The 103234-nt window shown below is 46.7% G+C and overlaps 1 protein-coding gene across 2 annotated transcripts; it reads left to right on the top strand.

Moving 5' to 3' along the window:
• Positions 1-1379: 1379 nt before the first annotated feature.
• CRIM1 (cysteine rich transmembrane BMP regulator 1) lies at positions 1380-79264 on the top strand. Of its 2 annotated transcripts, none has more exons than XM_061559053.1 (17): positions 1380-4061; positions 12833-13009; positions 38177-38419; positions 44524-44650; positions 45653-45774; positions 46534-46716; positions 47919-48116; positions 51058-51186; positions 53367-53526; positions 54251-54372; positions 55846-56064; positions 56784-57002; positions 66467-66694; positions 69722-69913; positions 71306-71422; positions 72838-73031; positions 74061-79264. In XM_061559053.1, the coding sequence occupies exons 1-17, from the start codon at positions 3632-3634 to the stop codon at positions 74271-74273; spliced, it is 3273 nt and encodes a 1090-aa protein (XP_061415037.1). In that variant the 5' UTR covers positions 1380-3631; the 3' UTR covers positions 74274-79264. The 2 variants fall into 2 exon arrangements, with proteins under 2 accessions (XP_061415037.1, XP_061415036.1); XM_061559052.1 differs by having other exon boundaries at positions 12830-13009.
• Positions 79265-103234: the final 23970 nt, after the last annotated feature.

Below are 103234 nucleotides of genomic sequence, written 5' to 3'. Positions count from 1 at the left end.
CCAATTTGGTCCTTGAGAGTGCCATGTGCTCGTGAAAGAAAGGCCTGCCTGTATACCACTACAGGTGTGTTGTATTTTTGGCGTCCTCCTGGACACAAGCCAAGCATGCGCTGCGCCTGGCTCTCCCGGGCACAATCCCTGGGCAACCCCCTGCTCGCGACCGACCGGTCCCGTCCTGTTGACAGCACCTCAGCCCTCGTCGCTTCGATTGCAAGATTGAGAAGCAGCGGTGATCGGCACCTGATCGTCGCGTATACGCAGAGCAGGGCCGCTTTGGCGCTAGCATTGCAAAAGCACACACGCGATCGGGTTGCGTTCTGATTAAGACAATATTGTTGCAGAATTTCGTTGCGGCGTTTATTGTGTATTTATGGCGCCCAGAAAAAGACTTTCGTTGGCACCCAACCGTGCGAGTACAGGCCGACAGTGTGAGGGTGCTCCCTTTATGGGAAACGTTTGAAATATTACGGCTAGGACTTTGTGTAGAATTGTGTAGTTCAGTGTTGCAAAGGGAAAACATGTTTGTGAGTACTCTTCACAGAGTATCACGTGAGGATTGCGTGCTTTTTGTGCGGCAGTCACGGCGCGTCACGTATTTTACACAAGTGGAAATTGCTTACATTGGACGCTGCAACTGTATATAATGCGAGCCCGCAAAAATCTTCTCCACTGTACAGTGTTTCACTTCATCAAACGTTGAAAAGATGTCTCCATTCTCCCAAATGATGGCTTCCAAACAGCTGACGTGCCTTCCAAAAAACAACAACAAATGAAATGTCATATTCCCCAATCGTTAATGTCGTACCAATGCCACATTCTTATGGTGGCGAATCCCTTCATGATAATTGTCGATTGCTATGTGATGGAAATTATTAGTGCCCATTGTGACGGTTGTGTTTACTCAAGACATGTGTAAGGGTTACTCTGTGCCAGATTCACGCAGCGCTATAGAAGGGTCTGCTTCGTTGCAGCCTACTTGGTCGGAACTCGGAACCGTGCAATGCCTCAGGATTTTGATCATAACCTTGGCATGCTCTCCGCCACCATGTGTCAAACTCTGCAGGCATTGGTGAACAGTGCTCCTCTGCTCTGGAAGAAGAATCTGGCTCGGAGCTGTCACCCCGGTGCCACCAAAGCCACCCTCGATGGATCTGAGCCCACGATCCCCATGCTGCAAATGAGCCACACACTCCCGCTTTGCTGTTGTGCCAATGTGTGCCGTCCGCAGCACATTTCTCGCTCCGCAAAATAATTTTTTGCAATAAATAATTAAGCTATGCATGCTGGGGAAAAGCAAAACATCGTCGAAATATATCTTTTCGAGTTTTCTTTTTGTTTGGAGCAATATTGGCACGGTATCCGTTGCGGTTGAGGGTTGGAGCTGCCCTTCCTGTTAGCGCTATTGTAGTCCGCAACTTTGTAAATGGAGAATTTAAAGGGTTGGTGGCAAAGGCGCAGCCTTGGCTGAGCCTTGTCGTGACCACGTTCACCTCTTCCTGGACAGCAAACAGTGCTTGATTGCAGGAAATGTTCATAGCAGCAGGTGGTGGGGATAAGAATTCCAAACTTCACTTCCTCCGGTGCCTTTTGTTCCTTGCAATTGGTGTTAAGAAGGAAAATAATGGCACGCCTCAGGTGGGAGAAAAAGCTTTAAAAATGCTCAGGAAGGGATTACTCAAGTCCATTTAGCAGTCATTATTTAGAGGGCAAATAAAGTTGGCAAATTATTGTTGGATAAAATAATAAATTGTGATTGATTCCATGTATTCTATATCTGTAAACATGTATCATTATTCACGCATTTTATTTGTACTAAATGACAACAATTTATAAGGCTAAATATGAGACATGACTGTCACCCGAACCAAACTTGAAAAAAGTGGCCCGTCTTGCAAAACAAATAATCTAATTGGGGCTTGTGTCTATAAAATCTAAAATGAAATGACAATACAATATTGCCATTAAATTAAGGCTGTTCCATTTGGCTCCGTGAGCATCAGAGACTGTCTCTCCGGACATCCTAAATCGTCGCGACAAGTCACTGCATTAACTTCCACCGCGTATTTGGGCACACAAACACACGCACGAAGACACAATTGGGCACACAAAAGACACTCACACACAAGACGCATGCCACCCCAAAAACAAGCACGCGCGTGGTGGGCGTGCCCCAGAGAGAGAGATGGGCGTGGCGAGCGGGAAGATGTGGGCGTGGTCTCGCCGGACGTGGGCGTGTAACGCCTTTGATTGACAGCTCGACTCGATGTAGAAGCGGACGGCGGCTCCCGAAGCAGAGGCAGAACGCCACAGTTCGCGGTGGCTGCTGCTGCTTGCTGCTGCTTGCTGCTGCTGCTGCCGGACACTTTCTAGTGGTCTATCGGAGTTGTCAGCAGAGTCGCGGAACACGCTCGTAACTTCATCGGAGAGGCCAAGGCTGCTACATCAAGAGAAGAAGCTGTCATCAGTTCGGCGAGGGTTTTTTTTGTTTTTCGAGAGAACGTGCGCGCTGATTGCGAGCGTGGATATTGGCGGCTCACGGCTCGGTCAGGACTGCAGTGTGATCGGTCAGCGTGTATTTCATTTTTATACCACTGCTGCTGCTGTTGATGTTACTGCTGTAACTTTAATTGCTGCCTGGGACACAGCGACAGCGAGAGAGAGATGTGAAGTTCGCCTGTGGTTCTAACCTGACCGATTGGGCTAGCTGGCCTGATAGATAGTCAGACAGACAGACCGGGTGAGACGGCTGGATGATGAAGGTGGGGAGGCTGGCGTGATTGGCAGGTTGATAGGACAGCTAAACGGATTGCTGCGGTCAGCAGGAGGGCGTGACAGGCAGGTAAGGCAGTCAGGTGTGGCTGTCAGGTGAGACAGGCCGGTAAGACAGGTGTTGTGTGTCCGCGTGTGTCTGCGGTGTACCTGGATTTTGCTGCAAGGTAGCCGCATGGCCCTCATACGCGTGTGGACGCCACACCGCACACCTACCTGATTCTGGGACCCCCCCCCCCCCCCCCGCTAATTAATATAGCATTGCCAGTTTTGGAAGACACTTCATTTAAAGAAGAAGAAGACTAAAAAAACTTAACACTGCGAAGAAAACGCATCTATCATCTCGTCTACAGACAGCATACATCCGATCGTGCTGTATATATAACAGCTGTATGATACAGATAGTTTTGCGTCAAACTCTTCCTACTCCGACTGCTGCTGGAGCCGGTGCTGCGATCGGGAGGATCAACTCTGCCGACTTCCTCCTCACGACATCTACCGACTCCCAACCTACCCCACCGACCCTAACCCCATCCCTACTATCCCCTGCACCTGTCCCGGCACCAACAACAACAACACCACTTACCCGGAGTCTAACCTCGACACCTACCCCAACCTCGACCCCTACCTAAGCCCAAATTCCAACCCCCTACTTACCCCAACCCTTAACCCCAACCCCACCACCCTAATCCCGAATCACCCCAACACTTTACGCCAACATCAACCCCAACATCTCACCCGAGCATCAACCACTACTCCAACGCAACCTCAACAGCAACACTCGATTCAACCTCACCTACCGATCCCAACACACCAATCCCAACTCCCCAACTCCACCACCACCACCACCGCCGGCAGCGTCATGAAGAGCGGAGGCCGGCCCGGCGGTCGGGTTGCGGCGTGCATCGCCTGCTTGTCCCTGCTGCTGTCTTCGCCGCCGCCGAGCTGGCTGTCCGCGCCGGTGTCCGTGTCGGCCCTCTCTTGCCTCCCATGCGAGCGCAGCCGCTGCGAGCACAACCTGCGATGTCCCGGCCACACCGTGACGGCGCCGTGCGGCTGCTGCGAGGAGTGCGCCCGCCAGCTGGGAGAACCATGCGGGGGGCCATTTGGCATCGTGGGCCAGTGTGACCTGGGTCTGCGCTGCCTCGTCGTTTCTTCTTCTCCACCGCCTCCGCCTCCTCCTCCTGGTGATACAGCTCACGCATCGAATGCATCGGCGTCATCGTATTCGTTGTCGATGGATCCAGCAGCGCAGAGAAACTGGAATGGAGATGAGGTCGGGATTTGCAAAGGTGAGATTCATAGTTTAGTAGGTGGTGGCAGGTTTGTGTCCATGTGGTGCAGGATAATATTGCTGGGTCGTCGCTTGGACAGATCTATTTAGCTTAGGATGTGGCCCCGGGATTCCAGATGTCTAGCTGTGATATGTGGTGGTGTTGAAATGCTGAGGTCACTTGAGATCATCACAATCACCGTCATTCATCATCATACATAATCCTTGTCAATCATTATCGATAAAGTCACCCTGAATGCATGTGATCTTGGCTGATCTTGTAAGCTATGCAGGATTGAGTGGTTTGTACTCGGATGGGAGACTGCCTGGCAACACCAGGTGATGAAGGCTTGGGCTAGTGTGTGACCTATAGGTACAGTAAAGGATACTTGAATACATGTGCACACAGCTTTTAGCATTATCCCCTCTAGTTGCCTCTTACACAAAACGTAATGTGTATGAATGGAATTGGCCAAACCATATCCGTGCAGGAGCCTCCTTAAGTGAATTCAAGACTCGGGGCTTTCCTTTGCAAAACACCGCCAGAGCATTTTTCTTGTCATCGTTGTCACCATCATGAGTCATCGGTGAGTACCATGTGTTGACGCTGAGCCATCCTGCGGGAGGCAAACGAGCAATTTATTAGAGCTGTAATAAATATTCTCCAAATGGGGGTTCCCATCTTAAAACAACAAGAATTTACTGCCCTTTTTGGCATTTCACTAATGGTCTCTTTTTTTCGTGTGAGCTTGGAGCTTGTTTGACCATACTTGACCACCGTGGTTTCAGTGCAGGTTGGTAAAGGGCAATAAAGTTGAGGACCAGTCCATGTATCACGCCGTGACCAGGAACCAGACTCAAGTCGCCGGGTACAGAGCGCAGCAGCGTGCGAACCACTTTGCTGAACCTCTCCGACGCGTCATTAATTTGTGGTAATTGGGCGTGGGTCGTTGGTGGCGGGTAGCAGGCTTCCAGAACCGCCCCCCCCCCCCCAAAGGATCGTATAATAACTTTTGTGAAATCGTTAGTTGTAAAACTCTAATTTAATATGATCGATGAAATGGAACGCTAGCGGTGTTTATTTTACGCAGGTTTTTTTTGCTTTCCATTGTTTTAGATCGCTATCAGGCAGTGCGCCTTATATAGAGCCCCTTCATTACTGCTCCTCGTGGCTCAAGCCACGGGTTCGTAAAAACACACCGATCGTTTAAACAAAAAAACTTCACATTTTTACAGTGAATTAACAGCCCGGTCACATTAGTTCCGAAGTTCACCTTTCAGCAACATGTTACGTCCACAGCAGTTAGCCAAGTACTGCAGGTGGGGTTGTTTTTGCCCTCCAAGGAACATTTGCAAGTGTTTTCATACATTGTCCAACTTAGATGAACTTTCAGAATGCGAGATAAGGGTCGGTGTGCGTGCATGTAAGAAGGGTTAGGGTTTCAGCGAACGGCGCAGCGTGAGCTCCACTAAATTTATCATTGCGTGTGGTGCGCTTTTCACCACGCCTGACCAATGGGGCAGCAGCTGCGTACGTCAATGTCAGCGCAGGTATTGTGATCATATATTTTGCCACACACCTTGGTGTATTATAGAAATGCAAGTGTTGACCGGCCGCCATCGCCTCCATCGTTCGGATGACAAGTCCCGACGGCTCGCCTTCAGCTCAGTCGACCTCCTTTTGCAATGTGCCCCGTGCGATTACTCACCGAATTGGTTTACATTCAGAGTGATTTGGCTGATCAAACGAGAATGGTCTCGCGATCGTATTCAATAAGGTCGTGATCCACTGATATCTTCGTCTTGCGTTGAAGCTCTCCGTAACGTAGTTACAGCATTCACAAAGAGGCCAGTGACATGAAATATGGCATTTGTAAAACACTCTTTCCCCTCCCTGTCTGTCTGCTGACTCAGTTCAGTAAATTTAACACGGTGGTATTAGTTAACGCTTTGAGGCAAACATGCCCCGGCTATCGGGCACCCCCCACTCTACTTGCACACTCAACAGGTTTCACTGCTCGTGCCACAGCCCCTTTCAGTCTCATCACTGCAACAATATTTTACCCGCTAATTGCTCATGTGTTAATCCTTGATGAAGAGCAGATTTACAGCCCTTGGCTGCACGCACATGGCCTTTACGTCAAAACCATGGCCTTGGGCTATGGGACAGCATCCCAGTGAATGCTTAATCAACCGAATAGCCGGCATTTAATGAGTGCGGTTTCTGTAATGATTTGCGCCAAATCTCATCGCTGAAAATTAGAGCTGCACGTATCTGCCCGGGCAGGTGGCACATTCTTCTTACTTGCATTGCTGTTGTTCCCTCTGGAATGCTTTATTTTAATGTGTGCCCCATCTTGGCCACTGTTACAGCATGCCATGTGGGCTGTTAAAGACAGTTGTGGCCGTTGGTTGTTGAGATGCATCTGCTGCTAAAGCACCCATGGGAAGCTGACGTTCTGTTGTTAGGCCAGCGTCGTTTTCTCTTAGCCCTGCCCCGTACACCAGCTGCCCAAATCGCTGAGTGCCTGGCTTTTAAGGGCTCGTGAGGACACGTGAGCATCCCATTCCTTCACGATCATAGCGCCTTGCCATGCCATGAATGATTCTGATTTTCAATCGGTACCAATTGTCTACCACCGACGTATGGATCAGAAACATGGACTGTGACGAAGAGCGTGAAATAAGAATTTGATCACATCGCAAAAAAGCTTTTTAGATTTTGATTTAAAGCTTTCGTGACTGCAGGGATTCATATTCTTGGTTCTTTCGGTAAAGTCACGTAGAAGGGAAAAATGTAATAATATTAAAATAAAACAATAAAAATTCTCACGACGTTTCGACTACAACACAAGCAATCATCATCAGGTGTGAAATCCACAGCAAGAAAATTTGAGCCTTTTTATCCCAGAGTTTGTTGAAGGATCTCAAAGCTATGTGGAAACCCTCCCCGTAAAGGCGGTTAAATTGCAGTCACGAAAGCTTTAAATCAAAATTTAACCGCCTCTACGGGGAGGGTCTCCACATAGCTTTGAGATCCTTCAACAAACTCCGGGATACGAAGGCTCAACATTTCTTGCTGTGGATTTCACACCTGATGATGATTGCTTGTGTTGCAGTCGAAACGTCGTGAGAATTTTTATTTTTTTATTATTTTATTATTTCCCTTCTACGTGACTTTACCGAAAGAACCAAGAATACGCTTTTTAGAGTTCCGTGCTGGGAATTACACTGAGGAACAGGAAAAGGAACGTGGATCAGAGGGCAGACACACATTATAGAGACATCATGTTTAAAAGTAAGTGGGCTTATGTTGGATGCATTATTTGGAGGGATGACAGCAGATGAACGAGACTGTTGATGGAATTGGAGCAAAAAGAGGAAACATTCTCCAGGAGCGGCGGAGGGATGATGTCCGCTCGTGCGAAGGAGCGAGATGTGTCGTGACATTGCAGGACTGCCCAGCGTCATATGAGCTCAAACAAGAAAGGGGAGAGTTGGTCGTATACAACAGTAAATCAAGCAGCTACGATGTTGGCTGGAGCGGTTGTCTTCTTATTGGACGCAGTATTTTAATAAAGCTCACAGGAGTTAGGATCACAGTGTGTTGAGAGCATGTTTGATCAGCACATTCTCATAGATAAAGGTGAAACTTGTCGTAAACTTCATTAGGTTTTCATGATTTCTGAAAAAAAGGAATTGCAAATTGTTAGTGTATATTTCCTAATATGTACTACACATTTTGGGATGCTGCCGTGGGTGTAGTGGTTCCGACATTGGATTTCCAATCTAGAGGGTACACCACGGTCGATTGACAGGTTCCACGTGTGTGTGGTGGGATCGAGTGTGGGTACTCACACTTCTACCCAGACGTCTCGTCAGAGTGGAAAAGTCGGACAAATAACTCGCTTAGAATACTCTCTAAGAGGGGGCCCTCTCTAGAGTTCACTGGAGTGGAGGTAATTTTTCCGGCAGAGGCATGAGCAAGAAATCACACTTCCTGTGCCTTTACCTTGACACATTATTGTGGTAATATTACCGGTAATGTCTCGTTTATATTTTATATTTCATCCAGCACGATTGTCTTTAATTCGCCTAGATCGTGAATTGACACACGTAATGCAATATTGATGGATTCCTTCTTCTCGCGCCATGAGCAGCCTACGTGAAGGTCTATGTCAGTGCAGGGGTTAAGCTGTACAACATGCTTGTAAGCACCCCCCTCCTCTCCTCCTCCTCTCACCGCGCCCCCCCCCCCCCCCAAATCGTGCCCCCACCTCGCATGCCTGGGAGGGCTGTGCAGAAGCGGGTGTTGTTGTCACGGGATGGAATGTGGATGGTGTGAGTTGCATAACCATGAAAAGGGCTCAGTCGCCCTGGCCTCCGGCACCACCGCGGCGCGTATCGCACGCCGCGGTCCACTGTACTCGCAGCGGTGTCACTTCATTCTCCCCGCACTGTGGAAATAAAGCCCCGTCTGTCCAGGTCTTGGGTTGCCACGCATCGACTCCGCCACGCTTAATCAAATGGACCCTTTCCAGCGGCCCTGCTCGTTCGCGGTGGGACGGTGGCCCGACTTCTTCCCGATTCCTATGACCCTTTGTATTCGCGGACGAAGCTGGCCCCTGTGCGTTGTGCTGTCACTCGGTTTAATTTGGTTAATCTCGGTCGTTCAGGTTGGTTAAACCGTAGCTTGCGTTGTTTGCCTGTCGGCATTGTTGTGGTTTAGAACTCTCTTTAACGACGGGACGGGTGGCTTAATTGTACCGCTGGTGCAAGAGAATATAACGTACGGTGGCGTTGGCTGCCTGCCGTCCCTTATGTTCACGTGCAGCCACATTGTTTCAAGAGAACCGTTGGTTTTTGTGAGCCAGAACATCTTCGACACATATATATATATGTGCTGTTAAGTTCGCCATGTGCCACATGAAAGATGGTGCATTGTTTTGTTGAGACTCACCTAATGCAGTTTGTGACTACGTGATGAGTCATTTCCACTCACTACAGGATGTATGTGTCTGGATTCCTGCATTCCTGAACTTCAGTTTTTCTTTCCCAGTCAGTTTTTAATTTAAGATTGCATTTGTTGCGTGGCCGGTATGAATGCAATTGCTTTCGAACTCCTGTATTGTAAACCCTACACCCCAGCTAAAATGCATCTTCGTATAAATTAAGAAGAAATATGCAACAACTTATGTACATCGTATTGACTGTTGGGAAAGTAAAAGTGGAGCCAAGGCAGGACACGTGACAGGAAGGGATGATAGCCGATGCTCAAGATGGAGTAGCAGCCAAAAGATGGAATCCCGCCCAATAGTACGTCCACCACAGAGATGGAGCAATGAAATATGCTATTGTGCAGCAAGCCAGTTCGATTAGTGCATCACAGGACTGTGAGAGATGGTGAAGGCTTCGGGAGGACGTGGACTAGTGGTGAATTGACCATGGCTCATAATGAAGCTGCGTATTTTTTTGTTTTCAAATTTTCATCATGAAGCCATGATCAATCCATTGTTGAATGAAGGCGTCCCTAAGCCGTAGCCATCTCTCACAATTATGTGATGCAACAACCAACCGATCGATGTATCCATTTATTCACAAGTATTTTCATTTGCATTGCATTAGTGTTTGTTATTGAATGTTTGTATTGATATCAGGTTTACGATGTGTGATGTGCCCACGTTGACCATCGACCCAGGTCAGCCCTGACAAAGAGGCTTTTTTCGGCTCTATGACCTTCCACCTGTTTGTCGTAAACAAAGGATACACCTTCACCAGCCCACACTGACCAGCGTGGTGAAGTTTGGTCAAATAACCTCCACGACCCGCACGGAGTGGGTCAGGCCATCATCCAGCAGTGGATTGATAAATTGGCTGGAGTACACATTATTATCTGTACCGTAGGATCACAAACAGTTTTTAGATGTACTTTATACAGTACTGGTTGATATTTCACACAAAATTTCGTTTCTGTATGCATCAAAGAGATGTTTTATGCGAAGGAATTTATCTGAGCTTTCTGATGCATGAATAAGCGATTGTCGAAGTGTCGACGGAGATTATGGCTACAACAGTGATAAATAACATCATGGGTGCCTGGACAAATAATTTAGTTCATTTGTTTAATTAACAGGCAGGATGAGTAGCAGTCCCATCATGTTGCATACATTGATCCTCTGCCTCAGTTGAATGTATTTATTTTCATATCGATCTTCAATTTGGAGGTATTTTTATTCACAAGATGTTGCCATCGCTATTATTTTTTTACGTGCAATATCCAGACAAGTGGCTCAGCAGTAAAGCGAATGGCTCGCAAGCAGAAGGTTGCGAGTTAAAATCCTGATTGGTGGTTGACTCAGACCATCATCTCTCCGGGGATAGATACAATAAGTACCATTTTGTAGATAAGTCAACAGTGGTGGTCTCCTTTGAATATACTCACCTCCACCCGTAGGAATTTGGAATTTACATCAGTTGACTTCTCCGGTGTTTGAGCAGGCAATGAGCACAGTCGATGCTCAATTGAGGAGGGCACTTTGACTTTTGAATGTGCAAGAGGCATATATTGATTTACCTCCCCCCCTGCCCTCTTGTGATTTGATTAATTGTCCTGATTCAGTATTGCAATTTAATTCACCTTTATGTACGTCCTGTTTTTTCCATCTCGTTTTTATTGTTCTATACCACTCTGTCACGTGTGTGAAGTGTGTCATATTAGCACATGAGTTGCATCTATTGATGCGCATATCATGACAATAAAAATATGAATCAATGCATATCATGTAAACAAAAATGCACCCTTATCCTTACTTGTTATCCACGAAAAAACATATTTTATAAAGTGAGATCTTGAATGAAAAAAAACGTTGATATTTAATAGCCAACAACTTGAGACATTAGTCGTTAAAAACAAGCTATCGGGTTACGTCGGTAAACAAGACTGTAACTATCTTAAAAACGATACCCTTCCCACTCAAGCGATTAAAAACAATGCGATCCTCAGACACTTTGAACAGAATGCATTCCCTGCAGCCTAGCAGCCTGTTGCTTAGAGATGGCTGCACTATTGCGGCAGGCTTGGAATGCTCCGCACCACGTGCGCTGCCTGCAGGGAAAGCAGGGAAAGCAAGCAGCAGGAGGTCACTCATTCTCCTCTGCTGCCCCCCATAGTCTGGAACTCCCTTCCCCCATCCATCCGTGCTGTCGATTCCCTTAACCGACTTTGTTCAAGTCCAGGCCTCAATACTTTTTTCCTCTGCCTATAACTGACTGTCACTTTGTCTCCATGAAATAAAAAAATGGCTGCAGTTTCTGTACAGCGTCTGGAGATGCGGTCTTATGTCGATGGTATGTAAGTCCAAAGTTTATTGTATTGACTCTCATGGGTTTACTGAGACCCGTAGAATCACACAGTGACCCATAATCACAAAGACTCAGAGATACCTATGGCTCTCTTTCCTTATACAAGATAACTATGCCTGCTGTTTATTCACAGCGTCTCAACGTGCGACTACATTTGGGTGCCGTGTAAAGCCAAATTGTATTTCATTGCATTAACACATGGGAACTGGGGAAGCCCACCCTGCTCTTCCTTGACCTATATTTCAGTGAAATTGCTTGTCCTGAATCAATGCTGCTCAAATTATGCACTCCCAGAAGACCATAGGCCCAAGGGGTTGTATAAACATTTTTTTTGTAAAATTAAGGCTGATGATGGATGCACCTAATCTCATGTGTAAGAATTTATGGTTTTCCATTCATATACAGGCAGACCTGGCGGAGTGCTCAAAATGTGTTCCTGTAGAAGTGAGCGCTAATCAAATTAGCGTTAAAAGGGGTCATCATATCACCTCCGATTAGCGTGGTTGGATATGTATGGTGCGAAAGAAAGTTCGACATACATACTATATTGTTTTGTAATGGGATTAAGTGACTCCTGATTCCACTCGTGCCTGCTATATTCATCGTGATATAAAAAAAAAATCCTGAATCAACTCAAATCTCCTCGTGGTGAAAATATTACATCTAGAAGTTCATAAATGCATGCATCTAATCACCTGTATAATAATTGATGTTATTAGATATATACAATTACATGTTCGTATAACATTCAGGGGAAATGGAGTGAACAAAAATGTACAAATGAGACAATTTTTTTTAAATCAATACTAATGAGAAAGTGAAAATGAGCTATGGCAAAACAAATATATTGATTTTCGATTTAAAGCTTTCGTGACTGCAGAGATTCATCTTCTTGGTTCTTTCGGTAAAGTCACGTAGAAGGGAAATAATAAAATAATAAAAATAAAACATAATAAAATAACATTCTCACGACGTTTTGGCCACAACGCAAACAGCCGTCCTCAGGTGAAGAACAGGGCTGTCGGAAAGCCATTCGGACACTGTCTTTCCGACAGCCCTGTTCTTCACCTGAGGACGGCTGCTTGCGTTGTGGCTGAAACGTCGTGAGAATTTTATTATGTTTTATTTTTATTATTTTATTATTTCCCTTCTACGTGACTTTACCGAAAAGAACCAAGAAGAGAAATATATTGATTCCTGCAATCCGATTGCAGCTCTGAATCATAACCATTCTACAAATCGCCACATCCAAGTGAATTGTTATACCTCTAATGTCCACCTTTCATGCAGTCACAAATGCATTGTTACCGTGCATTGTACCGCCGGCGTTCATCCCTTGCCTACTCCGCCTGTCTGCGGTGCGTGCGTGCACGCGTTCGTGCGTGCGCCGCGTGACGTCGTCCGTCTCCATGTGTCTGGTGGCAGCAGCGGAGGAGGACTACGCGGACGACGAGTACCTGGCTATGGAGCCGTGTCTGGAGGAGCTCGTGACGGGCTGCAACCTCCGCGCGGGGCAGTGTGTCTGCGAGGAGGCGCGCACCTGTGGGAACCCCTTCTCCTTCGCCGACCTCGACGCCTGCGCCCAGGCCCTGCGCCGCATCGAAGGTGCCCCCCGTGCCCCCGCGCCCCCCGCGCCCCCGCGCGACACAGCGGGGACATTCGCACTGGTGCCCCGACCTTGACCCCCTGGCTTGCCGACCGCCAGGGTTGGGCGGCTGACTCATCGCGTTTGAAGTTTGCGCCGCTCATAGTTCTCGGCGACGTGTCTGCTCACGCGCCACTTTGATAACCGGCCAGAAATGCAAACCGCAGACCTTGACTTCTGCGCGGCTACCAGAAGTGCGTCTTTGGGGGGGGCAGGGGGGGGTTCTGTGTGTGACGTCCATTGTTGTTGTTGTGGTGGAATTTCTTTCAAATTCATGTAAGCAGATTCTACTGTCAATATAGCAATGGGTTAAATAGGTCTGTGTAAATAATAACTAAGCAGCCCTCTTTGGGGGTGGGGGGGGGACAAACATTGGTGTGTTTTATGACAGCTGGTGCACTCCACAGCCTTTATTTCACTTCATGGAAATACACTTAGTTTTGTGCAAAAGCAATGGCGTTCACAGTTGGAAAATATATTTTATCAGTTACATTGCATTTATAATGTTTTCTGCCCTCTTGGGAATTGAAGCCAAGTATGAAAATGAACATCATATTGTGTTGCTGATAGCCAAATATTCCTTGGCACATGCGAGAGAGATGGATGCATGCATGTGAGCTTTGGCACGCCGGCTGTTTGGACACTGGGCGTGAAAACGGAATGGCACACGGACGGGTGCTAAGCCACTGTGCCCACCAGCATTAACACTACTTCAATATATATAAAAATAAGAATAGCGTTTACCCTTTCTGGCAATAAAATAGGTGTTAAGATGGTCAAACACCAAATAGAAACATTTTGCAAGGCAACGTGTCTGCATTAACCACACGTATTTCTGGTGAACATACATACATACAAACAAACATGCTCTGATAATATATGCATTTTATTTGAAACTGATTGGCTTACAGCAGAGACAGCCTTCTTTAGGGCCTAGTTTCACCAGTGTCAGACCAGAGAATACCAAAAGGCGAACAGCACAAAGACAATCTAGATTTGAAGCTTTCGGAACTGCAAGAATCCATACTCTTTGGTTCTTTCGGTAATGTCACGTAGGTATGAAATAAAATAAATCACGACGTTTCGGGCGCAACACAAGTATCCGTCATCAGGTGGGAAAAGTACAAAGACAATGCACTATCGGAGCATTTATAGCTTGGGTTGAGCAGCTACTACTGGGGGATGAGGGCATCCCAACAACGTACTGGCTGCGAGCTTTATTTAACCATACTTCATGCTGGTCAGTGCTTGTTGGTGACTGCATGTTGGTGATGGTGGGGGGAGGGCAGAATACCAGTGGATTTTTCTGCACTGCCCTCTACTGCCCACAACGCTTACTGCACCTGTGTTACACATGGTGGTCACCCAATCAAGCACTATCCAGGCTCAAATCTGCTCAGCTTCTGTGGTCTAATAGAATCAAAGTTATTCCGAGCGATTTGATAATGAGCTGTTTACACTGCAGCGGACAGTATTTGTATATTGTAGTTGTATTGTAATTATAACCATGTTAACAGATTTCATTGGAGTAAATGTAATTTAGAAAGTGAAAAAGAAACTGGAATAGACTTCAGAGGGGCGACTAGGTAGGGCATCAGTTGACAGATAGGCAAAATAAACACATAATAGAGGGTGCTTGAGGGAAGGAGAAAGAGACTTCGACAAAAACGAGATGGTGGGATGACAGACGATTTGGATGAGCGCACCAGAAGATGGAGGTGGCAAGAGATCGTGAAGAGTGGAAGGCATAGCTGAGCGGAGGGCCTTTCCCAGCAGTGAGGGGTTAACAGCTAAGGCATAAATAACTAAATAAAAGCCTGAATTGTAATGACACAATAGCGCATGGCTGAGTAACTGCTCTTACACGTAGAGGAGTTCATTCGTAAAGTGGGCAGCGTTTATGCATGCATTTTTCCATGAAGGAATTCATTTCCAGTGGTGGTTTTGGCTTTGAATATCCAGCAAAACCGATATTTTTTTTTATGGCTAAAGCAGTCTTACATGAAGGACTGTAATATAATTAACACAAAAGTGTTCACTTATGCATGCCCAGTCAAAGGCACAGCAGCTTAAAACATATCTGCAACTTAGAAAAAAACCGGGTCCATGTTCCCGCATCAGCAAATTTACTGCCGACGTAACCCAACAATGGGGCCTCTTGATTTAGACAGGGCTAGTGACTAAAGGCCAGTCAAATGCTGTCTGTTGTGGGCTTGACTGTACAAGGGCTCCTGTGGTGGCATCGGCGATTGCACCAGCATTTCTGTAACGGATTGAGTCGCCCGTGACGCGACGATGAATCAAAGCATTGACGTGCGACCATTGGCCCCGGCAACCAGAACCGGCAGGCAATCACCTAGAAACTGCCGGGCTCACACAAAAATGAATGAGTGAATGAATAAATAAAGTCATGCAACGCTAGGCTCCCATTTAGCCTGTGTTTGCTGAAGTTATGAACACGGTTACTAAGGCGGCTACTGTGGCCAACACACCGCCCCAAAGCTGAATTCCTCACAGAGTCTAATTTTCCCGACTCGTGTGGCCATAAGGCAATCACGAACATGTTACACGCCACTCAAATGGCAGAGAGATTATGAGTGCCGCTCACGATGACGTGGTTAACCTTCAATTCGTAGGCGTTTTTACATGCTTGCCACCGAGCGCAGATCACGTGCCGTTGACGAACATGAACGTCTGGAGAAGAGGGCATGTTGGAGTCACGGCAAATGACCTTTATTAAACTGTGAGCTGAAAAAAACCATTACAAGTAGAAAAATTGGTTGCACAGTATTTGTGCTTATGTTTGTACGGTGTGCCAATAGCAAACATTCATTAAATGCTTAACGGGAAAATGTTCTGGCTTTTTCATGATGCACTGTACGTTCATCTCCCCTATTACAGCAGAGCTTTGTTTTGCAATGTACAGTATTTGAGTCCAGTGAGCAGTGTAATAGGTCATGAACCAAGCGGCGAGCTGGGTGTACTCGACACGACGGTGTGTCATCTTATACCACCGCTCGCTGGAGGAGAGTGAGCAACTTCATCCTCTATCCTCACGAATGTCATACCTGATTTGTTTTGTGCTGGGTGGCGCCATGGTTGCAGACTTCGCTATGAACCCGGTGACCTGCGATTGAATTCCAGCCACAGCTAACATCAGTGACGAGTGATATCTGAGCTAACCAACCAACACTGAAAAGTGTGGTGAAGTATGGTCAAACTACCCCCATGACTGTCACAGCATGGGTAGACCATCGAGGAGCCGATTGACAAAAGGCTGTACTTTTCTTTTTTACCTTGTGCAGAGGGAGGCTGCCATCACAACGTTGTTGCATAGTGAACACGAAACTACTGTACTGCACAGGCGCTTACAAAGTTTTTTTTGTTGTGTTTTTAGGACCCATGCCATTGATGGAAAATGTTCATACGCCGCATTAGACCACGTTTGCGTGACATACATTTGCATTGTTTGGATAAATTAATATATTAAGTAAACCAGACAGACCACAGTTGTTTAAGCGGCATAATTGCCTTCGACCGCTAATGGGGCGCTTGAGCACCCGAGGCAATTTATGTTCATTTCACGGATCTATATTGGGCAGTCGTTTGTTTATTTTGTTGAAGACATTTTGTCAGTTACATTCTGCAGTGTAATGATCGTTACAAAATGTACATTTCATGGTCAGATTCTTCATCCCACTACAGTCAGAATCAGAATCTGTAACTTAGACTGCAGGAATCCGATGAGCTATGAAGCTCTTTTTCACAGATGTCCAGCAGGGGTGGGTCAGCACTTTGAGTGCAATGTTCACTGTCACCTTGTCATAAGTAAGGCGCATTTATTTAACAGATGATTGGGGGCGGAGTGGGCGGTGACATCAATTTGATGCCCATCCACAGCCAACATCAGTGGCCAGTGGTATCTAAGCTGATCCTGAGCACCCCCCACCGTCCCCTCCACCAACTCTCGCTGATCAGCATGGTGAAGTGTGGTAAAACAACCCTCATTGTCAGCATAGCTTGGGGGAGGCCTTCATCATCTGCTCGTGTATTTGTAAAGGGGTAGTAAACCATTCCTATTATCGTAGTAATAGGTTTTTACCCTTTCAACTGGTATAAAAACTGACACCTTTATACAAGGCATCATGTTTGCAATAACCACAACACAAGCAGTCAAAATTCAAACAAAAAGAAACAGCTCTGATGATGATAATGATATGCACTGTCCTTGAAGTTGATTGGTCCACACCCGAGACAGCTTTTCTTAGAGCCTAGTCTCCATTGGTATTGGACCAGATGACGCCAAAAGGCGTACAACTCAAAGACAGCGCACTATCAAGAGTATTGAGAGCTCGGGGTAAGCATTTACACTGAGACCTCCTTTACCAGTGGCAAAATATAGTAATATGTTTTTACCCTTTCAACTGGTACAAAAACTGACACCTTTATACAAGGCATCAGCTTATGTTGTGGTTATTGCAAACATGATGCCTTGTATAAAGGTGTCAGTTTTTATACCAGTTGAAAGGGTAAAAACCTATTACTATATTTTGCCACTGGTAAAGGAGGTCTCATAGTGTAACATTCCTATTATCATTTAGCAGAGAACTTAAAATCACAAGGGCAATGTTAATTGGCTTTCCCTGGGTAGCCCCGTTAAGTATTGTGATCTCTAGCTTATGGCAAGTCTGTGCAAATCACACGTCCAAGCTTAAGTCTGTGAGCCATGCGAAAGCTAGGCCAACGTGATGGTATTAGTCGTGCGATGAGGCACTTAACAAGTGGGCCACGAGAAGGCTACCATCTCCCACCATAATGGATGACAGTAGCAGTAAGATGACGCTGACAACAATTGCCGCCTGATTGATTATGACATTGCCCTCTATTTACCGAGACACCGTGCCCCTAGCGCACAACGATGATTGACGATGATTTATATCAAGCACGCATTCCTTATTAACGCCACCCCTCGTCATTCTTAAGACAAACAACAAAAACTCCTTCTATCACTGCCAAGTCCGATGCTCCCTGTGTCGCGAGCCATTCTTCATTTACCAATTTTCAGCAACTGCTGTCACGCCACGTCTGCCATGGCGTTGCCTTGCACAGCGTGCAGGCTGGATGGGGACGGGGAGCCGCTTTCTCGGCGGAGAGAAGATCGCTGATGCGGCTGTGAGCTCAAATGTTCGCAATCAAAAGCCGCTCGTTGTTCGAGACTCGCACAAGTCCTTGCAGATTATACTTTGTACACAAAGCTTGCCGTATACATTCCGCCAAGAAACACGTTTCTAGGTTAAGAGGTGACACTATATGCATGTAAACACATGGTAGAGTGATCGTCACTCATATTTTCGCAGTGGTAAATATCGTGTTTATTGAAACAGGAAATTATTTGGCTTTTAAGTGGACCAGATTCGTTGTCGTCTCCTTTCATGAAAACTCTCTCCGATGTGATTTAACCCGCTTGCTATTCCAGCGAATACAAGAAAAAAACCGATCGAGTGACTGTATTGAGGCATTGTTAACAGGGAGCTGGGGATTTCAGGGGGTTGCCCTTCTGAATGAAACACCATGTGCGGACTGCTGCCTCTTCCAAACTGACTGGGAAGTTTGGGTGGAGGAGGGGTGCATTACCATTAACACAGGCTGCACAGATATATTTCTCTCCTGCCATTTGATGCCTGTCTGGAAGTTCTATGTGAGTGTTATCAATGCGTCGTACTGGCAAAAGAGAACATAGACGTTCCACTCCACCCCCCCCCCCCAAATATTTGTTCCGCAGAAACTCAATTTTCTTTCCGTCTCGGAACCAGTATTCAGGAATGTTAGTCCCTATTCCGAAAAATGTGTGGCAACTTCTTTGTTGTTGTAACGCAGTAATCTTTATTTGCCTTCAAGTCTATACCCATGCATTTGCGACTAAAACCTTAAGTTTAAGGCCACGTTCCAAACTTATTTGTGAAATAGTTGCCCAGTTTGAGGAACCAAATGTTCATTTGGACTGGCACGGATGTTGTGGGTGGGCTTCCGTGGAAGTTTTATGATGGATGACCTGGCATATAGAGGCCTGCATGGGTGCGTGCTCTGAAATTTAAATGTTAATTATGTTGTGGTTCACAAACTGTGGGTCAGGTGGCCCCATTACTGCAACTTAAGGGGCAAGTGGTAGCCTCCTGTGGCCGTCTGTGTAATAAATCAGTTCATTAATATTGATACGCCCTGAGAATTTATTCTACGGTGTTTGGTTTTGTGATGGGTTGTTCATATGGTAATATTAATATGGTAGTTGCGTTTTTATAACTACACAGTGTACATATATGAAATCAAAAGTTCATGTGTAATAAGGGTGGCAGATTTAAAAATAATAATAATAATAATTTAGAATGTAATATGCTTGCATGTAATCGCAGCGATTGCTCCATACTCTGTCAGTACTGCTTGGCGTTTAGTAACATTTCCTGCATTGTTATTTAATTACCGATGCCACAGACTCTCAAAGTAACGTTATTTCGTTATTCACGCGTAATGAGTGTACGCTGTAATTTGGTTCCAGGAAGACGTAGAGGTCTTCCATTGTGAGTCCTGGGAATACCAATTCAATACGCAGTCCTGACTCCTTTCATTTCTGTAGGACGGTCCGGTCCTTCTAGAAGGGTTAAGTTGGCTTGTGTTGTAGTGCTTGACTAAGCGTACTCTTTGCAAATGTAGACCACTGTGTGCTTGAGACTCAGCCAAATAGCCACCTTCTAAAAGTCATTGCCCTTCCACCCACCACCGCCCCCTCGGACAAAATAAACAACATAGCCTTGTATACTATAGAGGTATTGTTATACATTGAACAATCCTGTGTTAGGATAAAAAAAATACATGACAGTGTTGTTTAAAACATAGTCAACTGTACAGAATCCTTGCCTTGATGGCAGTTCGGGTTGCTACAGCCGCTTCTAAGTGGTGTGCGTTTCTTTTCCACCTGTATTTTGGATCATCCATTTCTCCGCATGTTGTGTGACGATCGCATAGGGACAAACGGGGGTAAACGTAGCCTGCACATCGTTAGGAAGGAGATGGTTTTACGCTGAAAGGCTCCCTTGTGCGTATGCCCATCGGTGGTGCGGTTGCGCTGTGTTGCTGCGTGCGTTTCGGTGGTGTTGATAACCAGAGTTGGCAGAACACCAGTGAACCGCGTTTGAATGGCAGGAATGCCGGGTGTTTGGCAGAAGCGGCAGTTATTGCAGCCCCACGGAGAAAAGGCCAGCGGTGCGTTTTCAAAAGCTTGTTTTCAGATGGTTTTTACATGGCGCTGTTAGCTTCCAGTATAGTGCATTAAAAATACAATCACTTGCGATGACATTTTAAATCGCCCTTCATGTTTAGGGATTTAAGTCCTCCCGAAAAATAACCGAGTGGCGATCTTTAACGGATATTTCATCGCTTTTTTTTATTAATCAGCATGTATTTGGATTGCTCCATGAAATCGGAAAGATGGTACAAACGTGTTGCTTGCATTAATTCAACTGAGTGTTTTGAATTATCTGTGCAACCAGAGGGCAGTGGCATTTTTGATAAAATGAGCACATGTCATTGGAACAAACTAACCGAGGGATTGCATATTTGTCACCCTCCCCACGAGTTTTAGTCACTGCGGATCGTTCCCATGGCCAATGGACTGACAGAAATAAGCAAAACATTATCGCTTTCATAACAGCTTTCTTTCTTGTTGACCTGTTCATTTCACACGGCACCTAATAAACCTACTCTCATCTATTATACATCTCCAATGACACTCGCCACCCGCAATAATAATAACGACAACAATCATCGTAATGAAGGAACATCGTGGACTCATCGACGGTGCTAGGAGCTGCACGCTCTGCTCCATTTGGCTGACTCTCACCGCGCGCCTGTGCTGCTACGCAGGGGGCAGGCGTCAGCGCATTTGTGCCTGCCGTCTCCCAGGCATCGCCCTACAAGCCTCTCGGCCCTCCGCACTCACCGCTCCACCTCACCTCTCTCTCTCCGCCTCAGCCCTCATTGTATATGCCACCATCACATCATCTGCTTAACCACCTCCTCACCATCCTGCACCTTCACCACTGGATCTAACTCACTGCCTTTCGCATCGACACCAGCCTTGCATAAGCCACGGTGACATGGTGAATGAGAAGTCCCTGTACCCCTTTTACCTCTGCAAGCCAAAAGGGTTTTAAGACAGGGGCATCGAGACTTATTGCCCACACCCCTGTACATCTATACACTACATCTCCATCTGTTAGACTCTCTCCTTGCCACGTAAATCTCATCAGTTTCAGCTATGATCTATCCACGGCTGGATGAAAGCTTCCCAAAGCCATCACGTGCACAGTTGCTTAGAAGGATCGTTGTATTGCTACATAGAGAGATATGGGAATGGCTTGGGGAGGTATTTGCATCTACTTTTCAGCGATAATATTTATTTTAATCGGTCATGCGAGATTTGCGCTGTAATCTTGTACATTTTAGTGCCACGTTATTCATCACACGAGACAATGTAAGGGTAGAGGACGTGCAGCGACTGGGCATGCACGCATCCCCCTCCAGTCTGTGCATGCATCGTAACGATTCGGAAATTTTAGATTTCAAATCGAAGCCACAGGAATGCTCTGCAGCGACCACTTTGAGGCTTGCATTACAGGTGCGTGACCCCGCTCTCTTTGTGGAATGAGGCTTGCGCCAGTTTTAATTGGCGTTGGAGGAAACCTCACAGGGTACTGATGGCTTGTTGGCACCCAACCGCATGCCAATTTACAAATGCACACGCGCGCAACCTCACGGTGCTGTGAGATCTCAGCAGGCGTGATCCCAGCGTGCAGTTGTTGACGGTTAGATTGGGCTTGCACGGCGAGTTCTCTGATGTGTTCTCGGGGTTGCACCACACGTGTCGCAGCGCATCGCGCCGAACGGCACGTGGTACAACCAGTGCCGGATTAAGCTAGTGCGAGGCCTGTCGCATATGTTATTAAGGGGCCCTAAATATAAAAACACGTAAATATTAAAACACACATTTTTAACTTGCATAGTAAAGTAATTGTATTTTTTCATTTGCTATACTGCCAGATAATACGACAAATCGCTAACCTTAAACACACAGTCGTTCATAAAAGTTGAAGGCAGTATAGTACTATAGTAATAGAGCAAGTGCAGAATCACTGAACCGGAATTGATAGCTTGAAAAGTTTAGCGCGGGGCCCTTGAAAGTGCGGGGCCCGTAGCAAATGTAGCTACTTTTGCTACTCGGATAATCGGGACACTGGGTACAACCCGAAAATAAATCGGGAGATCCGTACGGCACAGCTGCGGCTACCTACGCAGTTGTACTGCACGGTGAAGTGTTTGCTGGAAACCTGAGTGGGGTGGGTGGCGGCATCGTCGTCCAAAAAGCCACTCTTTTGTCTCGCAGCAGTTGCGCGAAGTCATCTCGGCCGCGGGTGGCTCTGCTCGGCTGTTGTGGTGCCAGGTGTGGAATGTGACGGTTTGGGGTGTGGTTGTCCCGATCCCACCTCTCTACCTTTCCCCCCCTCTCTCTGCTTCTCATGGCGATTGATCGTGATGACGACGACCACGACGACGACGGTGGGCTTCGCGTGTTGCGTCCGCCGCGTGAGAATTTGCGCGCGCTGTTGTTATGGCGCGCGCAGATCCCATAATGCAACTCGTATTGTCCGATCCATCAAGACGCGAACCACACTGGTAATTTCACGCGGGGGTGGGGGGGGCGACTTGTGTCCTGTATTAACCCTCTGCTGCCTGTTATCACCGAGATCTGCCGGTATTAGCGCTCCCGTCTGACTCGCCCGTAGCAGCCCAAAGGTGTTTGTGTGTCTCCCTCCTGAGTTACGGGAAATAAGTCCTGGAAAAAAATGCAAACACCCCCCTACCCCCCCCCCAAAATTAACCCTAAGTGACAGGTTGAGCGTCTATCTTTAAAATGCTGCGTGGTACGAATACGGACGCAGCAATACCTCTCGAGAAATGTGCTCTGTTAAACCCAGTGGCGCTTCGGCGTATCCGTTTACATTTTAGCCAAGCAGTCCTCAATTGCTGGCCAAAGTAATAATAGCGCACAGCAGCCTTCTATTGAAGGCAATTGCCGAGATGCATTCATCATTAAATGACTTTTCAACAAATGTATTTTATCCGATTATACAAACAAATAAAATAATCGGTCATTGAAGTCTCCAATGTCAAATCGAATCATTTGGGCACCTATGAAAATCTAGGTTTTCTTTTTGCTGGCGCTTGCAATTGATTTGTAATATTATGATTATCTTTAATTTTGTTATCGGCGCAATGTAAATCATAGCTGACAAAAAAATGTGAAACCATGATGGAAAGACATAAATAACTCGAGGTAAAATATATTTAACAACAGCAGCTAATTGCATTCAATGCAATAAATAATTTATGTAAAGTATTTTCACGTGCATGACTATTGTGTGACCTCCCAGAGATCTATGCCGCTGATATATAGTACTGCAGACATGCAACAATTACTGTAGAATTAGTAATAATAACAATAAACTAAATAATTCACAGCCAATTGTTAATCCACTGCTGGATGAAGGTCACCCCTGGCAATGTCGGTCGTAGGGGTTGTGTGACCATACTTCACCACGCTGGTCATTCAGGGTTGGGTGGGGGGGAATGATTTTTGTATCTGTCGCCACTGATGTGAATAGTCATGGCCATGAATTAAACTCAAGTCGCAGTGTGAACCGTTGAACCTCCGCACCACCTTCAAACCTCCATATCGGCGCATGAATCCACACGTGAATCCATATGCCTCTCTGTACACGAGTGCAAACGGTGCAAATATTTTTTGTTTGTTACAAAATTGTTAATTATAAAAATGTTTCGAAGTCGCCATGGTAACAGCCACATCATTCTCGCAAGAGCCGTATTTTCTGTCGCAGTGCGTGTCGCAATGTAACCATTAAATGAAACTGTTACGAAAGCGCGCGTTCTGTAATTTAACACCGTCATGGGCAAACAATTTGGTTTACAAACATACCCAACCCATAAGGGCTCTCGAATCGTTTTACAGCAGACGGTCTAAGATGGAAGGAGCGCTACTTGCTGCTGCTGCTGTAACGGGCAACACGAGCGGAGAAAGCGCGATCGGTATAGGAACACGACACGGATGTGCCCGCACACACACCGACCACGGGGAAATAAGGGGCGATGTTGATGTCTGATAACACAAGTGGCGATGGTTAAATGACAAGCCGCACTTCGACTCAAACAATGGAACCGCATTGCTGCTTATATTCACTTCCCGGCGAAACGGGAAAAGTTCAGTCCAGCACCCCCACGATATTCTTGGTTCTTCCGGTAAAGTCTGATGAAGACAGCTGGTGTTGCGATCGAAATGTCGTGGGTTTTTTTGCTTTGATTATTTTCAATTTAATTCGAAATTTATTTCACTATTTTTCTTTCTTATTTTTATTGTTATTTTTTATTATCTACATGATTTTATTTTATAATCTATATATCTTTTTTTCTATCCACGTGATTTTACCGAAAGAACCAATAACATGAACTCCTGCAGTCACGAAAGTTTTAAGCCAAAACATACCCATGATGTTCTCGACGTGGATACCTAAGATCGATCTTCACTTGTAATCGTTGCTATTTCCATAAGACAGGAGAAGAAAGTAAATAGACGAGGCTAAATCCTTAACAGCACCCCTGCTGCTGCCCTTTGTGATGCATATGTGGCCCTTGTTGAAGCACGTGGTGGCTGCAAAGGGCTTCGTCCTGAAATACGTGCAGCGCGCCCAACGCCATGGGGGGGGGGGGGGTGGAATAGCCTCGGGTTATTTGTTATGCGCCGTTACTCAACCGCTCGATCTCTCGGTCGGGTAAGACAGAACAAACTTATCCCCCCCCCTCCTCAATTTCAAACGCAGAGGAAGTCAGCGAGTACGTCCTGTGACGCATGCTTGCGGAATGGGTACCAGAAAGCAGACTCGGCCAGCCTCTGCCAGTAGCGGTGCTGAATTTGTGGTGGGGGGTGGATGGGATGGGAGCCAGTGGGGGGGGGGGGTACTAGGCGGAGAGCAGTGTAAACATCGGTGCCAGAGTAGCGTGGCGCCGGCAGAAGCCTGCGGATTTTGCGCTTGAGCTGTGCAACCAGCCGGTGCAGAGGAGCGCTTATTGCTTGCTTCGGGGGTGGGGGGGGGCTCCAGCGGACAACGCGCCGATCGATGGCAGTGAACGTTGAGCAGCAACGGGAGACGTGGGGCCGGGAGTTTTCCGCGATGACGTTACGCTGGCAGAGGAGCATTGTACCCATCGTGTGTGCTGAGTGATTTTCTGCAACTCCGTGGTGATGATTGCTTGAATATGCGTGCGGTGTGGTGTTGAGGTGGTCCTCCGGTGAAGATGCACCTGGCTCGCGGGGCTCTGTGAGTCTTTTTTTTTGTGTGCGGCCAGCAAGCGTGCTTTCTTAAGCCCCACTGGCACGCGGCTAATAAGAGAGCCAAGTCGGTTTTGGAAGATGTCTCAACAGTCACACGACGTTACAAGCATACGTGAAGTTTAGCAAAGTTTTCCAAGAATTCATGATTGCACGTGTACAGCATATTGCTTCGGATTGGTGGTATGATTTCTGTCACTTGTGCTTTGAGTTCAAACTGTTAACATATATCAACCCTGCCTGTATAGAATATGACATCTCCTTATGGTTATATAGCTTGTTTACAGTGGATTGTACCGTGTCCATCTGTGCGTTCAGTCGTTTGAGCTTAAATTTGAGTGAACATTCTGAGAAAGGAATTACTGTTAGGCATGGGGGTTTCCCTATGCTAAAGAGTTGTAAAACACAACAATCACAATGCTTTGCACGTTCATGAACAGCGTTATTTATTTTGCTATCTAATGCCTCCAAGCAACAAGTCATATTATGTACAAAGCCAAACACTGAGCTATTTATTTTATCACGTAATGGGAACCGTCCCATATATCGTTTACGCCAGCCCATTGAAAACACCCACAAGCAACACCCTTGGCGGCTTGGGCGCAGTCTCCTATTCACAGGCCAATAAACACCGCGCAGGGCTGTTTACTGCAAAACATATCCGACAAAAAATAAAATGTTCTCGCCTGCAAGGTCAAAACGAGGAGACAATGGAGTTGCACATGCCTGGCTTCCCATTGTAGAGATGCTTGTGCCACCTGGGGAAACTCACTCACGTGACATTGGGCAACTGCTTCACTTAGGGAGACTCGTTCCCTGGCATTGTGTGGGTGCCTTTTTTTGCGTTAGTTGCTTGTTTTACATTGCAGCTTTGGGAATTCTGCAAAAGTTGTGCGATTTTTTTTGTTTAACACGGAGATGACCATGCAGTCTATTTAAAAAAAATCATAAATTGATGATTCAAGAAAGTGGGAACAGATAATAACCGGCATTTAATTGTGTTAATACTCGGATATTATCTGTTGACCGGCCTGTGCAAAATTAGTTTGAAGTGTTACGTGGGTTGGTTTTCGTAGTTGTGCTGTACAGCTCTCCGATATGTTTTAGAGTTATACCACGTGTTGTTTCGCACGATGTCTGATGATAGGCCCCATGTTCTGGGAGCTTGTTCAGTAACTGATGCTCCCAGTGTGTAGAGCGAAGCGTTGGACATTGTGCCAAACAATACGACTATGACCTTAAAGCTTCGTTGTGAGAAAGATGGATGAAAGTGATGGCATTCGTGACATCACTGCATTGACATTTCATTAAGCCGCATTGATATGTATCGGAGTGTAAGGTCACCTTGATGTAAATATAACTATAATTGTATGCCTGGCCTTGACATTAAGATCTTTTTTTCTCATTAACAAAGTTGAAAGTTCGTGTCTTACAACCTGGCACACACAGGTCAAGCCAGATATGCTATCTCCGAGGATAAGAGCTGTTTGTGTTTTGGGTTGTCTCTTCTAATATCCGATGTGGTAGAATCTCCCAAAATGACATTTGAGCAATTTAGAGTTGAAGGCCTTCAGAAACATGGGGGGCACCTCCTTGGCAACAGCCGCAGTGAGTCCAAAAAAAACAAGCGACACAAACACAGCAACCTCTGATGCGCGGCACGTACACAAACGCGAAGGTTGTTTTGCGCACACGCATTTCAAAGTCCATTGAAATCCTATGACATTAACGGTGCCTTTTTTGTGTGCACGCAAGTTTGTTTTTTTCTCCCCGCAAAACGGCAGTAACATTTCGAGCACATTGGGATGGGGAGTGCGGGGGGGGGGCTGGGGAGGGTGGGGGGTCGGGCGGGCGGGGGGTGGGTGGGGGGCACAGCGAATGAAGGAAGATGTCAGCGGGTCGCGGGGGGGAATAGTTTGGGTGCAGTCGTGGAGCGCCGCCACCGCGGCGGGTTAAGTACGTCTCGCTCTCTCGGCACTTCTCATGTGGGGGGGCATTGAGCAACGTGTGGCCGGGGGGCAGAATCTGGGTTGCGTGCGAAGTTTTGGCGAGAAGAGCGGGGTTGGGCCGGCCGCAAAACGCCACCACGGACGGTGGGAGCGTGCGCGGTGAAAGAAAGAGAGTAGCTGGAATTCCAGTAGGGCCAGGTGGGTTAACACACGCATGCACACGCACAGTCACACCTCAACGCTGAGGACGCACCTACAGTATTATTCTTTTTTACACGTAATTACAGCAACGTCTTTGGTCTGGACGTCTAATGAATCACATGAAGGAATGTAAACAAGTGTCCTCGTGGTCAGTGTCTCCAGAACATCCCGGCTAATACTAATTTATTGCGTTTTCACTCCTTGATGGACTGTGGGATTTTTTTTTATGACTTTGCACGAGGGTCATACAATCTTCATGCCACTTGTATGAATGACAGTCGAATGTGATAATGTAGAGAAAACAGTATTTTTTTGTGCGTGCCCCCTATGGCCGACCACCATCTCAAGTTATCACGGTCGCTTTGGCGTAAATGCTGAGACCATACAGGTGGGTGCCAATGGGACCGAACAAATCCATTATGACAGCTGGATTGAAGAGCTGCATTCCACCAACAGCTGAATTTTTGGCTGTACCGCAGGTGGATTATTTGATCATCCCACTGGCGCACAATGGGTATGTGCTAGGGCTGAACAATTTGGGGAAAATATTTAATTGTGATTTTTCTGACAGATAGTGTGATTTGATTTGCGATAAAAACAAATTAAGTCAAGCTTAATTTCAATATTCACCGTGTAATAGATTTAAAACATGTGATGGAGCATTACCACGTGATACCATCAAAATATGAACTGCTTTATATATTCTAATGCAAGGACGAGAACTTAAAATATATGAATTGCTTCCAACATGTATTTATTAAAATGTTTTAATTGAAATAGAACAATCAAACATAGAACAATTGTTAATTCTAGATTTGATGTTTTACCTACGTGACTTTACCGAAAAAACCTAAGAATATGAACAATTGTTAAGTTAAAAAAAGAAAGTCATAATAATACAAAATAAAACCATTCCAATAAGAAAGTAATAGGACTTTTCAAATCGCAAAAAAATTGCAGCCTTTGCGATTTGCTAATCACATTGTTTCAAAATGCTATTTCGATTTGAAATCGATTAATCGTTCAGCCCTAGTATGTGCGTAGGAAGAACACTGGGTGTGAAATAAAAACTATTCTGCACATTCATTTGAAAGCCAATGATGACACACGTCCCTTAAACACAACACTGGTAGTCTTAGTAGTGTACTTCCTGCTACACAGTAACCATAGAACTTAGTCAAATCAAGTCTCAGTCCTTTGCCAAACCATTGCTGGATGATGGCCTCCCCATGCCGTGTTGACCATGTGGGTTGCTTGACCATACTTCAACATACTGGTTAGTGTTGAATTGGTGAAAGGGCAGCCGAGGACCAGTTCAGATATAATTTGCTACTGACATTAACTACGGCTGGGAATACAACTCGGTTAGCCAGATTTAAAGTGCAGTGTGCTCATCGCTTGCACCACTGTTCGACTCTAGCAAGCATAGCCCGGGGCTAAAATCAAGGCCTTTAAGCCACGAATGTGGCCTAGTCATACTTCGCTGTGTACTCAAGAGGAGTTCTGTTATTCCTAGGAACGCTGCACACAATAAATGCCAGAACTCCATGCCAGAAGGTAGTGAGTTGTAACCAGTGGAGATTTTTGCCCAATAAAAGTATGTGCCAACTGCAATAATCAAAAACAATGTGTCAGTGATTAAATTAGCTATATTGAACTGGCTTAAAATTTTGTGAGCGCCACAAATCATGCTATTTATGAACAAACCTCTTGACATGTCACAGATCATGATACTAAACCTTTATATTCATTGTAACCTGCTACTGTAAACAATAAGACATGAAGATTTTATGGCAAATCGGGTGTCCATGAGGGTGAATGCACGAGAGCGTGTACGAGTGTGTGTGTGGAGAGCAATCGTGCTGTTTTTAATGCACCGCGCTAAGAACCTGCCTCCCCGAGTTCGATTCCCACTCACGGCCAACACCAGTGACGATTATCTGAACAGGGCCTGGGCCTCCCCTAGGTCGGTTCAGCTTAAAATAAGTACCTGGTGCGACGTATAAACATTGCCACTGGGGAAACAATTGTGGCCAGGTGTGGTGCTGGCCACCCACTCCCTCGTATTAATAGGTGCTCGCCAACAGTCTATTATGGCTATATGGGGGATCTTTGTCTATCTCCAAGTGCTCACACTTGTGCAAGTGATGCTTGCTAATCCAATAACAATGCACTCCCTCGTAAATAGAGAAACATTACACTCTGGGCTCATTCCCAGGACTCAACTGGCTACGGTATGCAATGGACATTTTAATGTGGCCGATCTATTGTGTTTGGGCCTTGGTTAACTGATCTATTTTGACGTCCCGTCGTGTTTTCTCACTGATATCCTGGTCGCATGGCTCCAATCCACTTCACTGGAGTCTTCCTTGAAGGGTAAAATGTGCAAGCACAGCAGCCTACTACTTCTGTGCCTAATTTGGCATTAAAAACACAGGTTACCCACCCCTTCCCCCGTTGTTAAGTCTGGTTAGATAACGAATACCCGTACGATTTAATGCAGTTGACCTACACGCACACTGACAGTGACACCGACGGCTCGTAAAATTCAAATGTTGGGTGGATTAAGTGCTGAGTTGCATGAAAGCGCACACTGGCGGGGTGATTTGTTTTTTTTTCAGGACACAGTTTTAAAGTCCCCGCTGGTTGTGCCGCAGAGCCGCGGACCTTCCTGTTGTTTTTGGTGAATTGTCGCGGGCATTGTTAGCGTCTGGCGTCGACAAAGAGGCGCGTTACTCACGGGTGACGGGCCAGCCACCGGGGATCCCAGACTACTCAACGTTGTTTTGCTTTTGCGCGCACAGACAGTTCATATCGGCCGCTGGATGCGCCTCTGACCGACGCGTTGACCACCAACACGACGAGTCTTTACAGTCGGTGTCTCCTTGAGCGCGTGACTCAGAGGGGTTGTTCACGTTTCCGCGATGAAATGGGAATTGCTTTTTCTTTATTCTTAAATTTAGAATTAATGCTTTTTCTTTCCCCTTTTTAACAAAGCCGTTCAAAATGTCCACACCGCTGCACACGGAAATTCCTCCGAAACGAGGACGAATTTTGGTTTGTTTGTTTGACGCGAGCAAAACGTTTGTCAGCGTTTCGGTTGAAAAATGTGCAGTTATCGAAAACTTCATAGGGTTGCAGGTATTTCTTTTTTGAGGCGATGGTGGACACGCTCTGCTCTGAGCAGCTGAACGAGGCATTCGCTTGACCACGTACAGTGGGGCAATTGTGCCCCCCCCCACACACACACTACACTACTCGGCCACCTCCCATTAACGATGCACCCCCCCCCCTCCCATCTTGTCTCTCTCTCAAAACCTCTCCACCAAAATGCTCCCCGTCTTCGTGTTTTTTTGGCACCAGCGAGACACACCTGGGCACGTCTGTTGACGTCTAACATTACAGCAGCTGTTTAGTCGTGGTCTGGGGGGGGTGGGAGGGTTTGTTATGTTTAAGACGTTTTCCTCCTCTCCCTCTCCTTCGACCGTATTAAGTGACGCCAACCGCGATGCTGTGTGATGTGCTTGGCATCACAGTTACGCTGCATGTGTGTGGCCTCTGTCCTCGCATTGCACGACTTTATATGTGTATACGGTAGAACATTCTCGGCGTGCTAAGCAATGCGCATGCTGAAATGCTTGCGTGGATGTTTAAACAATCCCCAAGTCGTGTGGCACAGTGACCCTTTTAACACTATCCGCAGGTACGAGGCAGTGTGTGTTGTTGAGCAAGCCCTCTTTAAGCGAACAATGCGCAGGCCTGTGACCACCCTCCTTCTGCAAATCGGTTTAGTTCGTAACGCCCACGTGCGTAATCGGTACACCCCCCCACACACACACACATCTCGGCTGTGAGGGACATTTGCTCCTCTACCTTATCCGTGGATTCTAAACGTTTGATTTACCCTAATGTGGCCAAAAGGTTATATAGTACAACAACATACACGGTCTGCCGTGTGTGTTGCATTGGCGGTGTACAAACATCAGGCTGTGGGGGGGGGGGGGCATTGGAGTGGTTTCCTTCCAGTAGACGTTGCCCCTCCTTCTAGTGTTAGGTGAGGTTTTTTTTTGTCTGCGTCTGATAAGGCTTGAAATTGGAGCTCTCTGCCCTGCATAGCCTCCTGCCAAACAAGGCAGGTTATGGCTAATGGAATGAGATGCAGAGCACGAGATAGGGCCGATGTATGTGTAAATAGTTGAGAGGGCAAATAGCAACAATGTTGGTTACATCACGGCAGATATGCCAAATGGCTGAGAGTCACATTTCTCACGAGAAATGTGTATCGACTGGCACAAATGCTTACCGATCAGCAATTCGGGGGTGGGGGAAAAAGGCATTTTAAATGTTTATGGGGGGGCATGGGGAGGGCATACCGTGGCTCTCGATGTGGATCAGTGCTCGGGAAGCTCGCTCTGGCAGCGGCCGTGAAAAGCCAAAAGAATTGCACAGTCACAAAAGCGAAGCTCCGTTCGTGGTGCCAAGCGAGCACGCCAGTCACATGCCTGCAGGCCGTATCAGTCAGACAATCGCGCAGACTTCACTTCCTTTTCACCCGATAGCCATCTCTTGAGTGCAGTGATTTGACCGAGGCCTAGATGCAAATATGGCCAACTTCATGTAAGTGCATATTTTCTGCTAACCGCAAGCAAAGTATGATTCATTTCCCTGAGTCTACCTTGACATTTGCCAAATAAGATTTTACGAGGAATGTGTCTTCGTAGGTGTATTTTAAAATGTCATTCCGGCTGAACCTTTTGAGCCTGAACAGATGGGGTTGTCGAAAAGGCTAATTTCTGTTAAATGGTATCATGTTCTACGAAATACATAAATGTATTTTTTTAAATAACATTTTTTAATGTTTAACTCTCGTTAGTAAAGATAAGACTAAAAATAAGAACTTTTCATGGAAAATAATGATGCCAGATGCATGCACTTCCTACGGTTTAGATATATTTCCAAAAGTGAAAGATGCCAGCACCCATGATTCAGAGGATTGTCACGCACCTTCCTATGCTCATAGCCGGTATAAATGTGTTTATTAGGGAGCTGCCGAATGTCAAGCCTGGGATGATAATTTGGTCATGCATTCGTCTACTTATCACAACCGACATGGCAGACCAGTGCCTATATCAACAATCTTCCTAAGATTTTCCTCATCTTGCCATCTCAGAAGTCAAGAAGGATGTGAGCCTGTTTAGTACCAGGCTCAACTCACTGCACATATTTATTTAAACGAAACATATTACTGGTAATAACCTCCTGGTTACACCAGCCCACAGGAGATTATTCTGTCCGTCCGTCGTGCATCAAAAATGGGAGGGGTGGGGCTGGGTGGAGAGGGGAGGGTGGGGAGGGGCTGGGTGGGGAGGGAGGGGCTAGGTAGGGAGGGAGGGGCTAGGTAGGGAGGGGAGGGGCAGGGTGGGGAGGGTAGGGCTGGGTGGGAAGGGGAGGGTGGAGAGGGGCTGGGTGGGGGTGGGAGGGGTGGGGCTGGGTGGGTAGGGGCTGGTCACCCCGTGGTGCCCTTACAAAACTCAACGTTTAATCTATAATCAACGATTTTTGGGTTTAGATCGCGTTTATTTATAAATGTGTCGTAACCCTCCACCACCCGACACGGCCAATCAGTAAAAATGTGTCACGTTGACAAAGACAAATAGTTCACTGCTTTAGCCCACTGGTGTGTTGAAGCAACAACATTTACAATTTGAGTACTCAAATTGTAAATGTTGTTGACGTCACTTTCAAGTTATATCTGTGAATCACCTCTTGGCGCTCCTTTCACCAACCTCCACTGACCAGAGTGGTGAAGTATGGTCAAACAACCCCCATGACTGATATGGCGTCGGGATGCCTTTCATCCATGAGTTGATTTACGTAGTTTTTTAGTAAGGGATTATTTTCCTAAACATCTACGAGTTAAGTGCCACAAATGAAGAGCCAATGCCGTCGAGGACTGTAGGGGGAAGTGCGTGACTGGTTGAGATCTCACTTGCCACTGATGTTACCCCTGGCCAGGAATGTAACGCAGGTCGTCAGGGTTCATAGCACAGCGGGTTAATCACTTCGCCGCCAATGCACCTTAGCGATTAAATAGCATTATTTGATCTTGATTTGAAGTTTTCGTGACTCCAGGAATCCATATTCTTTGGTTCTTTCGGTATAAAATCTAATAAATCACGACGTTTTGATCGCAACATAAGCGGTCGTCCTCAGGCGGAAAAAATATAATCCAGCAGTGGAAACGTTGAACCAGCGAGAGAGCTGTTACAACAAGAGGTTATATATGTGGCGATGGGCAAGCAAGCAGGGGTCTGAGCTTATCACTTCATAAGCGTGCGGCCGAGAACACAATTCGTGCGGGATGCTTCATCGGTCACCAAACTTTATAAAAAAAATGGAAATATGTGAGCGCATGAAGCTGGGCGGGTTGTGCGGAGGAGGAGGAGGGTGAAATGAGTTTATTTGTGGGCTACCTAGGCCTGTCGAGCCGTTGGAATGACTGCGGGCTCGCCACGTCTCAGTGACGTTTTCTTTTTTCAGGGATTAACTTCACTTTCGAAAGATTTCTGATGGACGAGCGAAAGGAAAAAAAAACATGTTTATATGTCGAAAAAAAGGCGGGTGGGGTGGGAGTATTAATTTTCGGTACATTGTGTTTTTCATCCAGAGTCCGTGTTCCAAAAGGTCAACCTTAAATAATCGACTGACATGAGCAGTACCTGTGAACTGCGAGTCTGTTCCGCTGTGTTCTTTCGTCGAATGGAACGACACTGTTTAACACTGCCTGAGTGCAGTTTCAAAAATCAATGGGGCGTTGTATCCCGTCCGAATTTCTCACCGCAATAATTCTGTTCTGAATCGATGTTCATATCTGTGGCAATGATATTCGTCGTATATTGTTATTAACTTTCATTTTCGAGAGGCCACATTGTCAACTTACAAATGAGTGACGTACTCTACCATTGGCCATAAAACCCGAAGGCGACAAACAGTAACGCTTAGTACTGATGTTTACCTTGTTTTTTAGTCAAACCTTATATTGCACGTATTGTCATTTACTAGTTTAAACGCTCATGACAGAAATTCACCTTTGTTACGATGACGAGTGGTGTGCAGGCACTTACAATATAATTAATCTGCATTGAAGTTGGGGGGGGGGGGGGGGTCTTGATCCTTTTGTGCGTGGTCTGCCCGGACAGATAATCTCCAAGCTGCCCACGCGGTTATCGGGCAGACACACACAGGGCCAAAGTCTTCTGCCCAACAGCTGTTTTTTTTTGCGAGCCCCTTGATAAAGTTCGGCGTGGTTAAGGGGTGGTGGGCGCGATGTGTCTGTGCGCCCCAGCAGATGGGAGGCGAACGAGTGGTGTGGTGGGGTTGGGAGGGGGGGGGGTGGGCAGCTGGTTGGTGGTGGTGGTGGTGGGGGGGTGGACAGGCGTGGGAGCGCCGCGTTATGCCGCTGACAGGGGTCACTGCTGCGGCTTTATCGCAGGCCGCGCGAGGAGCGTGTGCGTCGTGCCGATAGCCAGCGCCGATGACAGCTGCTCCGTGTGACGAGTTGGCCGAGGCGTGGCCGCGTGTGCGGGGGCGAGGGGCCCCCGGCTTGCTGACCCAAAATGTTTTTGGTTTGGTGTCGTTCCTCTTCGTTTTAACGGTGGCACGGCAGTATAACTCGATCGGCAGGCCATGTGCGGTGGGGTAATATATGTGAATACTCTCACCTCATTCAAGGTGTCTGACCAGTGTGGAAGCACTGGCGGAGCCAGTGGGGGTGGCACGTGCCCCCCCCCCAATGATCCGATCGAAATCCCTAATTTCGATCAGATCATTTGGGTTAATTGTTAGTAGTAAATCGGCATTTTGCCACACACACTGCCACTATGTAGCATATTATTACGTGCCAGGGACTCTATGAGATGATAGGATAATAGTCTGGGTCCATAATTGGCAATAAGTAAGGGCAAAGCAGTTATAAGTGACTCACAGAATTATACGCAGTTGCGTATAAAGGACACGACTTCCCTGAAGGCATCACCACCTTCAGCGAGCGCGATGCCGATCACACAACGCGGTTCGAATTCGACCCTCGATCGATGGCTGCGCCATCGCTGCATACGCGTCGAATAAAGAGCAAGGGACAAGTCTTTACAACTCCTATCATTTTTTATTGCTGGAGGGGTTGCCCCCCTACCTGAAAATCTTGGCTCCGCCATTGTGTGGAAGAGTAGGCCAAATACCCGCAAGATGGGCTCTCAAGGCCTTCTTCTGGTGAAAGCCTCTCTGCCAGAAATAGCGTGAGCCAGCAATTGCAGGGGTGCACCTTCACCATAAAGTCTGCGTGTACTAACGTACACACGTAAGACAAGGTGACATGTTTTAAAAGAAAGTTTCCCATGACATTTGCGTGGTGACATTTAAAAAAAAAAATTCGCTATTTCAGCGTGTTCTATACTCGATAGGAACACTGCTTTTGTGTTTTTTTTATTTTATAAAACTTGGGGAACTTTTCTGGCTGTGATTTATAGGAACAAGTGAAATACTAAAAATAAAATAATCATACAAATTGTATTATTATTATTATTCTTTGTTTCACCTACGTGACTTTACCGAAAGAACCAAAGAGTATGGATTCTTGCAATCACGAAAACTTCAAATCTAGAATTAAGTTAAATTCTCTTCTCCACCGTCATCATTCACCATCGTCCACCACGATAAATCAACTGCAACAGACGTCCTCTTGTCCGCCACTTCAACGTTATTCGCGAGCACCGGCCGCTATCCCTTTTAGCGACGGTAACACCGCCGCCATCGTCGATACGCTGCCTTGTAATTGAAAGAATATAAATAAGCTCGGGTGTTTTGCCAATGGCCAGGCCATTCAAAGCAGGGCGAGGGAATTTAAGTGCCCTGAGGTTGTGGTTGTAAATGTTGGCTTTTGTGTTGTACAAGTTGTCTGTGCGCCATTGCAATAAGTAGATATCGCTGTGCCTTTTGTTCGCCGAGGCACGCGCTGTTTTGCTTTCCAGTTGTAAATTGGACTCCTTGGGTACACAGCACTAATGCACACGCTCCGTTGTTATATCAGGGTGTCCCCGGTTCACCCAGCCTTGGAGGTCAAAAATAAATGTACAAGTTGTTATGCATACAGGCGCTCCAAGGGTTGGTCTGTGCACGTACCGCATGCTCCCCCAGCATTTGGAATGACAGGTGGCATCGCACAGCGTTTCTGTTTAAACATTGAGAATACTTATACCCATGACGACAAGCTGGGGGACACACCAGCCTTTTATAGAGCACAAGCAAAACGGTTTCAACAACAAGCACGCAGATTGCAGTCATCGTTTGACGAAATGTGTACTGAACTGATAGTGCGCTATTGGCCTGTTTTTGTGAGAAAATACCCGCGGGTAAATGTTAACGCACAACATTAGCTTTGGACGTGAACGAAAAAGACTCCCTCCTACTCCCAAGTCATCTCGTCACTGTGTAAATTTAAAGTGGCAACAAATGTCAAGAATTCACCCGTTATTTACAGCACTTCCAATGAGCCCTGAATTATTGCACCATATACGCTTTGTAAGACAAATTTAAACAAACGTTGTTTTCGTCAGCGCCGCATATCAAAAGTGTTTTTTGTTCTGGAAAAAAATGTTAAATCCCGAAGTCAGTAAAACAGAACTTAAAAAATATATAAAAACCACATCTTGCCTCTGTCAACTGTTGAAAACCCATAACGCGTGTGTCCATTTAAGAGCCGACTTACCAGTTCTCGCGTTCCATACAGTGCAGTTTTTAAGTTCATCTGTGTCGTAGCCAGGAACAAAAAAAACCGACTGGTATGTCTGAGCAGAGGAAGGGGGCATGATGGATCGTCAGAGAAGCAGCTGGAGGAATAGCGAGGAAGTGAGAGAGGGGGGTCAGCATGGGGTGAGGGTGGCCAGTGTTTTCAGCAGCAGGTGCCGGAGCCTCTCTCTCTTGCGGTGTGCGTTCGTACGCGCGCACGTACGTGTGTGTGTGTACGTGTGGCCTCTCCTAGGTCGACTCAGCCTCCAATGAGTACCTGGTGCGGTGTTTAAACATCGCTACTGGGGAAACAAAGGCCGTCGGGCGTGGTGCTGGCCACTACCCCCTTGTGTGCCGTTCCGATCTTCATAGGTGCTCGCTAAACAGCACTTGCTCCTTCGAGTCTGTTAAGGCTATAGGGGTGTCTATGTACGTGTGTGTGCAAATACAGTAGCACCGTGGTTATCGTGCTGCACTACAAACTTGGTGACTTGGGTTCAATTCAGTGGTGATTATATGAATCGGTCCTGGGCTTCTGCTAGGCTGACTCAGCCTTAAATGAGTACCCCGTGCATTATGTGAACATCAGCATTTGGGAGACGTGGGGTGGCCAGCCAGGCTTGGTGTCGACCAGACACCCCTTCGACCGCTGCGCCGGCCTTAACAGGTGTCTCGCGAACATCCACGTGCCATGCCGCTAAGCGAGAATCTTCGTCTTTCCTTCTCACGTTCGCGTGCAGACGAGAAGCCGGACTGCTCGGGCGTGCGCTGCGTCGTGCAGTTCTCCCCACGCTGCCCCGACGACTCCGTGCTAATCGAGGGCTTTGCGCCCCCGGGCCTGTGCTGCCCGCTGCCCAGCCGATGCGAGTGCCGCCCAGCGGGCTGCGTGCGCAGGGCCTGCCCCTCGGACTCGCAGGCCACGCTCATGCGCAAGGCCACGGGGCGGCCCGGAGAGTGCTGCAACGTCTACGACTGCAAGCGCAGTGAGTGTCCACCCCCGCATCCACTTCCTCCCGCAACCTGCCACCACCCCCCCCCCCCCATTCCCCCACTCGACTAGCCCCCCGTCGGATTCAATGCCATGGTTAGTGGCATAACTTGTTGAGTGTGCAGGCAGTGCAACTGCACCGAGAACCAGGCGCCAGATTATGCAGAGTGGAGAAAGTCGAATTGGGATCCTATGTCATTCTTTGCGCCAGGACCCATGCCAACCGCGCGCTACGTCCCCTGCACGTGGCGTGAAGATGCCTGTTTCCTTCCACGCAGGTGCAATTGTGTTTCCCTCCTTCGTCCTTGGCGTGGGACTCCGAGAGAATTCGGTGGCTACGCGAGCTGCCCACCCCAACGCACGTGGGGGTTTCCATTTCCCGTGAAGGTTTTAGGTCATTGTGAAAATTCCCTAAACTTTTAACTGAATAATATGGACAAAATATAACAAATAAACTTTGTGGGTCTTTTGGTCAGGGGGGGACTTATTATGAACCAATTCTACTCTCTGGATTAATTATTTAGAAAAAATTATCTGCACAAGATTAATGCATTTATGTGTATTATCACTTCTCAAGAAGCACAGGAGTGGAACGATTCAGAGCTACCTCTACCAACCCTACTTAAATCAATTTGAGGATATCTTTTTCGATTCAGATTACACATCTATTAAATAATAAAAAAAATTAAGTAACTCCTCCTTTGATTGCAGGGGTGATATTAACCCATTTACATACATTAGAGGTACATCGTTAAACATCGACTCTTAGATGTGATATGCAAAGCATGTATTGTGAGCTTTAGAATCAACAGTAAGCAGGGAATCCTTCCAACCAGCTGTGATCACTTAGAAAAGTTAATATTTATAAGGTCCGTAATAGTGCACATGGAGAAACTTATCCAGAACAGTTCTTCTAGGTAAGCTTCTAGCTGGCACCATTACGTGCCATGTTAGATATTCTACACCAAAAGGCATCACAGGCCAGGAAACTATTGCCTCTGGTTACAACTTGTGCGATCGTTCGTGTGCCTTTTAAAAATTAAAAATACATGCGCCGCTTTTTGGGCGGAGTGCCATGCTGCGGCACCGCACGTGTTTTTGCCATTGTCCGTCGAGTCAGCGGTGAGTGCGAGAACGAGCACTTTCGAGATAGTTTTTAAACAAACTCTTAATTTCAAGTGTATATATATGTTTACAACAAAAAATCCTGCCAAATAAAGCCAGTCGGAACACAAGAAGACATCCACTTTATATATTTTGAAAAAAAAAAAATCTTTAATGGAATACATGCGATTGTAGACGTTACAAAACACCCTGCCCCAGTGATTCATAACATTTAAAAACAGCTGGTTTGATATCGTCACGTATACAGTACAAGCTTGCTTGGAGGAACCGTGATGTCAACAACCCAAAATAATAAAGTGGTTTATGCTGCTCACATTGTCAATGCCAACAGTCGACGGTCTTATGCAACTCCCGACAGACAGACAGTGGAAAGACGACACTCACCATGAGGTTACCAGAATGAGCTCTCACCAGTGGTCTAATGGGTTCTTCTTTTTGTAACATTTGAGTGAATGTTAGCGACCTCTTGTTGCTGGTGCGAGTCACTTGAACCCATTGCACACAACAACACATATCGATTGCTGCACACGGCGTTGTATCGTGAGCTTGAAGAATCGATATTGATCATTGAACCGATGTACCCTCACATTCCTGCTGTCGCAGCTGTGTTTGCAAAATGCAAGCTACGAACAGCGGTGTTTTGTTTATAGTTCATAGTGCTGCTTTGTGGAGGCTTAAACCGTAATCCTCTTGATTTAAAAAATAACATTCTGTCAGCCTTAGCTATAATGAGATGTAAAGGATTTTGAAACCTTATTGTGGCAGACGAGCAAAATATTTTTTTACCTCTTTGTTTCGGTTAAACAGAAGGGGTAAATGATCGAAAAATAAACTGATTGGAGTGTCGAGATGTTAACCGATACCTTTGGCCAGTTCACTGAGTGCTAGGTATGAATATCAAACCAGTGCCCTGCATTATGACTACCCCCCCCCCCCCCCAGACAATCTGTTTTGAATTACTGCCGGACTTCTAAGTTTGTGATATGCAATATTTCAAAATGCTTTTAACAGCTTCGCAGACTTCATCTGCCAATATGGTTTCTATAATTATTTATTTTAGTTGCGAGCCATGTGGGATGTTCTTAAGGGTGCAGTGTTTATGCTACTAGCAAACCACACCGTGTTCAGAGCTCCACATTTTCTTTCTTGCTTTTTTGTTTTGTTCTGAGAGCTTTCAAAAGTCCCTCGCCACAAGTATGAACTATTCACATCTGGTTTTGTATCGGTGGGGCTTTCTTCAATTGACTGGGTCTCAAAGCCGTTGCTCTTCTACAAAGTGCCCTTTTTCATCTCAGCTCGGAATGAAATGAGTGCCCAGTCCTGTAATCTTGTTAGAATACTTTAAAAAAATGTGTAATGTACAGCTCTGTAATTATTTATTCCCTTCGCCTTTCCGTCACAGAATTAGTTAGACCATACTTCACCACACTGGTAAGTGTAGGTTCCAGAAGGGGATCGAGGATAAAAACAGTTTCCAGGGCCCACTAGAAATGTGACAATTCACCCCTCCAACATATGGGTTGGATTTTCACAAACTGGGGTCGCGATTCGATTCTGGAATAAATTATCTTCTGCACGTTTTTGCATCATCTTTCTATTGTTTCAGTTTTTTACATCATTTGTACAGTTGTGTTCACATCATGAATACAAATGTAACATTCGCATATAATTAGCATATACTTGGCACACATTTCTTTTTGTTAACTCCTACGCGCACGATTCAATACGTGTTATGAGAGTGTAGGAATTTATTGTTTCATCGACAAATCAATGCATCATCCTCATCATCAATATTATGCAATCACACCTCCGATTAGCAGGGTGCGAAAGAAGTTCAACGTACACGCACAGCTCGCACGCGCCAGAACGTGGCACGCATTGAGCCGTGGCAGGGCACGGGGGCCTTGGCAAGACGAGCGAGGCAGCAGCCTTAACGCTGCTGCAGGGTCTCCCGGACTCCTGATGCATCTTGCCAAGTTCATCAATTTAGATTACAGCATAAATGAAGCCATTACACACTGAGCACACCTGATGATCACTAAACACCTGCCACGTGCCCCGCGTGACGTAAAGAGCACCATTTGGAACATGTCTAGCAATCAGCAGGCACATGCAGTGTGTAACAACTTATTGCATTTGAAGGGAGACAATCAGTAAGCCTGGAAGGATGTGCCGAGGCGCCCCGAGTTCGAGTGTAGCTGGCGATTCTGCTGCGTTGGCAGTGATACACAAGCACAATTCATAGATTCAGCACATTCATCTCTAACAACTTTGTGTCCTTTAAAAATATATATAATAGGCAAGGGCCATTTCCCGAAACGCCGCCTGTTATATTTATGCATTTAAGGCCACAGTGTTGTTGATGAATGCGTTGAGTTTTTATTGAGTCCCGAGTGTTATCAGAAGTGGTCTCGGGTCCCATTCTGTCTTCCCCAACTGGCACCAGCCAACGTGGTGAACTATTGTCAAACAACGACCATTAGGAGGGCTTCATCTAAGCAATAAATGACACGACAAATATGTTTCAGTATTTTAACACCAAAACTTGACGCGATAATATGCTCGTGTTCGTGAGATAAAATCCTCCGATGTTATTTTAAATGGATGCATTTAAAATCACTGTAGGTCATTCTCCCACATCAATATCAGTGCTAGACCTTGAATGACACCCACGTAGTTCTGTATAAAATAACAAATACCTCTGCTCTGTGCTTGGCAAGGTGCCATTATTTTAAAACGTACATAGCTGGTAGTTTACGGGTCAGCCCAGTTTAAGCGGGGTCCCTTCCCACTGGATCACGACTCAAGTGCCGGGGCAAGATTGCAAGCGGAGAAAATTGCCAGGACGAACGTTCAAATTGGTCTTGAACTTGGCAGTGGCCCAGTGTGTTTATACCGATTTCCGAGTCACATCAGGCACAGTCACTTGAGAGCCTGTGATTTACCGGGTTTGCTTTCCAGCAACATTAGGATTAATGCTCGAATTGCTATACACACATTGTTATCGGCATTAAAAAAATAGTTATAATAGACTGAAAAACGTGTTTGACTTCATGATGTAACATTGAACTGGTGCACTGATAGCAGAATGGGGAGAACGTAGACAGAGGGGGGAATCGCAGTGGAAGACGAGAAAGATAAAATGTAGAGCATATCTCTTGCCACTTGAGTAACAACGAGTGCATTGCCACTCGCTTATCTGGAAGGTGAAGATTGTGGTTTGGTGAGACAGAACGTCAGTGCGTCGAAATGCGCGGCCGCTGATTCTCAGGTTTCTAGGCGTCACTTAAAAAAACAGCGAGTAATCTTACTGCGAAGGCAGTCAACCTGCCCACTTGCCGATTGCATAGATTAACAACAACCCAAAAAAATTGTCGTGCAAAAAAAAAACCGACTGCACTATTTTTGGTACTTGTTCCCTGGTCAGAGTGTTCCGTCGGTAGCGCACTCCTTCGTGGCGAGTGTGCTCAGGGCTTAATTTTAGCTGGGTCTGTCTGGGTCAGCGACCCGGAAAATATACATGCACCCTGCACATCGCATCCAGTATGCCTCTCGCGATGACCGCGGTTGCTCAGTCAAATTTCTTTACTCCAGGCTCTTAGCCATTTAGGCATCATGCGTGCCACTTGTGCGTCACATCGCAGTGCCATTGTGGCACGCCACCGCCATGGTGAGAGTGATTGCAAACTGGAACCGCAGAGAGTGTGGGATCACGGTGGGGGGGGGGGAATGGAGGGCAGGAGATGGGGGGGCTATGAGGATGTTTACGGGTCCAGCTCTTCTCCCCCGCACCCCCTCTCCCAGTGCGGGCGAGCGAGCGTGCGCACGCACAGTAGCTTTCCATGTGCTCTGGCACGCAGGGGTCGTGTTTCTAATTTTTTTGCACATGGTGCTTTTCATAGCGGTGCGCGCTGGAAGTAAACAGATCGTCGGTTGATGGCGTGCTCGTGGGTGAGAGCTGTAAAAATGTGTTTTCTCGGCCCTCGGTTGTTTTTGTCAATGATGGACTCTATTCCACACGTGGAGAACATTAAGCCATAACTTAAAGCATGCACCTATTGATAACATTCCTTAACCAAAATCCACAAGGAGCCCTGATGCATTGCTGTATATGCAAACCTCCAATTTATTGGTGGGACTGAATTTTCTGAGCAAGGTGTAAAATGTGTGCTCGCATAAACAAAATGACTTGGCTATACGTTATTTCACTTACATGCTCATCTGTCTCTGTACGTGCATGTCTCTGTATGTGTCTATCCGTGTGTGAGTCTGCTTGCACATGTGTGCCTGTGCGCGAATATCTGTGTGCATGCGCGTGTGTTTCTGTGTGTGCACGCATGTGTATCTTTGTACTGTGTGGGGAGCAGTGGTGTAGCGGTTAGCACTGCAAACTCGGGCACCCGAGTTCGATTCCGGCTCATGGCCAACACCAATGACCATTATTTGAACCGGGCCTGGGCCTCCCCTAAGTCGGCACAGCTTAAAACGAGTATCTGCTGCTGTGTGTAAAAATATCACCGCTGGGGAAACAAGCCGGCCTTCATATGTGCTTGCTAGCAGCACTTACCCCAACAGTCTGTCAAGGCTATATGGGGGATCTTGGTCTTTGTCTTTTGTCTGTATTGTGAGGAGCGGTAGTGTAGCGTGTAGTGCACTGCGCTATGAACCTAACGATACGAGTTCAATCCCCACTCACGACCAACAACAGTGGAGAATATCTGAACCGGTTCTGGGCCTCCCCTAGGTTGACTCAGCCTCAAATGAGTACCTGGTGTGGCTGATCATGTACCAAAGGTGGCCAGGTGTGGTGGGGGTGGTGTCGCCACACCACCCCCTCATGTGCCCGGCCGGTCTTCATAGGTGCTCGCTAGCAGCCCTTGCCCCAGCAGTCTGTTAAGCCTTCACGGAGGATCTCTGCTTTCTCTCTCCGTGCATTCCCCCTTCTGCCGCGATCTGCCTCGTGGGCTCCTCCAGCATTCGACTCGGACTGCAGAGGGGTGGAGTGCCCTCCCGTGCTGGACGTGAGCTGCCCGCTGGACAGCCAGCCCACGCCCGGCAAGCTGACGAGGGACGGATGCTGCGTGCAGCCCGACTCCCTCAGGTAGGTCGATCGCTCAGTGGCTCGCTGACTTGCTCGCTCACTCACTCGCCAGTTCTTACGCTCGCTCACTCAATGAGTCACCACTTTACTCCCTCCCCGGTGGCATATCCAACATTGGCAGCCGTGTCTCTTTCTGTCTCTCTTGGGATGTGTAATTGACATCCCGAAGACTGCTGTTTTTCAATACCTAATTTACGTTCAGATTTTTTTTGTGTTTAAGTTGTTGATTCATTATTTTGCTGCTGGTGGGCAGTCTTACGTAATTATTTTATTAATTGTGATGTGAATGAAAATTGTACTCCCTGTGGAGAGGGTTATGGTCACCATTTGCAGTTCAAGTTTAAAGACACAACTCCTAGCTGGCCGACATGAGCTTGAAGATTAGAAAAGAGACTTTATATTGCCAGGTGTATCATTATAGCCTTCCGGTGACATCAATTCAATACGTTTCCGATTACATTAATCCAATGACGTCACTGAAATGCTAAAATAAAAGTCGCACTTTAAAGTGTCATAAAACAGGGGACACACACATATACCCCAAGTGTGCAGCTGCAGCAACAATAAGACCTGGTGTTTTTCGTGTAAGGCTTTCCTCCCACTGGTTGAACACATTTGTGCATTAACTGTGTTGACCATAATGGAGGGACATTTTTAAATGTCATCAAGAACATCCAATATCAATCAGTGTCGTATCAAGTTGTTTTTCTGTTGGGGACTAGCCCATATTGTAAATTGGCTACATTGATCAAAGGATTCCCTAAACTTTGAAGGCTCAACCCAGAGCAAAAAACTGACTATTTTCAAATATGCAAAATGCATTTTGCAACTGACATCCATGAATCAGCTTTCATACTGCTAAGTTAATCCTTCCACACACAAACATGCATTGAACAACATCATATCATCCACTCGTGTGCTTGTTTTGAGCCGCGTCGCTCCTTTAAACACGGGCTTCAAGCCTCGTCGTATCCCTTGTCCTGTCGCGTCGCTGCCACCCAGGTGCGTGTGCGGCCCTTCGGAGTGCAGCAAGCCTGAGTGCGAGGCGGGGACCGTGGCCAGGCTGCTGATCCGCGGCGATGGCACGCCGGGGCAGTGCTGCGACGTCTACGAGTGCGTCAAAGGTAACGGCTCCCCCGGAGCTCCGCCACTGACTCACGTCCGCAGCCTGTGACTCGATCACCCCCAGCGGAGCCGTTGCCTTCGCTTTACAGATCCCCGCTGGGCAGGAAGGCATTCGCCCAACGAAGCGGTTTAATCTGGAGGAGTGTTGTAGCAGGAAAAATATTCCGTGTGCTGGGCTTGAGTAAACAGCAAAGATTGTTGGGTGTAGTCGATGGCATCAACAGGTTAAAGGAATGAAAAACAATGTCTGTTATCTTATAGAGTAATAACCGGATAATATATATATATCTATTATATGATATAAGTTTAAAGCTTCACAAGTAAGAAGAAACATGCATGAAAATCACGGATATGCCCTAAGTGTCAGCGCTGTGGGGATGTAATATCATAAAAGGTGATGAGTGCATCCTACTGATTTTAAAGTGTTTTTTTGTTGCTCATCAATAAAGATTGAATGCAATTTCACACAGCGCAGCGACACTCGACAAGATAAGATTGTGTCTCGAAAAACACTTTTTATTTCATCAGTGTTATCGACATACGTTGATTAACACTACCCCCAATCACTCCACGAACACAGACGAATGAAAACTTACTACACATCTACTTACTTTAATTTAAAGCACTTCACAGCGAACGGCAATATTCCCAGCAGTCTGTCCGAGGGGAAACAAGGGGAGGGGAGAGCGGGGGGTTGGCAGGGCTGGGGGGGAACTCGTCACTCACGCTCGTGTGCGCGGTGGCGACGGTGATCGCAGGCACGGGGCGGACGTGCGCGTTCAGCGGCGTGGAGCTGGCGGACGGCGAGACGTACCGCCTGGACGCCTGCCGCTTCTGCCGCTGCCGCGCCGGCGTGTCCTTCTGCTTCGCGGCGCAGTGCGGGGAGCTGCGCTGCCAGCGCTACTATACGCCGCCTGGGGAGTGCTGCCCGGTGTGCGAGGGTAAGCCGCCGCCGCCGCCGCTGCCACCTCTGCCACCGCTGCTGCCACCACTGCCACCGCCGCTGCCACCGCTGCCACCGCCGCTGCCACCGCCGCTGCCGCCGCTGCCACCGCCGCTGCCGCCGCCTCTACCACCACTGCCACCACCGCTGCCACCGCTGCCACCGCCGCTGCCACCGCCGCTGCCGCCGCTGCCACCGCCGCTGCCGCCGCTGCCACCGCCGCTGCCACCGCCGCTGCCGCCGCTGCCACCGCCGCTGCACCGCCGCTGCCACCGCCGCTGCCGCCGCTGCCACCGCCGCTGCCGCCGCTGCCACCGCCGCTGCCACCGCCGCCGCCGCCGCTGCCACCGCCGCTGCCACCGCCGCTGCCACCGCCGCTGCCACCGCCGCCGCCGCTGCCACCGCCGCTGCCACCGCCTCTGCCGCCGCTGCCACCGCCGCTGCCGCCGCCTCTGCCACCACTGCCACCACCGCTGCCACCGCCGCACACGCTCACACGAGGTGGCGCGTGCTGGGTTGCGCAAATGCGATTTCACTATTTTTTATTTTACCAGGTGAGGCCCACTGAGCTGTAGGGCTCTTTTTTTTTCAAAGCGACCTGGCTATCACAAATGATCGCTCATCGAAGTTGCTTATCACGCGGACATTTATTTGCAGGCAAATACTTTAAACACGTGTTTCTCAATGTGGAGGGGAAAACCTGAGGGCCCAGAGAAAAATCCACACGACCACGGGGAGAACATGTTCGCGACGCTTCTGTGGCATGCGTGAAGTCTCAATAATGAAATCGATAAGTCACGTGTGATATCTGACATTATGATGATTATTATTTGAATGTTATTTTTAATAGAATAACTCATTTTTTGGGTATTTTTATGCACCAAAAATGCCCAAGCTTTCTCTGGACATGATGATGAGGATAATATATGACAACAATTATTATGATAACAATGATGATTATTGCTGATTAATCATTACGATGATGATAACAATCCCAACAATGATGATGATGACAATTGCAACGATGATGGTGACTGTTGATGGTGATGAAAATGATGATGGCTACAATGTTCTTGGTGATGACGACGATTGATGACAACGACGATTGTTGTCAATATCGACGATTACGATATTGACAACAATGGTGAAGACAATCGCGATGATCCCGCGCGCTCGCCTCTGCCCCTCCGCGCACGCTAGACGCCATGACGGCTCCGAGCAACCCGGCTGGCTGCTTCGCTGCGGGGGAGATCCGGGCGCACGGCGCTCGCTGGCGCGAGGACGACTGCACCTTCTGCCGCTGCGTGGACGGGGAGCCGCAGTGTACGGCGACGGCGTGCGGCCAGAGCTGCCTGCACCCCGTCAAGATCCCCGGGGAGTGCTGCCCCGTCTGCGAAGGTCAGGCGCTGGTCCGATGGCGTCGCCCGACGACTGCTCCCGTGTCTGTTGAGCAGCGTGCCCCCCGCGGTGCTTCCGTTGATGGGCGAGGGACCCAATCCTCGAGTGGATTTTCAGATTGTGCTGTCTGGTGTTTTTTTGCTGCCACCGTTTTTGAAATTTATTACTAAAAACGTAGTTGTCCGCTCACCTGCCCACTTATCTCCTTGCCCATCTGCACCCTTACCTGCCTACCTGCCTGTGTGTATGTCTCTGGCTAAATACACTACAGAGTATAGGGATATAGCAACAATGGGGAAGTGTTCTGGGGAAAAATTACTTGATAACAGCTTATTGTCCAGAAAGCTGAGGTGTTATTGTTTGAATTGGATGAAATCAATGAGTTATTAGGTTCGTTGGGCAGCTGTCTGTGGGGAGATGAAGCAATAAAAAAACTATCAAAAGTGGATTGCAAAGTGTTCCAGTGAAGCTGAAGCACGGGTTACTTTTAAAAAACAATAACGGTGGACTTACCTACTTTCCATCACGATTACTTCCTATACAACTGATTTATTTTCAGGTTTACTTTTCCTGATTCGTCCTTGCATGAGTGTTGTAAAGGAAACACAGTGCCATCCAGTACGATTTGGATTTCTACAATGTCATCGGTCTCAAGACGCTGTACACAGCACGGAGATGTGCATATCAAGTGGCGTTTGGGAACAGTAGGGCACACTTTTTTTAGCGGAAGGCAGTGAGTGAGGGGCCAGAATGCTGTATGGCAGCGAGATGACATGAATGGTAAAGTGCCACTTCAAGACATTTCATGGAGAAGAGAGGCAGTCAGCCATATACGGAGGAGTAGAGGAAGGTCTGGAGCCTGAACCTGGGCAGTGTATCAGGGATCCCGCAGTGTAGATGGCCAAAAAGACTGAATTCCAGGGTCTGGGGCGCAGGGCCGGATTAAGGTTCTTGTAGGCCCTAGGCACTTCTGTTTCATAGGCCTTTCATTGATAACGTTCTACAGTGAGTACTGCTGCCCCCTGTTACTACTACCGCCGCTGTCACTCCGCTTATTTCTCGCGTAGGACAACAACGCCTTTTCTTCCCTTGCACTACTCTCTATTGAGAATGATATTTTGCGAAAAAACACCATTTTTAGATGTTATTCATAATTTTGCAATGAAAAATCTCGAAAAGTTCTTCTCCGGTGTTAATTTATCTCACCTTATGAAAAAAACAACGATTGATATTGACATGACTCTGCCTCTTTGTATATACACTTGCTAAATATATATACATATATGTATTCTAGAAGATATCTTGGTTACATTTTTTTTTATCATACATACAAACAAAAATACATAGTCACATTTTTTTTTTGTAGGCATAAAAGGGCCCTGGTGTGGGGGGGGGGGGCGCTTATGCACAGAGGGATCAACTTTGCCATCGAACTTTGCCATCGAATGGAGGATGACTGGGTCGTTGAGACAAGACCGTGGTCGCTTGAGCGTAGGGCACATAAAAGCATAACTTGGGAATACAATCCCGTCTGGCTGGATTTAAATTTCACCCATGTGGTCAGGGAACAGCAGGGAAAGGTCACGCGGTGTTTAATCCGCAGAAGGGTTGTTTAAAGTTCATTACTCCGGGCCATAGATTTTTTGGGACGTTACCAGGTTATGAAATCTGACGTCGCATCAGAATCTTTGCGGCGAGCTCACGCCTCTGTAGAGCCCCCACCTGGATTACACACGGCCACTCTGACCGGCGCACGTAGTCTGCAGTGCCAAGTCTTAATTAGTCAGTTAACGGCCGGTAAATGGCTTACAACGTAAGGCTATTAGCAGGAATCCTGCGGTGGATTTCGATGTTAAAGCGCGCAGGAATGCAATCGCGGGACACTTCGGCAAAAACAGCGCTCAAAAGAAAAGTCATGGCGAAAAACAGCTGGAATGCATTTCTACAATTTAATGACAAAATTGGAAACTGTTTCTAACATAGTTTCATGATGATACCTGAATGAAATACACGAGCATCTTCCTTCCTGTTAATCCCATCCGCAAATAAAAGTCATTGCCGTAATTCAATAAGCGTTGTGCTGCTCGTGCCTGCGCCCATTTGCTGGGATGAATACGTCGTGTTTTCACTGCAATTTGCCGAAAATGCAGTAAACAGATGTTATCGGGCGCAGGTCTGGCAGCGTACGGCACATTCATGTGGGCCCCGTTTGCTGGTGAAGTCAGTGTTGTTATTTACAGCTGAAGCGTTCGGGCCGTTGAGCTTCGCCGGAATGTGTGGGAGGCGGTAGATATTAATCTGGTAAATGCTGGAGCAGATTAGCGCGCAAGTTATGTGTAAACCTGATGGGCCCCGCTAGCAGGAGTTTGCTTTGGCAGCAGGGAGAAAGAAAAAAACTGGTGGGGAGAAATAATGAGCTTAAGGGTCTTGGCGCCGGAAAGTGAGACTGCCCTTTAGCTTCTGCTTTTCATCGTTCCCGTCGTGTTTCAGGCTGACTCTCCCCCCCCCCCCCCAGACCTGCCTCCCTGAAAAACCTTGACCGTTGCGTTTATTACGAGCGTGGTGCCGCTGAAGCGCTTTGCTGTCTCCGTTCGGCACTGCGGTGCGGAGAGAGCGGTGCGCGTGGAGACGCTCGCGCCTTTGTGGTGCCATGAGATGATTATCTTAGGACTCACTGATCCATCGCAATTTATTTGCGTGCTATGTACGGTAGGAGCGATTATCTTGTTGAGTTACTTTTTTTTTTCAAATCTCTGTTGATTTTTACGATTTGTCTGGGTTTGTTTTTCTTGCGCTGAAATACGTAGGTCGCCGTTTTTAAACAAGGCTCTTGTCTCAGTAAGCTCCTGCCTGCTTATAAAGTCCGTGCATGCATGCATGTATGTAAAGGGGTGTAACGATGCATTGATGAATGTATTGACGAATACTCTTCCACTCGCAGAGCCGACACTGATCACCGTGGTGCCGCCCGTGTGCCGGGCCGTGGGGAACTGCAGCCTGCGCGACTCCGACTGCGCCCACGGCTTCCGCCTCGACTCGCACGGCTGCCGCCTCTGCCAGTGCAAAACGAGTACGATGCACGGCGGGCACCGCACCGCACTCACAGCACAGCACATGCCATAGCACTGCACCACACTCACATACCACGGCACCGTACACACCACTGCACCGCGCTCACACACCATATCACCGCAGCTCACACACCACAGCACCACACTCACACCACAGCACCGCACTCCGCATCGCGTCGCACGCGCATGCCACAGCACAGCACGCACCACAACAGCACACCGCGCTCAAACAGAACAGCACCACACCGCAATCACACAGCATCGCTCTGACGCACCGCACCGCACACACTACGCAGTACGGCATGCAGAATGACACCACCCTGGCCCACCGTGCCGTGCACGCCTGCCAAGCGCGCAGCACACCACATTGTCACCACGCACACAAATGCACAACAACTGCCTCAACCCATGTCACAGCTCAGCCCTGTGTAATATTACACACTCACCTGAGTTCAATACCTGGCCATGGCTACATTAGTCACAAGTGATATCTTGACTGGTGCTGGGGTCCCCCTCTTCGCCAGCCTGCACTAACCAGCGTGGTGAAGTATGGTTAAACAACCCCTATGACTGACACAGTGTGGGAAGGCCTTTGTTCAGCAGTGGATTATCAAAGAGGCTGGAAAAAAAAGGCCTGAAATTGTTCATCATTAACAAATTATTCTTACTTTCAAAGTATACATGCATGTGTGTAGGCACCTGTTGTTTAGAAAATGTGTTTATTATGGGAGTTGTACACACATTTATTTACAAAAGTTACGTTTAGACGAATGGGGCTGGACAAATGAGATAACACAAATGGGAAACACAATCAAACAAAATATCCTGAAGACAAACAAATCAATCCCTAAATCAAACCATGGCCCCTTCTTCATGACAATTATTTTTAATTGCCAGCACTGAATGATTACATGATCTGTACACTGCAGCGTATTTATATATCCGTAACGCACCGATATACACACAGCAATGTTCCATCTCATGCCCACATTGTGAATTCGTCACAACCCATGGTTCTACAATTAAAACACAAGTGTGTGATGACAACTGCACAAGAATTCACATCAAAAATAAATGCCACGATGTTATCGTCGTTTGCACGTCGCGGCCACCCAACTCTCACCGGTAGCTAGATTAATCCGCTGGCGATTGGGACTCACCTCTCACCGGTAGCTAGATTAATCCGCTGGCGATTGCGTATGGTAGACACATAATGTTTGGAATTTGCCAAAGCCTCTGCCTTTTTTTGATCGCAATGCCCAAAATTCCGCATTTTTATTTATTTTACTATAAAAAAACTGACCTTAAGTAGGACGGGAAAATAGAAACAGACCTCTTGTCAAAGGAAAAGGGTGTTGATCGTATAATGGGTAACTTTTCGTTTGTGTGATCTTGAGCCCAAGAGTATAAATCAGAGCAACTTCTCGTCGTACGTTGTCGTCGGGAAAGTGCCCAAATATGAAGTGAAGATAAATTGCTAACCAGCTTGACAGATTATATACTGTGGATACGTTTAATGTAACTAAAGCGAATGATGCGGGCATTAAAAGTATAATGTCATTTTGATTTATGTGGCATCTAGATAAATGGAATGTGTTAGACTATACACGGAAATACCATGCCAACACACTGGCTATACATCTCTGCAGCAATGTCATATCGTCCTGGAGGGACACTTATCAACCTCTTGTAAACTGAACGCTAGCACCTTGTACTTAAAATAAACCAATTCGTTGAAACCACTTTGGTTATACCTTGAAATAAGACATTAAAATTATGATTAATTTTCAAAACTATTTAAACTCCAAAAAGTACATTTTAATTTCATGTAAACAGAGGAGTGGAGCGGTGGCATAGCAGGTAGCGCACTCGGCTGCGAGCCCAGTGACCCAAAGTGTTTGATTCCCGGCCATGGCTAACATGGGCGGCGAGTGACACCTGAACCCGTTTGTTTCCTTTTCCCCATCTGCCACTGGCAGACATGGTGAAGTATTGCCAAAGAACCCCCTATGACCGACGCGGCCGTGGGGAGGCTATCTAGCGCTCCCTTTATTTTTAAGCCCTTTCCACCAGCAGCAGCAGCAGCAGCGGAGCGGGAAATTGCAGGATGGTACCTTCACACCTTCTCCCGTTTGCAAACGAACATGAACCACGGTGTGCCTCCTCGCTCTGTGCGTAGAAGCGGAGGCGTGCGCTGGGCTCATGGTGGGCTGCACCCTGGACTGCCCCTTCGGCTTCGTGCTGGACGACGCGAGCGGCTGCGAGAGCTGCCAGTGCCGTGCCAAGGCCCGCAAGTGCCGCCCCACTGCGTGCGACAAGCACTGCCCCTACGGATACATGTGAGGCACAGCGCCGGCGCTTTCGTGTCCGTCTCTCGCGGTGACTGTGTCCGTGTCTGATTTGTCCGATATTATGAAACCACTGGAACCATGCACTTTTAAAACTAGATTGAGAACTCATTTGTTTAGAATTGCTTTTTGTGTATTAGTTTGCACGGTTTGCCACGTACGGTGCGACAGACGTTCCACGTAGACACGTGTAGGATATTTACTGAGTGACCGGTATGTTGTGCGTGATGCGGGTTTCGGCGTTTTTGAACGATAAACTCTCTGCGGATGCGTGGACATCACTGTTAGCGCGTAATGCTTCAACTTGTGGCGATGCTCTTTTGTCTCGTTTATACCGTCTCGCCTGCATTGTTTTAATTTAGCTCCGACTGGTTTGTATAGTTTTGTTCGCACCGTGAACACAAATGTGTAACTGGTATATCATCGGCATATCAATTGCACAATGCATAAGCAACAATAAATAAAAAAATCCGCACACAATTCAACGTGTGTATTGCGGTGCATAGGAACCGAAACAAAATATGCAAAGTAGGAAACGCCTTACCCATTGTCTGCCCCGACAGTTATCAGGATGAACAAAACGCACGAGCAATAAGGAATCCAGAGCTATCGCCCGGCGGCGCCGCGGTATCTTAAGGGAGCAGGTGGAGGTGGCGGTGGTGGCGGCCGCCGCGGTGCTGTCACCGCCAAGGTTTACGGCTGTGCTCTTTGCCAGGACCAACAAGCAGGGCTGCGAGGCCTGCCGCTGCATGAAGTGCCCTCCCTCCGCGTGTACCAAGCAATGCCTCTTTGGCTTCCAGCACAACAGCAAGGGCTGCCAGGTCTGCAAGTGCAAAGGTGCGATCGCGCGCGGGGAATGCCAAGAACTGCTGAGCGCGCACACGTGAAAATAAGTAACATTATTTTATTTATTTTTTCTTCAAGTCGCAGTGGCATCGCATGAAGTGGTTTTTGGAACATCTTTAGTGAAACTTCTGTAGTCGGATTTTTTTTTTTTAAGTGCGTTGTCAATCAATTTTGGTGCTTTGAAACTGGTTGTATGGGGAAAAAAGTATTACGCTGAAAACCAGTTCTATTGGAATAAAATCTATCGCACGCACAGCAAATTCCCGCTCGTCGACAGTATCTCAGGTTTAAAAGGTGCGAGCGGTGTTTCTTACCAGAAAAATATTCTGCAGTAAACTCGGCATCTATTTTCAAATTCTTTTGCTCTTTTTCTTAGCTCCACATCTGCCAGAATACCCTGGTTTGGGTTGAAAGGTGGCCCATGTTTTTCCCAGCATAGTAATAATAATAATTATTTATCTAGGAAACTCTCACTGTTTGAGATTGAGTTTATTTTATTTGTTGCGGATTATCCCGTTTAGCCAGTTTGCCCGACTATTTTACAAGGGAGATTCGTGGTGCATGAGCACAGCAGCTACACAAATGTAAAGACAAAAACATCAATATTGCAGAGAACCAATGCACGGTCCTTAAGGCATGTTGAACAACTAACAAACGAAATATTCGATGCCCATAAACGAAACACACGCACATTAAAAAACAAAACAGTGCAAGTACTGTATGACAACATGTGCAAGTAAGCTTTATATTCTAGTCTAACAGTGACAAAAACGCGTGTGAATCGAACAAACAACAGTGCAAACATGTGGGAGCAACAGATGCCAGAATAAAGTTAGGCACAGGTACAAGTATGCTTTGGTCTCAGAGACATAACGTCGATTCTGCATTGGGATGTTTGGCCAATGGCATTGTATGAGTGCCACATCTTGGCCACTCCACAGCCCAACCCCTACAACACACATGCTACTCTCAGGCTCCAAAGATCCGACAAGATCGAGCGCATTCAGGGTGCTTAGTTCAGAGGCCACGTGGTCAATCAGCCACGTGCCTCCCTCAGGACCTCGCCTCCCGCACCCAACTCACCACAGTGCATGGCTCGTAAGGTGGTTTTAATAGGGTTGTAGGTGTACCAGAAGAATACACCACGTGATAGTGTTCTATTGAATTTAATGTAGACTTTGTATACGACACAACAGTTTTCTGGTCCAGTTGATTTACTGGAAAAAGAGCTTTATAGCTCATCGGATTCCTCCAGTCTAAATAAAGATTCTGATTCTGATATACAACTTACCCTACGTAACATATTACAGTGCATTTAAGATATATTATATACTACATTCGAGTGCATTTAATTTACACTATATTTTTTCTTTTGCCGGTATGTCATACTGTTTTTTTAACCGGTACACACACCAATTCACACATCCCCACGCTAACCACTGCTGTGTGGTGTGTGGTTTCCAGACAGCCCAGTGCTGCCCAGCCCCACGCTGCCCCCACTGCGCCCTGGCTCGTGTCTACTAATGGACGGGCGCCGTCGATCTGATGGAGAGGCCTGGCACGACGGCTGCCGGGAGTGCTACTGCCACTCCGGGCGGGAGATGTGTTCACTCATCGCGTGCCCAGCGCCTGTTTGCACCAACCCCACGCTCAAGCCCGGACGCTGCTGCCCGTCGTGTCACGGTACGTGCAGACCTCGTGTTGCTGCCACGGCACGTATGTATGTGTATGTGTGTTGAACGTACGACAACGTGCCGCGATTCCATTGCTGTAGTCACACGGATCGCTAAAGAGCAAAGTCTCGCCCAGGCAGTATCCCAGTAACTCTTGCGAATGGGACTCAGGCTGGCCTCTTTGAGTTGCCATCTTGTCAAACAGATAGTCTTGGCTTGACATGCAGCGGAAATGTGGCACGCTCATCAAATTGCCGAGTGAGCACACATCCATCCTGGACAACCCTGACAATGTGCAGACAACTCTCGATTATCTGTGGGTGGATTTTACACGGTATATTGGTTGAAGAATCAGCTGCTGCTCACTCGTGCCCATGTGACCGTGGACATGTCAGAAAATAAACCAAATTATTTGAGAACAGTAAAAACAGACAAAACACCTTGCGTATCCACCCCAATTTGACGTCGGTAAACAATAAATATGTATTTTTATATAGAAAGTTTTTATTGAGGTACGTACACACATCCGGTACAACGCACGGGCGCCGGGGACACATTCGTCTATGCGTCTGACTTTCCGAAGCATCTCACATACAACACAGAGCATACGGTGCCTTATTTGGTCAACCACACGCCATTGCTGTACAAGAGCGATGCCCCCCAGCAGCCGGCCAACGTCACGTGGGAGCACGCGGCTCACGTCCCGCTGTCGGCGTGCGTTGCGGTCAGACGGCAGTGACGAGGATGAGGCGGATCCCAGCGAGGAGGCGGCAGTGTGCCACTCGCCGGGCGGGCAGTCCTACGTGGAGGGCGAGACGTGGCCCATGGACGCTTGCACGCAGTGCGCGTGCCACGGCGGGCGCGTGCTGTGTGACAGCGAGGTGTGCCCTCCGCTGCTCTGCGCCAGCCCTGTGCGAACCCCCGACTCCTGCTGCCCTCACTGTCCAGGTGGGATGATGCTCGTTATCAATCGCTCGGCCTCACTTATTCTTCATCGACCCCTTGGTCTTCGCGATCGTTGGGGCACATCTTCTTTTGCCGGCTCCATGCGCTACTTCTCCGATCTCTCTCCGCTCCTTCTCTGTCCACTCTTTGATGTTGCTCTGATGCGAGGTCTGCCACATATCCTCTTGAGTCTTCTTCTACTTATCGTTCAATCACCGTGTACAGTCTGTCGCCTACTCGTCCTTCTTACACATCCAAAAAATATTTTCTGTACAGAACTATCTTGTTTGCAACATTGTCTATGAATTGCTGATTAAATGTATATGGGGCACTTGAACATTTAAGTGGTTTTTTGGGAGAAAAAATTACTTAATAACCCACAAAATATCGCCAGAAAGTTGTGCGTTGTTGAGAGTAGGTGAACTAATTTCATGAAGTGAGGGAATCATGAAGTGCCTTGTGTGGCCATCTGTAGGGAAATTATACAATGCAAACTTGCACTAATGGACTGTCAAATGTGGCAATGTAACCAAGTTAGGTTATCTAAAAAAAGGGGGGGGGGGGTGAAGGGGAATGTTGATTTTCATGCATTTCCAGGAAACCCCTGATTATCTGACAACACTGAGTGGAACAGATATGTGGGGTTTTGTCGTTTGTGTTCCAGCTCTACCTGAGCCCATGCATCGAAGCAGTGAATTAAATAGAGAGCACAAATCAAGCGTTACTGAAAAATGTTCCTTTCTCTCAGATTTTTTATGAAAAATTGTGGCAATGTCTCTAGCATCAACACTGGGGAAAATCATAAATACAATGCATCTGGCCATTTAGGCAACATGCATATCTGGCACTAAAATGATTAATGTATTTTATTACATTGAAAACAAGCAACAGCACTTGCTTGTGTGTTTCATTATGCACTGATTGATAACTGTTCGTAGTCATATCTAAATAACTAAAATGTGTTCAACTATAAAGTTGTGCCCTTTTATGTAAGTGCTTTCCTGTGTTTTTCCTCATTGAATCTTTCATGCAACGGGCCTACGGGGAGAGCGTGGCCGAGTATGTGGGATGTATGCGAGTGGTCCCAACATGCCGTCGTTACACGGCCGAACGCATTTGGCTAATTGTACAATCTGGACGGGTTGTGTGAACAATGGCACACCAAGCCCCAAGGACAGCACTTTTACATTATCAGGATTACAATTCATTGAGCGGCTCACAACTCCAGGCTCAGTAACCCAGCAGAACATGGTATTTCTACTGTCGGCAGAATATGTTTCTCATGGTACTGCAGCTCGATTGTTGCAACTCACTTCTCTACGGGACATCTGGCAAGAAACATTACCGAGCTGCAGTATGTACAAATTCTTTGGCTCATGTCGGTAATGCAAGATCCGACCATGTCTGTCCATTGCTCGCTGAGCTGTATTGGCTTCCGGTTGCCGAAGTAATACATTTTAAGGTTACACTCATTACACACAAAGTGCTTGCCACAAATGAACCGCAATACCTTGCCGATCTCGTCAAGGGGGATACACTATTACGCAAACTCCGGTTATGCTCGCAGCGGCTTTTTGCTCACTATCGAACAAAGACAGTCACTGCAGCCATCTGGAATGCTCTTCCTTCCGATATTAGGAAGCCACTTGGAGCTATGTTCTTTTAAATCTAAATTGAAAGCTCACTTCTGTAGAACTGTTTTTTGCATTAAGTTTGTTGTCCTTCCCCTGCACCTCCAATTAGCGTGGTTGAGGATATACGGTGCCAAAGGAGATCAACATACATACATATGTACGACTATATTGTAATAATAATAGGGACCGTTATTTACCAAGGAAAACCTCAGTACCATGAAATTAGTTGTTCGGCATTTGGGAGGTAAGTGGAGTGCCCAGAGAAAACCTAAACATATGGTGCATAACACTGAAGAATGTCCTATCCTGGCCACTTCACATATAAATGACAGATCGGTTCATTTGTCAATTACGTTTGTTGTAGCGCAATTCACGACTCCGAGGCAGGTTGCTGTTAGGGGCTCACGCCACGTTTATTTAAGGGCTTACGCCAGGTTGTTAAGGGCTTGTGCTGAACCAAAACCCCCCTAGCCAATAACTCCCCAGGAGACAGGGTACTGGGATCCCTACACCCCGGCTAACCCGGCTCTCCACCCTGCCCCGTTCCGGGACTACCCCCAACCTCGGCCGGTCGGGCGGAGTAGCCTCCCCTAGCCTCGTGTGAGGACCAACTACCCGAGTCCCCACTCCTACCCCCGACGAACCCCGGTTCCATCCCGGGTCCCCCTTTAAATACCCCCCTGGGGGGGCATGACGTCACCGTCTCCCACGGCCCGCCTGACGTCACGTCCCGCGACGCCAACTTTCTCCGAGGGCGCGCGTGACGTGATGTCACCCACTACACCTCTACACGTTTATACAGAAGCCCTTTGGATAGATAAGACAGGAGAAGTTGCCGTGGGTGGGACTCGAGGCCCGGTGATACCTCCTGATATAGTTCCCTACTCAATGGAGCAAGGCCATGACAGCTGTAGCCACAGAAATTGCGAGGCGCATGTCTACGTAAGTTTAGAGTTGCCGTGTGCCCTACGTTTATCTGGCTGCCAAGCGTTTTTAATCCGTGTCCGCAGGTTAGAAATAAAATGTCATGACTGCGTGGCTTCTCAAAATAAAGCAATAAGATTAGATTGCCCTGTGCCCATAAATATTGTCGTAACGATTGGGGAAATAACTGGACATTTTTAATCGGAGCTCGGCTAGCAACAGTGGGAGAGAGCGACTGTCCACATGCCGTGCCTTGTCACTAATTTTACATGGAGCAGGCAAGCCTCACATCTCCTGTCGTTACCTTGCTTCCTTTAACAGTAACTCTATATGCGGGTGTCAGAAATTCTGTCCGGGTGGCGCAGCGGTTTAGAGCGCTCGGCTCGCAATATAAAGGAGCGGTGAGTTAAAATCCTCTATCGGTGGTTGACGCAGCCCTTCTTGCCTCTGGGGTGGATAAAATAACTACCACTTTGTTAATAGTCAGCAGTTCGTTGTCCTAAGGATAGACTGTCTCCCCCCCGCCCCCCCCCCCCCCCTCCACAATAGAAATGTGGAATTTTTACCACTGGTTATGAAGGCTGTAAACAGGAGAGGGGCAATGCTCCACTATGGTCTGGATAACTTAAAAAATTGCTTCTGATGAATAGGCCTCGGCAAGGTAAGGTAAGGTAGAGAGTAGGGTAAAGGTAGCTCAGAAGAATTACCCGGTAGGGTAAGCGTAGGGTGAATAATTACCCGTTAAATACAGTACCTTGTTTACCGCTAAAAGTTCCGTGGCGCAGTGACGCAGTCCGTGGCCTCCATTTTAAAGTGATGGCGGAGCACATGGAGACGGTCCACGTTCTTGAGGTCGAGGTACTAGAGGACGAGGATGCCAGCAACGGCTTTTTTGGAGTTGCTGCGAACAGCAATCGAAAGAGGCAGCGGTATGCGTTCCCGTGGGAGCACACACACGATTGGATGGAGGGTGATCCGCATGCACAGCAAGGGAAGCGGCAGTGCGTGCACTGCCGCAAGTGGTTTTCCACCCACACGAACGCGTCAGGGTGGAAAGCCCAGGCAGCGAGGTCGGGACGTCGGCGTCGCGAGCCGCCTAATACAGCAAACGCTGAGCCGGCCAGCAATCCTGGATCGCCTCCTGGTAAAGTTTGAGAACTAGGTGGTGGATTTTGTTATCCAAGGTGCAATCTCTTTGCGAGCCGCCGGCAGTGACAAGTTCAAGAACTTGGTCAACACATTGACGCAGGGATACGAGGGCTCATCGACCCGCACCATCATTCGCAGGATTGTCGAGCATTACGCCATCATGCTGCCCATCGTCGGGGCGTTCTTCTCCAACCTGGACGTTGCCATCTCGCTCACTATCGACGGGTGGTCGAACCGCAACCTGAAGGGATTTTGGATGGTCACGGTGCACTGGATCGACAGCAAATCTGGTGCGTCAAAATCCATGCTGCTGACAATCCTCGATGTGCAGTCCGGAAGGGGTGTCGGCAAGCGCATTGGGGCCGCTCTGTTTTAGCACCTCTAAAGCCTCGGGCACAATATCTCGACCAAGCTGCTCGCTGTCACCAGCGACAATGGCTCCGATGCGAACAGTGCTGTCAAGACGTTGTTCGCCCTGGTCAATGTGGACGCCGGATATGAGCAGTTGCGGGCTTGCCACCATATTCGATGTGTGGATCATTCCGTCCAGATCGGTGTCGTCCAAGTTCTAAAACTGATCAAGTCAACAAATGCCGAACTGCGCAAGGCGCTTGTCAATATCAGGTACCGCCGCGAGGCTGAGATCACCAAGCTCGCCAGCAAGGAGCCGACGCACCAGGACTCGCCGACCAGGTGGCATTCGATGTTTGACATGGGCGACGACGCCATCAAGAAGCGTGTCCCATTGGACATTATCATGGCGCGCTTCCAGGATGTGATCGGTGTCGGTGCTTTATCTGAACTGCAGTGGGCAAACATCGAGGGCGTGACAGCATTCCTGCGAATGCCGCGCCAGGTCATGGCCTCGTTGTCGGCGGACCACAATTCGACATTGGATCTCGTGCCGGTGACGATTGAGCACCTCGTCCGTCATTGCGATCACGGTGAAGTCGCCCTTAGAGCGATCGATGAGCCCTTGACTGCGACGGGGATGAAGGCCGAACTGGTGCGGTACCGCCACCTACTGGTTCAGGAACCCGCCATTGTGGCATCCTACTTGAATCCACAGCTGCCGAAAACGACAGACCAAGACGAGCTGGCTACACTGAAGGCCACAATCCGCTCTGTCCTGCAGCATCGCTACTCGGACATGCTCACGATCTCGCCGACGGCAGTTGCTGCCCATATGGAGGAGCGGTCGCTGTTCAGCACCCTGTTCAGCAACGTCGGCAACTCCATAGACGACAGCGATGAACTCGATCGTTTTCTGAGCATGGGCGTCACGACCGCCAGCGCCTTCATTGACGTAATGCAGTGGTGGTTTCTCCGCAAAGAGCTGCTCCCCGCCCACTACAAGATGGCCTGCGACTACTTGGGAGCGCCGGCGACGTCAACTCCCTGTGAACGTGCGAATAGCGGAGCCGGGCGGGAGTTCACATGCGTTCGCCAGTCGCTGTCAACGACGCTCTTCATAAAGTCCATGTGCTTGCGCTCATGGATCACGGCCGGCTGCCTGAAGGTTCCGTCTAACTGGGCTGGAGCGGCGCAGGATCTTATTGCCTGTCGTCCGTCCAAGGATGATGGCAATGACGAACTTGATCAGGTTGTTGATGAGATCGCCATCGACCAAGACGACTGGGACGAGGAGGTTATCGAGGACGGTGTCGTCGACAGCCTAAACGCCCGATTTCAGAGTATTCTATATGAATAAAGCGTCTTCTTGGTTCTTTCGGTAAAGTCACGTAGAATGGAAATAATAAAATAATAAAAATAAACATAATAAAATAATTCTCACGACGTTTCGGCCACAACGCAAGCAGCCGTCCTCAGGTGAAGACCACGTCTGTCGGGGAGACAGCGTCTGAATAAAACAGCACCATGCTTGGAGCGTATATTTAATCTGGGTTGGAAGGGGGGAAAGGGCGCCTTGACAAAATAATTTGCATATCAAGAGGAATTTAGCATATTTATGGGAAATGCAGGTATGTGATTAGTACTACTTATGCCCGTGCATTATGCAGGATTAGCAGCATCAAAGGGAGGGGATATAGGAAATGCAGGTATGTGATTAGTACTACTTATGCCCGTGCATTATGCAGGATTAGCAGCATCAAAGGGAGGGGATATGGGAAATGCAGGTATGTGATTAGTACTACTTATGCCCGTGCATTATGCAGGATTAGCAGCATCAAAAGCAGGGGATAGGGGTAGCATTAATAAAGGGAAGGAGTGTTAATAGTATGTAGCTGCAGTAACTAAAACCACCACGTAAACAACTAAAGTATAAACTACATAGTATCATCAGTATACTAAATATACTCTACAATAAGCTGAGTTACTAACAGTAAGTAATACATTACAATTCTACGTCGTAAAAAATATAATATGCTTCCATCTAAACTTTATTCTCTTATATCACACGAGTCTACACCGTACTATATACTGCCATAGACAAACCCAACATTGAATTATATACTGTATTGCTATAAACCACACAAACTCCACTCAACATCCTGGCACCAGACAAACTCCACTCTACATCCTGGCACCAGACAAACTCCACTCTACATCCTGGCACCAGACAAACTCCACTCTACATCCTGGCACCAGACAAACTCCACTCTACATCCTGGCACCAGACAAACTCCACTCAACATCCTGGCACCAGACAAACTCCACTCTACATCCTGGCACCAGACAAACTCCACTCTACATCCTGGCACCAGACAAACTCCACTCTACATCCTGGCACCAGACAAACTCCACTCTACATCCTCGCACCAGACAAACTCCACTCTACATCCTGGCACCAGACAACCTCCACTCTACATCCTGGCACCAGACAAACTCCACTCAACATCCTGGCACCAGACAAACTCCACTCAACATCCTGGCACCAGACAAACTCCACTCTACATCCTGGCACCAGACAAACTCCACTCTACATCCTGGCACCAGACAACCTCCACTCTACATCCTGGCACCAGACAAACTCCACTCAACATCCTGGCACCAGACAAACTCCACTCAACATCCTGGCACCAGACAAACTCCACTCTACATCCTGGCACCAGACAAACTCCACTCTACATCCTCGCACCAGACAAACTCCACTCTACATCCTGGCACCAGACAAACTCCACTCAACATCCTCGCACCAGACAAACTCCACTCAACATCCTGGCACCAGACAAACTCCACTCAACATCCTGGCACCAGACAACCTCCACTCTACATCCTGGCACCAGACAACCTCCACACTACATCCTTCACTATACAATTACGATACTATATATTACTTTGTACATTGTATTAAGCATATTAATTTTATACTATTTGTTATTATACACTGTACCATATACAGCAGTGTGATATACATTAGGGTGGGTAGAATAATACATAGTGTTTATAGCAATACAGTATATAATTTAATGTTGGGTTTGTCTATGGCAGTATATAGTACGGTGTAGACTCGTGTGATGTAAGAGAATAAAGTTTAGATGGAAGCATATTATATTTTTTACGACGTAGACTTGTAATGTATCACTTACTGTTAGTAACTCAGCTTATTGTAGAGTATATTTAGTATACTGATGATACTATATAGTTTATACTTTAGTTGTTTACGTGGTGGTTTTAGTTGCTGCAGCTACATACTATTAACACTCCTTCCCTTTATTAATGCTACCCCTATCCCCTCCTTTTTATGCTGCTAATCCTGCATAATGCACGGGCATAAGTAGTACCAATCACATACCTGTATTTCCCATATCCCCTCCTTTTGATGCTGCTAATCATGCATAATGCACGGGCATAAATAGTACTAATCACATACCTGCATTTCCCATATCCTATCCCTTTGATGTTGCTAATCCTGCATAATGCACGGGCATAAGTAGTACTAATCACATACCTGCATTTCCCATATCCCCTCCCTTTGATGCTGCTAATCCTGCATAATGCACGGGCATAAGTAGTACTAATCGCATACCTGCATTTCCCATATCCCCTCCCTTTGATGCTGCTAATCCTGCATAATGCACGGGCATAAGTAGTACTAATCACATACCTGCATTTCCCATAAATATGCTAAATTCCTATTGATATGCAAGCATGGTGCTGTTTCATTCAGACGCTGTCTCCCCGACAGACCTGGTCTTCACCTGAGGACGGCTGCTTGCGTTGTGGCCGAAACGTCGTGAGAATTATTTTATCATGTTTTATTTTTATTATTTTATTTTTTCCATTCTACGTGACTTTACCGAAAGAACCAAGAAGATGAATCCCTGCAGTCACGAAAGCTTTAAATCGAAAAATGAATAAAGCGCTCTAGCTAGCATTTATCGTTAAAATAATGTCCATGTTTTTTACCCCAGTAATTACCCTGTAATCGCGAAATTTGTATGGGATAAGGGTAAAAGGTAAGGTAAAGGTAGGCTCGTTCTTATTTTACCTTTTACCTTACCTGCTAAAGGGTAAAAGGTAGGGTAGCGCGATTGTATTGTGGTAAGGTAAAAGGTAGGGTAAAGTTTCTATTGTTTTTTACCGTTTAACTTTAACCTCACCTTGCCGAGGCCTACTGATGCAGAACGTTTCCATGGTTGTTAAACTGCTCATAAGATAGTGGGGGGGGGGGGGGGGGGTCTTTCGACACACAGTTTCTCACTATAAATGACTAATAAAGTTAAATTCTTGTACACGTTATCAAAGTTGGCGTGCACTTCATTCAACACGTGGAAACCGATGCCAGCAGTTTGAAGTACGCTCAAAGAAACTGAGAATATTTGTTTTCACGTTACCAGCATTCTCTGCAATATATTATGGAGGAATGGCAATTGAGCAGAGAATGTTGAAAACATTTGTAAAACTCGTACGAGTGTCACAATTTTTTTTTACATCATCACAGCACTCCTATGTGTACATATATAATAAAAATAAATAAACAATTCTAGGCTAATGTGTTTTAGTAATCGCCAGTCATATAACATTGAACTCCTCTCACATGCGATGAATTGTCACACTTAAGGGTATCGACAATCCAATGCATACATGTTTTGTTGCATTATAGCGTTAATGTAGCGACCTCTAGTGGCTGCAGGAGTCACGTGAACCTGTTACGTACAACGTATACAAATATGAAAAAAAAATCAGTTGTTTACTGTAATCACAGTGCTACACCGCATTTTCGCCGATGCACAAGCGTGCATTTGCTGACGGCCGTGTGTGTGTGTGTCTTTGTGCTTGACCATTTTAACAGAGAGGGACAAAATGCAGCCTCCAAACTTCTGGAGCAATTTGGTTTAAATACAAATGTGATGAAATTACATGTTTAAGTCACTTGTAAATAGACACTGCCCATCTCCGATGGCGTTTACACACCCATGAGCAGCTTATTTGCACTTACGTGCATATAGAATAAACTATTTTTTTCATATCAGGTAATGCCCACTGAGCTATAGAGAGGTCTTTTTACAAGCGACCTGGCCACAAATGATAGTTCAACGAAGTGGCCTATCACGTGGAACTGTATAGGAGCGAAATACTTTAAACACGTGCTTCTAAATGTGGAGGGAAAACCCGGAGTACCCGGAAAAAAATCCACGCGACCATGGGGAGAGAGAAATGCAAACTCGAAATATACAGGCGCCAGGGTCGGGATCAAACCTACGACCTCCTGTACACCGGGTGAGGTAGTTAACATCTCGCCAACCTTGACCGTGGTACATGGGTTTCAATGCGCGGCTTTGCTGCCTCTTGCAGAAGACGGAGAGAGCCATCCGGGCGGCGCGGCGGGCAACGACAGCGTGACGGCGTACTGCCGCTCCGAGGAGGGCGACATGTTCCTGCCGTGGGAGGCATGGAAGCCGGACGTGTGCACCAGCTGCATGTGCCGCAACGGCCACATTGCCTGCTTTCACGAGAGCTGCCCCGCGCTGCCCTGCCCCCGGCCTGTGCTGCGCAAGGGACAGTGCTGCCCCTACTGCCTGGGTGAGTTGCACGATGTCACAACCTTGCCGGCAACTCGGCTTAACAACGATCTTGACGACTCGCAACCTTGACAAGTTTTTGTAGAACTTTGCACGATCCGGTTTGTTGTTGGGCATTCAGTGGTTTGGGGATGTGGGCCTGTGTCCAGCAACCGTGATGTAATATATATATAAAACTTCCCTTCAAAGTCTTCTGTAGGGAATGTGTGGCTTCGTACATCACTCGAGGCGAAATTTTTATTATTTTGATCGTTGCTTTCTATGTCACCTAGATTTCATATTGCTTATATCATAAGTTAATGTGAACGTACATTCAACCGTAAAAAAAATATTTGATACAAAAGAATTTTAAATCATTTGTCAGCCCACGCTGTGTCAGATATGGGCGTTATTTGACTATATTTCAACATCAGTCCGGGTTGGTGAAGGAGAGGGCCCGGGATCCGTTCAGATATCACTAATGTTAGCCATGGTTGATAATTATTAACCATGGCTAACAACCTGAGTTTGATTAATTATAATCAATCAAACTCAGGTTGCCTGGTTCATAGTGCAGTTGGCTCATCGTTTTGCCACCCCAGCCATAATTAACTGATGTCCCGTATAAATTAAACAGCACAAACATGTCTTGCCATTTTACTGTGTTTTTGCTCTTTTTGCTTTTGTATATTTTATACCCGGCTTTCCTGAGCATGAGAAACCATTAGCCTGAGTAGGCTCTTCTCACGTGTTACATGAATGGAGATTTGACTCATTTGAAACGAGATTCCCGCACAAGGTATTGGGCATTCATTTACTGTGGCCAAAAATGTCAACATATCCCAAGGTGATTTGAGCCACGGTTGTGGAGGGCAAAAGCATTTCGAATTATTTTCTGTTCTTGTGCACGGTAGCAATATGTTCAAGAGCTGAATGCCAATGTCGAGGTCTGCTAGGCACAAGAGGGCTTCGAGAGAGGGTCCGTGTCGTTTTGCTATTCCTTCTCCTCCGTTGGAAGGAGTGCAGACTACGGTGGTTTACTATATGGCCCATAGTTTGGGTTGCATGCGTGTATGTATGTTGAACTTCTTTTGCACCATACGCAATCAACCATGTTAATCAGAGGTGCGGGGGAAGGACAACAAATCGAACACAAAAAGCAGTTCTAAATAAATTAGTTTTCAATCTAGACGGGGTTTTTTTTCATCACTGCATTTCTAATTAAGTAAACGCGATCCCACTGCTGCCTGTTTGAGGCGCTGCTTTTCTGAACGGAGGAGAGTTCCATTTTTTTCAGCGGGCAGAATGCACTCGCCAGTGCTCGAAGCACTCATCGGAGCTAAGGGCACCAGTAAACATTGTAAAAATGCTTTACCAGAGTGCGAGTGTAAAAAAAATGTGCCTGCTTGCACTGCAGGGAACCTGTACCTGGCACTGCAGAGGCCATCGCATGCCTGCGTCTTGCCGTTCTCAGTGTGCACTCCAAACGCGAGCACGTCCCTCTCCAGCGCTCACTCTGAAGGCACTCAACGGGATTCACAAGCCGCCCTCTCAAACACCTCTTTTTTCCTTCCCTCCTCCCCAGTAATTTGTGCAGGCATGCGATATAGAGAGCACTCTGCGTATAATGCTGGCGTTCAAGCTGCAGAATTGTGGAAATGTCAACATCGTGAGACTTTTATGGGTAGATTAGCATCATAATAATGTTAATAGTAAGAAGAACAAGACATCACACTGATTGGAACCTGTTGAGGCACGCATTGATTGCTGTGGTTTAACAACGTGCCATTCTATTGGGAGAGCAGTCGTGCTTATTGTTGTAGATAATGTCTCTTTGTCAAGAAAATAAGGCATTTGAAAGATTTGTTGTAACCTCGTCACCTATACCAACCACGCATACCCACGTGACGAGCCCAGCCTAGGTGATGCGCCACGTGGTAGAGCGTGGGCTATGATGTTGCTGGGTTGTCCTGCACTGAATGCACACCACTGGACAGACACTTTTATTTAAAGCCAGCTCAGGACCCATTGAGATGAGAAGTATTATTTTACAACCAGCAAACTGTGATTAAACTGGGGTTTCAAGTGTTACAAGTTGGTGGGTTGAACCTCATCATTAATTATTGCACACAACAACAAAAAAGTATATTCATTTTGAGTTTTCACCTTTTTTCAGAATTCATATTCTTGGGTTTTTCGGTAAAGTCACGTAGATAGGCTCAAAGAAAAAAAAAAAATTTTAGAATATGAATTCCTGCAGTCACGAAAGCTTTAAGTCAAGACTTTTTTTTGCAGAAGTTTCTAATTCTGAGGACTAAAACGCTTGTTTTGCCATGCTACAAATACCACTTGTGGGACATGGAAAGGGTGCACCATCTAGTGCTGGATAAGAGATCTATTGGAGTCACCTCAGAAGTAGTTCTCTGGCATCATCTTCCAGACATACGACGCTGTTACAATGCTCACTGTGGAGATGCATTCATCTCATAACAGGGCACCTTCAGCGAAATTGAAAAGTAACCGAGGGATAAAATACATATGAAGTTCCAACACTGCTGGAGTGCAATTCTGCTCGTGCGTGCGAGAGTGGGCGCAACGCCGTGAGCCTCCGTGGCTCTAGAAGCTTGGTCGATGCTCACAGCACCGACTGTGACGTTAACGTGCCGCACGCTGACAGCAGGCGCTCGAGGTGAGGGTCCAGCGTCACTTGTGGGTTTTACGGCCGACCTTTAAGCTGATTGTACGAGCTTCGATTTTTTCAGAGAGCCCTCCCGGGGTCAAATCGGCACAAAAGAGCCGTGAAAGAGGTGCACTTGTACGACTGCTGTAGAATTCAATAACGTAGCGGTTGTACGTATAGATGCATGTATGTGAATTTCTTTTGCACCGTACGTAGCCAACTCCGATAATCAGAGGTGCGGGATTATTATCGCACCGCGCTCGTAATAGAATCGCACCACGCTTGGATGCGGTGTATTAGCACGCAATGTGGTTATCGTCCGATGTTGACAATGTCATCGTCGTCGTGTTGCTGGTCCGGCGTGTGTAGACGAGCCACCTTTCAGCACGGGCTGCTCATTCGACGGGCGCTTGTACGGCGACGGCGAGCGCTGGGCACTGGACAGTTGCACCCACTGCTTCTGCGTGGGAAGCCAGACGCTGTGCGCCATGGACGACTGTCCCACCCTCACGTGTGCCCAGCCGCTCTTCCTGGAGGGCCTGTGCTGCCCCCTCTGCCCAGGTATTGCACCATTGCAAATGGGGAGCTTTCTTTAAGACGTCAGGACGGCGGGTTGACGATACCGGAAATGCGTTTATGCACCGTCGTGGAGGATTGTGGGTCGCAAATAATAAAGTAAAATAAATAGACAGACAGCAGTCCCTCTGTCCCGTGCAAAATGAAAGTGGCATTTTAGTTCATCAGTCAATTTGCCTTCTGGACAAATATTTTTCAGCAGCATTTGTTTAAATAGGTGAACTCTGGACCAGTTTAACTTTTTGAGTCTCATCAGCACTCGGCTCTGTTAAGCGAACACGAATCTTTAAGGCTCGGTCATTTTATCTTGTGCATTACGAACGATGTGGGAGATGCAATTCGATGTCTTTCTCATTCCCCATTCTAACAACCATTCCTTTCACTCTTCTTCAAACCTTCCGTCACCTCTTAAATCGATATCCCCTCTCCCTATCCATCACTCTCTTTAGCCTCCAGCCCTCCCAACACTTCCCTATTCCATCTACCGACTTCTCCCAGAGCCTCTACCCTATGATTAAGGTACAGTAAAACCTTGGATTGCGAGCATAATTCGTTCCAGAAACGTGTTTGTAATCCAAGGCACTTTTATATCAAAGCACTCGTATATCAGTTGTGATCACAGCAGACAAAGCGTATACACGTACTTCTCGTATTGCAAGACCTCGCTCGTTTATCAAATTAATATTTATTTAAACATTTTGCTCGTCTTGCAAAACACTCGCAGACCAAGTTACTCGCAATCCAAGGTTGTATTGTACTTTGTTACCACAAGAGAGGGGTGAACCGATGTGCGGTGTACGTGTAAAGATTAATTGGTCACATTTGTCATGGCCTGAAATGTCCACTTTATTTGGCAAAGTTCGCCTCGGAGATATTTGCAGTGTCCATGTATTTAGAACTTCTTTTGCACCATACGTAGCCTACTGTGCTAATCAGAGGTGCGGTGGAAGGATAACAAACTAAACACAAAAAGCAGTCTGCTTAATATGTAGGTGTTTTTAATGCTTTACAACTAAAGTTGAATGCGTTTATCCATTCACTCTGTCCCTCTGTTGGTGTCTGTACAGGGAGTGCGTGATAACTTTTGTAAAAAAATATGATCAAACGTTAATAAAACTTTTGTATAAAGTTGTTTTGCTATTAAAAACCTAGCCTATAGATAACTGGCCAAATTGATTGCCCAAAACTGGCAGACACAAACCAGTGCCGAAATAACTTTGCAAATATGGCAACATGTTTTTTTTCCGTGTCAGCTACCCTTTATCTTCTGTGCGCTGCTAATAAATACTTCAGAGACTGAACGCGCGTTGGACAGCGATACAGAATCCATGAGTGCGCGTGTGGGTTTTTTTCTCTTCTTTTCGTTTGGCCGTCCAGATGAGCCGACGGTAGCGGTAGTGATGGTGCCCGTGAACAAGGCAGATCGGTGGAATGAGATCGATCCAGACAACGCCGCGACATTGCCGACCACCCCTGTCCTTGAGGAAACCCACGGTATTGCCCCCACCCCGCCAAATGTCAATACATTTCCCGTAGAGGCAACTTTTAATAAGATTTTTGTACTCGGTAAGTGCTCTTTGTTTTTTTTTGTATTGATATAATTTTAGGGACCATTAGAGTTGAGATATTTTCTTGGCAAGATTCTATCGACATTTCAAATAACCTGCTTTTTGGTCATTAATTCCCCTGCTATTTAAAGAGCCAACTGCTAAGTTTCTTTGGTCGCCTGTCCTTGTTTTCTATAAGGGAAACAAATGAGCTGGCCCTCATCACATCTCAGAGATGACTGAGCATTATCTCCCATACCTACGGGTGTACAAACCAAAATGTATGATTTTTACATCCCAGGAAACTTCTTGCATTAAACAAGATAGCTGTGTGTTTTCAATGATTGCGGTATATGCACAGTTTACATACTTCTGTCTGCATAAGGGCTGTATAAACATTGTATATCAAACATCTTTGCATAACAGGACTGAGATCTTGACGTTTTTTTTACGAAGTATGAGAAAACACTGATTGTGAGCAATTAACATTTATTTTTAAACCTTTATGGATTTGGCTATACAATGAGCTGCGTGCAATTAACAATCTCGTTCAAAATCTCCCAATGAACATGTGCATTTAGACAAGGTGACACGGGAGTTGTGGCATGAGAAATTATTTGTTTTTAAGAGAATGAATAAGCCGTACGTGCAATTTCATCCCGGTTATTTAAGTGAACGTTCAGGGTTTGTTTTGTAGAGCGTGTTGTATGGTCGTGCGTTTATGTAACAGAATTCATTGTCTTCTTTCGGTAAAGTCGCGTAAAATTAAAATAATAAAATAATAACAAATAAAATAAAACATAATAAAATAATTATTATGTAGCAGTCACGAAAGCTTTAAATCGAAATAATTCATTGTGTTCACTGTTTTTGCTGCCCCAAGACCCTCTTGTAAACTCCGTTAAGCAATCTAAAGTGTACACATTCCTAGATATGCTCAACGAATAAAGAAAAATTACTGCACCCAAGCGATGTTCCTGATATTCAGATTAATTCGAAAAATCTGAAAAATAGGGCCCAAGATATACGATATTACGGATTATACAATTGTTTCGTTTCATATTGATACGGAAACATGCTGCCACAGGAAATGATGTCACTTTACACAACATCACATTCACCCATTTCCTGCCAGAAGTGGTGTCACACGACATTGGGTTACATAACTTATGTTGGCACAAAAAAAATCACGTGATTATTGTTACATCATCTAAATTGTCTGAAAATCTGGAAAGAGATAAAACTTTGTCCTTAAAACTCCACAATACTAAATATTAAAATTTGAAACGTATCCCTTTGGCACTGGCAGAATTTTTCGTTTTTCTTTCTTATACTCAACCGCAAATGACCAATCTCCCTCAGATCTGGAAAACCACATCCCAGGGGCCCATCTGCGGCTGGCCCCAGCCGACCCGTCTCACGCCTCGCGCTCCCAGGACCTCGCCTGGTTGGCCCTGGTGCCCCTCGTGGCTGTGGTGGCCATTGGTGCGGCGCTGCTCTACCAGCACCGCCACAAGCGCTGGATCCCCAGCCCGGCCTACAAGCCACCCGGCAAGGCAAGTGTACGCTGCGCAAATTGGCACCTGAACTGCCGCGATGTTAGTGAAGGCCCACTCGTGGGGAACCTGTGGACCAACAGCATACAACTTATAATAATAGGGTTTTTCCCCTTTTTTCTGGCAACAAAACTGAAACCTTTTTACAAGGATTCATGTCTGCATTAACCACCATACTTGCAGTCAAAATGCAAACAAAAACACACTATGATAATATATGCATTGTCCTTGAAACTGATTGGTCCACACCAGTGTGTTTTTGTTTGCATTTTGACTGCAAGTATTGTGGTTAATGCAGACATGAATCCTTGTAAAAAGGTTTCAGTTTTGTTGCCAGAAAAAAGGGGAAAAACCCTATTATTCTATTTTGGTACTGGCAAAGGAGGTCTAATGAAGCATACAACTTAATTTTATACGGTTCACGTTCCAGATCCTACGGTGTTTCCCTCCACGTTTAGAAACACGTGTTGGCTGCTATACATGATAAGCTACTTCGTTGAGCTATCATTTGTGGCCAGGTCATTTCTGAAAAACAGCTATATAGCTCAGTGGGCCTTACCTGGTAAAATAAAAATAACAAAAATTGCTGCTTGGAAACAGCCATAAAATGAGTTGATGTCTTTAAACAGAATAGAAGCTTCTGGGCTTTGATTACAGATGCATGTGGAAGATGCTAAGAACTGCGTAAAAGAAGATAGTAAGTGACTTAGAAGTTGGTAATAGAACATTTCAATGTAGATACCATCAGGAAGAGGAATTTGCATTAGATGTGACACGTGTCCAGGATGGAGGAGGGCAGGTTACTGCCACAGGCACTCAAGTGGCACCCAGATGGGGGTAATCAAGGTAGAGATAAAAAGCCAGACGGTCGATAACTGTTAGCCGGGTCTGCAAAGTTTGAGCGTCGACTTTACGACAGATGCAGGATCTAGTGGAACTTAGGAAAAAAGGAAGGGCCGAGATGTGGTGGCATCGGCAGCACCGGCCATGCCGACTCCCTGACCTTTCCCTTCCTTTTGCCCTTCAAAGGAGTCGTGCTTCAGCCCCGAGCTGCAGACGCACTCGGTGGTGTACGTGGACTGCGAGCGGGGCACCAAGGTGCAGGTGGACAGCCCCCACAGGATGAAGCGCCTGGCGGATGAGGACACGCGATACAGCGGCTGTTTCTCCACGCCCAACGGCCACGCCGGTGGGGGCGGCGTCGCCACGCAGGCCGGGGCCCAGTGCACGGACGCCCTCTGAGTGGCGCGGATGAGCGATGTCTCACGAGCGAAAAAGCGACTGTGTGTGTGCCTTTTGCCTTTCTTCTGCTTGAAGCTTTGGGGCATTCGGCAAAACCCTCTCCTTTCACTTCGCTCTCGCCACGTTTTTGCTGGGGTGTCCAGTTCTGTTTTGCGAGTCGGGATCTTACCGAAGACTTCTGTGTCAGGGTTGTCCCGGTCGGAACTCACGTAAGGTGGTGGTCTCCCACCAAAGAATGCCAAACTATTGTATTGTATAGAGCTACACTGAAAAAAACAACATGTAAATTAAAGTCAAAGTGACTTCATGCTCAAATGAGCATTGGGGCGGCACTCAACTCTGTCGGCGGCCCTGAGCTCGTGGCAGCAATATCATATTGCTATCATGGGGAACGTTCTCTCCGTAAGACAACTTCCGTTAAGTTCCCACACGTTACGTTGTGCTCATTCCCAATAAGTATTTAGCAAAGGGTAAGCTTTGTACTTTAGCGGTTTGACCATGGGTCTGGGTCATGGTGGCCTGTTTCTTTAAAAAAATGGCATGGGATCCTTTACGCGAACACACGTTAGCAGACAGTGCTCTGTGTGATTGTATTTCCACGGCAGGAACAGATCTCAGAGTCAAAGCCATTGAAAATTAGATGCAGAAGGAGGTGCAGTTGTCTCAATGCCTCCCATCCACTCCATATGACAAAACATTAAAAAAAGCATTCATGCTCCGAATAAAATACATCTAAATGTTTATTTATTATACGTGTCTAAACCCAAAATGTTCACTCCATTTTAAAGGTGTGCACTTATTGTACGTTTGCCATTGCTACAAAATTACAATTGCTCTGCTATCACTTGGCCGGCGTTGCTCACTTGCACGAGCACTGCGCAGTTGTGAGTGAGCAATTGAAATTTGTCGAAGGCGGTGGGAAAGCTATTGGAGGATATCGTTGTTTCCGTCGCGTTGATTTGACAGCGGGCTATGGAAACTGCAGTACCGTGCATGGAAACCACCACTCCCAGGACACGTGGTTTATCAACAGAAGCACGCGTTTGGAGATATTTGCTTAGCGCGTGGGCGCACTCGTGTTCACACCCCAGCCTTGGCGTGCCAGAGTGAGTGTCACACTTCGAGTGCCATTGGGTAGCGTCGAGAAGTTCAGGACTAACACGGGAGGGGAGGATGAATGGAGTGCCATGAGGTGTCAATGCAATGTGAGTCGTGACATATCGTTGTTGTTTAGTGGACTATAGACGCGTTGCTAATGATTGACTAGTGATAGCTCCACGAAGAGTAGTGTGTAAATATCGTGTGTGAAAGAGAGTAATTTACTGTCGATAACCAAGCGGAGCGCTCGATCGGCATGAGTGCGGAGGCATCTCGGAAACCTGCAGTTTGCCGGCTGCAGAACACGACGTTCACAAAGAACGAAAAACGTTCAATATTTTTCTTGTTTTTTTTTACAAATTCATACTTTGCACAAGTGGCCCACGTGGATATAATTTAAGGTTTATATTAATACACGTGTAACTGATTGATGATATAGGTGCACAACACTCAAGGGACAGAAAATCCATGATTTTATTTTTGGTGGGGGGGGTGGTGTTGGTTTTTCACTGGTCTGACTGGGGTGTGGCTGTCTCAAACATGAATATAATTGTGTCTCTGGGTCTCACATTGTCGCATGGAGGATCTATTACAACTGTCGCTCTGCAAATTTCCAAAAACATGACGCTGCCAAGTTTAGTCGCAAATAATGAAGTGTATTTATTTATGACGATTTCAAATTTGTATTCCTCCGGTATATATTGTATATTATATACAGTACCGTGGATTTTGGAACCGTGGAATACACCCATAGCAGCATGCAGAAATTATTGACTTCAGAGATTGATTCCCGTTCAATATATTTCATCTTTGAAACATTGCGCATCGTGAACATATTTTCGTTGTTACATTTCTGTTCCCGTAAACCCATGTTAAGTGATGTTAAGATGCCTTCATAATTTTTTTTTAATCGATGTTACTGCAGCATGCTATACCCAAAGCAGGTAACATTTGCTTAACCTTCTTGTGAAACCGGCTTATTCCACAGACACCGCCCCTCATTAAAGAATGAAAATGGTCTTCTGATTCATATTAGTTTCACTTTCACAGGACTGCCTTCAGCCCATTCACTTTAGCGCACTTTGTCAATCACAGTGTATGACACGAGCAGTTAAAACTGGATTGTTGCCTTAAGTTTAACGGATCGAGTGTGAGCCAGCGAGGGCCACGCGTCGACTGAAGGCGCCGCGATAGCGTACGCACCCTGAAAACCTAACCACTGGAACATAAATTGCAAAATATTATTATTTTTTAAACATAACTTTACGATGCGTTTCAGAGTTGATTCTGCGTGCTGTTCGCAACACGGCAACGGCCAGAAAACATATCGGAGAGGTGGACAGCACAACCGCAAAAAATCAACGCAATCGGTGCAAATAGCGGTTCAAGGTTGAGCACTGTCACAACCACAAATGTCAATGAAACCATGTACAGTGTGGCAAACGAGATCACTAAAATGAGCAGAAAGACATTTTAAAAATGACACGTGCAACATTGCAGAGGATTTTCGTGATTGTCATGTCCTAGTCTACATACTTGATTTAAAATAATAAAAGTCATGTAAGCCAGCAAGGGAGATAAGCAAAGAAAACAACCGCATGTTTAAATTACCGCAGAGTATGAGCCAATATTATTATTTTTGTATATTTAGAATGTTTTAATCAAATAAACCCATTTTAAGTTATTTTGATTTAGTAAACGGTAAAAAAAAATGCAATTCATACAACATCACAATTTGTAGTTTTTTTCAAGTGAGGGTTTTTCCATCACTTGAGTGAAAAATGCCAATGTGATTTGTATATGTGTACTTTAACAATGTATCATATTCCATGTTTCACTTTGTTGGCAGCCATGGACTCAAGAGATGTAGGTGGTGAGTGAGAAAAGCTGACACAAAAAAAATGTTAATGCCACAGTTTCATGATTTGAGTTGAAATATTACAAATAAGCTGTCATAAATGTCGTATATTTTTAAGGACAGAAATACATTATTTATTATTTTAACAATGTAATTTCTCTAGGGTAATATTTATTGAAGCCAGGTGATGTGGCGATGATTTATAGTCATAAAATAAATCCGCAAAAGGTAAATAATATACAAAATTCAGAGGATAACTAACTGCCCAAAACTTATCACAGCATAGGATTCATCGAACACACACAACTAATGCACTGATGTATGTAATCTTTTTTTGTGGGGGGAGGGAGAGGGGAAGGGGGGTTGTTTTTTGATGTCAGCTTGTCACAGTCTGAAGAAAGTCCTGGAACACGTGACAAGAGAGGGCCAAACTGTGTAGAACCGACCAAAATGAGAAGTGTGAGCAGCCGAAGAGTGGTGCCACACTCCAACGAACGCAACAAAATCCACTTCAGCTTTCAGAATCCCAGCGCCGCACTATTATTATTATTATTTACCGTTTATGTTTGTAAATATACGATCAGAAATGTGTGTGTACATCTGTAAAAAAAAGTTTTCCCATGTTCGTTTAACTGTTGAATGTATTTATAATGTAGACAAAAAAAATCTTTTATTTGGAAAAGTTCAAAGAACATATCTTTATATCTTTGCATCCTTTTTGTTTTCCTACTGGTTTGGACACTTTTACCCGTAAGAACCTTTGCATACTTCGTGAGCTGGCTTTTAAGAATTTTAACTGCACTTGGTTTATTATGGATGATGAGGTTTTATTCGGAACCTTATTATAAATGTTTGTTACGTAGGGGTTTTTATTTGTTTGATCGTTTTTTTTTTTAAAACATGCTTTGTCCTTTTGACATTAGTTGCCTAATGATGATGAGCATAAGAGCTCAGTGTTGGGCACGAGTGAAGTGTCGATGACGACATTTGGCTTCTCCGTGAATTACAGTTTAACAAAGGCTTAACATGCAAAGTGCATACGCCACATTGTCTGTGTGTTTTTTATTATTATTTAACGGCCATTTGCTTCTGCTCTGCTTTAAAGTAGTGTAAAGAAAAGTATTTGTCAACGCAGTTACTTGTGCTAATAACGAAGATGCTTTGTAATTTATTTTTAATTAACGTTCCTATTTATTATAGACGAATGCTGATAGCTAAAGCAAAATGACCTGGAATTGCCCATGTGTGTGTGTGTGTGCATGCATGTGTGTGTGGCCCCAACAGTCTATTAAGGCTATACGGGGGGATATTTGTGTTTGTGTGTCGGTGGTGGGGAGCGGTAGTGCAGTGGTTAGCGCGCTGCGCTACAAACCCGGTGACCCGAGTTCAGTTGCAGCTCACAGCCAACACCAGTGACGATTATCTGGACCGATCCTGGTCTTCCCCTTGGTCGATTCAACCTCAAATAAGTACCTGGCGTGGTGTGTAAATATCACCGCTAGGGAGACAAAGGCGGCCCGGGCGTGGTGCTGGCCACCCCACCCCCTCGTGTGCCGTTCCGGCCTCGCTAACAGCACTTGCCACAAACGTCTGTTAAGGCTTTACGGGGGGTTTTTGCCTTTTGCTCGTGGTGGGATCACCGTGCGCGTGACCAAAATCTGCTGTACAAACTTGTTTCAGCGTTTTTGGCCATCCCGGTGCCCCCAGGCCACGCTTTATGGGTGTCCCGCGGGATGACGCTGACTGCCTCCCCCCGTCCGTCTGTAAATGGCTAACGCTGATTTTTTTTCCTCTCTCTCTCTCACGCAATGCTCTCGCGCTGGGCGACTATTAGTGGGTAAAATTGCATGGCATCCGACACACGCACGTTTTGTACATACACGGGACGCGTGTCCACACTTGATTCACGCAACGCGTGGACATGCGTATGCACGGCCTTGTTCTCTTTATCTGACTTGTGGTCGCAAACTGTTTGCTTCCAGCTTTATCATTTACATTCAAAAATATAAAAATAAAAAAACTTCTCAAAAACTCACGTTGATGTGTCCTCGTGTCTGACTTGCTTACGAACCCACCGGTGCCATGAACGTGATAGCTCCTTGTCAATTCCATAGCGGATAACCATCTCCTCTGCGCCGTGTCAATCATGGGCGTTTGAGTGTTTGACTATACTTCACCGCCATGCTGCTCAGTGTGAGTTGGTGAAGTGGGGGGGGGGGGTGAAGGGAGGGGCATGACCAGTTCAGACATCATTCACCACTGATGTTAGCCGTGGTCAGAAAAACAAATCTCAAGGTCCACCACTCCCTCTCTCCACGCTGTTGAAAGCAGTCGATAAACCAAAATCAAGGTCAAAGCCGAGTCGTAAATCCATCTGCATGGCATGAGTGCGCTTTTGTCCAATATTGTTTTCCACAGTGGTTGCAGTACGGACAGATGCAATTCAATAGAACATGATTCTTCCACGGTATATGTGCGATCATGCACATTCCCTCCACCTGTTTCACGTGTTGGCAGATGGTTATAAAAAACAACAACATTGGCAAACTCATTTCAACCATGATTTCGACGGAATAAAAAAAACAGACGAGAGACCCTGGCCCTCTCGACCCGACACTGTCCCCGTGAGCTGGTGGCTAGGCACTCTGGAACAGCTCTGTCTGAAAAGGATGGGGCAGGAAAAGCGGAGAACAATAGGCGACGGTGGTGATGGCGGTGAGAACAGTGACTCCGCCTTGCTTACAACACCATTCGGCACAACAAGTCGCGTAACACTTGCAGTAGCGGCTCAAGCCGCGTGCAATGAACTCGCGAAGCTGTAAAATAACCGTATTTTGACGGGGAACACGTAAAAGTGCTCCCCAGTGAACCGCACATACGCCAGATGCGATCCGCGGATTGCGGCCTGGGGAATGAGTGGCGTTAATTGGGCGCGTTGATTAGCACCAGGAAGCGTGCCGTTGGCGTGCAGGAGCGTGGCATGTCAGGACGCGCCAAAGTATGCCGTGAAGTTAACTGTTCTATCCCCGTGTGACCCACACGAGCCGCGCCGCGTGATGGAAGACTGGCAGGCAATCAGGGTAACAGGCGCAGAGTCGGTCGCTCTGAAATGTGGCAGTGTCACGCACTGGTCCCATCGTGCGGTTTTATCGGTTGGGAGAAAAATCCGACAAAATGAGGCCAACGCAGCCATCATCAAAAGGGCCCTGATGTCAAAGTGACAGTTATGAAACGTGGGAGATAATTATCCGCCTACCCGCGCACATTCTTGTCGCGTGGAATCCGTTTGAAACGCTCGCGCGTGCTACTGCAGTCGAAACCGGTGGCAATGCGAGAGGTTATTGGGATTGCCTCCTGTGTGCCTCGAGGCAACGGCACAATGCGAAACATTCTCCCATCATCCCCTTTAATGCCCCGCGTCCCTACGGCCCACCCGCAGCTCATTCCCGACAAACGGTAAAGTGCGTGACGCCGTGAATTCTTGTCAAGCGCGTGGATGTTTAGCCGATTGATAAACGGGAGGCTTCAAATCCAATGGGTATCACAACTCCGGATTTCCTGTTGACAATAAGTAATTCATCAGGTAATGGGATGTGTGCATTAGGTGTCCGCTCGCACACAATCAAGCATGCCAGAGGTGCATTGCCGAAGGAGTAAAAGGGTTTTTGCTCAGCGATGTATGATTGGCAGCTGCTAGGCAACTACATCGTAGTGTACAGCAGCGTGCCAGGTAACAACAACAACATTGGCTCTGAATGTGCAGTCCCCTCGCACTCATTCGTCACGTGACCCCCCCACTTCCGACCTCTCAAACAGAAATGTCCATTTCTGTTGAAAGCGAAAGATTTTAAGACGCGAAAATATTGACAGTTAATGGAGCAGGATAAGAGGAGTGGGGCTTGGGGAAAAGGCGTGCGGGATTTTTTTGTGTTACGGTATGATCTTGTTTACCCCTTAAGTTACAAATTGTAAGGTAAACCCCCAACTAATGCATTTTCACCAATGGACACGTCAGTGATTAACTGCTGGTTTCCTGTATTTTGCATATTTCGAGTAATGCAATGGTTCCAGATACCGTGTAGAAGCGAGTGGCAATAATTGACGACCCAAACCCCCGAGCTGATAACGCACGGGACACAGGATGAGCGGTGTTCGTTCTCGCTGCGGTGATTCTCATGGTCATATTTTATCCAAAGTCAAACTTTGAACAAAAACAAGCAAGAGAACACGTCATTATTATTTATTTGTACAGCTCCAAACAAAAAAAATGTCCCAAACATTCCAAAACTTCCTCTTGTTTTGAACACTTCGAGCTTGAAATATGTTTTTCTCTCTTCCCCCCGCAACCCCCCCCCTCCCCCCTGCTGTTTTCCTAAGGTCGTTGACGGATTAACCCTTGCTCTTCTGGACCCAATAAACAGACCTGCAGGAAGCGCACGTCCATCAGACCCCTTTCGTAGCGCCGCCGCTTCCTTCCCTCCGAGCTGCATTGTAAACGACGACGCTGCCCCCCCCCCCCCGCCCCCCGCTTCGCTATCGGCTGCCCGGCGCGTGCGCCTTCCTGTTATAAGCTTTTTGAACTTTCGATCTTCTGCATCCTCCTTCACTTGAGGCGCCCTCCTCTTCCTCCTCTTCATTCTCCTCCATCGCCTCCTCGCAGACGTAGCGTCACCCACCCCATCCCCCCCCCGCCCAAAGTCACGTCCTTTTGTTTGGCGGACCGATGTTTACCGAGGGTATCTTTCGCGGCGGTCGCCCGGTTTCGTTTTGACAGCCGGTGAGGTTGTCATTTCCTCGTTGCGCGTGTGGGCAAGAAGCGACGAGGAGAAGCGTGCGTCTAGATCAGGGGTCGGCAACCTACGGCTCCGGAGCCGCATGCGGCTCTTTACGGGCTGCTTCTTGACGATGAGTATGTATGTACTCAGATGCATTGCGGCTCTTGAAATACTGAATTTTGTACCGAATTGGAAAGAAATGGCTCTTCTTGTTATTTTGGTTGCCGACCCCTGGTCTAGATGTTACGAGCGAGTGCCCGTCCACCCGTGTGGAGCACACACGCCAAAGGGATTGTTGGCTGCTGTGTGGGCCCACTGAATTCTGCCGTGACCGCTCCAGTTTTATCCACTGCCGGTGAAGATCAGGGGGGCACTTTTCATTATCTGTTCCAGATGAACGAAATATCTTGGCCGAATGAAACAAGTCGCGAAATGGAGTGAAAATACACAAACACACAGGTATAAATATACAGCGACATAGATCTCCCGTATAGCCTTCACAGACTGTTGGGGCAAGTGCTGTTAGCGTGCACCTATGAAGGCTGGAACGGCACACAAGTGGGTGGGGGTGGCCAGCACCACACTCCACCGCCGTTGTCTCCCCAGTGGCGACGTTTACACACCACACAAGGTACTCGTTTGAGGCTGAGTCGACCTAGGGAAGGCCAAGGACCGGTTTAGACAATCGTCACTGGTGTTGACCGTGAACGGAATTCGAACTCAGGTTGCCGGGTTCGTAGTGCAGCCCGCTGACCGCTACACTGCCGCCCCCACAAACATAATAAAGGTTCAAACAAACAAACACACATACACACCGGCACATATGGGAGGCCCAGGGCCTGTTCAGAAATTGCTCACCACTGATGTTAGCTATGGTCAGCAATCAAACTCAGGATTCCAGGTTCATAGAGTGGGGGCGTGCGAACCGCTGTGCTGCGACTCCACCAACAGACGAAATCATACACAAACATGCACACGCGCACTCACATCAACAAATAAATGTGAGATACAACGTTTCATTCCGATACTGTGCTTTTGCCTATCATACGTTGAGTTCTACAGACCGTCTGTCGCAATTTCTTCAAACCCCACAACTATCAGAATTCAACAATCTAACTATGCAGGGCCAGTTCTCCCCTACGCAGAGACGAGCTGGGCAGGTGGTAGCCAGAACTGACTGAACAACTTGTGGATCCCAGGAAATTTGCTTTTTCATTTTGCATGTAACAAATTTTGGCACGTTAAGCTCTGTTAATAAAAGGTAACAAAATCACTTCAAAGTCTTAAACGGTTAGAGCAAATTCTAGGTGGCTCTAGCAGAGTGCGATTATAATTGAAAGATTGGCAGCCCGACAGATAACACCTGTGCAACTTAAAATCTATTTAGCAATATATTGAACATTCACTTCCAGATGCAATCAACAATGAAATGGTATAGACGGGCCACGCACTATGATGCCAGCACCCACAATGCAGTCTAGCAGCGCAAGTTTTGCGTGCAAAATTAAGTCAGTCTTGCTAAACTATCAGATGTGGTATGTAGTTGCCTACAATCAAAATAACCTTGAATGTGTGCCCGATATCTTCAGACTCAGTGATCCTTTTCTGGGTAAATAAATGTCATGATTGTTATTATTATTCAATAGAATATGATGCCGTGTGGTCAAATATCACGAGAAATCAAAACCCCAACATTTTTTCAATTGCCCCACAGTCTCGCCTGTCACCCTGCACAACAGCTCACGGCAGAACTCTTCGCAACGGGACTCGCAACCTCCTCTTCGATAACAAAATCAACAAGAGGCGCGTGGTCACTGCCACTCCTCCGTGGCAGCCGCTGCCGTCTGCAACGCGCCGATCATCGACCCGTTGCACGCCCTCAGCAATCAATCTGCACCGACTTTTAGGAGACACCAAAAGGCTCCACCCACCTCTATCGCCTGGCTTTCAAGTGACACTTAACTTTGCTCTGCGCCTCAGAGTCAAGGTCATTTATGTCCATAAAATAATGCACGCATTGTAAATTGCATTGTTATTAACAATAAACATACTTTTAAGAGTTTATGTTTTTTTTTACGCACGCTTAACTACTCTTATGGTGGTGCTACGGCAAGGTCCTTAATTGAATGGGCTGTATTTTTCGATTTAAAGCTTTCGTGACTGCAGGGATTCATCTTCCTGGTTCTTTCGGTAAAGTCACGTAGAAGGGAAATAATAGACGTTTCGGCCACAACGCAAGCAGCCGTGCTCAGGTGAAGAACAGGTCTGTTGGAAAGACAGCGTCTGAATGAAAACCACCATGCTTGGCAGCGTATATTTAAGCTGGGTTTGAGGGGGAAGAGCTCCTTGACAAAATAATTTGCATATCAAGAGGAATTCAGCATATTTATGGGAAAATACAGATATGGGATTAGTCACTACTTGTGGAAAGTCATATTATGCCCGTGCATTATGCTATGCTTTCAGTCCGTTGTCCTATCGGCTACAGTTTCTGATTTCGTGAACAGGAACAAGTGGATATTAAATTAAGTGGGTTGACAAGGTTTAGGATGGATATGGAGATGAGCGATGGGATGAATGCCACCAATGCTGATGGCATAAATCATGCGTGTGCTACATACAATATCGTAGGTTTTAATTTGAGTCAACATATAATTTTGATTTGAAGCTTTCGTGACTGCAGCAATCCATACTCTTTGGTTCCTTCGGTAAAGTCACGTAGGTAGCAAATTAATAGATCAAACACAGCAGTTCTCCTGCTGTGTTTGTCTCACCTGATGACGGTTGCTTGTGTTGCGATCAAAACGTCGTGATCTATTAATTTTCTATCTACATGACTTTACTGAAAGAACCAAAGAGTATATAAACATATAGGCATAGAGCACAATTATTATAATTATTTGTCCCATACTTCTGCAAATAATTTCTGTTTGATGATTTTGGTTCAAGTGGTTTTTAAAGTTCTGTAATGCGGACGCATTCCCCCGCAAAAAAAAATTCACACTGGCCTGTCACTCGTTCGATCAAACACAAACCGGCATAAACCAGTACAGTCACGGCAAAGTCAAGATGAGAACGGTACCGGGGGAAAAAAATTGTGTTTTTTTTGTTAAAAGGAGGATTTCAATTGCTGGCACTCCTAATTAAGCTTTCATCCAAGCTGAAAAGGGGGGGCAATTATCCCTGAACTGGATAAAGCTGCCTGCAACATCAAAGCATCGCCAGTACACCCAAATTCCTGCCACTGGCGTACAAATGTTAGAAATGTAGGTGCCACGGCATCCCGCCTGCAAGCATCCATTTGGCACGTGTCTGCAAAAGCTGTTGCATCTCACCACTAATTCCTCCTTCGCAATTATCACTTCAAGGCAGGGAGCGATTTGCGAATGGCACCCCTCGCACGACGGCTCCTCCACGAGACACCGCGGGCAGGGGGGGTCCACGCGGAGATGCCGGCGTGCTCGCCCGTCAAATCACCCGCACGAGAGCTTCCTGTGGCCAGTTCGAGTCGGGGGGGGGGATGGGGGGGGGGGAGATAGGAGGGGGAAGATAGGGGGGGGGAGATAGGGGGGGAGATAGAGGGGGGAGATAAGGGGAGAGAGATGGGGGGGGAGATGGGGGGAGATGGGGGGGATGGGGGGGAGATGGGGGGAGATGGGGGGGAGATGGGGAGGGAGATGGGGGGGGGATGAAGAGGGAGATGTGGGGGGGGGAGATAGGGGGGGAGATTGGGGGGGGATGGGGGGGGGAGATGGGGGGGGAAGTTGTGGTGGTGAGGTGGGGGGGAGATGGGTGGTGGTGAGGTGTTCTCGAAGAAATAAGTAATATATTTTTTAAACACGCTTTTATTGAACGTACTAGTAATGGAAGAACTCCACGACTCCAGGAAGTGGCCCCGAAGCTTGCCATAACGTAAGAGACCGTGGGCCATTACAGCCAACGTCATTTTACCGTGGACAATTAGACCCAAGCCGAAACATAACAAAAAAAAGAATGTTTAAAATAAAAATTACGATAGAATATAGTATTGTCATCAGTATGACATAAGTATACCAAGTTTTCAGTCGATACCACATTGGCAAGTGGGTTCAAATTGAGTTACAATATTTGAGGATACAACAACGACAACAACAACGACAACAACAACACAGAGTAAAAAAAAAGCGTGTAAAAATAAGACAGCGCCAGTTGACATCGAGAGCGTTACCTGCAGCACCTGAGTCACGTGGGGAACTACCTGGGTCACGTGGGGAACTACGCACGCCCACGCTGCTGCTCTTTGTGCGTTTCGTTTGTTGTCCTTCCCACCCGCGCCTCCGATTAGCGCGGTTGGCTACGTACGGTGCGAAAGAAGTTCAACATATATACTGCGCCGAGAACTATCCAACTCTTGGCTGGGTCCAATTTGCTTAAAGCCCATCTCACTCGGCCAACTCAGCTGCAAGGGCTCCCGCCTCTCAGCTGAATGGGGATTGCTTAAGGGAGCTGTTTGGCAGCAAAATTCGATCAATAGCAGCGCCTTGCCACCTGGCTAGGAGACAGATGCAAATGATAACATGGGAGAGTCAATCCAATTAGTCTGCCTCAATATGCTCCATTGTGAGCATCAGTCACCCTACGTTTCTTAATTATACATCTTGGTGGGAGATAAGTGGTGTGTTTATGTAGCCTTTGTGCGGATCTGATCACACGATCCAGATAAACTTGTGCGGCAAAGCAATGGAATATTATGGGATCATAGATATGAGATGAGAAGAGGTGTAACGATGCATCGATTAATCATTCAATATCGATTCGTAAGCTCACGATGGTGGAAACAAAGTCACGAAACTAAAGAAGAGTCATCATTCTCCCACGACGTCCTGTTTTAGCAAGGTGATGTGGTATACTTATATTTTTTTCTGGACGTCGATGAGGGTTGTAATGAAAGGTGAGAGTAAAATAAGTGTTGGACTGCATTGCACCTGGATGTGGTGCGTGGGAGGAGGAGACTTGGATCGGCACGTGGTGTGTGGCTGGCACTCGGGCTTGACGCTGGGTTTAACCGGGTATGCTGATGAGAAAACTGTTCTGGGTGGGCACTCAATGGAGAAGATTAACAGAGGCATTTTTGTTGGGGGACAAATGTGGTGAAAAGGTAGGAACGAATTGATGTGCTGTAACACAACGAAATAAAAGCTTCCTGTAATGTAAATATATAATGTTGTTAACCATTATTTACGTAAACACACAAGCTATAGCGAAACGCTGCAATTCTGTAGCGTCGGTGCGTCTCTTCTTCGTCCTCTTGCTCGAGGCTTGTGTGTGCGTGCGTCTGGCGTGCGTCACACACACACTCAGTCGGAGACGAGGTGGTCGCAGCGGGCACCGTCCTCCCCTTTTATTATTGTTGAGTTCACGCCACCTCTCGTGCCCCCTCTCTCTCGCACGACCGCGCTGCCGCACAACCCGTCCCAGACACGACGCTGTCCGCGTTGCACCGACGGCATCGATCAAGACAGTTAACCGCTGCCTGGCCGCGCAATGTCCCGGACGAGGGCGGCAGCGGCGATGAGCCGAGTCCACTCCCAGAACCGGCAGCCCGGAGCTCCCCGCTCTCCGCTGCTTTTATTCCCCTCGGCGCGTCATGGCTTCACCCTAGCCGCGCCTCCCTTCTCGAACCCACCAGAGGGTTCCAGGAGCTTCCCCACGAGGTCTACCGTGACCCTTGCCCCAGTTCCTCCGCCCTGCCGGCACACGCACCGCGTGCATGCCCAGCGGCGTGTGCGCTGTGTCTACCTGCAGTTGCTGCTGCTGCTGTACAGCAGTCGGCGCTGTGTCACTACAGTTATACAATCACCTGCAACACACACAACAACTTCGCTGTCTCACTGCACTACAAATAGAGGGGGTGTTTGCTTACAGAAGGTGACCACCTCTGCAACACACACACACAGGCATTTCATTTTGGCAGTCATAAGGAATTGAAGCAACAACAAAAAACCTGATCCGCAAGGCAGAGCGATACGCATTTTAGCCACGAATACGACAAGACAGGCAGGTGAGAAACCAAGAGAATCAGAATAGTTTCATTTGCGAGAGTGGTCTCTGGTTCACCAAAATGATAAAACAGAATAGAACTAAAAATCCAGTGGGGGAAATAAAATAAAAAATATCAGGGCAAAACAGCGGTGTAAATCAGGAGGGCGTAAATCAAAGGCATGCCCACGCCGCCAGCCAAAAGGTTTCCAGAGACCGATTAACAAGCTGCGTCTTAACGGCTCCACAAGTTTTAAGCTTCGCAGTGGCGAGTGCCACGAGTGTGTACACGAAAGGCCAACAGTCGTCTGTAATGTCATACCGTCGGGGCTGCCATAAATCAGGCACCGAACGCACCCCCCACCCCCCACCGTTAGTCGGGGCTACGCGTTGCGTGGCTTGTTAATGCGGTGCCCTCCGGGCGTAAACAGTGGCCGCCTCCGTCCTAAAAAAGAAAAATGCTGCAACAAAAGTCACACAAGTCACCAGCGGGTGTGCGATTACGCCGTCCTAAACAGCGGGCGGTAAATTGGATGGGCTGAGCCCAAATTGAGCCAAGCCCAAGCAAAGCATTTTTTTTTTACGGGGTGAAAGTTGTAATGATGGCTACTTTAGCCCTCTTCTAAATAATGAAATGAGTATACGCTGCGGTCGTAATGGTGACCTTTATTTACAACCAGGTGAAAGCCCACCGAACGAGGAGGGCCTCCTCTCGCAAAGGGACACCGCGAAACGTTCAATGCCGACACCGAGGTCTTACTTCACTTAAACCTTGCCCGCCCCTTGTCAATCGACCATTGGACGAAGGACTTCCCATGATGTTTAACCATACTTCACCGCAACGGTCAATGCAGGTTGTTGAAGGTGGGGCAGCATGTACGCGTGTACGTGTGGAAGGGGTGTGACGACTCAGTTTGTATGATTACACGGTTCCCGTGGGAGTCGAACCGTAGTCGCGGGGTGTATGCACGGTGCAGCGTGCTCTACGCGGTGCTATACCGCTCTCATCCAATGTTGAGTCTGCACGACTCAGACTGCGCCCGGAACCCCCATCAGCGCCGTATAAATAGAGCGCACGTGTGGAACAAATGTGTAACAAATCATCGTGCTATGGACTGAATTCGCCAATAATAGAACGACGAAATATTTATTTCGAACAATAATTTTTTAACTTGCCTTGTGTGATGTTACGTTCAAATTCGGGTCTTATTTTACCCTAAACAGCACCTTTATACTTATTTTAGCTTCACTAACAGTGCCACGTTAGACTGACGCGTGGTAGCTAGTAAGCGGCTTGTAATTAGAATATCACAAGTTCAAATCCTGATCCGAGTTTGTCTCGGCCCATTATCCCTCTCGGGATGATGTGCAGTTGTCCTGTCGAAATATTTATTCGTGCCATCGGAACATTTTCACCACTTGCTCAGGGCTCTACACAAAGGATGAGTCCCACCCACCATTCTATGATATGTCCGGGAACCTCTGGCTATTTTGACAAACTCACAGAGGGTCCCCATACTCAAATGAGCATTGGTTGATGCTCATATCTGGTCCACAGGCAGTGCTGGACATTCCACATTCCTTTGGTGAGAATTACCGATGTATACAAATATCTGAATGAAAAATCGACAAGTTTAACACATTTCCAGGGAAAGGTAGTTCAATATTATCAACCAAATAGAAATCAGTGCTACTCCTTAACAGAAATTGCCAAACATCGCAGTGGATAAATAACGGGAATTATTGTTGGTATTTAACTGACAAAAATATAAATAGGCGAGACGCGGGAGAGACAAGAAGAGCGGGGCAATTTGAAATTCTGTCCGTGCCACGCGGCGCTCGCTGGGCCAGGCAGCATCGTCCGGCGACCAGTGGGAGAGAGGAGAGCGGCACCACTCAGGTCATCATCGCCATCATCAGACGTCGCCCTGCCTCTACGTTGAACAATTCTCATTTGCACCAGTGTGAAGTTGTTGTTGTTGTTGTTGTTGATGATGATGGTGATAATATTGACGGTGGGGGGCGGGGGTAGGGGACGGGGGTAGGAGGCCAGTGATGGGGCCTGAGAGCCGCTTACTCTGCTGCTCGCTCGGGCCGGCGTATATGCGTGCGCCGGACGCAGTGTTTACTGCGCGCGGAATGCGAGGAATGCGGCCGCCAGCGCCAACAATCACACGCCCCTCTGAGTTTCCCAGAGTGGCACCCCCACGGCCGGCGGGGACCCTGCCCTCCCTGCCTGCGCGACTTGCCAAAGCTTGCATGTGGTGGCTTCGGCCCCAAACAAAACAGACAAAGGTCCCCCGAATAGCCTCAGTCGACTGTTTGGGGCAAAAGCTGTTAGCGCTATGAAAGCCGATTTTGGCACGCGTTGGGGGTGAGTGGCCAGAATCGCGCCCGGTCGACCTAGGGGAGGACCGGAACAGGTTCAGATAATCGTCACTGGTGTTGGCCGAGAGCGGGAATCGAACTCGGGCCACCCGGTCTGCAGAGCAGCGCGCTCACCGCTGCGCTACCGCTCCCGACACGCGCACGCGAACAATCTGCAGGGGGCACGCGAACGATGCGTCGCGTCTTTCATTCTCTGTCTCGTGATTATTTCGGCACGGCGCTGGAATTCCGGAGAATATATTTGCGTGTTTACATTCTCATGGACATCTCACTTTATTGTTGATGCCTCGGTTCGGATTTTAAAATAAAAAATAAACTTAGCCGCGTCGAACCTGCAATAAAAGTGGTAGGGGGGTGGGGGGGTCGAATACTCAGAAAGTGCAGCAGCAAATTGTGCGCAGTGCACAGGCAACTAATGTGTTGTCCTTGGACGATCACGTAAATTGTTTTGGCAGAAATTTAGAGAGAGCGCAAATGTTCCCTCTTGCAAATTAAGGTGGCGCTCCCGTTTGAGCGGCCAAAGTCAGGGCTCGATATGGAGCCCAGGCCAAGTTCACCAGGAAGCAGGGGGCACCGCTAGGGAAAGAAGATTCAGTCAGGGTTCACCACCACACCGAATCCATGACACACCAGGGTTCACCACCACACCGAATCCATGACACACCAGGGTTCACCACCACACCGAACCCCTGACACACCAGGGTTCACCACCACTCCGAACCCCTGCCACTCCAGGGTTTACCACCACATCAAACCCTGACACACCAGGGTTCACCACCACATCGAACCCTCACACACCAGGGTTCACCACCGCACCGAACCCCTGACACGCCACAGTTCACACTGAATATTATTTGGTTCTTTCGGTAAAGTCACGTATATAGAAAAAAATAAAGTGAATAAAAAAAAATACGTGGATGACACGTTTGTCATCTGGCCACATGGCCGGCTCTGAACAAATTCTTCAACCACATCAATTCCATACACCCAGCCATCAAATTGACCATGGAGATAGAAAAGGATGGCATGCTACCTTTCTTGGATGTCCTAATCAAAAAGAGACCAGATGGCTCAATGAGCCATTCTGTCTACAGGAAAGTAACCCATACTGACGCCTACCTAAAACCTGATTCCCACCACCATTCATCCCAGAAGAATTCCCTCATCAAAATACTACACCACAGAGCTCAATGTATCTCCAACCATGAACACCTATCCAGTGAACTCAAACATGTACACCAAGCTCTCAAATCGAATTGATATTCTGACTACACAATCCACAAAGCCATCCCCCCAACCGTGAGGAAGGAGCCATCTGAGGATCCAATCAAAACCATCACCCTGCCATACATAGCAGGGGTAACCAAAAAAAATTCCAAAATCATGAACAAACACAACATCCAGGTCCGATTTCATACAGTACTTAAAATGTGTGATCTGATCCCATCTGGGAAGGACAAAATTCCTGACATGCAATATCCCGGCATCTACAAACTAAGCTGTATCTGCGGCAGCAGTTACATTGGGGAAACTAAGCGACATGTCTCGGACCGTGTTCGTGAGCATAAGGCAGATTTGAAACATGGTAGGACCAATACTTCTGCCATGACTGATCATTATTTTAATGCGGCTGGCTCACACGAAATTGATTTCTCTAAGACGATGGTACTTTGCAAGCCTACTGGCTATCAACAAATATTTGTTCATTAAGGCATCCAAATATACAGACACAGACACAATTTCAACCGAGAGGAGGGTTATAAACTCAGCAATTGTTGGAAAGATGTCATCAACCACTTTGGGTCATGACTTGATTTGTGTTTTCTTGTCAACCTCTACCGTCAGCAGTGTGGGTATGTGGAGCGAGGTGCAATGATTGCCTGGAGGTCCTTTGATTGGTGGAGACCTGCTGCATTGGTGTTGTTTTTTTCTCCCACATTAACATCAGCTGCCCCGCCCATGCTGCTGACACACTTGGGCTACGCCCATCTCTAAACCTTTATAAACAATTTGCCTTTAGAGGCTAACCCCCCTTTTCCTGATGACGACTGCTTGTGTTGCAATCGAAACGTCGCGTTTTTGCTATTTTTTTATTTTTTTATTACTGAAATAACTCACCGAGGTTAAGAACCAGGTTACAGTCTACATGAGTGTTTTTTATTTTTTATAATTTTTACTTTTTATTCTTTTTATTCACTTTATTTTTTATTCTTTTTCTATCTACGTGACTTTACCGAAAGAACCCAAGAATATGAATTCCTGCAGTCACAAAAGTTTTAAGTCAAAATTTCATCACACTGAACGCGCACTCTGGAAGCGCTGGGAAAATCGCAACCGATCATCACAGCTCAAGATGTAACACATGGGAGGGAGGCATTGATGTAAATAATTATTGACCGTGAGGCTGATGATCAATCGGGTGGGGAAACCATTTCCTAAATGAGTGCTCAATGGGACGTTCAAATAAGATTTGTCGGGCCACCCTTTAGTTGATGCGAAACATTGATCATGCTACGACCTCAGTAGACGTATATCCCTTGACTGTGCTCGAAACAACTTTGGAAGGTAACGACAGGTGACTGCTGACCGTGCAAAAATTAGAAACCAAATGTTGCCTCGTCTAAAACATTTTCCTCGACTTACTCCACCAGCGACTTCATGGATTATCGAGATTCAGGGTCGGGGATCAATTCAATATTCGATTATGTTTGCAATCATGGCAGGAAATAGCAGCGCCTGTTACGGCTGCAGGGCTGACATACGAAGTCATTACATACAACATATAAAAGTATAGTACTATACAAAAACAAACAAGTGTTATTTTACACTCGGTTTGGTGGATGTATCCTGAGCGTAATGATGGAACCGATGCATCGCGTCTCCCTCTAGTGCATAGCGAGAGAGCAATATTACTTCAAGGTGTGTTATTTAACCAGGTGAGAGCCCCAGAGACGAGACTAGTCTCATTTTCAAGAGTGACCTGGAGCATTATTCTGCCAGTAGGGGGCGATGATTACGATACAATAATACAGTGCCAATTGAGCAATTCACATGTAATTTTCGAATTTGGCAAATTTGGACCGTGACGCCGTCACACAAGGGCCTCCTACTCTTGTGAATGACGTCAGGGGATTTCTAAGGCCCACCGTGAAGTGACGACGCGTGGTAGTTATTACTATGCTCATTATACACCCGCAGTAATGACCAGGGCGGCCGCTGGATTCCAACCGTGGCGTTTTGAAACGAGCGGAAAACGCGCTACCACCACCATAATAATAATATTCTTAGATTCTTTCGGTAAAGTCACGTAGGTAAAAAATTAAAATTAATAAAAGTTAAATAAAAATAAAAATCACGACGTTTCGGAGGCAACACAAGCCTGCAGTCACGAAAGCTTCAAATCTAGACATAATAATAATGGTTTGTGATAGAGCACTTCTCCGTTACACCGGGGCGTTTCAGAGCGCTTTGCACGCAATGCGCGGCTTACATTGCTTCTCATCTCAACACGTTGGAAAGGGCACCCCCAGCAACAGCTGCCACTGTGCGGAACAACACGACTCAGCACCTCGCCTGCCGGCAAGCGCTACTTCGCCAGTCGAAGGCGATAATTGCTACTATGTGTAATCAAAATTGAGTAATTTTAAAGACGTTTATATGATTTGTGCTTTACATTTATCCGGGTTAAAATGACTCTTCGCACGGCAGACATTAACGAGGGAACACACTCGATACTTTCATATAAAATGGGTGCCTAAAAATAGTCTCTCGAGCAACGAACAATGCAAAACATCATACTGGCAGCATTGTGTTTAAAATACTGAACATTTTAACACGTTTGATAAATGCTATAAATATATATGTGAGCTACGTGCTAAACAGGCTCCAACAATTACTGTTACTTTTTAAATTCTACTTTAGTTTATCTACTCTGACATAACCAAATTTAAGGCACACAGCAGAATATTCAATCTTAAAAAAAACTATTCTATCTGACATATTAACAATTTGAATACAAATTCCTTTGACTTTGATCAAATTAACAGTGGCACGCAGTCGAGAGAAACACATAAAGACTTCCATGAAGCTGTTCAAGTGGAGCATGATGGCGAATTAATGAGACTGCAAGTATTGCACATTCACCAGGTACAGATGGAGCCATTCTTTGTAGCTAAGCCTGAGCAAGCACTTTCGGGGCAGACAAATACAACAACAACAAAAACTACAACCTCCAAGACAACGGGGAAGAAGGTCTAAGCGCTATTTTGCAACTGGGTAAAAGCCCTTGCATAGAATTAAATCCCTTTTTCTTTAAGTCTTAAATTCTAGAGCACTGCACGCAGGCACAAAACCTGCTCAAGTTTTCAATTGTCCAGCCATCTCGGGCTCCCACTGCTTTGCAGACAAAGAAAGGGAGGCCAAGTTGTTGTCTAATTTGTCCACTATTCGTTGGACAGAGGGCTTTTACTATGGCCGTTGGGCTGAGCGGGTGATTAGCATTTTATTCCCATGCAAGCTGCCACGCCAACTAAACAAGACAGGGGATTGTTTGACTGCCAGCCCCAGAGACTTTGATTACCCTGGAAGACAATGAAGACAATCAGAGCTGCCACAGACACTGTAACCCACCATTGACAGATTTCGCATACTTGGAATGCCAGCCTTTTTCCAACAATGCTATTCAGCTCTCTGTTCTGCGCCCTTTTACTTTTCATTTTTTTCAGAGGGGTTTTCTTTTCTTGTGCGCAAGCTCGAGCAACGAATTCGTCCAAGTTTGGAGGGTCATTAATCGTAGGTTTTTTAAAAAAAAAAAGTGTTTTCCCAGCCACGGCGATTGAGTTTATTATTTCGGATCACTCGACTGGCCCCGCAATTGCGAGCGATGTGTGTGACAAAGGCGATCCGCTGTGCCCTCGCCACGCGTCCCGCAGGGAGGAAGGAGCCAACGGCGTCACTCAGCGTCAACCAAACCAAGTCAATGCTTAGAAGCCCAAGTAGCTCAAGGAGATTTTGCGTGGGGTAGAGAAAAATATGGGTGCAATCAAGCTTCACGCGCTTTCGGTTGAGCTTCTGCGTCCGTCTGGAACGCTCTTCCTTCCGATATTAGGAAGTCACTGGTGGCATGTACTTTTGCATCTCGATTGAAAACTAATTTCTTTAGAACTGGATTTTGTGTTTCGTTTGTTGTCTTTCCCCCCGCACCTTTGTTTAGCACGGTTGGCTACGTACGGTGCGAAAGAAGTTGAACATACACAATATGTATCCGCATAAACTCAACACGCGAATTAACATAACCAAGTCAGTTCATCTCTCTTGTTTAATATCTAGTCTGCAACTCTCTTTTGTTCACTTCACAACGTCTCTATTTTTGTTTACATTTATCTCATCTCGCTAGATCGATACCTCTTGTCTAAATATCTTCTGTCATCTCACGAGGGTTTAAAAAATGTAACGGTGAACCTCCAAAAAAAAACGTCTGCTTTAGGCCCCCAATGGGTCAGCACCACCAGCGAAAGGCATTCTCACTCAAGCACCACCACCATCTTTTCGTGCTGCTACTCATTTGCATGTTCAGCTGTATAACAATAATGACTTCGTTACCCAGGAAAGCCAAACGGAGTCAGAAGATTATTTTTTCAGGAGGGTCCTGCATTAGACTTTTGGTCCAGCACCAATGACATTGGATGCTTATAGCTCGGGGAATAAAAAGGAGAACCTGGAGGAAAACCAATGCAGAACAGGGAAAGAACATGCAAAGCCCACGCAGAAAGGTGCCCGAGTAGGAATCGAGCCCAGGTACTTTTTTTTTAGTTTTCCAATGAGGCGCAAGTGTCACCACCGTGCCATCCTGCCACCCAGCTGTATCTTGTGAGTGAGTGACATCGTATCCTGCTGGCTCCCTGCAGCAGCAACAGCAGCAACGCTATAACTCACGAAACATTCGTCAATTTGGGGCTGCAGACCTGGCTCCCACGATCATCACAACAATTGTATGCATCGTTACATTCTTGCTGGTGATATACACATCGTCCCGTGTGATTGTTTTGTGTTGGAATTGCCAACACAGCAGTCGTGACTCACGGATTTGAAGTGGTTCCCCACTCAAACAAGCGCATGGCAGGGCCCCAATTAACTTCACGATCTGTGACAGATGTCACAATCAGACGCATTAAATAAGTCAAATAAACTTTCTAAACTCAATCCATACAAAACTATTTCTGAACTGCAGTGTTACTATTGTTAGTATAGTAGTTTTAGCATTGCAATTAGCACATTGTTTTAATCGTTTAAATATGAATTCTAAACCACTGTGCCACAATACATTTATTGCATTTACAATCTCGTCTTTTTCTTAGGCAATAGCCTCACCTAACAATTGCGTGTGCATGTTATTCCACTGACTGCTTGTACATTTTGCACCTTGTTTTTAAATAGATGCCGCGTGCTAATCATAGAGTTACGGGAGACCGCTACATGTTTACCAGCATAAAAAACTAACGTGTCAAAACATAAAACATATATCGTGGTAAACTGAATATTTTTATCGATAAAAAAATATATTTTACAACGCCTTCGTATCTCCTAGACATAACCCTACCGATATAAACCAATGGCAACCATTGAGCACGAGTATAGTTTGAAGCGAGTTGTTTTCCCAGAAAGTTGCACAAGGAATCGTCCAACTTATTTAAAGGCCACGGCAGGTGCAGCCGAGATTTCCGAAGAGACGCACGTGCTCCGAGCATCAGCTGGAGGGGGGCCGGAGACGGAAGTTATTGAAGGAACTTGGCAAGGACAAAATCCAGGCCACTGTGTGCACGCAAACCCATTCCGGACCCATACCCATCAAAGACGAAGATTCCACGTTGAGCCTACATAACGTGTTGAGACAAATGCTGTTAGCGAGCACCTATTAAGGCCAGAACGGCGCACGAGGGGGGGTGGTGTGTCCAGGATCCACGGCTGGCCAGCTTTGTCTCCCCCGATGCATATGTTTACACACAACACCAGGTACTCGTTTTTATGCTGAGTCAACCTAGGGGAGGCCCAGAAATGGTTCAGATATTTGTTACTGGTGTTGGCACTTAGCGGGTATTGAACCTCGATTGATTGTCAGCTTTGTCACGCCACTGCTCTCCACTGTATTCACAAACAAAGACAAAGATCCCCCTGTAACAGACTGTTGGAGCGAGTGCTGTTAGCGAGCGCCTATGAATGCCCTCACGGCACACGAGTGAGTGAGCGGCGAGCGCCACGCCCGACCGCCTTTGTATCCCTTGTGGCAATGTGTACACCGCACCAGGTACTCATTTGAGGCTGAGTCGGCCTAGGGGAGGCCCAAGACCGGGTCAGATCATGGTTACTGGTGTTGGCCATGAGCGGGAATCGATTTTGAGTTGCCGGGTTCTAAGCGCAGCGTGCTAACCGCTCGCCACAGAACGGAGACAATGAGTCCACTCCCATCACATTGCCTTCTGAAAATGTAGACACCCGTACACCTCAAATAAGTTACTTAAATATAATATTTAAGGATTATATTTTTCTACTATTAAATGACAAGTAAAGGTTCTAGATTTGAAGCTTTCGTGACTGCAAGGATTCATATTCTTGGGTTTTTTCGGTAAAGTCACGTAGGTAAAAAATTATATTAATAAAAGTAAAATAAAAATAAAATAAAAATAACGACGTTTCGGAAGGTTGTGTTGCCTCCAAAACTTCGTGATTTTTATTTTATTTTTGAAAATTATGTAACTGACTCTGCAGATTGATTTGATAAAAGTGGTGTGTCTGCTGCCATCGCTACAACACTAATATGGCCGGGGTGGAATAGTGGCGAGATGTTAACTACCTCGCCTGGTATACAGGAGGTCGTAGGTTCGATCCCGACCCTGACGCCTGTATATTTGAAGTTTGCATGTTCTCCACGTGGTCACGTGGACTTTTTTCCGGGTCCTCCGGTTTTTCCCTCCACATTTAGAATCGTGCGTTTAGAGTATTTGGATTATATATATTTCCACATAAGCCACTTCCTTTGTGGCCATGTCGCTTCTGAAAAAGAGCTGTATATCTCAGTGGGCCTTAACTGGTAAAATACAAAAAAATGTAGTTCTAGTTTATGTATGTAACATTAATATTGATGTATTGGTAGGTGCAATTGTCGTAATGCTCCATCTCTATGCATCGCGTGAGACAAGCAGAAGTCACTTTCGCCAATATATCAACACGGTTTTATTGGGGGGCTTTTTTCATGCACTGAGATATGTTGGACTGTACTTTGCACCCCAGGTGTCTCACTTGAAAAAAATTTTCTTATCTCAAACGGCTCACCTGGACATAAATTGAGCTAATATGCGTGCACGATGTCCTTCAGCAATTAAAATGCTTTATTCATTAATTCAGATTTCATCATCATCAATACCATAAACTTTGCTGTTATCCTATCACCGTAACCTTTACTCTCAGGAATTTGCATCGCTTACACCGGTTCACACGGAGGGGGAAACAAGCTCTGGTCGTCTCTGATGAATAAAACGACGACGACTATTGATTGCAATGCAGAGCTCATCTCTGGGGGCTTCCAGTCTGGATTGCAGTGCACCACACAGGATGAGGCTGGTACTACAAAAGCGTTAGGTGCAGGAGCATGGTTGGCATTCCCGATGATGCCAAGAACGAAATGGGGCCACCCTGTCCAATTCCCATTATATTTGTAGCCTGGCGCCGGGGCACCTTAGGCCTGTAGGAGCCCCACCGGCCCTTGGGCCCCAATGCAGTTGAACCACCTGTACACACACTAGCGAGCTACGCCACTGGCCAAATGCAAAGGCCCTCACAGCGAAAGGACCTTGGAAGAGAGCCAACAGCCCCCACCGGTTTAAACGCAAGACAACTCCTTCTATAACCGACCACTTAAATTCACATGGCCATCTTTATCATTCAGCCACGGCATTCCAGCCAGAGTTTCCAAATGTTGCTGTTGATGAACGGTCTCGGCTTAAAAAAAACAAACAAACTACTACTGTATATCCAAATACTGACACTTCAATAATAATCCGAGGTGTGGAATCTTGGTGTGTTGAACGACGATGTGTCAACGTGATGTTCCCAGCCTATTAATGACAGGAAGCGCGAGGAGTAATTTAAGCTTTTCAAATTGTTGGCTGGCGGTTATGCTCGAGAAAAAATGCTCCGTTGCCGTCGGTGCACATCAGCCCAATTTAGAATCAGCCAGAGGTGGGACAAAGTCATTGTTATGCAAGTCCAAGTCGAGTCTGAAGTCATCAAATTCATGACTCGAGTCTGACTCGAGTCCAAGTCACATGACTCGAGTCCACACCTCAGAGGTGGGACAAAGTCATTGTTATGCAAGTCCAAGTCGAGTCTGAAGTCATCAAATTCATGACTCGAGTCTGACTCGAGTCCAAGTCACATGACTCGAGTCCACCCCTCAGAGGTGGGACAAAGTCATTGTTATGCAAGTCCAAGTCGAGTCTGAAGTCATCAAATTCATGACTCGAGTCTGACTCGAGTCCAAGTCACATGACTCGAGTCCACACCTCAGAGGTGGGACAAAGTCATTGTTATGCAAGTCCAAGTCGAGTCTGAAGTCATCAAATTCATGACTCGAGTCTGACTCGAGTCCAAGTCACATGACTCGAGTCCACACCTCAGAGGTGGGACAAAGTCATTGTTATGCAAGTCCAAGTCGAGTCTGAAGTCATCAAATTCATGACTCGAGTCTGACTCGAGTCCAAGTCACATGACTCGAGTCCACACCTCTGGAATCAGCGCACCTGGCTTGCGCATAATTCGTCATCCTGGGACACGGTATCATCAGGGCTCTCCCACTGAGCAGGTGTAAATGACAACAAATATCCCTGCTGGGATTGAACTCGCACTTTGGATTCCATTTAAGTTTAGACATCAAAAACAAGAGTGTAAATAAAACCCCTCCAACATCATTAAGCGACACGTTTAATTTAGAATAAGGCTGTGGCCGTTAACAAGCTGGGTATTATTTTCTTCCCTGCATTCTTAGAAAATTTCCTAAACAGCTTTCCAGGAGGGAGGGGGGGGGAGGATAAGTTTTATGAATAAATAATACGACCTGTTATTTTGAAATTTTACTGAACCTTATATTCGTTCCTCCCACGCTCGCAATATTTCTCTACTTGGCAAGTGGAGAAAAGGCTCTGCTGCACATAAAACACCGCAAACACACCGTCCGCTCGCAGCCGTGGCTACGAGTCCACATGCTGGCTTTATTCTTCACCTTGCAACACAGCTGTGGTCTAGAGGGGTGCATCGTAGACGCTGCTGCAATTATACAAACAGCCCTGCAGCGATCGGGTGCGTGCGCTCTCCGGTCGTTTCAAAGGGACCGACCGGACACCATACCTTAGCGGCGGTTAGGAAGATGCATTGCTGGATCACTTCTAATGGCAACATCATCGTGCTCATTAATATGAAACTTAAAAAAAAAAGTAAACGCTGCCCAAATATGTACCGCAATCTGCTGCTGGTGAGAGAAGCCAGGTTTGGCTGCGGAAATTGCTTTGGAATGATGACATGAAAGTTAAGTCACTTCCCAACTGATGTAACTTAGTTCACAGGCAAAGCGCCCAGTAACGGCGCTATTTTTGGGGCCCAAGAGCGAGTGGATGTTATGCCGGTGCGCCAGCAGAGCTCCGTATTTGGGACGGAGCAATACCTTGCTCAGCCAGCGGACCCAGGGCCATTCCAGGCTGCCTCAATCACCGCAGCAGGGCAGGCAGGGGGGCAGCAACAGTGGCGCGGCGCAGTGTGATTGGCATGGTCCATGGTGAATATAAAATGAGGGCCCCATGTTCAATTTCCACCCCCTTCAGAGCCTGGTGCCTGGGCCCCTCCGGCCCATAGGCCCCAGTGCAGCTTCTCCACCTGCACTCTCAGTAGCTATGCCACTGGACTGCAGCTCCCCAGAAGCGGGTTTTGAAAATTGCAAAGCTTGCTGCAATAAACCAGACTCTAGTGAATCCTTACTAAGCACACAGTTCTACAACAAACGCTGAAACGTTTTTCAACAGCAATATTCTCTACACATGGAACGATATTGCACATTACTTAGATTGAAATGACAAATAGCTCCGTTGTTTAGTAAATGTTCTTATTATCATACTTGTTTAGCCATTAAAGCCTCATTGAAGCTCAAGACTATGTTTCAGGAGGGTATTGCCAAGTTGTCTCAGCAGTGAGCAATGTTGCTGCTCTGTGCGTAGTCCCAATTGAGTTATTTGCAGGCAATATTTCTGCATTGGGATGGTTTGGCCAATACCAGTTAGATTAAAGATTTTTTGCTATAAGAGGAAACCAGAAAAGCCAGAGGAAACCCATGTAGAACAGGGGGAGAACACACAAACTCACACAGAAAGGCGCCCAAGTCGAGAATCTGAGACCCTTATTACTGTGAGGCACAAGTGTTAACACTCTGACACCCTGCCGTCCTTAACAATAAGAATGTCAAGTCCTTACGAACTATGCCTTATCTATCTTTTAAAAGTATTTTACTAAAATGTGAACTTGATTTACATGGTTGTGCTGATATCTGTTTGTACTTTATTTTGTTTGTTTTGCAATTTGTCGTGATCCAGGCAAATCCTGCAAATAACATATCCTGATTAAACATAACACAATTGAAACTTGACTTCAAACTTAATATAAAAGCATGAGGTTTTGATTTTGATTCATAGTTTGCATTACGGTTTTTATGCTTTGCAGTCTGATCCTGGGCATTGGTTTGACCCTATAATGCACGCATATACTGCACTGATTCCATGGCCCAAATCTCTCTTGAACAATAAACTTTTAATCTCAACGGGCTCTCACCTGTTCGAGGTAAAAGATGTCTGTCTGAATTACATAACCCATCAGTGACTTACCTAAATCGTTTTTTTTTACATATATCAACGCACTAAAACCATTTATCGTCATCATCATTAACTGGACAGGATGGTTTTAATGCCGTGCTAAATGAACTTATCTCCTGAGAAGCCCCGATGAAATCCAAGCTGCTAACCACGTGCTCGCTACACACGAGAGGCGACGCTCGTGGTCAATGTGCTCCCTGGCAGTGGGGCATGTCATCTGCACGGATTTATTTTCCAGGACAGGAATACTTCAAAGTGATTGTGATCCCTTTGACAATTATGAAACCTATGGCATTTGCTTATGTTATAGTAGAACTATATCATGTCACTTAACCTGCCAATTTCCCATTTGCATATGTGTACTCCAACAAGCATGATGTCGCTATACAATACACTAAGGCACCATTACGTACTTTCTTGATTCTGAGCTGCACTTTGAAATTGCACATTCCGATGGTGGGGCCAAGTTTATTTTAACTTTTGAACTTCTGCTGACGTTGTTTCAAGTACATTTGGTTTTGTACTCGGTTTGAATAAAATCGATCCCTGAGAATGAGACATTTTGGATTCACCATCATGCGACAAACAGCACACTCAGTGGCACAGCGGATTGGAAAGCGTTACCTCCCCTACGTTGTGAACATGAGGTCACCTGGATGGATTTTGGAGGCGGTTGTGACATCCACTTCCATGGGCCGATCTTAAACACGAAAAGTTCCACTCCTCCGCGGGGAGATCGGAATGGGCACTTCACCTCGGCCAGGACAGATTTGTGGAGAAGAGACGGCGAATAAAGAAAACAGTGACTTCGCCTTATCGCACCAGAGGCACAAGCATCCAAATAAGCAAGGCTCAATGACGACAGAGCCCTCGGGCTTGAACGGGTACGGGTGTTTTTTTTCCCAAGAGCCTGAGTAA

This window comes from Lethenteron reissneri, chromosome 25, assembly GCF_015708825.2.
Source record: "Lethenteron reissneri isolate LAM-NWPU_2019-01 chromosome 25, ASM1570882v1, whole genome shotgun sequence".
Classification (NCBI taxonomy): domain Eukaryota; kingdom Metazoa; phylum Chordata; class Hyperoartia; order Petromyzontiformes; family Petromyzontidae; genus Lethenteron; species Lethenteron reissneri.
Note: the sequence above shows the minus strand (reverse complement) of the source record. Positions and strands in the feature narration are given on the sequence as shown.

Coding starts and splice junctions, on each gene's coding strand:
- CRIM1 (XM_061559052.1), top strand. CDS start 3,632: ATGAAGAGCGGAGGCCGGCCCGGCGGTCGGGTTGCGGCGTGCATCGCC. Junction 54,373..55,845: donor CCAGGTCTGCAAGTGCAAAG/GTGCGATCGCGC, acceptor TGTGGTTTCCAG/ACAGCCCAGTGCTGCCCAGC. Junction 56,065..56,783: donor CTGCTGCCCGTCGTGTCACG/GTACGTGCAGAC, acceptor CGTTGCGGTCAG/ACGGCAGTGACGAGGATGAG.